Raw genomic sequence first — 144,179 nt, 5'->3', positions numbered from 1 at the left:
GTCCTAGCTCATGTCCAAGGCATCAAAGCCAGCTAAAAAGTCAATAATCGATACCTAAAACTTGAATTGTACTAGTTCTTACTGGCTATTACTTCAAATTAGAAGCTTCATCTGTGTTCTAGTATGGTGATTTTAGTGTCCCCGCATACCGCAGCACGCGACATGGCTTTGCAGACGATAAGTACAACCGTTTCAGAGAGAAGAGCGGCCAATGTGACGATTCGGCTTTAAGTCGATTCGATAACAAATGACCAAAACGGACGGATTTCTCAGGTTTTTACTACATATGAACACTTTTCACATTCTCCTGTGCAACTCGGCTGCTAGTCCTCCTTTCATGCAGAATCTTAAGGTCCTAGCCCATGTCCAAGGCTCCAAAGCCAGCTAAAAAGTCAATAATCAGTAGCTAAAATTTGAATTGTACTACATCTTACTGGCTATTACATCAACTTAGAAGCTTCATCTCTGTTCTACAATGGTGCTTTTAGTTTCTCCGCATACCGCAGCACGCGACATAGCTTTGCAGACGATAAGTACAACCGTTTCAGAGAGAAGAGTGGCCAATGTGACGATCTGGCTTTAAGTCGATTCGATAACAAATGACGTAAACTGACGGATTTCTCAGGTTTTTACTACATATGAACAGTTTTCAAATTCTCCCGTGCAACTCGGATGCTAGTCCTCCTTTCATGCAGAATCTTAAGGTCCTAGCTTATGTCCAAGGCGTCACAGCCAGCTAAAAAGTCAATAATCGATACCTAAAACTTGAATTGTACTACTTCTTAGTGGCTATTACATCAACTTAGAAGCTTCATCTGTTTCTACTATGGTGCTTTTAGTGTCTCCGAATACCGCAGTACGCGACATAGCTTTGCAGACGATAAGTACAACCGTTTCAGAGAGCAGAGCGGCCAATGTGACGATATGGCTTTAAGTCGATTCGATAAAAATGACGAAAACGGACGGATTTCTCAGGTTTTTACTCTATTTGAACACTTTTCACATTCTCCTGGGCAACTCGGCTGCTAGTCCTCCTGCATGTAAATTCTTAAGTTCCTAGCTCATGTCCAAGGCACCAAACAAGGGTAAAAAGTCAATAACCGATTCCTAAAACTTGAATGGTACTATTTCTTACTGGCCATTACATCATCTTAGAAGCTACATCTGTGTTCTACTATGGTGCTTTTAGTGTCTCCGAATACCGCAGTACGCGACATAGCTTTGCAGACGATAAGTACAACCGTTTCAGAGAGCAGAGCGGCCAATGTGACGATATGGCTTTAAGTCGATTCGATAAAAATGACGAAAACGGACGGATTTCTCAGGTTTTTACTCTATTTGAACACTTTTCACATTCTCCTGGGCAACTCGGCTGCTAGTCCTCCTTTCATGCAGAATCTTAAGGTCCTAGCTCATGTCCAAGGCTCCAAGGCCAGCTAAAAAGTCAATAATCAGTAGCTAAAACTTGAATTGTACTACATCTTACTGGCTATTACATCAACTTAGAAGCTCCATCTGTGTTCTACTATGGTGCTTTTAGTGTCTCCGCATACCGCAGCATGCGTCATAGCTTTGCAGACAATAAGTACAACCGTTTCGGAGGGAAGAGCAGCCAATGTGACGATCTGGCTTTAAGTCGATTCGATAACAAATGACGAAAACGGACGGATTTCTCAGGTTTTTACTACATATAAACACTTTTCACATTCTCCCGTGCAACGCGGCAGCTAGTCCTCCTTTCATGCAGAATCTTAAGGTCCTAGCTCATGTCCAAGGCATCAAAGCCAGCTAAAAAGTCAATAATCGATACCTAAAACTTGAATTGTACTAGTTCTTACTGGCTATTACTTCAAATTAGAAGCTTCATCTGTGTTCTAGTATGGTGATTTTAGTGTCCCCGCATACCGCAGCACGCGACATGGCTTTGCAGACGATAAGTACAACCGTTTCAGAGAGAAGAGCGGCCAATGTGACGATTCGGCTTTAAGTCGATTCGATAACAAATGACCAAAACGGACGGATTTCTCAGGTTTTTACTACATATGAACACTTTTCACATTCTCCTGTGCAACTCGGCTGCTAGTCCTCCTTTCATGCAGAATCTTAAGGTCCTAGCCCATGTCCAAGGCTCCAAAGCCAGCTAAAAAGTCAATAATCAGTAGCTAAAATTTGAATTGTACTACATCTTACTGGCTATTACATCAACTTAGAAGCTTCATCTCTGTTCTACAATGGTGCTTTTAGTTTCTCCGCATACCGCAGCACGCGACATAGCTTTGCAGACGATAAGTACAACCGTTTCAGAGAGAAGAGTGGCCAATGTGACGATCTGGCTTTAAGTCGATTCGATAACAAATGACGTAAACTGACGGATTTCTCAGGTTTTTACTACATATGAACACTTTTCAAATTCTCCCGTGCAACTCGGATGCTAGTCCTCCTTTCATGCAGAATCTTAAGGTCCTAGCTTATGTCCAAGGCGTCACAGCCAGCTAAAAAGTCAATAATCGATACCTAAAACTTGAATTGTACTACTTCTTAGTGGCTATTACATCAACTTAGAAGCTTCATCTGTTTCTACTATGGTGCTTTTAGTGTCTCCGAATACCGCAGTACGCGACATAGCTTTGCAGACGATAAGTACAACCGTTTCAGAGAGCAGAGCGGCCAATGTGACGATATGGCTTTAAGTCGATTCGATAAAAATGACGAAAACGGACGGATTTCTCAGGTTTTTACTCTATTTGAACACTTTTCACATTCTCCTGGGCAACTCGGCTGCTAGTCCTCCTGCATGTAAAATCTTAAGTTCCTAGCTCATGTCCAAGGCACCAAACAAGGGTAAAAAGTCAATAACCGATTCCTAAAACTTGAATGGTACTATTTCTTACTGGCTATTACATCATCTTAGAAGCTACATCTGTGTTCTACTATGGTGCTTTTAGTGTCTCCGAATACCGCAGTACGCGACATAGCTTTGCAGACGATAAGTACAACCGTTTCAGAGAGCAGAGCGGCCAATGTGACGATATGGCTTTAAGTCGATTCGATAAAAATGACGAAAACGGACGGATTTCTCAGGTTTTTACTCTATTTGAACACTTTTCACATTCTCCTGGGCAACTCGGCTGCTAGTCCTCCTTTCATGCAGAATCTTAAGGTCCTAGCTCATGTCCAAGGCACCAAAGCCAGCTAAAAAGTCAATAATCGATACCTAAAACTTGAATTGTACTACTTCTTACTGGCTATTCCATCGACTTAGAAGCTTCATCTGTGTTCTACTATGGTGATTTTAGTGTCTCCGCATAGCGCAGCACGCGACATAGCATTGCAGACGATAAGTACAACCGTTTCAGAGAGAAGAGCGGCCAATAAGACAATCTGGCTTTAAGTCGATTCGATAACAAATGACGAAAACGGACGGATTTCTCAGGTTTTTTCTACATATGAATACTTTTCACATTGTCCCGTGCAAATCGGCTGCTAGTCCTCCTTTCATGGAGAATCTTAAGGTTTTAGCTCATGGCCAAGGCACCAAAGCCAGCTAAAAAGTCAATAATCAGTAACTAAAACTTGAATTGTACTACTTCTTACTGGCTATTACATCAACTTGGAAGTGTCATCTGTGTTCTACTATGGTGCTTTTAGTGTCTCTGCATACCGCAGCACACGACATAGCTCTGCAGACGATAAGTACAACCGTTTCAGAGAGAAGAGCGGCCAATGTGACGATCTGGCTTTAAGTCGATTCGATAACAAATGACGAAAACGAACGGATTTCTCAGGTTTTTACTACATATAAACACTTTTCACATTCTCCTGTGTAACTCGGCTGCTAGTCCCCCTTTCATGCAGAATCTTAAGGTCCTAGCTCATGTCCAAGGCTCCAAGGCCAGCTAAAATGTCAATAATCAGTAGCTAAAACTTGAATTGTACTACTTCTTACTGGCTATTACATCAACTTGGAAGTGTCATCTGTGTTCTACCATGGTGCTTTTAGTGTACCTGCATACCGCAGCACGCGACATAGCTCTGCACACGATAAGTACAACCGTTTCAGAGAGAAGAGTGGCCAATGTGACGATTTGGCTTTAAGTCGATTCGATAACAAATGACGAAAACGGACGGATTTCTCAGGTTTTTACTACATAAGAACACTTTTCACAATCTCCCGTGCAACTCGGCTGCTTGTCCTCCTTTCATGCAGAATCTTAAGGTCCTAGCTCATGTCCAAGGCACCAAAGCCAGCTAAAAAGTCAATAATCGATACCTAAAACTTGAATTGTACTACTTCTTACTGGCTATTACATCAACTTAGAAGCTTCATCTGTGTTCTACTATGGTGCTTTTAGTGTCTCCGCATACCGCATCACACGACATAGCTTTGCAGACGATAAGTACAACCGTTTCAGACAGAAGAGCAGCCAATGTGACGATCTGGCTTTAAGTCGATTCGATAACAAATGACGAAAACGGACGGATTTCTCAGGTTTTTACTACATATGAACACTTTTCACATTCTCCCGTGCAACTCGGCTGCTAGTCCTCCTTTCATGCAGAATCTTAAGGTAACAGCTCATGTCCAAGGCACCAAAGCCAGCTAAAAAGTCAATAATCGATACCTAAAACTTGAATTGTACTACTTCTTACTGGCTATTACATCATCATAGAAGCTTCATCTGTGTTCGACTATGGTGCTTTTAGTGTCTCCGCATACCGCAGCACCCGACATAGCTTTGCAGACGATAAGTACAACCGTTTCAGAGAGAAGAGCGGCCAATGTGACGATCTGGTTTTAAGTCGATTCGATAACAAATGACGAAAACGGACGGATTTCTCAGGTTTTTACTACATATGAACACTTTACACATTCTCCTGGGCAACTCGGCTGCTAGTCCTCCTTTCATGCAGAATCTTAAGGTCCTAGCTCATGTCCAAGGCACCAAATCCATCTAAGAAGTCAATAATCGATACCTTAAACTTGAAGTGTACTACTTCTTACTGGCTATTACATCAACTTAGAAGCTTCATCTGTGTTCTACTATGGTGCTTTTAGTGTCTCCGCATACCGGAGCAAGAGACATAGCTTTGCAGACGATAATTAGGACCATTTCAGAGAGAAGAGCGGCCAATGTGATGATCTGGCTTTAAGTCGATTCGATAACAAATGACGAAAACGGACGGATTTCTCAGGCTTTTACTACATATGAACACTTTTCACATTCTCCCGTGCAACTTGGCTGCTAGTCCTCCTTTCATGCAGAATCTTAAGGTCCTAGCTCATGTCCAAGGCATCAAAGCCAGCTAAAAAGTCAATAATCGATACCTAAAACTTGAATTGTACTAGTTCTTACTGGCTATTACATCAACTTAGAAGCTTCATCTGTGTTCCAATATGGTGCTTTTAGTGTCTCCGCATACCGGAGCAAGAGACATAGCTTTGCAGACGATAATTAGGACCATTTCAGAGAGAAGAGCGGCCAATGTGATGATCTGGCTTTAAGTCGATTCGATAACAAATGACGAAAACGGACGGATTTCTCAGGCTTTTACTACATATGAACACTTTTCACATTCTCCCGTGCAACTCGGCTGCTAGTCCTCCTTTCATGCAGAATCTTAAGGTAATAGCTCATGTCCAAGGCACCAAAGCCAGCTAAAAAGTCAATAATCAGATGCTAAAACTTGAATTGTACTACATCTTACTGGCTATTACATCAACTTAGAAGCTTCATCGGTGTTCTACTATGGTGCTTTTAGTGTCTCCGCATACCGCAGCATGCGACATAGCTTTGCAGACGATAAGTACAACCGTTTCAGAGAGAAGAGTGGCCAGTGTGACGATTTGGCTTTAAGTCGATACGATAACAAATGACAAAAACGGACGGATGTCTCACGTTTTTACTACATATGAACACTTTTCAAATTCTCCTGTGCAACTTTTCTGCTAGTCCTCCTTTCATGCAGAATATTAAGGTCCTAACTCATGTCCAAGGCATCAAAGCCAGCTAAAAAGTCAATAATCGATAACTAAAACTTGAATTGTACTACTTCTTACTGGCTATTACATCAACTTAGAAGCTTCATCTGTGTTCCACTATGGTGATTTTAGTGTCCCCGCATGCCGCAGCACGCGACATAGCATTGCAGACGATAAGTACAACCGTTTCAGAGAGAAGAGCGGCCAATGTGTCGATCTGGCTTTAAGTCGATTCGATAACAAATGACGAAAACAAACGGATTTCTCAGGTTTTTACTACATATGAACACTTTACACATTCTCCCGTGCAACTCGTCTGCTAGTCCTCCTGCATGTAAAATCTTAAGTTCCTAGCTCATGTCCAAGGCACCAAACAAGGGTAAAAAGTCAATAACCGATTCCTAAAACTTGAATGGTACTATTTCTTACTGGCTATTACATCATCTTAGAAGCTACATCTGTGTTCTACTATGGTGCTTTTAGTGTCTCCGAATACCGCAGTACGCGACATAGCTTTGCAGACGATAAGTACAACCGTTTCAGAGAGAAGAGCGGCCAATGTGTCGATCTGGCTTTAAGTCGATTCGATAAAAATGACGAAAACGGACGGATTTCTCAGGTTTTTACTCTATTTGAACACTTTTCACATTCTCCCGTGCAACTCGGCTGCTAGTCCTCCTTTCATGCAGAATCTTAAGGTCCTAGCTCATGTCCAAGGCACCAAAGCCAGCTAAAAAGTCAATAATCGATACCTAAAACTTGAATTGTACTACTTCTTACTGGCTATTACATCAACTCAGAAGCTTCATCTGTGTTCTACTATGGTGCTTTTAGTGTCTCCGCATAGCGCAGCACGCGACATAGCATTGCAGACGATAAGTACAGCCGTTTCAGAGAGAAGAGCGGCCAATGTGACAATCTGGCTTTAAGTCGATATCGATAACAAATGACACAACGGACGGATTTCTCAGGTTTTTACTACATATGAAAACTTTTCAAATTCTCCCGTGCCACTCGGCTGCTAGTCCTCCTTTCATGGAGAATCTTAAGGTCCTAGCTCATGTCCAAGGCATCAAAGCCAGCTAAAAAGTCAATAATCGATACCTAAAACTTGAATTATACTACTTCTTACTGGCTATTACATCAACTTAGAAGCTTCATCTGTGTTCCACTATGGTGGTTTTAGTGTCCCCGCATGCCGCAGCACGCGACATAGCTTTGCAGACGATAAGTACAACTGTTTCAGAGAGAAGAGCGGCCAATGTGACGATCTGGCTTTAAGTCGATTCGATAACAAATGACGAAAACGAACGGATTTCTCAGGTTTTTACTACATATGAACACTTTACACATTCTCCCGTGCAACTCGGCTGCTAGTCCTCCTGCATGTAAAATCTTAAGGTCCTAGCTCATGTCCAAGGCATCAAAGCCAGCTAAAAAGTCAATAATCAATACCTAAAACTTGAATTGTACTACTTCTTACTGGCTATTACATCAAATTAGAAGCTTCATCTGTGTTCTACTGTGGTGGTTTTAGTGTCTCCGCCTACCGCAGCATACGACATAGCTTTGCAGACGATAAGTACAACCGTTTCAGAGAGAAGAGCGGCCAATGTGACGATCTGGCTTTAAGTCGATTCGATAACAAATGACGAAAATGGACGGATTTCTCAGGTTTTTACTACATATGAACACTTTTCACATTCTCCCGTGCAACTCGACTGCTAGTCCTCCTTTCATGCAGAATCTTAAGGTCCTAGCTCATGTCCAAGGCACCAAATCCATCTAAGAAGTCAATAATCGATACCTTAAACTTGAAGTGTACTACTTCTTACTGGCTATTACATCAACTTAGAAGCTTCATCTGTGTTCTACTATGGTGCTTTTAGTGTCTCCGCATAGCGGAGCAAGAGACATAGCGTTGCAGACGATAATTAGGACCATTTCAGAGAGAAGAGCGGCCAATGTGATGATCTGGCTTTAAGTCGATTCGATAACAAATGACGCAAACGGACGGATTTCTCAGGTTTTTACTACATATGAACACTTCTCACATTCTCCCGTGCAACTCGGCTGCTAGTCCCCCTTTCATGCAGAATCTTAAGGTCCTAGCTCATGTCCAAGGCATCAAAGCCAGCTAAAAAGTCAATAATCGATACCTAAAACTTGAATTGTACTAGTTCTTACTGGCTATTACATCTACTTAGAAGCTTCATCTGTGTTCCAATATGGTGCTTTTAGTGTCTCCGCATACCGCAGCACGCGACATAGCTTTGCAGACGATAAGTACAACCGTTTCAGAGAGGAGATCGGCCAATGTGACGATCTGGCTTTAAGTCGATTCGATAACGAATGAAGAAAACGGACGGATTTCTCAGGTTTTTACTACATATGAACACTTTTCACATTCTCCCGTGCAACTCGGCTGCTAGTCCACCTTTCATGCAGAATCTTAAGGTAATAGCTCATGTCCAAGGCACCAAAGCCAGCTAAAAATTCAATAATCAGATGCTAAAACTTGAATTGTACTACATCTTACTGGATATTACATCAACTTAGAAGCTTCATCTGTATTCCACTATGGTGATTTTAGTGTCCCCGCATGCCGCAGCACGCGACATAGCATTGCAGACGATAAGTACAACCGTTTCAGAGAGAAGAGCGGCCAATGTGTCGATTTGGCTTTAAGTCGATTCGATAACAAATGACGAATACGAACGGATTTCTCAGGTTTTTACTACATATGAACACTTTACACATTCTCCCGTGCAACTCGTCTGCTAGTCCTCCTGCATGTAAAATCTTAAGTTCCTAGCTCATGTCCAACGCACCAAACAAGGGTAAAAAGTCAATAACCAATTCCTAAAACTTGAATGGTACTATTTCTTACTGGCTATTACATCATCTTAGAAGCTACATCTGTGTTCTACTATGGTGCTTTTAGTGTCTCCGAATAACGCAGTACGCGACATAGCTTTGCAGACGATAAGTACAACCGTTTCAGAGAGAAGAGCGGCCAATGTGTCGATCTGGCTTTAAGTCGATTCGATAAAAATGACGAAAACGGACGGATTTCTCAGGTTTTTACACTATTTGAACACTTTTCACATTCTCCCGTGCAACTCGACTGCTAGTCCTCCTTTCATGCAGAATCTTAAGGTCCTAGCTCATGTCCAAGGCACCAAAGACAGCTAAAAAGTCAATAATCGATACCTAAAACTTGAATTGTACTACTTCTTACTGGCTATTACATCAACTTAGAAGCTTCATCTGTGTTCTACTATGGTGCTTTTAGTGTCTCCGCATAGCGCAGCACGCGACATAGCATTGCAGACGATAAGTACAACCGTTTCAGAGAGAAGAGCGGCCAATGTGACAATCTGGCTTTAAGTCGATATCGATAACAAATGACGAAAACGGACGGATTTCTCAGGTTTTTACTACATATGAAAACTTTTCAAATTCTCCCGTGCCACTCGGCAGCTAGTCCTCCTTTCATGGAGAATCTTAAGGTCCTAGCTCATGTCCAAGGCATTAAAGCCAGCTAAAAAGTCAATAATCGATACCTAAAACTTGAATTATACTACTTCTTACTGGCTATTACATCAACTTAGAAGCTTCATCTGTGTTCCACTATGGTGATTTTAGTGTCCCCGCATGCCGCAGCACGCGACATAGCTTTGCAGACGATAAGTACAACTGTTTCAGAGAGAAGAGCGGCCAATGTGACGATCTGGCTTTAAGTCGATTCGATAACAAATGACGAAAACGGACGGATTTCTCAGGTTTTTACTACATATAAACACTTTCCACATTCTCCTGTGTAACTCGGCTGCTACTCCTCCTTTCATGCAGAATCTTAAGGTCCTAGCTCATGTCCAAGGCTCCAAAGCCAGCTAAAATGCAAATAATCAGTAGCTAAAACTTGAATTGTACTACATCTTACTGGCTATTACATCAACTTAGAAGCTTCATCTGTGTTCTACTATGGTGCTTTTAGTGTCTCCGCATACCGCAGCATGCGACATAGCTTTGCAGACGATAAGTACAACCGTTTCGGAGGGAAGAGCGGCCAATGTGACAATCTGGCTTTGAGTCGATTCGATAACACATGACGATAACGGACGGATTTCTCAGGTTTTTACTACATATGAACACTTTTCACATTCTCCCGTGCAACTCGGCTGCTAGTCCTCCTTTCATGCAGAATCGTAAGGTCCTAGCTCATGTCCAAGGCACCAAAGCCAGCTAAAAATTCAATAATCAATACCTAAAACTTGAATTGTACTACTTCTTACTGGCTATTACGTCAACTTGGAAGCTTCATCTGTGTTCCACTATGGTGATTTTAGTGTCCCCGCATGCCGCAGCACGCGACATAGCTTTGCAGACGATAAGTACAACCGTTTCGGAGAGAAGAGCGGCCAATGTGACGATCTGGCTTTAAGTCCATTCGATAACAAATGACGAAAACGGACGGATTTCTCAGGTTTTTACTACATATGAACACTTTTCACATTCTCCCCTGCAACTCGGCTGCTAGTCCTCCTTTCATGCAGAATCTTAAGGTCCTAGCTCATGTCCAAGGCACCAAAGCCAGCTAAAAAGTCAATAATCGACACCTAAAACTTGAATTGTACTACTTCTTACTGGCTATTACATCAACTTAGAAGCTTCAACTGTGTTCTACTATGGTGCTTTTAGTGTCTCCGCATACCGCAGCACGCGACATAGCTTTGCAGACGATAAGTACAGCCGTTTCAGAGAGAAGAGCGGCCAAGTGACGATCTGGCTTTAAGGTGATTCGATAACAAATGACGAAAACGGACGGATTTCTTAAGTTTTTACTCTATTTGAACACTTTTCACATTCTCCCGTGCAACTCGGCTGCTAGTCCTCCTTTCATGCAGAATCTTAAGGTCCTAGCTCATGTCCAAGGCACCAAAGCCACATAAAAAATCAATAATCGATACCTAAAACTTGAATTGTACTACTTCTTACTGGCTATTACATCAACTTAGAAGCTTCATCTGTGTTCTACTATGGAGATTTTAGTGTCTCCGAATACCGCAGCACGCGACATAGCATTGCAGACGATAAGTACAACCGTTTCAGAGAGAAGAGCGGCCAATGTGACGATCGGGCTTTAAGTCGATTCGATAACAAACCGACGAAAACGGACGGATTTCTCAGGTTTTTACTACATATGAACACTTTTCACATTCTCCCATGCAACTCGGCTGCTAGTCCTCCTCTCATGCAGAATCTTAAGGTCCTAGCTCATGTCCAAGGCACCAAAGCCAACTAAGAAGTCAATAATCGATACCTAAAACTTGAATTGTACTACTTCTTACTGGCTATTACATCAACTTAGAAGCTTCATATGTGTTCTACTATGGTGATTTTAGTGTCCCCGGATACCGCAGCACACGACATAGCTTAACAGACGTTAAGTACATTCGTTTCAGAGAGAAGAGCGGCCAATGTGACGATTTGGCTTTAAGTCGATTCGATAACAAATGACGAAAACGGACGGATTTCTCAGGTTTTTACTACATATGAACACATTTCACATTCTCCTGTGCAACTCGGCTGCTAGTCCTCCTTTCATGCAGAATCTTAAGGTCCTAGCTCATGTCCAAGGCTCCAAAGCCAGCTAAAAAGTCAATAATCAGTAGCTAAAACTTGAATTGTACTACATCTTACTGGCTATTACATCAACTTAGAAGCTTCATCGGTGTTTTACTATGGTGCTTTTAGTTTCTCCGCATACCGCAGCATGCGACATAGCTTTGCAGACGATAAGTACAACCGTTTCAGAGAGAAGAGTTGCCAGTGTGACGATCTGCCTTTGAGTCGATTCGATAACAAATGACAAAAACGGACGGATTTCTCACGTTTTTACTACATATGAACACTTTTCACATTCTCCCGTGCAACTCGGCTGCTAGTCCTCCTTTCATGCAGAATCTTAAGGTCCTAGCTCATGTCCAAGGTACCAAAGCCAACAAAAAAGTCAATAATCGATACCAAAAACTTGAATTCTACTACTTCTTACTGGCTATTACATCAAGTTAGAGGCTTCATCGGTGTTCTACTATGGTGCTTTTAGTGTCTCCGCATACCGCAGCATGCGACATAGCTTTGCAGACGATAAGTACAACCGTTTCGGAGAGAAGAGCGGCCAATGTGACGATCTGGCTTTAAGTAGATTCGATAACAAATGACGAAAACGGACGGATTTCTCAGGTTTTTACTACATATGAACACTTTTCACATTCTCCTGGGCAACTCGGCTGCTAGTCCTCCTTTCATGCAGAATCTTAAGGTCCTAGCTCATGTCCAAGGCACCAAAGCCAGCTAAAAAGTCAATAATCAGTAACTAAAACTTGAATTGTACTACTTCTTACTGGCTATTACATCAACTTGGAAGTGTTATCTGTGTTCTACTATGGTGCTTTTAGTGTCTCTGCATACCGCAGCACGCTACATAGCTCTGCAGACGATAAGTACAACCGTTTCAGGGAGAAGAGCGGCCAATGTGACGATCTGGCTCTAAGTCGATTCGATAACAAATGACGAAAACGAACGGATTTCTCAGGTTTTTACTACATATGAACACTTTACACATTCTCCCGTGCAACTCGGCTGCTAGTCCTCCTGCATGTAAAATCTTAAGTTCCTAGCTCATGTCCAAGGCACCAAACAAGGGTAAAAAGTCAATAACCGGTTCCTAAAACTTGAATTGTACTACTTCTTACTGGCTATTACATCATCTTGGAAGTGTCATCTGCGTTCTACTATGGTGGTTTTAGTGTCTCTGCATACCGCAGCACGCGACGTAGCTCTGCAGATGATAAGTACAACCGTTTCAGAGAGAAGAGCGGCCAATGTGACGATTTGGCTTTAAGTCGATTCGATAAAAATGACGAAAACGGACGGATTTCTCAGGTTTTTACTCTATTTGAACACTTTTCACATTCTCCCGTGCAACTCGGCTGCAAGTCCTCGTTTCATGCAGAATCTTAAGGTCCTATCTCATGTCCAAGGCACCAAAGCCAGCTAAAAATTCAATAATCAATACCTAAAACTTGAATTCTACTACTTCCTACTGGCTATTACATCAAGTTAGAAGCTTCATCGGTGTTCTACTATGGTGCTTTTAGTGTCTCCGCATACCGCAGCACGCGACATAGCATTGCAGACGATAAGTACAACCGTTTCAGAGAGAAGAGCGGCCAATGTGACGATTGGGCTTTAAGTCGATTCGATAACAAATGACGAAAACGGACGGATTTCTTAAGTTTTTACTCTATTTGAACACTTTTCACATTCTCCCGTGCAACTCGGCTGCTAGTCCTCCTTTCATGCAGAATCTTAAGGTCCTAGCTCATGTCCAAGGCACCAAAGCCACATAAAAAATCAATAATCGATACCTAAAACTTGAATTGTACTACTTCTTACTGGCTATTACATCAACTTAGAAGCTTCATCTGTGTTCTACTATGGAGATTTTAGTGTCTCCGCATACCGCAGCACGCGACATAGCATTGCAGACGATAAGTACAACCGTTTCAGAGAGAAGAGCGGCCAATGTGACGATCGGGCTTTAAGTCGATTCGATAACAAATGACGAAAACGGACGGATTTCTCAGGTTTTTACTACATATGAACACTTTTCACATTATCCCGTGCAACTTGGCTGCTAGTCCTCCTTTCATGCAGAATCTTAAGGTAATAGCTCATGTCCAAGGCACCAAAGCCAACTAAGAAGTCAACAACCGATACATAAAACTTGAATTGTACTACTTCTTACTGGCTATTACATCAACTTAGAAGCTTCATCTGTGTTCTACTATGGAGATATTAGTGTCTCCGCATACCGCAGCACGCGACATAGCATTGCAGACGATAAGTACAACTGTTTCAGAGAGAAGAGCGGCCAATGTGACGATTGGGCTTTAAGTCGATTCGATAACAAATGAAAAAAACGGACGGATTTCTCACGTTTTTACTACATATGAACACTTTTCACATTCTCCCGTGCAACTCGGCTGCTAGTCCTCCTTTCATGCAGAATCTTAAGGTCCTAGCTCATGTCCAAGGCACCAAAGCCAGCTAAAAAGTCAATAATCAGTACATAAAAATTGAATTTTACTACTTCTTACTGGCTATTACATCAACTTGGAAGTATCATCTGTGTTCTACAATGGTGATTTTAGTGTCTCTGCATACCGCAGCTCGCGACATAGCTCTGCAGACGGTAAGTACAACCGTTTCAGAGAGAAGAGCGGCCAATGTGACCATCTGGCTTTAAGTCGATTCGATAACAAATGACGAAAACGAACGGATTTCTCAGGTTTTTACTACATATGAACACTTTACACATTCTCCCGTGCAACTCGGCTGCTAGTCCTCCTTTCATGCAGAATCTTAAGGTGCTAGCTCATGTCCAAGTCACCAAACAAGGGTAAAAAGTCAATAACCGATTCCTAAAACTTGAATTGTACTATTTCTTACTGCCTATTACATCATCTTAGAAGCTTCATCTGTGTTCTACTATGGTGCTTTTAGTGTCTCCGAATACCGCAGTACGCGACATAGCTTTGCAGACGATAAGTACAACCGTTTCAGAGAGAAGAGCGGCCAATGTGACGATTTGGCTTTAAGTCGATTCGATAACAAATGACGAAAACGAACGGATTTCTCAAGTTTTTACTCTATATGAACACTTTTCACATTCTCCCGTGCAATTAGGCTGCTAGTCCTCCTTTCATGCAGAATCTTAAGGTCCTAGCTCATGTCCAAGGCACCAAAGCCAGCTGAAAAGTCAATAATCAGTACCTAAAACTTGAATTTTACTACTTCTTACTGGCTATTACACCAACTTGGAAGTATCATCTGTGTTCTACTATGGTGCTTTTAGTGTCTCTGCATACCGCAGCACGCGGCATAGCTCTGCAGACGGTAAGTACAACCGTTTCAGAGAGAAGAGCGGCCAATGTGACTATCTGCCTTTAAGTCGATTCGATAACAAATGACGAAAACGAACGGATTTCTCAGGTTTTTACTACATATGAACACTTTACACATTCTCCCGTGCAACTCGCCTGCTAGTCCTCCTTTCATGCAGAATCTTAAGGTGCTAGCTCATGTCCAAGTCACCAAACAAGGGTAAAAAGACAATAACCGATTCCTAAAACTTGAATTGTACTATTTCTTACTGCCTATTTCATCATCTTAGAAGCTTCATCTGTGTTCTACTATGGTGCTTTTAGTGTCTCCGAATACCGCAGTACGCGACATAGCTTTGCAGACGATAAGTACAACCGTTTCAGAGAGAAGAGCGGCCAATGTGACGATTTGGCTTTAAGTCGATTCGATAACAAATGACGAAAACGAACGGATTTCTCAGGTTTTTACTCTATATGATCACTTTTCACATTCTCCCGTGCAATTAGGCTGCTAGTCGTCCTTTCATGCAGAATCTTAAGGTCCTAGCTCATGTCCAAGCCACCAAAGCCACCTAAAAAGTCAATAATCAGTACCTACAAGTTGAATTTTACTATTTCTTACTGGCTATTACATTAACTTGGAAGTATCATCTGTGTTCTACTATGGTGCTTTTAGTATCTCTGCATACCGCAGCACGCGACATAGCTCTGCAGACGGTAAGTACAACCGTTTCAGAGAGAAGAGCGGCCAATGTGACCATCTGGCTTTAAGTCGATTCGATAACAAATGACGAAAACGAACGGATTTCTCAGGTTTTTACTACATATGAACACTTTTCACATTCTCCCGTGCAACTCGGCTGCTAGTCCTCCTTTCATGTAGAATCTTAAGGTCCTAGCTCATGTCCAAGGCACCAAAGCCAGCTAAAAATTCAATAATCGATACCTAAAACTTGAATTGTACTACTTCTTACTGGCTATTACATCAACTTAGAAGCTTCATCTGTGTTCTACTATGGAGATTATAGTGTCTCCGCATACCGCAGCACGCGACATAGCATTGCAGTCGATAAGTACAACCGTTTCAGAGAGAAGAGCGGCCAATGTGACGATCGGGCTTTAAGTCGATTCGATAACAAATGACGAAAACGGACGGATTTCTCAGGTTTTTACTACATATGAACACTTTTCACATTCTCCCGTGCAACTCAGCTGCTAGTCCTCCTTTCATGCAGAATCTTAAGGTAATAGCTCATGTCCAAGGCTCCAAAGCCAACTAAGAAGTCAATAATCGATACCTAAAACTTGAATTGTACTACTTCTTACTGGCTATTACATCAACTTAGAAGCTTCATCTGTGTTCTAGTATGGTGATTTTAGTGTCCCCGCATACCGCAGCACGCGACATAGCTCTGCAGACGGTAAGTACAACCGTTTCAGAGAGAAGAGCGGCCAATGTGACCATCTGGCTTTAAGTCGATTCGATAACAAATGACGAAAACAAACGGATTTCTCAGGTTTTTACTACATATGAACACTTTTCACATTCTCCCGTGCAATTAGGCAGCTAGTCCTCCTTTCATGCAGAATTTTAAGGTCCTAGCTCATGTCCAAGGCACCAAAGCCAGCTAAAAAGTCAATAATCGATACCTAAAACTTGAATTGTACTAGTTCTTACTTGCTATTACATCAACTTAGAAGCTTCATCTGTGTTCTACTATGATGATTTTCGTGTCTCCGCATACCGCAGCACGCGACATAGTTTTGCAGACGATAAGTACAACCGTTTCAGAGAGAAGAGCGGCCAATGTGACGATCTGGCTTTAAGTCGATTCGATAACAAATGACGAAAACGGACGGATTTCTCAGGTTTTTACTACATATGAACACTTTTCACATTCTCCCGTGCAACTCGGCTGCTAGTCCTCCTTTCATGCAGAATCTTAAGGTCATAGCTCATGTCCAAGGCACCAAAGCCAGCTAAAAAGTCAATAATCGATACCTAAAACTTGAATTGTACTATTTCTTACTGGCTATTACATCAACTTAGAAGCTTCATCTGTGTTCTACTATGGTGCGTTTAGTGTCTCCGAATACAACAGTACGTGACATAGCTTTGCAGACGATAAGTACAACCGTTTCAGAGAGAAGAGCGGCCAATGTGACGATCGGGCTTTAAGTCGATTCGATAACAAATGACGAAAACTGACGGATTTCTCAGGTTTTTACTACATATGAACACTTTTCACATTCTCCCGTGCAACTCGGCTGCTAGTCCTCCTTTCATGCCGAATCTCAAGGTCCTAGCTCACGTCCAAGGCACCAAAGCCAGCTAAAATGTCAATAATCGATACCTAAAACTTGAATTGTACTATTTCTTAGTGGCTATTACATCAACTTAGAAGCTTCATCTGTGTTCTACTATGGTGATTTTAGTGTCTCCACATACCGCAGCACGCGACCTAGCTTTGCAGACGATAAGTACAACCTTTCCAGAGAGAGAAGAGCGGCCAATGTGACGATCTGGCTTTAAGTCGATTCGATAACAAATGACGAAAACGGACGGATTTCTCAGGTTTTTACTACATATGAACACTTTTCACATTCTCCCGTGCAACTCGGCTGCTACTCCTCCTTTCATGATGAATCTTAAGGTCCTAGCTCATGTCCAAAGCACCAAAGCCAGCTAAAAAGTCAATAATCAATACCTAAAACTTGAATTGTACAACTTCTTACTGGCTATTACATCATCTTAGAAGCTTCATATGTGTTCTACTATGGTGCTTTTAGTGCCTCCGCATACCGCAGCACGCGACATAGCTTTGCAGACGATAAGTACAACCGTTTCAGAGAGAAGAGCGGCCAATGTGACGATCTGGCTTTAAGTCGATTCGATAACAAATGACGAAAACGGACGGATTTCTCAGGTTTTTACTACATATGAACACTTTTCACATTCTCCCGTGCAATTAGGCAGCTAGTCCTCCTTTCATGCAGAATTTTAAGGTCCTAGCTCATGTCCAAGGCACCAAAGCCAGCTAAAAAGTCAATAATCGATACCTAAAACTTGAATTGTACTAGTTCTTACTTGCTATTACATCAACTTAGAAGCTTCATCTGTGTTCTACTATGATGATTTTCGTGTCTCCGCATACCGCAGCACGCGACATAGTTTTGCAGACGATAAGTACAACCGTTTCAGAGAGAAGAGCGGCCAATGTGACGATCTGGCTTTAAGTCGATTCGATAACAAATGACGAAAACGGACGGATTTCTCAGGTTTTTACTACATATGAACACTTTTCACATTCTCCCGTGCAACTCGGCTGCTAGTCCTCCTTTCATGCAGAATCTTAAGGTCATAGCTCATGTCCAAGGCACCAAAGCCAGCTAAAAAGTCAATAATCGATACCTAAAACTTGAATTGTACTATTTCTTACTGGCTATTACATCAACTTAGAAGCTTCATCTGTGTTCTACTATGGTGCGTTTAGTGTCTCCGAATACAACAGTACGTGACATAGCTTTGCAGACGATAAGTACAACCGTTTCAGAGAGAAGAGCGGCCAATGTGACGATCGGGCTTTAAGTCGATTCGATAACAAATGACGAAAACTGACGGATTTCTCAGGTTTTTACTACATATGAACACTTTTCACATTCTCCCGTGCAACTCGGCTGCTAGTCCTCCTTTCATGCCGAATCTCAAGGTCCTAGCTCATGTCCAAGGCACCAAAGCCAGCTAAAATGTCAATAATCGATACCTAAAACTTGAATTGTACTATTTCTTAGTGGCTATTACATCAACTTAGAAGCTTCATCTGTGTTCTACTATGGTGATTTTAGTGTCTCCACATACCGCAGCACGCGACCTAGCTTTGCAGACGATAAGTACAACCTTTCCAGAGAGAGAAGAGCGGCCAATGTGACGATCTGGCTTTAAGTCGATTCGATAACAAATGACGAAAACGGACGGATTTCTCAGGTTTTTACTACATATGAACACTTTTCACATTCTCCCGTGCAACTCGGCTGCTACTCCTCCTTTCATGATGAATCTTAAGGTCCTAGCTCATGTCCAAAGCACCAAAGCCAGCTAAAAAGTCAATAATCAATACCTAAAACTTGAATTGTACAACTTCTTACTGGCTATTACATCATCTTAGAAGCTTCATATGTGTTCTACTATGGTGCTTTTAGTGCCTCCGCATACCGCAGCACGCGACATAGCTTTGCAGACGATAAGTACAACCGTTTCAGAGAGAAGAGCGGCCAATGTGACGATCTGGCTTTAAGTCGATTCGATAACAAATGACGAAAACGGACAGATTTCTCAGGTTGGTTTTTACTACATATGAACAGTTTTCTCATTCTCCCGTACAACTGGGCTGCTAGTCCTGCTTTCATACAGAATCTTAAGGTCCTAGCTCATGTTCAAGGCACCAAAGCCAGCTAAAAATTCAATAACAGATACCTAAAACTTGAATTGTACTACTTCTTACTGGCTATTATATCATCTTAGAAGCTTCATCTGTGTTCTACTATGGTGTTTTTAGTGTCTCCGAATACTGCAGTACGCGACATAGCTTTGCAGACGATAAGTACAACCGTTTCAGAGATAAGAGCGGATAATGTGATGATCTGGCTTTAAGTCGATTCGATAACAAATGACGAAAACGGACGGATTTCTCAGGTTTTTACTACATATGAACACTTTTCACATTCTCCCGTGCAACTCGGCTGCTAGTCCTCCTTTCATGCAGAATCTTAAGGTCATAGCTCATGTCCAAGGCACCAAAGCCAGCTAAAAAGTCAATAATCGATACCTAAAACTTGAATTGTACTATTTCTTACTGGCTATTACATCAACTTAGAAGCTTCATCTGTGTTCTACTATGGTGCGTTTAGTGTCTCCGAATACAACAGTACGTGACATAGCTTTGCAGACGATAAGTACAACCGTTTCAGAGAGAAGAGCGGCCAATGTGACGATCGGGCTTTAAGTCGATTCGATAACAAATGACGAAAACTGACGGATTTCTCAGGTTTTTACTACATATGAACACTTTTCACATTCTCCCGTGCAACTCGGCTGCTAGTCCTCCTTTCATGCCGAATCTCAAGGTCCTAGCTCATGTCCAAGGCACCAAAGCCAGCTAAAATGTCAATAATCGATACCTAAAACTTGAATTGTACTATTTCTTAGTGGCTATTACATCAACTTAGAAGCTTCATCTGTGTTCTACTATGGTGATTTTAGTGTCTCCACATACCGCAGCACGCGACCTAGCTTTGCAGACGATAAGTACAACCTTTCCAGAGAGAGAAGAGCGGCCAATGTGACGATCTGGCTTTAAGTCGATTCGATAACAAATGACGAAAACGGACGGATTTCTCAGGTTTTTACTACATATGAACACTTTTCACATTCTCCCGTGCAACTCGGCTGCTACTCCTCCTTTCATGATGAATCTTAAGGTCCTAGCTCATGTCCAAAGCACCAAAGCCAGCTAAAAAGTCAATAATCAATACCTAAAACTTGAATTGTACAACTTCTTACTGGCTATTACATCATCTTAGAAGCTTCATATGTGTTCTACTATGGTGCTTTTAGTGCCTCCGCATACCGCAGCACGCGACATAGCTTTGCAGACGATAAGTACAACCGTTTCAGAGAGAAGAGCGGCCAATGTGACGATCTGGCTTTAAGTCGATTCGATAACAAATGACGAAAACGGACAGATTTCTCAGGTTGGTTTTTACTACATATGAACAGTTTTCTCATTCTCCCGTACAACTGGGCTGCTAGTCCTGCTTTCATACAGAATCTTAAGGTCCTAGCTCATGTTCAAGGCACCAAAGCCAGCTAAAAATTCAATAACAGATACCTAAAACTTGAATTGTACTACTTCTTACTGGCTATTATATCATCTTAGAAGCTTCATCTGTGTTCTACTATGGTGTTTTTAGTGTCTCCGAATACTGCAGTACGCGACATAGCTTTGCAGACGATAAGTACAACCGTTTCAGAGATAAGAGCGGATAATGTGATGATCTGGCTTTAAGTCGATTCGATAACAAATGACGAAAACGGACGGATTTCTCAGGTTTTTACTACATATGAACTCTTTTCACATTGTCCCGTGCAACTCGGCTGCTAGTCCTCCTTTCATGCAGTATCTCAAGGTCCTTGCTCATGTCCAAGGCACCAAAGCCAGCTAAAAAGTCAATAATCGATACCTAGAACTTGAATTGTACTACTTCGTACTGGCTATTACATCAACTTAGAAGCTTCATCTGTGTTCTACTATGGTGATTTTAGTGTCTCCACATACCGCAGCACGCGACATAGCTTTGTAGACGATAAGTACAACCGTTTCAGAGAGAAGAGCGGCCAATGTGACCATCTGGCTTCAAGTCGATTCGATAACAAATGACGAAAACGGACGGATTTTTGAGGTTTTTACTACATATGAACACTTTTCACATTCTCCCGTGCAACTCGAGTGCTAGTCCTCCTTTCATGCAGAATCTTAAGGTAATAGCTCATGTCCAAGGCACCAAAGCCAGCTAAAAAGTCAATAACTATACCTAAAACTTGAATTGTACTATTTCTTACTGGCTATTATATCATCTTAGAAGCTTCATCTGTGTTCTACTATGGTGCGTTTAGTGTCTCCGAATACCGCAGTACGCGACATAGCTTTGCAGACGATAAGTACAAACGTTTCAGAGAGCAGAGCGGCCAATGTGCCGATTTGGCTTTAAGTCGATTCGATAACAAATGACGAAAACGGACGGATTTCTCAGGTTTTTACTACATATGAACACTTTTCACATTCTCCCGTGCAACTCGGCTGCTAGTCCTCCTTTCATGCAGAATCTTAAGGTAATGGCTCATGTCCAAGGCACCAAAGCCAGCTAAAAAGTCAATAACCGATACCTAAAAATTGAATTGTACTACTTCTTACTGGCTATTACATCATCCTAAAAGCTTCATCTGTGTTCTACTATGGTGTTTTTAGTGTCTCCGAATATCGCAGTACGCGTCATAGCTTTGCAGACGATAAGTACAACCGTTTCAGAGAGAAGAGCGGCCAATGTGACGATCTGGCTTTAAGTCGATTCGACAACAAATGACGAAAACGGACGGATTTCTCAGGTTTTTACTACATATGAACACTTTTCACATTCTCCCGTGCAACTCGGCTGCTAGTCCTCCTTTCATGCCGAATCTCAAGGTCCTAGCTCATGTCCAAGGCACCAAAGCCAGCTAAGAAGTCAATAATCGATACCTAAAACTTGAATTGTACTATTTCTTACTGGCTATTACATCAACTTAGAAGCTTCATCTGTGTTCTACTATGGTGATTTTAGTGTCTCCACATACCGCAGCACGCGACATAGCTCTGCAGACGATAAGTACAACCGTTTAAGAGAGAAGAGCGGCTAATGTGTCCATCTGGCTTAAAGTCGATTCGATAACAAATGACGAAAACGGACGGATTTCTCAGGTTTTTACTACATATGAACACTTTTCACATTCTCCCGTGCAACTCGGCTGCTGGTCCTGCTCTCATGCAGAATCTTAAGGTCCTAGCTCATGTCCAAGGCACCGAAGCCAGCTAAAAATCAATAATCGATACCTAAAACTTGAATTCTACTACTTCTTACTGGCTATTACATCAACTTAAAAGCTTCATCTGTGTTCTACTATGGTGATTTTAGTGTCTCCGCATACCGCAGCACGCGACATAGCTTTGCAGACGATAAGTACAACCGTTTTAGAGAGAAGAGCGGCCAATGTTACGATCTGGCTTTAAGTCGATTCGATAACAAATGACGAAAACGGACGGATGTCTCAGGTTTTTACTACATATGAACACTTTTCACATTCTCCCGTGCAACTCGGCAGCTAGTCCTCCTTTTATGCAGAATCTTAAGGTCCTAGCTCATGTCCAAGGCACCAAAGCCAGCTACAAAGTCAATAATGGATTCCTAAAACTTGAATTGGACTACTTCTTACTGGCTATTACATCAACTTAGAACCTTCATCTGTGTTCTACTACGGTGCTTTTAGTTTCTCCGCATACCGCAGCACGCGACATAGTTTTGCAGACGATAAGTACAACCGTTTCAGAGAGAAGAGCGGCCAATGTGACGATCTGGCTTTAAGTCGATTCGATAACAAATGACGAAAACGGACAGATTTCTCAGGTTGGTTTTTACTACATATGAACAGTTTTCTCATTCTCCCGTACAACTGGGCTGCTAGTCCTGCTTTCATACAGAATCTTAAGGTCCTAGCTCATGTTCAAGGCACCAAAGCCAGCTAAAAATTCAATAACAGATACCTAAAACTTGAATTGTACTACTTCTTACTGGCTATTATATCATCTTAGAAGCTTCATCTGTGTTCTACTATGGTGTTTTTAGTGTCGCCGAATACCGCAGTACGCGACATAGCTTTGCAGACGATAAGTACAACCGTTTCAGAGATAAGAGCGGCCAATGTGATGATCTGGCTTTAAGTCGATTCGATAACAAATGACGAAAACGGACGGATTTCTCAGGTTTTTACTACATATGAACTCTTTTCACATTGTCCCGTGCAACTCGGCTGCTAGTCCTCCTTTCATGCAGTATCTCAAGGTCCTTGCTCATGTCCAAGGCACCAAAGCCAGCTAAAAAGTCAATAACTATACCTAAAACTTGAATTGTACTATTTCTTACTGGCTATTATATCATCTTAGAAGCTTCATCTGTGTTCTACTATGGTGCGTTTAGTGTCTCCGAATACCGCAGTACGCGACATAGCTTTGCAGACGATAAGTACAAACGTTTCAGAGAGCAGAGCGGCCAATGTGCCGATTTGGCTTTAAGTCGATTCGATAACAAATGACGAAAACGGACGGATTTCTCAGGTTTTTACTACATATGAACACTTTTCACATTCTCCCGTGCAACTCGGCTCTGCTAGTCCTCCTTTCATGCAGAATCTTAAGGTAATGGCTCATGTCCAAGGCACCAAAGCCAGCTAAAAAGTCAATAACCGATACCTAAAAATTGAATTGTACTACTTCTTACTGGCTATTACATCATCCTAAAAGCTTCATCTGTGTTCTACTATGGTGTTTTTAGTGTCTCCGAATATCGCAGTACGCGTCATAGCTTTGCAGACGATAAGTACAACCGTTTCAGAGAGAAGAGCGGCCAATGTGACGATCTGGCTTTAAGTCGATTCGATAACAAATGACGAAAACGGACGGATTTCTCAGGTTTTTACTACATATGAACACTTTTCACATTCTCCCGTGCAACTCGGCTGCTAGTCCTCCTTTCATGCCGAATCTCAAGGTCCTAGCTCATGTCCAAGGCACCAAAGCCAGCTAAGAAGTCAATAATCGATACCTAAAACTTGAATTGCACTATTTCTTACTGGCTATTACATCAACTTAGAAGCTTCATCTGTGTTCTACTATGGTGATTTTAGTGTCTCCACATACCGCAGCACGCGACATAGCTCTGCAGACGATAAGTACAACCGTTTAAGAGAGAAGAGCGGCTAATGTGTCCATCTGGCTTTAAGTCGATTCGATAACAAATGACGAAAACGGACGGATTTCTCAGGTTTTTACTACATATGAACACTTTTCACATTCTCCCGTGCAACTCGGCTGCTAGTCCTCCTTTCATGCCGAATCTCAAGGTCCTAGCTCATGTCCAAGGCACCAAAGCCAGCTAAGAAGTCAATAATCGATACCTAAAACTTGAATTGTACTATTTCTTACTGGCTATTACATCAACTTAGAAGCTTCATCTGTGTTCTACTATGGTGATTTTAGTGTCTCCACATACCGCAGCACGCGACATAGCTCTGCAGACGATAAGTACAACCGTTTAAGAGAGAAGAGCGGCTAATGTGTCCATCTGGCTTAAAGTCGATTCGATAACAAATGACGAAAACGGACGGATTTCTCAGGTTTTTACTACATATGAACACTTTTCACATTCTCCCGTGCAACTCGGCTGCTGGTCCTGCTCTCATGCAGAATCTTAAGGTCCTAGCTCATGTCCAAGGCACCGAAGCCAGCTAAAAATCAATAATCGATACCTAAAACTTGAATTCTACTACTTCTTACTGGCTATTACATCAACTTAAAAGCTTCATCTGTGTTCTACTATGGTGATTTTAGTGTCTCCGCATACCGCAGCACGCGACATAGCTTTGCAGACGATAAGTACAACCGTTTTAGAGAGAAGAGCGGCCAATGTTACGATCTGGCTTTAAGTCGATTCGATAACAAATGACGAAAACGGACGGATGTCTCAGGTTTTTACTACATATGAACACTTTTCACATTCTCCCGTGCAACTCGGCAGCTAGTCCTCCTTTTATGCAGAATCTTAAGGTCCTAGCTCATGTCCAAGGCACCAAAGCCAGCTACAAAGTCAATAATGGATTCCTAAAACTTGAATTGGACTACTTCTTACTGGCTATTACATCAACTTAGAACCTTCATCTGTGTTCTACTACGGTGCTTTTAGTTTCTCCGCATACCGCAGCACGCGACATAGTTTTGCAGACGATAAGTACAACCGTTTCAGAGAGAAGAGCGGCCAATGTGACGATCTGGCTTTAAGTCGATTCGATAACAAATGACGAAAACGGACAGATTTCTCAGGTTGGTTTTTACTACATATGAACAGTTTTCTCATTCTCCCGTACAACTGGGCTGCTAGTCCTGCTTTCATACAGAATCTTAAGGTCCTAGCTCATGTTCAAGGCACCAAAGCCAGCTAAAAATTCAATAACAGATACCTAAAACTTGAATTGTACTACTTCTTACTGGCTATTATATCATCTTAGAAGCTTCATCTGTGTTCTACTATGGTGTTTTTAGTGTCGCCGAATACCGCAGTACGCGACATAGCTTTGCAGACGATAAGTACAACCGTTTCAGAGATAAGAGCGGCCAATGTGATGATCTGGCTTTAAGTCGATTCGATAACAAATGACGAAAACGGACGGATTTCTCAGGTTTTTACTACATATGAACTCTTTTCACATTGTCCCGTGCAACTCGGCTGCTAGTCCTCCTTTCATGCAGTATCTCAAGGTCCTTGCTCATGTCCAAGGCACCAAAGCCAGCTAAAAAGTCAATAATCGATACCTAGAACTTGAATTGTACTACTTCGTACTGGCTATTACATCAACTTAGAAGCTTCATCTGTGTTCTACTATGGTGATTTTAGTGTCTCCACATACCGCAGCACGCGACATAGCTTTGCAGACGATAAGTACAACCGTTTCAGAGAGAAGAGCGGCCAATGTGACCATCTGGCTTTAAGTCGATTCGATAACAAATGACGAAAACGGACGGATTTCTGAGGTTTTTACTACATATGAACACTTTTCACATTCTCCCGTGCAACTCGAGTGCTAGTCCTCCTTTCATGCAGAATCTTAAGGTCATAGCTCATGTCCAAGGCACCAAAGCCAGCTAAAAAGTCAATAACTATACCTAAAACTTGAATTGTACTATTTCTTACTGGCTATTATATCATCTTAGAAGCTTCATCTGTGTTCTACTATGGTGCGTTTAGTGTCTCCGAATACCGCAGTACGCGACATAGCTTTGCAGACGATAAGTACAAACGTTTCAGAGAGCAGAGCGGCCAATGTGCCGATTTGGCTTTAAGTCGATTCGATAACAAATGACGAAAACGGACGGATTTCTCAGGTTTTTACTACATATGAACACTTTTCACATTCTCCCGTGCAACTCGGCTCTGCTAGTCCTCCTTTCATGCAGAATCTTAAGGTAATGGCTCATGTCCAAGGCACCAAAGCCAGCTAAAAAGTCAATAACCGATACCTAAAAATTGAATTGTACTACTTCTTACTGGCTATTACATCATCCTAAAAGCTTCATCTGTGTTCTACTATGGTGTTTTTAGTGTCTCCGAATATCGCAGTACGCGTCATAGCTTTGCAGACGATAAGTACAACCGTTTCAGAGAGAAGAGCGGCCAATGTGACGATCTGGCTTTAAGTCGATTCGATAACAAATGACGAAAACGGACGGATTTCTCAGGTTTTTACTACATATGAACACTTTTCACATTCTCCCGTGCAACTCGGCTGCTAGTCCTCCTTTCATGCCGAATCTCAAGGTCCTAGCTCATGTCCAAGGCACCAAAGCCAGCTAAGAAGTCAATAATCGATACCTAAAACTTGAATTGCACTATTTCTTACTGGCTATTACATCAACTTAGAAGCTTCATCTGTGTTCTACTATGGTGATTTTAGTGTCTCCACATACCGCAGCACGCGACATAGCTCTGCAGACGATAAGTACAACCGTTTAAGAGAGAAGAGCGGCTAATGTGTCCATCTGGCTTTAAGTCGATTCGATAACAAATGACGAAAACGGACGGATTTCTCAGGTTTTTACTACATATGAACACTTTTCACATTCTCCCGTGCAACTCGGCTGCTGGTCCTGCTCTCATGCAGAATCTTAAGGTCCTAGCTCATGTCCAAGGCACCGAAGCCAGCTAAAAATCAATAATCGATACCTAAAACTTGAATTCTACTACTTCTTACTGGCTATTACATCAACTTAAAAGCTTCATCTGTGTTCTACTATGGTGATTTTAGTGTCTCCGCATACCGCAGCACGCGACATAGCTTTGCAGACGATAAGTACAACCGTTTTAGAGAGAAGAGCGGCCAATGTTACGATCTGGCTTTAAGTCGATTCGATAACAAATGACGAAAACGGACGGATGTCTCAGGTTTTTACTACATATGAACACTTTTCACATTCTCCCGTGCAACTCGGCTGCTAGTCCTTCTTTCATGCAGAATCTTAAGGTCCTAGATCATGTCCAAGGCCCCAAAGCCAGCTAAAGAGTCTATAATCAATATCTAAAACTTGAATTGTACTACTTCTTACTGGCTATTACATCAACTTAGAAGCTTCATCTGTGTTCTACTATGGTGCTTTTAGTGTCTCCGCATATCGCAGCACGCGACATAGCTTTGCAGACGATAAGTACAACGGTTTCAGACAGAAGAGCGGCAAATGTGAAGATCTGGCTTTAAGTCGATTCGATAACATATGACGCAAACGGACGGATTTCTCAGGTTTTTACTAGATATGAACACTTTTCACATTCTCCCGTGCAACTCGGCTGCTAGTCCTCCTTTCATGCATTATCTTAAGGTCATAGCTCATGTCCAAGGCACCAAAGCCAGCTAAAAAGTCAATAATCGATTCCTAAAACTTGAATTGGACTACTTCTTACTGGCTATTACATCAACTTAGAACCTTCATCTGTGTTCTACTACGGTGCTTTTAGTTTCTCCGCATACCGCAGCACGCGACATAGTTTTGCAGACGATAAGTACAACCGTTTCAGAGAGAAGAGCGGCCAATGTGACGATCTGGCTTTAAGTCGATTGGATAACAAATGACGAAAACGGACGGATTTCTGAGGTTTTTACTACATATGAACACTTTTCACATTCTCCCTTGCAACTCGGCTGCTAGTCCTTCTTTCATGCAGAATCTTAAGGTCCTAGATCATGTCCAAGGCCCCAAAGCCAGCTAAAGACTCAATAATCAATATCTAAAACTTGAATTGTACTACTTCTTACTGGCTATTACATCAACTTAGAAGCTTCATCTGTGTTCTACTATGGTGCTTTTAGTGTCTCCGCATATCGCAGCACGCGACATAGCTTTGCAGACGATAAGTACAACGGTTTCAGACAGAAGAGCGGCAAATGTGAAGATCTGGCTTTAAGTCGATTCGATAACAAATGACGCAAACGGACGGATTTCTCAGGTTTTTGCTAGATATGAACACTTTTCACATTCTCCCGTGCAACTCGGCTGCTAGTCCTCCTTTCATGCATAATCTTAAGGTCATAGCTCATGTCCAAGGCACCAAAGCCAGCTAAAAAGTCAATAATGATATCTAAAACTTGAATTGTACTATTTCTTACTGGTTATTACATCATCTTAGAAGCTTCATCTGTGTTCTACTATGGTGCGTTTAGTGTCTCCGAATACCGCAGTACGCGACATAGCTTTGCAGACGATAAGAACAACCGTTTCAGAGAGCAGAGCTGCCAATGTGATGATTTGGCTTTAAGTCGATTCGATAACAAATGACGAAAACGGACGGATTTCTCAGGTTGGTTTTTACTACATATGAACACTTTTCACATTCACCCGTGCAACTCGGCTGCTAGTCCTTCTTTCATGCAGAATCTTAAGGTCCTAGATCATGTCCAAGGCACCAAAGCCAGCTAAAAAGTCAGTAATCAATATCTAAAACTTGAATTGTACTACTTCTTACTGGCTATTACATCAACTTAGAAGTTTCATCTGTGTTCTACTATGGTGCTTTTAGTGTCTCCGCATACCGCAGCACGCGACATAGCTTTGCAGACGATAAGTACAAACGTTTCAGAGAGCAGAGCGGCCAATGTGCCGATTTGGCTTTAAGTCGATTCGATAACAAATGACGAAAACGGACGGATTTCTCAGGTTTTTACTACATTTGAACACTTTTCACATTCTCCCGCGGAACTCGGCTGCTAGTCCTACTTTCATGCTGAATCTTAAGGTCCTAGCTCATGTCCAAGGCACCAAAGCCCGCTAAAAAGTCAATAATCGATACCTAAAACTTGAATTGTACTACTTCTTACTGGCTATTACATCAACTTAGAAGCTTTGTCTGTGTTCTACTCTGATGGTTTTCGTGTCTCCACATACCGCAGCACGCGACATAACTTTGCAGACAATAAGTACAACCGTTTCTAAGAGAAGAGTGGCCAATGTGACGATCTGGCTTTAAGTCGATTGGATAACAAATGACGAAAACGGACGGATTTCTGAGGTTTTTACTACATATGAACACTTTTCACATTCTCCCGTGCAACTCGGCTGCTAGTCGTTCTTTCATGCAGAATCTTAAGGTCCTAGATCATGTCCAAGGCCCCAAAGCCAGCTAAAGAGTCAATAATCAATATCTAAAACTTGAATTGTACTACTTCTTACTGGCTATTACATCAACTTAGAAGCTTCATCTGTGTTCTACTATGGTGCTTTTAGTGTCTCCGCATACCGCAGCACGCGACATAGCTTTGCAGACGATAAGTACAACGGATTCAGAGAGAAGAACGGCAAATGTGACGATCTGGCTTTAAGTCGATTCGATAACAAATGACGAAAACGGACGGATTTCTGAGGTTTTTACTACATATGAACACATTTCACATTCTCCCGTGCAACTCGAGTGCTAGTCCTCCTTTCATGCAGAATCTTAAGGTCATAGCTCATGTCCAAGGCACCAAAGCCAGCTAAAAAGTCAATAACTATACCTAAAACTTGAATTGTACTATTTCTTACTGGCTATTATACCATCTTAGAAGCTTCACCTGTGTTCTACTATGGTGCGTTTAGTGTCTCCGAATACCGCAGTACGCGACATAGCTTTGCAGACGATAAGTACAAACGTTTCAGAGAGCAGAGCGGCCAATGTGCCGATTTGGCTTTAGGTTGATTCGATAACAAATGACGAAAACGGACGGATTTCTCAGGTTTTTACTACATTTGAACACTTTTCACATTCTCCCGTGCAACTCGGCTGCTAGTCCTCCTTTCATGCAGAATCTTAAGGTCCTGGCTCATGTCCAAGTCACCAAAGCCAGCTAAAAAGTCAATAACCGATACCTAAAAATTGAATTGTACTACTTCTTACTGGCTATTACATCATCTTAAAAGCTTCATCTGTGTTCTACTATGGTGTTATTAGTGTCTCCGAATATCGCAGTACGCGTCATAGCTTTGCAGACGATAAGTACAACCGTTTCAGAGAGAAGAGCGGCCAATGTGACGATCTGGCTTTAAGTCGATTCGATAACAAATGACGAAAACGGACGGATTTCTCAGGTTTTTACTACATATGAACATTTTTCACATTCTCCCGTGCAACTCGGCTGCTAGTCCTCCTTTCATGCCGAATCTCAAGGTCCTAGCTCATGTCCAAGGCACCAAAGCCAGCTAAAAAGTCAATAATCGATACCTAAAACTTGAATTGTACTATTTCTTACTGGCTATTACATCAACTTATAAGCTTCATCTGTGTTCTACTATGGTGATTTTAGTGTCTCCACATACCGCAGCACGCGACATAGCTCTGCAGACGATAAGTACAACCGCTTCAGAGAGAAGAGCGGCCAATGTTACGATCTGGCTTTAAGTCGATTCGATAACAAATGACGAAAACGGACGGATGTCTCAGGTTTTTACTACATATGAACACTTTTCACATTCTCCCGTGCAACTCGGCTGCTAGTCCTCCTTTTATGCAGAATCTTAAGGTCCTAGCCCATGTCCAAGGCACCAAAGCCAGCTAAAAAGTCAAAAACGATATCTAAAACTTGAATTGTACTATTTGTTACTGGCTATTACATCATCTTAGAATCTTCATGTGTGTTCTACTATGGTGCGTTTAGTGTCTCCGAATACCGCAGTACGCGACATAGCTTTGCAGACGATAAGTACAACCGTTAAGAGAGAAGAGCGGCCAATGTGACGATCTGGCTTTAAGTCGATTCGATAACAAATGACGAAAACGGACGGATTTCTCAGGTTTTTACTACATATGAACACTTTTCACATTCTCCCGTGCAACTTGGCTGCTAGTCCTCCTTTCATGCAGAATCTTAAGGTCCTAGCTCATGTCCAAGTCACCAAAGCCAGCTAAAAAGTCAATAATCGATACCTAAAACTTGAATTGTACTATTTCTTACTGACTATTACATCAACTTAGATGCTTCATCTGTGTTCTACTATGGTGATTTTAGTGTCTCCGCATACCGCTGCACGCGACATAGCTTTGCAGACGATAAGTACAACCGTTTCAGAGAGAAGAGCGGCCAATGTTACGATCTGGCTTTAAGTCGATTCGATAACAAATGACGAAAACGGACGGATTTCTCAGGTTTTTACTACATATGAACAATTTTCACATTCTCCCGTGCAACTCGGCTGCTAGTCCTTCTTTTATGCAGAATCTTAAGGTCCTAGCTCATGTCCAAGGCACCAAAGCCAGCTAAAAAGTCAATAATCGATACCTAAAACTTGAATTGGACTACTTCTTACTGGCTATTAAATCAACTTAGAACCTTCATCAATGTTCTACTACGGTGCTTTTAGTTTCTCCGCATACCGCAGCACGCGACACAGCTTTGCAGACGATAAGTACAACCGTTTTAGAGAGAAGAGCGGCCAATGTTACGATCTGGCTTTAAGTCGATTCGATAACAAATGACGAAAACGGACGGATGTCTCAGGTTTTTACTACATATGAACACTTTTCACATTCTCCCGTGCAACTCGGCTGCTAGTCCTCCTTTTATGCAGAATCTTAAGGTCCTAGCCCATGTCCAAGGCACCAAAGCCAGCTAAAAAGTCAATAATCGATACCTAAAACTTGAATTGGACTACTTCTTACTGGCTATTACATCAACTTAGAACCTTCATCTATGTTCTACTACGGTGCTTTTAGTTTCTCCGCATACCGCAGCACGCGACATAGTTTTGCAGACGATAAGTACAAACGTTTCAGAGAGAAGAGCGGCCAATGTGACGATCTGGCTTTAAATCGATTGGATAAAAAAATGACGAAAACGGACGGATTTCTAAGGTTTTTACTACATATGAACACTTTTCAAATTCTCCCGGGCAACTCGGCTGCTAGTCCTTCTTTCATGCAGAATCTTAAGGTCCCAGATCATGTCCAAGGCACCAAAGCGAGCTAAAAAGTCAATAATCAATATCTAAAACTTGAATTACACTACTTCTTACTGGCTATTACATCAACTTAGAAGCTTCTTCTGTGTTCTACTATGGTGCGTTTAGTGTCTCCGAATACCGCAGTACGCGACATAGCTTTGCAGACGATAAGTACAACCGTTTCAGAGAGCAGAGCGGCCAATGTGACGATTTGGCTTTAAGTCGATTCGATAACAAATGACGAAAACGGACGGATTTCTCAGGTTTTTACTACATATAAACACTTTTCACATTCTCCCGTGCAACTCGGCTGCTAGTCCTCCTTTCATGCAGAATCGTAAGGTCCTAGCTCTGGTCCAATGCACCAAAGCCAGCTAAAAAGTCAATAATCGATACCTAAAACTTGAATTGTACTAGTTCTTACTGGCTATTACATCAACTTAGAAGCTTTATCTGTGTTCTACTATGGTGTTTTTAGTGTCTCCGAATACCGCAGTACGTGACATAGCTTTGCAGACGATAAGTACAACCGTTTCAGAGAGAAGAGCGGCCAATGTGACCATCTCGCCTTAAGTCGATTCGATAACAAATGACGAAAACGGACAGATTTCTCAGGTTTTTCCTACATATGAACACTTTTCACATTCTCCCATGCAACTCGGCTGCTAGTCCTCCTTTCATGCAGAATCTTAAGGTCCTAGCTCATGTCCAAGTCACCAAAGCCATCTAAAAAGTCAATAATCGATACCTAAAACTTGAATTAGACTACTTCTTACTGGCTATTACATCAACTTAGATGCTTCATCTATGTTCTACTACGGTGCTTTTAGTTTCTCCGCATACCGCAGCACGTGACACAGCTTTGCAGACGATAAGTACAACGGTTTTAGAGAGAAGAGCGGCTAATGTTACGATCTGGCTTTAAGTCGATTCGATAACAAATGACGAAAACGGACGGATGTCTCAGGTTTTTACTACATATGAACACTTTTCACATTCTCCCGTGCAACTCGGCTGCTAGTCCTCCTTTTATGCAGAATCTTAAGGTCCTAGCTCATGTCCAAGGCACCAAAGCCAGCTAAAAAGTCAATAATCGATACCTAAAACTTGAATTGGACTACTTCTTACTGGCTATTACATCAACTTAGAACCTTCATCTATGTTCTACTACGGTGCTTTTAGTTTCTCCGCATACCGCAGCACGCGACATAGTTTTGCAGAAGATAAGTACAACCGTTTCAGAGAGCAGAGTGGCCAATGTGACGATTTGGCTTTAAGTCGATTCGAAAACAAATGACGAAAACAGACGGATTTCTCAGGTTTGTACTACATATGAACACTTTTCACATTCTCCCGTGCAACTCGGCTGCTAGTCCGCCTTTCATGCAGAATCGTAAGGTCATAGCCCATGTCCAAGGCACCAAAGCCAGCTAAAAAGTCAATAATGATATCTAAAACTTGAATTGTACTATATCTTACTGGCTATTACATCATCTTAGAAGCTACATCTGTGTTCTACTATGGTGCGTTTAGTGTCTCCGAATACCGCAGTACGCGACATAGCTTTCCAGACGATACGTACAACCGTTTCAGAGAGCAGAGCGGCCAATGTGACGATTTGGCTTTAAGACGATTCGATAACAAATGACGAAAACGGACGGATTTCTCAGGTTTTTACTACATATGAACACTTTTCACATTCTCCCGTGCAACTCTGCTCCTAGTCCTCCTTTCATGCAGAATCTTAAGGTCCTAGCTCATGTCCAAGGGACCAAAGCGAGCCAAAAAGTCAATAACCGATACCTAAAAATTGAATTGTACAACTTCTTACTGGCTATTACATCATCTTAGAAGCTTCATCTGTGTTCTACTATGGTGTTTTTAGTGTCTCCGAATACCGCAGTACGTGACATAGCTTTGCAGACGATAAGTACAACCGTTTCAGAGAGAAGAGCGGCCAATGTGACCATCTGGCTTTAAGTCGATTCGATAACAAATGACGAAAACGGACGGATTTCTCAGGTTTTTACTACATATGAACACTTTCCACATTCTCCCGTGCAACTCGGCTGCTAGTCCTCCTTTCATGCAGAATCTTAAGGTCCTAGCTCATGTCCAAGGCACCGAAGCCAGCTAAAAAGTCAATAATAGATACATAAAACTTGAATTGTACTACTTCTTGCTGGCTATTGCATCACCTTAGAAGCTTCATCTGTGTTCTACTATGGTGCTTTTAGTGTCTCCGCATACCGCAGCACGCGACATAGCTTTGCAGACGATAAGTACAACGGTTTCAGAGAGAAGAGCGGCCAATGTGACGATCTGGCTTTAAGTCGATTCGATAACAAATGACGAAAACGGACGGATTTCTCAGGTTTTTACTACGTATGAACACTTCTCACATTCACCCGTGCAACTCCTCTGCTAGTCCTCCTTTCATGCAGAATCTTAAGGTCCTAGCTCATGTCCAAGGCATCGAAGCCAGCTAAAAAGTTATTAATCGATAACTAAAACTTGAATTGTACTACTTCTTACTGGCTATTACATCAACTTAGATGCTTCATCTGTGTTCTGCTATGGTGCTTTTAATGTCTCCGCATACCGCAGCACGCGACATAGCTTTGCAGACGATAAGTACAACCGTTTCAGAGAGAAGAGCGGTCAATGTGACGATCTGGCTTTAAGACGATTCGATAACAAATGACAAAACGGACGGATTTCTTGGGTTTTTACTACATATGAACACTTTTCACATTCTCCCGTGCAACTCGGCAGCTAGTCCTCCTTTCATGCAGAATCTTAAGGTCCTAGCTCATGTCCAAGCACCAAAGCCAGCTAAAAAGTCAATAATCGATACCTAAAACTTGAATTGGACTACTTCTTACTGGCTATTACATCAACTTAGAACCTTCATCTATGTTCTACTACGGTGCTTTTAGTTTCTCCGCATACCGCAGCACGCGACATAGTTTTGCAGAAGATAAGTAAAACCGTTTCAGAGAGCAGAGTGGCCAATGTGACGATTTGGCTTTAAGTCGATTCGATAACAAATGACGAAAACGGACGGATTTCTCAGGTTTTTACTACATATAAACAATTTTCACATTCTCCCGTGCAACTCGGCTGCTAGTCCTCCTTTCATGCAGAATCGTAAGGTCCTAGCTCATGTTCAAGGCACCAAAGCCAGCAAAAAGTCAATAATCGATACCTAAAACTTGAATTGTACTAGTTCTTACTGGCTATTACATCAACTTAGAAGCTTTATCTGTGTTCTACTATGATGATTTTCGTGTCTCCGCATACCGCAGCACGCGACATAGCTTTGCAGACAATAAGTACAACCGTTTCAGAGACAAGAGTGACCAATGTGACGATCTGGCTTTAAGTCGATTCGATAACAAATGACGAAAACGGACGGATTTCTCAGGTTTTTACTACGTATGAACACTTCTCACATTCACCCGTGCAACTCCTCTGCTAGTCCTCCTTTCATGCAGAATCTTAAGGTCCTAGCTCATGTCCAAGGCATCGAAGCCAGCTAAAAAGTTATTAATCGATAACTAAAACTTGAATTGTACTACTTCTTACTGGCTATTACATCAACTTAGATGCTTCATCTGTGTTCTACTATGGTGATTTTAGTGTCTCCGCATACCACAGCATGCGACATAGCTTTGCAGACGATAAGTACAACCGTTTCAGAGAGAAGAGCGGCCAATGTGACGATCTGGCTATAAGTCGATTCGATAACAAATGACGAAAACGCACGGATTTCTCAGGTTTTTACTACATGCGAACACTTTTCACATTCTCCCGTGCAACTCGGCTGCTAGTCCTCCTTTCATGCAGAATCTCAAGGTCCTAGCTCTTGTCCAAGGCACCTAGACAGCTAAAAGGTCAATAATCAATACTTAAAACTTGAATTGTACTACTTCTTACTTTCTATTACATCAACTTAGAAGCCTCATCTGTGTTCTACTACGGTGCCTTTAGTGTCTCCGCATACCGCAGCAGGCGACATAGCTTTGCAGACGATAAGTACAACCGTTTCAGAGAGAAGAGCGGTCAATGTGACGATCTGGCTTTAAGACGATTCGATAACAAATGACGAAAACGGACGGATTTCTTGGGTTTTTACTACATATGAACACTTTTCACATTCTACCGTGCAACTCGGTTGCTAGTCCTCCTTTCATATAGAACCTTAAGGTCCTAGCTCATGTCCAAGTCACCAAAGCCAGCTAAAAAGTCAATAATCGATACCTAAAACTTGAATTGGACTACTTCTTACTGGCTATTACATCAACTTACATGCTTCATAGTGTTCTACTATGGTGATTTTAGTGTCTCCGCATACCGCAGCACGCGACATAGCTTTGCAGACGATAAGTACAACCGTTTCAGAGAGAAGAGCGGCCAATGTGACGATCTGGCTATAAGTCGATTCGATAACAAATGACGAAAACGGACGGATTTCTCAGGTTTTTACTACATGCGAACACTTTTCACATTCTCCCGTGCAACTCGGCTGCTAGTCCTCCTTTCATGCAGAATCGCAAGGTCCTAGCTCATGTCCAAGGCACCAAGGCAGCTAAAAGGTCAATAATCAATACTTAAAACTTGAATTGTACTACTTCTTACTGGCTATTACATCAACTTAGAAGCTTCATCTGTGTTCTACTATGGTGCTTTTAATGTCTTCGCATACCGCAGCACGCGACATAGCTTTGCAGACGATAAGTACAACCGTTTCAGAGAGAAGAGCGGTCAATGTGACGATCAGGCTTTAAGACGATTCGATAACAAATGACGAAAACGGACGGATTTCTTGGGTTTTTACTAGATATGAACACTTTTCACATTCTCCCGTGCAACTCGGCAGCTAGTCCTCCTTTCATGCAGAATCTTAGGGTCCTAGCTCATGTCCAAGGCACCAAAGCCAGCTAAAAAGTCAATAATCGATACCTAAAACTTGAATTGGACTACTTCTTACTGGCTATTACATCAACTTAGAACCTTCATCTATGTTCTACTACGGTGCTTTTAGTTTCTCCGCATACCGCAGCACGCGACATAGCTTTGCAGGCGATAAGTACAACCGTTTTAGAGAGAAGAGCGGCTAATGTTACGATCTGGCTTTAAGTCGATTCGATAACAAATGACGAAAACGGACGGATGTCTCAGGTTTTTACTACATATGAACACTTTTCACATTCTCCCGTGCAACTCGGCTGCTAGTCCTCCTTTTATGCAGAATCTTAAGGTCCTAGCTCATGTCCAAGGCACCAAAGCCAGCTAAAAAGTCAATAATCGATACCTAAAACTTGAATTGGACTACTTCTTACTGGCTATTACATCAACTTAGAACCTTCTTCTGTGTTCTACTACGGTGCTTTTAGTTTCTCCGCATACCGCAGCACGCGACATAGTTTTGCAGAAGATAAGTACAACCGTTTCAGAGAGCAGAGTGGAAAATGTGACGATTTGGCTTTAAGTCGATTCGAAAACAAATGACGAAAACAGACGGATTTCTCAGGTTTTTACTAGATATGAACACTTTTCACATTCTCCCGTGCAACTCGGCTGCTAGTCCTCCTTTCATGCAGAATCTTAAGGTCATAGCCCATGTCCAAGGCACCAAAGCCAGCTAAAAAGTCAATAACGATATCTAAAACTTGAATTGTACTATATCTTACTGGCTATTACATCATCTTAGAAGCTTCATCTGTGTTCTACTATGGTGCGTTCAGTGTCTCCGAATACCGCAGTACGCGTCATAGCTTTGCAGACGATAAGTACAACCGTTTCAGAGAGCAGAGCGGCCAATGTGACGATTTGGCTTTAAGTCGATTCGATAACAAATGACGAAAACGGACGGATTTCTCAGGTTTTTACTACATATAAACACTTTTCACATTCTCCCGTGCAACTCGGCTGCTAGTCCTCCTTTCATGCAGAATCGTAAGGTCCTAGCTCATGTCCAAGGGACCAAAGCGAGCCAAAAAGTCAATAACCGATACCTAAAAATTGAATTGTACAACTTCTTACTGGCTATTACATCATCTTAGAAGCTTCATCTGTGTTCTACTATGGTGTTTTTAGTGTCTCCGAATACCGCAGTACGTGACATAGCTTTGCAGACGATAAGTACAACCGTTTCAGAGAGAAGAGCGGCCAATGTGACGATTTGGCTTTAAGTCGATTCGAAAACAAATGACGAAAACGGACGGATTTCTCAGGTTTTTACTAGATATGAACACTTTTCACATTCTCCCGTGCAACTCGGCTGCTAGTCCTCCTTTCATGCAGAATCGTAAGGTCCTAGCTCATGTCCAAGGCACCAAAGCCAGCTAAAAAGTCAATAATCGATACCTAAAACTTGAATTGTACTAGTTCTTACTGGCTATTACATCAACTTAGAAGCTTTATCTGTGTTCTACTATGATGATTTTCGTGTCTCCGCATACCGCAGCACGCGACATAGCTTTGCAGACAATAAGTACAACCGTTTCAGAGACAAGAGTGACCAATGTGACGATCTGGCTTTAAGTCGATTCGATAACAAATGACGAAAACGGACGGATTTCTCAGGTTTTTACTACATATGAACACTTTTCACATTCTCCCGTGCAACTCTGCTCCTAGTCCTCCTTTCATGCAGAATCTTAAGGTCCTAGCTCATGTCCAAGGGACCAAAGCGAGCCAAAAAGTCAATAACCGATACCTAAAAATTGAATTGTACAACTTCTTACTGGCTATTACATCATCTTAGAAGCTTCATCTGTGTTCTACTATGGTGTTTTTAGTGTCTCCGCATACCGCAGCACGCGACATAGCTTTGCAGACGATAAGTACAACGGTTTCAGAGAGAAGAGCGGCCAATGTGACGATCTGGCTTTAAGTCGATTCGATAACAAATGACGAAAACGGACGGATTTCTCAGGTTTTTACTACGTATGAACACTTCTCACATTCACCCGTGCAACTCCTCTGCTAGTCCTCCTTTCATGCAGAATCTTAAGGTCCTAGCTCATGTCCAAGGCATCGAAGCCAGCTAAAAAGTCAATAATCGATAACTAAAACTTGAATTGTACTACTTCTTACTGGCTATTACATCAACTTAGAAGCTTCATCTGTGTTCTGCTATGAAGATTTTCTTGTCTCCGCATACCGCAGCACGCGACATAGCTTTGCAGACGATATGTACAACCGTTCAGAGAGAAGAGCGGCCAATGTGACGATCTGGCTTTAAGTCGATTCGATAACAAATGACGAAAACGGACGGATTTCTCAGGTTTTTACTACATATGAACACTTTTCACATTCTCCCATGCAACTCGGCTGCTAGTCCTCCTTTCATGCAGAATCTTAAGGTCCTAGCTCATGTCCAAGTCACCAAAGCCATCTAAAAAGTCAATAATCGATACCTAAAACTTGAATTGGACTACTTCTTACTGGCTATTACATCAACTTAGATGCTTCATCTATGTTCTACTACGGTGCTTTTAGTTTCTCCGCATACCGCAGCACGCGACACAGCTTTGCAGACGATAAGTACAACCGTTTTAGAGAGAAGACCGGCTAATGTGACGATCTGGCTTTAAGTCGATTCGATAACAAATGACGAAAACGGACGGATGTCTCAGGTTTTTACTACATATGAACACTTTTCACATTCTCCCGTGCAACTCGGCTGCTAGTCCTCCTTTTATGCAGAATCTTAAGGTCCTAGCTCATGTCCAAGGCACCAAAGCCAGCTAAAAAGTCAATATTCGATACCTAAAACTTGAATTGGACTACTTCTTACTGGCTATTACATCAACTTAGAACCTTCTTCTGTGTTCTACTACGGTGCTTTTAGTTTCTCCGCATACCGCAGCACGCGACATAGTTTTGCAGAAGATAAGTATAACCGTTTCAGAGAGCAGAGTGGAAAATGTGACGATTTGGCTTTAAGTCGATTCGAAAACAAATGACGAAAACGGACGGATTTCTCAGGTTTTTACTAGATATGAACACTTTTCACATTCTCCCGTGCAACTCGGCTGCTAGTCCTCCTTTCATGCAGAATCTTAAGGTCATAGCCCATGTCCAAGGCACCAAAGCCAGCTAAAAAGTCAATAACGATATCTAAAACTTGAATTGTACTATATCTTACTGGCTATTACATCATCTTAGAAGCTTCTTCTGTGTTCTACTATGGTGCGTTCAGTGTCTCCGAATACCGCAGTACGCGTCATAGCTTTGCAGACGATAAGTACAACCGTTTCAGAGAGCAGAGCGGCCAATGTGACGATTTGGCTTTAAGTCGATTCGATAACAAATGACGAAAACGGACGGATTTCTCAGGTTTTTACTACATATAAACACTTTTCACATTCTCCCGTGCAACTCGGCTGCTAGTCCTCCTTTCATGCAGAATCGTAAGGTCCTAGCTCATGTCCAAGGGACCAAAGCGAGCCAAAAAGTCAATAACCGATACCTAAAAATTGAATTGTACAACTTCTTACTGGCTATTACATCATCTTAGAAGCTTCATCTGTGTTCTACTATGGTGTTTTTAGTGTCTCCGAATACCGCAGTACGTGACATAGCTTTGCAGACGATAAGTACAACCGTTTCAGAGAGAAGAGCGGCCAATGTGACGATTTGGCTTTAAGTCGATTCGAAAACAAATGACGAAAACGGACGGATTTCTCAGGTTTTTACTAGATATGAACACTTTTCACATTCTCCCGTGCAACTCGGCTGCTAGTCCTCCTTTCATGCAGAATCGTAAGGTCCTAGCTCATGTCCAAGGCACCAAAGCCAGCTAAAAAGTCAATAATCGATACCTAAAACTTGAATTGTACTAGTTCTTACTGGCTATTACATCAACTTAGAAGCTTTATCTGTGTTCTACTATGATGATTTTCGTGTCTCCGCATACCGCAGCACGCGACATAGCTTTGCAGACAATAAGTACAACCGTTTCAGAGACAAGAGTGACCAATGTGACGATCTGGCTTTAAGTCGATTCGATAACAAATGACGAAAACGGACGGATTTCTCAGGTTTTTACTACATATGAACACTTTTCACATTCTCCCGTGCAACTCTGCTCCTAGTCCTCCTTTCATGCAGAATCTTAAGGTCCTAGCTCATGTCCAAGGGACCAAAGCGAGCCAAAAAGTCAATAACCGATACCTAAAAATTGAATTGTACAACTTCTTACTGGCTATTACATCATCTTAGAAGCTTTATCTGTGTTCTACTATGGTGTTTTTAGTGTCTCCGAATACCGCAGTACGTGACATAGCTTTGCAGACCATAAGTACAACCGTTTCAGAGAGAAGACCGGCCAATGTGACCATCTGGCTTTAAGTCGATTCGATAACAAATGACGAAAACGGACGGATTTCTCAGGTTTTTATTACATATGAACACTTTCCACATTCTCCCGTGCAACTCGGCTGCTAGTCCTCCTTTCATGCAGAATCTTAAGGTCCTAGCTCATGTCCAAGGCACCGAAGCCAGCTAAAAAGTCAATAATCGATACATAAAACTTGAATTGTACTACTTCTTGCTGGCTATTGCATCAACTTAGAAGCTTCATCTGTGTTCTACTATGGTGCTTTTAGTGTCTCCGCATACCGCAGCACGCGACATAGCTTTGCAGACGATAAGTACAACGGTTTCAGAGAGAAGAGCGGCCAATGTGACGATCTGGCTTTAAGTCGATTCGATAACAAATGACGAAAACGGACGGATTTCTCAGGTTTTTACTACGTATGAACACTTCTCACATTCACCCGTGCAACTCCTCTGCTAGTCCTCCTTTCATGCAGAATCTTAAGGTCCTAGCTCATGTCCAAGGCATCGAAGCCAGCTAAAAAGTCAATAATCGATAACTAAAACTTGAATTGTACTACTTCTTACTGGCTATTACATCAACTTAGAAGCTTCATCTGTGTTCTGCTATGAAGATTTTCTTGTCTGCGCATACCGCAGCACGCGACATAGCTTTGCAGACGATATGTACAACCGTTCAGAGAGAAGAGCGGCCAATGTGACGATCTGGCTTTAAGTCGATTCGATAACAAATGACGAAAACGGACGGATTTCTCAGGTTTTTACTACATATGAACACTTTTCATATTCTCCCGTGCAACTCGGCTGCTAGTCCTCCTTTCATGCAGAATCTTAAGGTCCTAGCTCATGTCCAAGGCACCAAAGCCAGCTAAAATGTCAATAATAGATACCGAAAACTTCAATTGTACTCCTTCTTACTGGCTATTACATCAACTTAGATGCTTCATCTGTGTTCTACTATGGTGATTTTAGTGTCTCCGCATACCGCAGCACGCGACATAGCTTTGCAGACGATAAGTACAACCGTTTCAGAGAGAAGAGCGGCCAATTTGACGATCTGGCTATAAGTCGATTCGATAACAAATGACGGAAACGCACGGATTTCTCAGGTTTTTACTACATGCGAACACTTTTCACATTCTCCCGTGCAACTCGGCTGCTAGTCCTCCTTTCATGCAGAATCTCAAGGTCCTAGCTCTTGTCCAAGACACCAAGGCAGCTAAAAGGCCAATAATCAATACTTAAAACTTGAATTGTACTACTTCTTACTGGCTATTACATCAACTTAGAAGCTTCATCTGTGTTCTACTATGGTGCCTTTAGTGTCTCCGCATACCGCAGCAGGCGACATAGCTTTGCAGACGATAAGTACAACCGTTTCAGTGAGAAGAGCGGTCAATGTGACGATCTGGCTTTAAGACGATTCGATAACAAATGACGAAAACGGACGGATTTCTTGGGTTTTTACTACATATGAACACTTTTCACATTCTACCGTGCAACTCGGTTGCTAGTCCTCCTTTCATATAGAACCTTAAGGTCCTAGCTCATGTCCAAGTCACCAAAGCCAGCTAAAAAGTCAATAATCGATACCTAAAACTTGAATTGGACTACTTCTTACTGGCTATTACATCAACTTACATGCTTCATCTGTGTTCTACTATGGTGATTTTAGTGTCTCCGCATACCGCAGCACGCGACATAGCTTTGCAGACGATAAGTACAACCGTTTCAGAGAGAAGAGCGGCCAATGTGACGATCTGGCTATAAGTCGATTCGATAACAAATGACGAAAACGGACGGATTTCTCAGGTTTTTACCACATGCGAACACTTTTCACATTCTCCCGTGCAACTCGGCTGCTAGTCCTCCTTTCATGCAGAATCTCAAGGTCCTAGCTCATGTCCAAGGCACCAAGGCAGCTAAAAGGTCAATAATCAATACTTAAAACTTGAATTGTACTACTTCTTACTGGCTATTACATCAACTTAGAAGCTTCATCTGTGTTCTACTATGGTGCTTTTAATGTCTCCGCATACCGCAGCACGCGACATAGCTTTGCAGACGATAAGTACAACCGTTTCAGACAGAAGAGCGCTCAATGTGACGATCTGGCTTTAAGACGATTCGATAACAAATGACGAAAACGGACGGATTTCTTGGGTTTTTACTAGATATGAACACTTTTCACATTCTCCCGTGCAACTCGGCAGCTAGTCCACCTTTCATGCAGAATCTTAAGGTCCTAGCTCATGTCCAAGGCACCAAAGCCAGCTATAAAGTCAATAACCGATACCTAAAACTTGAATTGTACTACTTCTTACTGGCTATTACATCAACTTAGAAGCTTCTTCTGTGTTCTACTATGGTGCTTTTAGTGTCTCCGCATATCGCAGCACGCGACATAGCTTTGTAGACGATAAGTACAACCGTTTCAGAGAGAAGAGCGGCCAATGTGACGATCTGGCTTTAAGTCGATTCGATAACAAATGACGAAAACGGACTTATTTCTCAGGTTTTTATTACATATGAACACTTTTCACATTCTCCCGTGCAACTCGGTTGCTAGTCCTCATTTCATGCAGAATCTTAAGGTCCTAGCTCATGTCCAAGTCACCAAAGCCAGCTAAAAAGTCAATAATCGATACCTAAATTTGAATTGGACTACTTCTTACTGGCTATTACATCAACGTAGATGCTTCATCTGTGTTCTACTATGGTGATTTTAGTGTCTCCGCATACCGCAGCACGCGAAATAGCTTTGCAGACGATAAGTACAACCGTTTCAGAGAAAAGAGCGGCCAATGTGACGATCTGGCTTTAAGTCGATTCGATAACAAATGACGAAAACGGACGGATTTCTCAGGATTTTATTACATATGAACACTTTTCACATTCTCCCGTGCAACTCGGCTGCTAGTCCTCCTTTCATGCAGAATCTTAAGGTCCTAGCTCATGTCCAAGGCACCAAAGCCAGCTAAAAAGTCAATAATCAATACCTAAAACTTGAATTCTACTACTTCTTACTGGCTATTACATCAACTTAGAAGCTTCATCTCTGTTCTACTATGGTGCTTTTAGTGTCTCCACATACCGCAGCACGCGACATAGCTTTGCAGAAGGTAAGTACAACCGTTTCAGAGAGAAGAGCGGCCAATGTGACGATCTGGCTAAAAGTCGATTCGATAACAAATGACGAAAACGGACGGATTTCTCAGGTTTTTACTACATATGAACACTTTTCACATTCTCCCGGGCAACTCGGCTGCTAGTCCTTCTTTCATGCAGAATCTTAAGGTCCTAGCTCATGTCCAAGGGACCAAAGCGAGCCAAAAAGTCAATAACCGATACCTAAAAAATGAATTGTACAACTTCTTACTGGCTATTACATCATCTTAGAAGCTTCATCTGTGTTCTACTATGGTGTTTTTAGTGTCTCCGAATACCGCAGTACGTGACATAGCTTTGCAGACGATAAGTACAACCGTTTCAGAGAGAAGAGCGGCCAAAGTGACCATCTGGCTTTAAGTCGATTCGATAACAAATGACGAAAACGGACGGATTTCTCAGGTTTTTACTACATGCGAACACTTTTCACATTCTCCCGTGCAACTGGGCTGCTAGTCCTCCTCTCATGCAGAATCTCAAGGTCCTAGCTCATGTCCAAGGCACCAAGGCAGCTAAAAGGTCAATAATCAATACTTAAAACTTGAATTGTACTACTTCTTACTGGCTATTACATCAACTTAGATGCTTCATCTATGTTCTACTACGGTGCTTTTAGTTTCTCCGCATACCGCAGCACGCGACACAGCTTTGCAGACGATAAGTACAACCGTTTTAGAGAGAAGAGCGGCTAATGTGACGATCTGGCTTTAAGTCGATTCGATAACAAATGACGAAAACGGACGGATGTCTCAGGTTTTTACTACATATGAACACTTTTCACATTCTCCCGTGCAACTCGGCTGCTAGTCCTCCTTTTATGCAGAATCTTAAGGTCCTAGCTCATGTCCAAGGCACCAAAGCCAGCTAAAAAGTCAATAATCGATACCTAAAACTTGAATTGGACTACTTCTTACTGGCTATTACATCAACTTAGAACCTTCTTCTGTGTTCTACTACGGTGCTTTTAGTTTCTCCGCATACCGCAGCACGCGACATAGTTTTGCAGAAGATAAGTATAACCGTTTCAGAGAGCAGAGTGGAAAATGTGACGATTTGGCTTTAAGTCGATTCGAAAACAAATGACGAAAACGGACGGATTTCTCAGGTTTTTACTAGATATGAACACTTTTCACATTCTCCCGTGCAACTCGGCTGCTAGTCCTCCTTTCATGCAGAATCTTAAGGTCATAGCCCATGTCCAAGGCACCAAAGCCAGCTAAAAAGTCAATAACGATATCTAAAACTTGAATTGTACTATATCTTACTGGCTATTACATCATCTTAGAAGCTTCTTCTGTGTTCTACTATGGTGCGTTCAGTGTCTCCGAATACCGCAGTACGCGTCATAGCTTTGCAGACGATAAGTACAACCGTTTCAGAGAGCAGAGCGGCCAATGTGACGATTTGGCTTTAAGTCGATTCGATAACAAATGACGAAAACGGACGGATGTCTCAGGTTTTTACTACATATAAACACTTTTCACATTCTCCCGTGCAACTCGGCTGCTAGTCCTCCTTTCATGCAGAATCGTAAGGTCCTAGCTCATGTCCAAGGGACCAAAGCGAGCCAAAAAGTCAATAACCGATACCTAAAAATTGAATTGTACAACTTCTTACTGGCTATTACATCATCTTAGAAGCTTCATCTGTGTTCTACTATGGTGTTTTTAGTGTCTCCGAATACCGCAGTACGTGACATAGCTTTGCAGACGATAAGTACAACCGTTTCAGAGAGAAGAGCGGCCAATGTGACGATTTGGCTTTAAGTCGATTCGAAAACAAATGACGAAAACGGACGGATTTCTCAGGTTTTTACTAGATATGAACACTTTTCACATTCTCCCGTGCAACTCGGCTGCTAGTCCTCCTTTCATGCAGAATCGTAAGGTCCTAGCTCATGTCCAAGGCACCAAAGCCAGCTAAAAAGTCAATAATCGATACCTAAAACTTGAATTGTACTAGTTCTTACTGGCTATTACATCAACTTAGAAGCTTTATCTGTGTTCTACTATGATGATTTTCGTGTCTCCGCATACCGCAGCACGCGACATAGCTTTGCAGACAATAAGTACAACCGTTTCAGAGACAAGAGTGACCAATGTGACGATCTGGCTTTAAGTCGATTCGATAACAAATGACGAAAACGGACGGATTTCTCAGGTTTTTACTACATATGAACACTTTTCACATTCTCCCGTGCAACTCTGCTCCTAGTCCTCCTTTCATGCAGAATCTTAAGGTCCTAGCTCATGTCCAAGGGACCAAAGCGAGCCAAAAAGTCAATAACCGATACCTAAAAATTGAATTGTACAACTTCTTACTGGCTATTACATCATCTTAGAAGCTTTATCTGTGTTCTACTATGGTGTTTTTAGTGTCTACGAATACCGCAGTACGTGACATAGCTTTGCAGACCATAAGTACAACCGTTTCAGAGAGAAGACCGGCCAATGTGACCATCTGGCTTTAAGTCGATTCGATAACAAATGACGAAAACGGACGGATTTCTCAGGTTTTTATTACATATGAACACTTTTCACATTCTCCCGTCCAACTCGGCTGCTAGTCCTCCTTTCATGCAGAATCTTAAGGTCCTAGCTCATGTCCAAGGCACCGAAGCCAGCTAAAAAGTCAATAATCGATACATAAAACTTGAATTGTACTACTTCTTGCTGGCTATTGCATCAACTTAGAAGCTTCATCTGTGTTCTACTATGGTGCTTTTAGTGTCTCCGCATACCGCAGCACGCGACATAGCTTTGCAGACGATAAGTACAACGGTTTCAGAGAGAAGAGCGGCCAATGTGACGATCTGGCTTTAAGTCGATTCGATAACAAATGACGAAAACGGACGGATTTCTCAGGTTTTTACTACGTATGAACACTTCTCACATTCACCCGTGCAACTCCTCTGCTAGTCCTCCTTTCATGCAGAATCTTAAGGTCCTAGCTCATGTCCAAGGCATCGAAGCCAGCTAAAAAGTCAATAATCGATAACTAAAACTTGAATTGTACTACTTCTTACTGGCTATTACATCAACTTAGAAGCTTCATCTGTGTTCTGCTATGAAGATTTTCTTGTCTCCGCATACCGCAGCACGCGACATAGCTTTGCAGACGATATGTACAACCGTTCAGAGAGAAGAGCGGCCAATGTGACGATCTGGCTTTAAGTCGATTCGATAACAAATGACGAAAACGGACGGATTTCTCAGGTTTTTACTACATATGAACACTTTTCATATTCTCCCGTGCAACTCGGCTGCTAGTCCTCCTTTCATGCAGAATCTTAAGGTCCTAGCTCATGTCCAAGGCACCAAAGCCAGCTAAAATGTCAATAATAGATACCGAAAACTTCAATTGTACTACTTCTTACTGGCTATTACATCAACTTAGATGCTTCATCTGTGTTCTACTATGGTGATTTTAGTGTCTCCGCATACCGCAGCACGCGACATAGCTTTGCAGACGATAAGTACAACCGTTTCAGAGAGAAGAGCGGCCAATTTGACGATCTGGCTATAAGTCGATTCGATAACAAATGACGGAAACGCACGGATTTCTCAGGTTTTTACTACATGCGAACACTTTTCACATTCTCCCGTGCAACTCGGCTGCTAGTCCTCCTTTCATGCAGAATCTCAAGGTCCTAGCTCTTGTCCAAGACACCAAGGCAGCTAAAAGGCCAATAATCAATACTTAAAACTTGAATTGTACTACTTCTTACTGGCTATTACATCAACTTAGAAGCTTCATCTGTGTTCTACTATGGTGCCTTTAGTGTCTCCGCATACCGCAGCAGGCGACATAGCTTTGCAGACGATAAGTACAACCGTTTCAGAGAGAAGAGCGGTCAATGTGACGATCTGGCTTTAAGACGATTCGATAACAAATGACGAAAACGGACGGATTTCTTGGGTTTTTACTACATATGAACACTTTTCACATTCTACCGTGCAACTCGGTTGCTAGTCCTCCTTTCATATAGAACCTTAAGGTCCTAGCTCATGTCCAAGTCACCAAAGCCAGCTAAAAAGTCAATAATCGATACCTAAAACTTGAATTGGACTACTTCTTACTGGCTATTACATCAACTTACATGCTTCATCTGTGTTCTACTATGGTGATTTTAGTGTCTCCGCATACCGCAGCACGCGACATAGCTTTGCAGACGATAAGTACAACCGTTTCAGAGAGAAGAGCGGCCAATGTGACGATCTGGCTATAAGTCGATTCGATAACAAATGACGAAAACGGACGGATTTCTCAGGTTTTTACCACATGCGAACACTTTTCACATTCTCCCGTGCAACTCGGCTGCTAGTCCTCCTTTCATGCAGAATCTCAAGGTCCTAGCTCATGTCCAAGGCACCAAGGCAGCTAAAAGGTCAATAATCAATACTTAAAACTTGAATTGTACTACTTCTTACTGGCTATTACATCAACTTAGAAGCTTCATCTGTGTTCTACTATGGTGCTTTTAATGTCTCCGCATACCGCAGCACGCGACATAGCTTTGCAGACGATAAGTACAACCGTTTCAGACAGAAGAGCGCTCAATGTGACGATCTGGCTTTAAGACGATTCGATAACAAATGACGAAAACGGACGGATTTCTTGGGTTTTTACTAGATAAGAACACTTTTCACATTCTCCCGTGCAACTCGGCAGCTAGTCCACCTTTCATGCAGAATCTTAAGGTCCTAGCTCATGTCCAAGGCACCAAAGCCAGCTATAAAGTCAATAACCGATACCTAAAACTTGAATTGTACTACTTCTTACTGGCTATTACATCAACTTAGAAGCTTCTTCTGTGTTCTACTATGGTGCTTTTAGTGTCTCCGCATATCGCAGCACGCGACATAGCTTTGTAGACGATAAGTACAACCGTTTCAGAGAGAAGAGCGGCCAATGTGACGATCTGGCTTTAAGTCGATTCGATAACAAATGACGAAAACGGACTTATTTCTCAGGTTTTTATTACATATGAACACTTTTCACATTCTCCCGTGCAACTCGGTTGCTAGTCCTCATTTCATGCAGAATCTTAAGGTCCTAGCTCATGTCCAAGTCACCAAAGCCAGCTAAAAAGTCAATAATCGATACCTAAATTTGAATTGGACTACTTCTTACTGGCTATTACATCAACGTAGATGCTTCATCTGTGTTCTACTATGGTGATTTTAGTGTCTCCGCATACCGCAGCACGCGAAATAGCTTTGCAGACGATAAGTACAACCGTTTCAGAGAAAAGAGCGGCCAATGTGACGATCTGGCTTTAAGTCGATTCGATAACAAATGACGAAAACGGACGGATTTCTCAGGATTTTATTACATATGAACACTTTTCACATTCTCCCGTGCAACTCGGCTGCTAGTCCTCCTTTCATGCAGAATCTTAAGGTCCTAGCTCATGTCCAAGGCACCAAAGCCAGCTAAAAAGTCAATAATCAATACCAAAAACTTGAATTCTACTACTTCTTACTGGCTATTACATCAACTTAGAAGCTTCATCTCTGTTCTACTATGGTGCTTTTAGTGTCTCCACATACCGCAGCACGCGACATAGCTTTGCAGAAGGTAAGTACAACCGTTTCAGAGAGAAGAGCGGCCAATGTGACGATCTGGCTAAAAGTCGATTCGATAACAAATGACGAAAACGGACGGATTTCTCAGGTTTTTACTACATATGAACACTTTTCACATTCTCCCGGGCAACTCGGCTGCTAGTCCTTCTTTCATGCAGAATCTTAAGGTCCTAGCTCATGTCCAAGGGACCAAAGCGAGCCAAAAAGTCAATAACCGATACCTAAAAAATGAATTGTACAACTTCTTACTGGCTATTACATCATCTTAGAAGCTTCATCTGTGTTCTACTATGGTGTTTTTAGTGTCTCCGAATACCGCAGTACGTGACATAGCTTTGCAGACCATAAGTACAACCGTTTCAGAGAGAAGAGCGGCCAATGTGACCATCTGGCTTTAAGTCGATTCGATAACAAATGACGAAAACGGACGGATTTCTCAGGTTTTTACTACATGCGAACACTTTTCACATTCTCCCGTGCAACTGGGCTGCTAGTCCTCCTTTCATGCAGAATCTCAAGGTCCTAGCTCATGTCCAAGGCACCAAGGCAGCTAAAAGGTCAATAATCAATACTTAAAACTTGAATTGTACTACTTCTTACTGGCTATTACATCAACTTAGAAGCTTCATCTGTGTTCTACTATGGTGCTTTTAGTGTCTCCGCATACCGCAGCACGCGACATAGCTTTGTAGACGATAAGTACAACCGTTTCAGAGAGAAGAGCGGCCAATGTGACGATCTGGCTTTAAGTCGATTCGATAACAAATGACAAAAACGGACGGATTTCTTGGGTTTTTACTACATATGAACACTTTTCACATTCTACCGTGCAACTCGGTTGCTAGTCCTCCTTTCATATAGAACCTTAAGGTCCTAGCTCATGTCCAAGTCACCAAAGCCAGCTAAAAAGTCAATAATCGATACCTAAAACTTGAATTGGCCTACTTCTTACTGGCTATTACATCAACTTACATGCTTCATCTGTGTTCTACTATGGTGATTTTAGTGTCTCCGCATACCGCAGCACGCGACATAGCTTTGCAGACGATAAGTACAACCGTTTCAGAGAGAAGAGCGGCCAATTTGACGATCTGGCTATAAGTCGATTCGATAACAAATGACGAAAACGGACGGATTTCTCAGGTTTTTACCACATGCGAACACTTTTCACATTCTCCCGTGCAACTCGGCTGCTAGTCCTCCATTTCATGCAGAATCTCAAGGTCCTAGCTCATGTCCAAGGCACCAAGGCAGCTAAAAGGTCAATAATCAATACTTAAAACTTGAATTGTACTACTTCTTACTGGCTATTACATCAACTTAGAAGCTTCATCTGTGTTCTACTATGGTGCTTTTAATGTCTCCGCATACCGCAGCACGCGACATAGCTTTGCAGACGATAAGTACAACCGTTTCAGAGAGAAGAGCGGTCAATGTGACGATCTGGCTTTAAGACGATTCGATAACAAATGACGAAAACGGACGGATTTCTTGGGTTTTTACTAGATATGAACACTTTTCACATTCTCCCGTGCAACTCGGCAGCTAGTCCACCTTTCATGCAGAATCTTAAGGTCCTAGCTCATGTCCAAGTCACCAAAGCCAGCTAAAAAGTCAATAATCGATACCTAAATTTGAATTGGACTACTTCTTACTGGCTATTACATCAACGTAGATGCTTCATCTGTGTTCTACTATGGTGATTTTAGTGTCTCCGCATACCGCAGCACGCGAAATAGCTTTGCAGACGATAAGTACAACCGTTTCAGAGAAAAGAGCGGCCAATGTGACGATCTGGCTTTAAGTCGATTCGATAACAAATGACGAAAACGGACGGATTTCTCAGGATTTTATTACATATGAACACTTTTCACATTCTCCCGTGCAACTCGGCTGCTAGTCCTCCTTTCATGCAGAATCTTAAGGTCCTAGCTCATGTCCAAGGCACCAAAGCCAGCTAAAAAGTCAATAATCAATACCTAAAACTTGAATTCTACTACTTCTTACTGGCTATTACATCAACTTAGAAGCTTCATCTCTGTTCTACTATGGTGCTTTTAGTGTCTCCACATACCGCAGCACGCGACATAGCTTTGCAGAAGGTAAGTACAACCGTTTCAGAGAGAAGAGCGGCCAATGTGACGATCTGGCTTTAAGTCGATTCGATAACAAATGACGAAAACGGACGGATTTCTCAGGATTTTATTACATATGAACACTTTTCACATTCTCCCGTGCAACTCGGCTGCTAGTCCTCCTTTCATGCAGAATCTTAAGGTCCTAGCTCATGTCCAAGGCACCAAAGCCAGCTAAAAAGTCAATAATCAATACCTAAAACTTGAATTCTACTACTTCTTACTGGCTATTACATCAACTTAGAAGCTTCATCTCTGTTCTACTATGGTGCTTTTAGTGTCTCCACATACCGCAGCACGCGACATAGCTTTGCAGAAGGTAAGTACAACCGTTTCAGAGAGAAGAGCGGCCAATTTGACGATCTGGCTATAAGTCGATTCGATAACAAATGACGAAAACGGACGGATTTCTCAGGTTTTTACTAGATATGAACACTTTTCACATTCTCCCGTGCAACTCGGCTGCTAGTCCTCCTTTCATGCAGAATCTTAAGGTCATAGCCCATGTCCAAGGCACCAAAGCCAGCTAAAAAGTCAATAACGATATCTAAAACTTGAATTGTACTATATCTTACTGGCTATTACATCATCTTAGAAGCTTCTTCTGTGTTCTACTATGGTGCGTTCAGTGTCTCCGAATACCGCAGTACGCGTCATAGCTTTGCAGACGATAAGTACAACCGTTTCAGAGAGCAGAGCGGCCAATGTGACGATTTGGCTTTAAGTCGATTCGATAACAAATGACGAAAACGGACGGATGTCTCAGGTTTTTACTACATATAAACACTTTTCACATTCTCCCGTGCAACTCGGCTGCTAGTCCTCCTTTCATGCAGAATCGTAAGGTCCTAGCTCATGTCCAAGGGACCAAAGCGAGCCAAAAAGTCAATAACCGATACCTAAAAATTGAATTGTACAACTTCTTACTGGCTATTACATCATCTTAGAAGCTTCATCTGTGTTCTACTATGGTGTTTTTAGTGTCTCCGAATACCGCAGTACGTGACATAGCTTTGCAGACGATAAGTACAACCGTTTCAGAGAGAAGAGCGGCCAATGTGACGATTTGGCTTTAAGTCGATTCGAAAACAAATGACGAAAACGGACGGATTTCTCAGGTTTTTACTAGATATGAACACTTTTCACATTCTCCCGTGCAACTCGGCTGCTAGTCCTCCTTTCATGCAGAATCGTAAGGTCCTAGCTCATGTCCAAGGCACCAAAGCCAGCTAAAAAGTCAATAATCGATACCTAAAACTTGAATTGTACTAGTTCTTACTGGCTATTACATCAACTTAGAAGCTTTATCTGTGTTCTACTATGATGATTTTCGTGTCTCCGCATACCGCAGCACGCGACATAGCTTTGCAGACAATAAGTACAACCGTTTCAGAGACAAGAGTGACCAATGTGACGATCTGGCTTTAAGTCGATTCGATAACAAATGACGAAAACGGACGGATTTCTCAGGTTTTTACTACATATGAACACTTTTCACATTCTCCCGTGCAACTCTGCTCCTAGTCCTCCTTTCATGCAGAATCTTAAGGTCCTAGCTCATGTCCAAGGGACCAAAGCGAGCCAAAAAGTCAATAACCGATACCTAAAAATTGAATTGTACAACTTCTTACTGGCTATTACATCATCTTAGAAGCTTTATCTGTGTTCTACTATGGTGTTTTTAGTGTCTACGAATACCGCAGTACGTGACATAGCTTTGCAGACCATAAGTACAACCGTTTCAGAGAGAAGACCGGCCAATGTGACCATCTGGCTTTAAGTCGATTCGATAACAAATGACGAAAACGGACGGATTTCTCAGGTTTTTATTACATATGAACACTTTTCACATTCTCCCGTCCAACTCGGCTGCTAGTCCTCCTTTCATGCAGAATCTTAAGGTCCTAGCTCATGTCCAAGGCACCGAAGCCAGCTAAAAAGTCAATAATCGATACATAAAACTTGAATTGTACTACTTCTTGCTGGCTATTGCATCAACTTAGAAGCTTCATCTGTGTTCTACTATGGTGCTTTTAGTGTCTCCGCATACCGCAGCACGCGACATAGCTTTGCAGACGATAAGTACAACGGTTTCAGAGAGAAGAGCGGCCAATGTGACGATCTGGCTTTAAGTCGATTCGATAACAAATGACGAAAACGGACGGATTTCTCAGGTTTTTACTACGTATGAACACTTCTCACATTCACCCGTGCAACTCCTCTGCTAGTCCTCCTTTCATGCAGAATCTTAAGGTCCTAGCTCATGTCCAAGGCATCGAAGCCAGCTAAAAAGTCAATAATCGATAACTAAAACTTGAATTGTACTACTTCTTACTGGCTATTACATCAACTTAGAAGCTTCATCTGTGTTCTGCTATGAAGATTTTCTTGTCTCCGCATACCGCAGCACGCGACATAGCTTTGCAGACGATATGTACAACCGTTCAGAGAGAAGAGCGGCCAATGTGACGATCTGGCTTTAAGTCGATTCGATAACAAATGACGAAAACGGACGGATTTCTCAGGTTTTTACTACATATGAACACTTTTCATATTCTCCCGTGCAACTCGGCTGCTAGTCCTCCTTTCATGCAGAATCTTAAGGTCCTAGCTCATGTCCAAGGCACCAAAGCCAGCTAAAATGTCAATAATAGATACCGAAAACTTCAATTGTACTACTTCTTACTGGCTATTACATCAACTTAGATGCTTCATCTGTGTTCTACTATGGTGATTTTAGTGTCTCCGCATACCGCAGCACGCGACATAGCTTTGCAGACGATAAGTACAACCGTTTCAGAGAGAAGAGCGGCCAATTTGACGATCTGGCTATAAGTCGATTCGATAACAAATGACGGAAACGCACGGATTTCTCAGGTTTTTACTACATGCGAACACTTTTCACATTCTCCCGTGCAACTCGGCTGCTAGTCCTCCTTTCATGCAGAATCTCAAGGTCCTAGCTCTTGTCCAAGACACCAAGGCAGCTAAAAGGCCAATAATCAATACTTAAAACTTGAATTGTACTACTTCTTACTGGCTATTACATCAACTTAGAAGCTTCATCTGTGTTCTACTATGGTGCCTTTAGTGTCTCCGCATACCGCAGCAGGCGACATAGCTTTGCAGACGATAAGTACAACCGTTTCAGAGAGAAGAGCGGTCAATGTGACGATCTGGCTTTAAGACGATTCGATAACAAATGACGAAAACGGACGGATTTCTTGGGTTTTTACTACATATGAACACTTTTCACATTCTACCGTGCAACTCGGTTGCTAGTCCTCCTTTCATATAGAACCTTAAGGTCCTAGCTCATGTCCAAGTCACCAAAGCCAGCTAAAAAGTCAATAATCGATACCTAAAACTTGAATTGGACTACTTCTTACTGGCTATTACATCAACTTACATGCTTCATCTGTGTTCTACTATGGTGATTTTAGTGTCTCCGCATACCGCAGCACGCGACATAGCTTTGCAGACGATAAGTACAACCGTTTCAGAGAGAAGAGCGGCCAATGTGACGATCTGGCTATAAGTCGATTCGATAACAAATGACGAAAACGGACGGATTTCTCAGGTTTTTACCACATGCGAACACTTTTCACATTCTCCCGTGCAACTCGGCTGCTAGTCCTCCTTTCATGCAGAATCTCAAGGTCCTAGCTCATGTCCAAGGCACCAAGGCAGCTAAAAGGTCAATAATCAATACTTAAAACTTGAATTGTACTACTTCTTACTGGCTATTACATCAACTTAGAAGCTTCATCTGTGTTCTACTATGGTGCTTTTAATGTCTCCGCATACCGCAGCACGCGACATAGCTTTGCAGACGATAAGTACAACCGTTTCAGACAGAAGAGCGCTCAATGTGACGATCTGGCTTTAAGACGATTCGATAACAAATGACGAAAACGGACGGATTTCTTGGGTTTTTACTAGATATGAACACTTTTCACATTCTCCCGTGCAACTCGGCAGCTAGTCCACCTTTCATGCAGAATCTTAAGGTCCTAGCTCATGTCCAAGGCACCAAAGCCAGCTATAAAGTCAATAACCGATACCTAAAACTTGAATTGTACTACTTCTTACTGGCTATTACATCAACTTAGAAGCTTCTTCTGTGTTCTACTATGGTGCTTTTAGTGTCTCCGCATATCGCAGCACGCGACATAGCTTTGTAGACGATAAGTACAACCGTTTCAGAGAGAAGAGCGGCCAATGTGACGATCTGGCTTTAAGTCGATTCGATAACAAATGACGAAAACGGACTTATTTCTCAGGTTTTTATTACATATGAACACTTTTCACATTCTCCCGTGCAACTCGGTTGCTAGTCCTAATTTCATGCAGAATCTTAAGGTCCTAGCTCATGTCCAAGTCACCAAAGCCAGCTAAAAAGTCAATAATCGATACCTAAATTTGAATTGGACTACTTCTTACTGGCTATTACATCAACGTAGATGCTTCATCTGTGTTCTACTATGGTGATTTTAGTGTCTCCGCATACCGCAGCACGCGAAATAGCTTTGCAGACGATAAGTACAACCGTTTCAGAGAAAAGAGCGGCCAATGTGACGATCTGGCTTTAAGTCGATTCGATAACAAATGACGAAAACGGACGGATTTCTCAGGATTTTATTACATATGAACACTTTTCACATTCTCCCGTGCAACTCGGCTGCTAGTCCTCCTTTCATGCAGAATCTTAAGGTCCTAGCTCATGTCCAAGGCACCAAAGCCAGCTAAAAAGTCAATAATCAATACCAAAAACTTGAATTCTACTACTTCTTACTGGCTATTACATCAACTTAGAAGCTTCATCTCTGTTCTACTATGGTGCTTTTAGTGTCTCCACATACCGCAGCACGCGACATAGCTTTGCAGAAGGTAAGTACAACCGTTTCAGAGAGAAGAGCGGCCAATGTGACGATCTGGCTAAAAGTCGATTCGATAACAAATGACGAAAACGGACGGATTTCTCAGGTTTTTACTACATATGAACACTTTTCACATTCTCCCGGGCAACTCGGCTGCTAGTCCTTCTTTCATGCAGAATCTTAAGGTCCTAGCTCATGTCCAAGGGACCAAAGCGAGCCAAAAAGTCAATAACCGATACCTAAAAAATGAATTGTACAACTTCTTACTGGCTATTACATCATCTTAGAAGCTTCATCTGTGTTCTACTATGGTGTTTTTAGTGTCCCCGAATACCGCAGTACGTGACATAGCTTTGCAGACCATAAGTACAACCGTTTCAGAGAGAAGAGCGGCCAATGTGACCATCTGGCTTTAAGTCGATTCGATAACAAATGACGAAAACGGACGGATTTCTCAGGTTTTTACTACATGCGAACACTTTTCACATTCTCCCGTGCAACTGGGCTGCTAGTCCTCCTTTCATGCAGAATCTCAAGGTCCTAGCTCATGTCCAAGGCACCAAGGCAGCTAAAAGGTCAATAATCAATACTTAAAACTTGAATTGTACTACTTCTTACTGGCTATTACATCAACTTAGAAGCTTCATCTGTGTTCTACTATGGTGCTTTTAGTGTCTCCGCATACCGCAGCACGCGACATAGCTTTGTAGACGATAAGTACAACCGTTTCAGAGAGAAGAGCGGCCAATGTGACGATCTGGCTTTAAGTCGATTCGATAACAAATGACAAAAACGGACGGATTTCTTGGGTTTTTACTACATATGAACACTTTTCACATTCTACCGTGCAACTCGGTTGCTAGTCCTCCTTTCATATAGAACCTTAAGGTCCTAGCTCATGTCCAAGTCACCAAAGCCAGCTAAAAAGTCAATAATCGATACCTAAAACTTGAATTGGCCTACTTCTTACTGGCTATTACATCAACTTACATGCTTCATCTGTGTTCTACTATGGTGATTTTAGTGTCTCCGCATACCGCAGCACGCGACATAGCTTTGCAGACGATAAGTACAACCGTTTCAGAGAGAAGAGCGGCCAATTTGACGATCTGGCTATAAGTCGATTCGATAACAAATGACGAAAACGGACGGATTTCTCAGGTTTTTACCACATGCGAACACTTTTCACATTCTCCCGTGCAACTCGGCTGCTAGTCCTCCATTTCATGCAGAATCTCAAGGTCCTAGCTCATGTCCAAGGCACCAAGGCAGCTAAAAGGTCAATAATCAATACTTAAAACTTGAATTGTACTACTTCTTACTGGCTATTACATCAACTTAGAAGCTTCATCTGTGTTCTACTATGGTGCTTTTAATGTCTCCGCATACCGCAGCACGCGACATAGCTTTGCAGACGATAAGTACAACCGTTTCAGAGAGAAGAGCGGTCAATGTGACGATCTGGCTTTAAGACGATTCGATAACAAATGACGAAAACGGACGGATTTCTTGGGTTTTTACTAGATATGAACACTTTTCACATTCTCCCGTGCAACTCGGCAGCTAGTCCACCTTTCATGCAGAATCTTAAGGTCCTAGCTCATGTCCAAGTCACCAAAGCCAGCTAAAAAGTCAATAATCGATACCTAAATTTGAATTGGACTACTTCTTACTGGCTATTACATCAACGTAGATGCTTCATCTGTGTTCTACTATGGTGATTTTAGTGTCTCCGCATACCGCAGCACGCGAAATAGCTTTGCAGACGATAAGTACAACCGTTTCAGAGAAAAGAGCGGCCAATGTGACGATCTGGCTTTAAGTCGATTCGATAACAAATGACGAAAACGGACGGATTTCTCAGGATTTTATTACATATGAACACTTTTCACATTCTCCCGTGCAACTCGGCTGCTAGTCCTCCTTTCATGCAGAATCTTAAGGTCCTAGCTCATGTCCAAGGCACCAAAGCCAGCTAAAAAGTCAATAATCAATACCTAAAACTTGAATTCTACTACTTCTTACTGGCTATTACATCAACTTAGAAGCTTCATCTCTGTTCTACTATGGTGCTTTTAGTGTCTCCACATACCGCAGCACGCGACATAGCTTTGCAGAAGGTAAGTACAACCGTTTCAGAGAGAAGAGCGGCCAATGTGACGATCTGGCTTTAAGTCGATTCGATAACAAATGACGAAAACGGACGGATTTCTCAGGATTTTATTACATATGAACACTTTTCACATTCTCCCGTGCAACTCGGCTGCTAGTCCTCCTTTCATGCAGAATCTTAAGGTCCTAGCTCATGTCCAAGGCACCAAAGCCAGCTAAAAAGTCAATAATCAATACCTAAAACTTGAATTCTACTACTTCTTACTGGCTATTACATCAACTTAGAAGCTTCATCTCTGTTCTACTATGGTGCTTTTAGTGTCTCCACATACCGCAGCACGCGACATAGCTTTGCAGAAGGTAAGTACAACCGTTTCAGAGAGAAGAGCGGCCAATTTGACGATCTGGCTATAAGTCGATTCGATAACAAATGACGAAAACGGACGGATTTCTCAGGTTTTTACCACATGCGAACACTTTTCACATTCTCCCGTGCAACTCGGCTGCTAGTCCTCCATTTCATGCAGAATCTCAAGGTCCTAGCTCATGTCCAAGGCACCAAGGCAGCTAAAAGGTCAATAATCAATACTTAAAACTTGAATTGTACTACTTCTTACTGGCTATTACATCAACTTAGAAGCTTCATCTGTGTTCTACTATGGTGCTTTTAATGTCTCCGCATACCGCAGCACGCGACATAGCTTTGCAGACGATAAGTACAACCGTTTCAGAGAGAAGAGCGGTCAATGTGACGATCTGGCTTTAAGACGATTCGATAACAAATGACGAAAACGGACGGATTTCTTGGGTTTTTACTAGATATGAACACTTTTCACATTCTCCCGTGCAACTCGGCAGCTAGTCCACCTTTCATGCAGAATCTTAAGGTCCTAGCTCATGTCCAAGGCACCAAAGCCAGCTAAAAAGTCAATAACCGATACCTAAAACTTGAATTGTACTACTTCTTACTGGCTATTACATCAACTTAGAAGCTTCTTCTGTGTTCTACTATGGTGCTTTTAGTGTCTCCGCATATCGCAGCACGCGACATAGCTTTGTAGACGATAAGTACAACCGTTTCAGAGAGAAGAGCGGCCAATGTGACGATCTGGCTTTAAGTCGATTCGATAACAAATGACGAAAACGGACTTATTTCTCAGGTTTTTATTACATATGAACACTTTTCACATTCTCCCGTGCAACTCGGTTGCTAGTCCTCATTTCATGCAGAATCTTAAGGTCCTAGCTCATGTCCAAGTCACCAAAGCCAGCTAAAAAGTCAATAATCGATACCTAAATTTGAATTGGACTACTTCTTACTGGCTATTACATCAACGTAGATGCTTCATCTGTGTTCTACTATGGTGATTTTAGTGTCTCCACATACCGCAGCACGCGAAATAGCTTTGCAGACGATAAGTACAACCGTTTCAGAGAAAAGAGCGGCCAATGTGACGATCTGGCTTTAAGTCGATTCGATAACAAATGACGAAAACGGACGGATTTCTCAGGATTTTATTACATATGAACACTTTTCACATTCTCCCGTGCAACTCGGCTGCTAGTCCTCCTTTCATGCAGAATCTTAAGGTCCTAGCTCATGTCCAAGGCACCAAAGCCAGCTAAAAAGTCAATAATCAATACCTAAATCTTGAATTCTACTACTTCTTACTGGCTATTACATCAACTTAGAAGCTTCATCTCTGTTCTACTATGGTGCTTTTAGTGTCTCCACATACCGCAGCACGCGACATAGCTTTGCAGAAGGTAAGTACAACCGTTTCAGAGAGAAAAGCGGCCAATGTGACGATCTGGCTAAAAGTCGATTCGATAACAAATGACGAAAACGGACGGATTTCTCAGGTTTTTACTACATATGAACACTTTTCACATTCTCCCGGGCAACTCGGCTGCTAGTCCTTCTTTCATGCAGAATCTTAAGGTCCTAGCTCATGTCCAAGGGACCAAAGCGAGCCAAAAAGTCAATAACCGATACCTAAAAATTGAATTGTACAACTTCTTACTGGCTATTACATCATCTTAGAAGCTTCATCTGTGTTCTACTATGGTGTTTTTAGTGTCTCCGAATACCGCAGTACGTGACATAGCTTTGCAGACGATAAGTACAACCGTTTCAGAGAGAAGAGCGGCCAATGTGACCATCTGGCTTTAAGTCGATTCGATAACAAATGACGAAAACGGACGGATTTCTCAGGTTTTTACTACATGCGAACATTTTTCACATTCTCCCGTGCAACTGGGCTGCTAGTCCTCCTTTCATGCAGAATCTCAAGGTCCTAGCTCATGTCCAAGGCACCAAGGCAGCTAAAAGGTCAATAATCAATACTTAAAACTTGAATTGTACTACTTCTTACTGGCTATTACATCAACTTAGAAGCTTCATCTGTGTTCTACTATGGTGCCTTTAGTGTATCCGCATACCGCAGCAGGCGACATAGCTTTGCAGACGATAAGTACAACCGTTTCAGAGAGAAGAGCGATCAATGTGACGATCTGGCTTTAAGACGATTCGATAACAAATGACGAAAACTGACGGATTTCTTGGGTTTTTACTACATATGAACACTTTTCACATTCTACCGTGCAACTCGGTTGCTAGTCCTCCTTTCATATAGAACCTTAAGGTCCTAGCTCATGTCCAAGTCACCAAAGCCAGCTAAAAAGTCAATAATCGATACCTAAAACTTGAATTGGACTACTTCTTACTGGCTATTACATCAACTTACATGCTTCATCTGTGTTCTACTATGGTGATTTTAGTGTCTCCGCATACCGCAGCACGCGACATAGCTTTGCAGAAGGTAAGTACAACCGTTTCAGAGAGAAGAGCGGCCAATTTGACGATCTGGCTATAAGTCGATTCGATAACAAATGACGAAAACGGACGGATTTCTCAGGTTTTTACCACATGCGAACACTTTTCACATTCTCCCGTGCAACTCGGCTGCTAGTCCTCCATTTCATGCAGAATCTCAAGGTCCTAGCTCATGTCCAAGGCACCAAGGCAGCTAAAAGGTCAATAATCAATACTTAAAACTTGAATTGTACTACTTCTTACTGGCTATTACATCAACTTAGAAGCTTCATCTGTGTTCTACTATGGTGCTTTTAATGTCTCCGCATACCGCAGCACGCGACATAGCTTTGCAGACGATAAGTACAACCGTTTCAGAGAGAAGAGCGGTCAATGTGACGATCTGGCTTTAAGACGATTCGATAACAAATGACGAAAACGGACGGATTTCTTGGGTTTTTACTAGATATGAACACTTTTCACATTCTCCCGTGCAACTCGGCAGCTAGTCCACCTTTCATGCAGAATCTTAAGGTCCTAGCTCATGTCCAAGGCACCAAAGCCAGCTAAAAAGTCAATAACCGATACCTAAAACTTGAATTGTACTACTTCTTACTGGCTATTACATCAACTTAGAAGCTTCTTCTGTGTTCTACTATGGTGCTTTTAGTGTCTCCGCATATCGCAGCACGCGACATAGCTTTGTAGACGATAAGTACAACCGTTTCAGAGAGAAGAGCGGCCAATGTGACGATCTGGCTTTAAGTCGATTCGATAACAAATGACGAAAACGGACTTATTTCTCAGGTTTTTATTACATATGAACACTTTTCACATTCTCCCGTGCAACTCGGTTGCTAGTCCTCATTTCATGCAGAATCTTAAGGTCCTAGCTCATGTCCAAGTCACCAAAGCCAGCTAAAAAGTCAATAATCGATACCTAAATTTGAATTGGACTACTTCTTACTGGCTATTACATCAACGTAGATGCTTCATCTGTGTTCTACTATGGTGATTTTAGTGTCTCCACATACCGCAGCACGCGAAATAGCTTTGCAGACGATAAGTACAACCGTTTCAGAGAAAAGAGCGGCCAATGTGACGATCTGGCTTTAAGTCGATTCGATAACAAATGACGAAAACGGACGGATTTCTCAGGATTTTATTACATATGAACACTTTTCACATTCTCCCGTGCAACTCGGCTGCTAGTCCTCCTTTCATGCAGAATCTTAAGGTCCTAGCTCATGTCCAAGGCACCAAAGCCAGCTAAAAAGTCAATAATCAATACCTAAATCTTGAATTCTACTACTTCTTACTGGCTATTACATCAACTTAGAAGCTTCATCTCTGTTCTACTATGGTGCTTTTAGTGTCTGAACATACCGCAGCACGCGACATAGCTTTGCAGAAGGTAAGTACAACCGTTTCAGAGAGAAGAGCGGCCAATGTGACGATCTGGCTAAAAGTCGATTCGATAACAATTGACGAAAACGGACGGATTTCTCAGGTTTTTACTACATATGAACACTTTTCACATTCTCCCGGGCAACTCGGCTGCTAGTCCTTCTTTCATGCAGAATCTTAAGGTCCTAGCTCATGTCCAAGGGACCAAAGCGAGCCAAAAAGTCAATAACCGATACCTAAAAATTGAATTGTACAACTTCTTACTGGCTATTACATCATCTTAGAAGCTTCATCTGTGTTCTACTATGGTGTTTTTAGTGTCTCCGAATACCGCAGTACGTGACATAGCTTTGCAGACGATAAGTACAACCGTTTCAGAGAGAAGAGCGGCCAATGTGACCATCTGGCTTTAAGTCGATTCGATAACAAATGACGAAAACGGACGGATTTCTCAGGTTTTTACTACATGCGAACATTTTTCACATTCTCCCGTGCAACTGGGCTGCTAGTCCTCCTTTCATGCAGAATCTCAAGGTCCTAGCTCATGTCCAAGGCACCAAGGCAGCTAAAAGGTCAATAATCAATACTTAAAACTTGAATTGTACTACTTCTTACTGGCTATTACATCAACTTAGAAGCTTCATCTGTGTTCTACTATGGTGCCTTTAGTGTCTCCGCATACCGCAGCAGGCGACATAGCTTTGCAGACGATAAGTACAACCGTTTCAGAGAGAAGAGCGATCAATGTGACGATCTGGCTTTAAGACGATTCGATAACAAATGACGAAAACTGACGGATTTCTTGGGTTTTTACTACATATGAACACTTTTCACATTCTACCGTGCAACTCGGTTGCTAGTCCTCCTTTCATATAGAACCTTAAGGTCCTAGCTCATGTCCAAGTCACCAAAGCCAGCTAAAAAGTCAATAATCGATACCTAAAACTTGAATTGGACTACTTCTTACTGGCTATTACATCAACTTACATGCTTCATCTGTGTTCTACTATGGTGATTTTAGTGTCTCCGCATACCGCAGCACGCGACATAGCTTTGCAGACGATAAGTACAACCGTTTCAGGGAGAAGAGCGGCCAATGTGACGAACTGGCTATAAGTCGATTCGATAACAAATGACGAAAACGGACGGATTTCTCAGGTTTTTACTACATGCGAACACTTTTCACATTCTCCCGTGCAACTCGGCTGCTAGTCCTCCTTTCATGCAGAATCCCAAGGTCCTAGCTCATGTCCAAGGCACCAAGGCAGCTAAAAGGTCAATAATCAATACTTAAAACTTGAATTGTACTACTTCTTACTGGCTATTACATCAACTTAGAAGCTTCATCTGTGTTCTACTATGGTGCTTTTAATGTCTCCGCATACCGCAGCACGCGACATAGCTTTGTAGACGATAAGTACAACCGTTTCAGAGAGAAGAGCGGCCAATGTGACGATCTGGCTTTAAGTCGATTCGATAACAAATGACAAAAACGGACTTATTTCTCAGGTTTTTATTACATATGAACACTTTTCACATTCTCCCGTGCAACTCGGTTGCTAGTCCTCCTTTCATGCAGAATCTTAAGGTCCTAGCTCATGTCCAAGTCACCAAAGCCAGCTAAAAAGTCAATAATCGATACCTAAATTTGAATTGGACTACTTCTTACTGGCTATTACATCAACTTAGATGCTTCATCTGTGTTCTACTATGGTGATTTTAGTGTCTCCGCATACCGCAGCACGCGACATAGCTTTGCAGACGATAAGTACAACCGTTTCAGAAAGAAGAGCGGCCAATGTGACGATCTGGCTTTAAGTCGATTCGATAACAAATGACGAAAACGGACGGAATTCTCAGGATTTTATTACATATGAACGCTTTTCACATTCTCCCGTGCAACTCGGCAGCTAGTCCTCCTTTCATGCAGAATCTTAAGGTCCTAGCTCATGTCCAAGGCACCAAAGCCAGCAAAAAAGTCAATAATCAATATCTAAAACTTGAATTGTACTACTTCTTACTGGCTATTACATTAACTTAGAACCTTGATCTGTGTTCTACTATGGTGCTTTTAGTGTCTCCGCATATCTCATCACGCGACATAGCTTTGCAGACGATAAGTACAACGGTTTCAGAGAGAAGAGCGGCAAATGTGACGATCTGGCTTTAAGTCGATTCGATAACAAATGACGCAAACGGACGGATTTCTCAGGTTTTTACTACATATGAACACTTGTCACATTCTCCCGTGCAACTCGGCTGCTAGTCCTCCTTTCATGCAGAATCTTAAGGTCATAGCCCATGTCCAAGGCACCAAAGCCAACTAAAAATTCAATAACGATATCTAAAACTTGAATTGTACTATTTCTTACTGGCTATTACATCATCTTAGAAGCTTCATCTGTGTTCTACTATGGTGCTTTTAGTGTCTCCGCATAACGCAGCACGCGACATAGCTTTGCAGACGATAAGTACAACCGTTTCAGAGAGAAGAGCGGTCAATGTGACGATCTGGCTTTAAGACGATTCGATAACAAATGACGAAAACGGACGGATTTCTTGGGTTTTTACTACATATGAACTCTTTTCACATTCTCCCGTGCAACTCGGCAGCTAGTCCTCCTTTCATGTAGAATCTTAGGGTCCTAGCTCATGTCCAAGGCACCAAAGCTAGCTAAAAAGTCAATAACCGATACCTAAAACTAGAATTGTACTACTTCTTACTGGCTATTACATCAACTTAGAAGCTTGATCTGTGTTGTACTATGGTGCTTTTAGTGTCTCAGCATACCGCAGCAGGCGACATAGCTTTGCAGACGATAAGTACAACCGTTTCAGAGAGAAGAGCGGTCAATGTGACGATCTGGCTTTAAGACGATTCGCTAACAAATGACGAAAACGGACGGATTTCTTGGGTTTTTACTACATATGAACACTTTTCACATTCTCCCGTGCAACTCGGCAGCTAGTCCTACTTTCATGCAGAATCTTAAGGTCCTAGCTCATGTCCAAGTCACAAAGCCAGCTAAAAAGTCAATAATCGATACCTAAATTTGAATTGGACTACTTCTTACTGGCTATTAAATCAACGTAGATGCTTCATCTGTGTTCTACTATGGTGATTTTAGTGTCTCCGCATACCGCAGCACGCGAAATAGTTTTGCAGACGATAAGTACAACCGTTTCAGAGAGAAGAGCGGCCAATGTGACGATCTGGCTTTAAGTCGATTCGATAACAAATGACGAAAACGGACGGATTTCTCAGGATTTTATTACATATGAACACTTTTCACATTCTCCCGTGCAACTCGGCTGCTAGTCCTCCTTTCATGCAGAATTTTAAGGTCCTAGATCATGTCCAAGGCACCAAAGCCAGCTAAAAAGTCAATAATCAATACCTAAAACTTGAATTGTACTACTTCTTACTGGCTATTACATTAACTTAGAAGCTTCATCTGTGTTCTACTATGGTGCTTTTAGTGTCTCCGCATAACGCAGCACGCGACATAGCTCTGCAGACGATAAGTACAACCGTTTCAGAGAGAAGAGCGGTCAATGTGACGATCTGGCTTTAAGACGATTCGATAACAAATGACGAAAACGAACGGATTTCTTGGGTTTTTACTACATATGAACACTGTTCACATTCTCCCGTGCAACTCGGCAGCTAGTCCTCCTTTCATGTAGAATCTTAATGTCCTAGCTCATGTCCAAGGCACCAAAGCCAGCTAAAAAGTCAATAACCGATACCTAAAAATAGAATTGTACTACTTCTTACTGGCTATTACATCAACTTAGAAGCTTGATCTGTGTTGTACTATGGTGCTTTTAGTGTCTCAGCATACCGCAGCACGCGACATAGCTTTGCAGACGATAAGTACAACCGTTTCAGAGAGAAGAGCAGCCAATGTGACGATCTGGCTTTAAGTCGATTCGATAACAAATGACGAAAACGGACGGATTTCTCAGGTTGGTTTTTACTACATATGAACAGTTTTCACATTCTCCCGTGCAACTGGGCTGGTAGTCCTCCTTTCATACAGAATCTTAAGGTCCTAGCTCATGTCCAAGGCACCAAAGCCAGCAAAAAAGTCAATAATCAATACCTACAACTTGAATTCTACTACTTCTTACTGGCTATTACATCAACTTAGAAGCTTCATCTCTGTTCTACTATGGTGCTTTTAGTGTCTCCACATACCGCAACACGCGACATAGTTTTGCAGAAGATAAGTACAACCGTTTCAGAGAGAAGAGCGGCCAATGTGACGATCTGGCTAAAAGTCGATTCGATAACAAATGACGAAAACGGACGGATTTCTCAGGTTTTTACTACATATGAACACTTTTCATATTCTCCCGTGCAACTCGGCTGCTAGTCATCCTTTCATGCAGAATCTTAAGGTCCTAGCTCATGTCCAAGTCACCAAAGCCAGCTAAAATGTCAATAATCGATACCAAAAACTTCAATTGGACTACTTCTTACTGGCTATTACATCAACTTAGAAGCTTCATCTGTGTTCTACTATGAAGATTTTCTTGTCTCCGCATACCGCAGCCCGCGACATAGCTTTGCAGACGATATGTACAACCGTTCAGAGAGAAGAGCGGCCAATGTGACGATCAGGCTTTGAGTCTATTCGATAACAAATGACGAAAACGGACGGATTTCTCAGGTTTTTACTACATGCGAACACTTTTCACATTCTCCCGTGCAACTCGGCTGCTAGTCCTCCTTTCATGCAGAATCTCAAGGTCCTAGCTCATGTCCAAGGCACCAAGGCAGCTAAAAGGTCAATAATCAATACTTAAAACTTGAATTGTACTACTTCTTACTGGCTATTACATCAACTTAGAAGCTTCATCTGTGTTCCACTATGGTGCCGTTAGTGTCTCCGCATACCGCAGCACGCGACATAGCTTTGCAGACGATAAGTACAACCGTTTCAGAGAGAAGAGCGGTCAATGTGACGATCTGGCTTTAAGACGATTCGATAACAAATGACGAAAACGGACGGATTTCTTGGGTTTTTACTACATATGAACACTTTTCACATTCTACCGTGCAACTCGGTTGCTAGTCCTACTTTCATATAGAACCTTAAGGTCCTAGCTCATGTCCAAGTCACCAAAGCCAGCTAAAAAGTCAATAATCGATACCTAAAACTTGAATTGGACTCTTTCTTACTGGCTATTACATCAACTTACATGCTTCATCTGTGTTCTACTATGGTGATTTTAGTGTCTCCGCATACCGCAGCACGCGACATAGCTTTGCAGACGATAAGTACAACCGTTTCAGGGAGAAGAGCGGCCAATGTGACGAACTTGCTATAAGTCGATTCGATAACAAATGACGAAAACGGACGGATTTCTCAGGTTTTTACTACATGCGAACACTTTTCACATTCTCCCGTGCAACTCGGCTGCTAGTCCTCCTTTCATGCAGAATCTCAAGGTCCTAGCTCATGTCCAAGGCACCGAGGCAGCTAAAAGGTCAATAATCAATACTTAAAACTTGAATTGTACTACTTCTTACTGGCTATTACATCAACTTAGAAGCTTCATCTCTGTTCTACTATGGTGCTTTTAATGTCTCCGCATACCGCAGCAGGCGACATAGCTTTGCAGACGATAAGTACAACCGTTTCAGAGAGAAGAGCGGTCAATGTGACGATCTGGCTTTAAGACGATTCGATAACAAATGACGAAAACGGACGGATTTCTTGGGTTTTTACTACATATGAACACTTTTCACATTCTCCCGTGCAACTCGGCAGCTAGTCCTCCTTTCATGCAGAATCTTAAGGTCCTAGCTCATGTCCAAGGCACCAAAGCCAGCTAAAAAGTCAATAACCGATATCTAAAACATGAATTGTACTACTTCTTACTGGCTATTACATCAACTTAGATGCTTCATCTGTGTTCTACTATGGTGATTTTAGTGTCTCCGCATACCGCAGCACGCGACATAGCTTTGCAGACGATAAGTACAACCGTTTCAGAAAGAAGAGCGGCCAATGTGACGATCTGGCTTTAAGTCGATTCGATAACAAATGACGAAAACGGACGGATTTCTCAGGATTTTATTACATATGAACACTTTTCACATTCTCCCGTGCAACTCGGCAGCTAGTCCTCCTTTCATGCAGAATCTTAAGGTCCTAGCTCATGTCCAAGGCACCAAAGCCAGCTAAAAAGTCAATAATCAATACCTAAAACTTGAATTCTACTACTTCTTACTCGCTATTACATCAACTTAGAAGCTTCATCTCTGTTCTACTATGGTGCTTTTAGTGTCTCCACATACCGCAGCACGCGACATAGCTTTGCAGACGATAAGTACAACGGTTTCAGAGAGAAGAGCGGCAAATGTGACGATCTGGCTTTAAGTCGATTCGATAACAAATGACGCAAACGGACGGATTTCTCAGGTTTTTACTACATATGAACACTTGTCACATTCTCCCGTGCAACTCGGCTGCTAGTCCTCCTTTCATGCAGAATCTTAAGGTCATAGCCCATGTCCAAGGCACCAAAGCCAACTAAAAAGTCAATAACGATATCTAAAACTTGAATTGTACTATTTCTTACTGGCTATTACATCATCTTAGAAGCTTCATCTGTGTTCTACTATGGTGCTTTTAGTGTCTCCGCATAACGCATCACGCGACATAGCTTTGCAGACGATAAGTACAACCGTTTCAGAGAGAAGAGCGGTCAATGTGACGATCTGGCTTTAAGACGATTCGATAACAAATGACGAAAACGGACGGATTTCTTGGGTTTTTACTACATATGAACACTTTTCACATTCTCCCGTGCAACTCGGCAGCTAGTCCTCCTTTCATGTAGAATCTTAAGGTCCTAGCTCATGTCCAAGGCACCAAAGCTAGCTAAAAAGTCAATCACCGATACCTAAAACTAGAATTGTACTACTTCTTACTGGCTATTACATCAACTTAGAAGCTTGATCTGTGTTGTACTATGGTGCTTTTAGTGTCTCATCATACCGCAGCAGGCGACATAGCTTTGCAGACGATAAGTACAACCGTTTCAGAGAGAAGAGCGGTCAATGTGACGATCTGGCTTTAAGACGATTCGCTAACAAATGACGAAAACGGACGGATTTCTTGGGTTTTTACTACATATGAACACTTTTCACATTCTCCCGTGCAACTCGGCAGCTAGTCCTCCTTTCATGCAGAATCTTAAGGTCCTAGCTCATGTCCAAGTCACCAAAGCCAGCTAAAAAGTCAATAATCGATACCTAAATTTGAATTGGACTACTTCTTACTGGCTATTACATCAACGTAGATGCTTCATCTGTGTTCTACTATGGTGATTTTAGTGTCTCCGCATACCGCAGCACGCGAAATAGTTTTGCAGACGATAAGTACAACCGTTTCAGAGAGAAGAGCGGCCAATGTGACGATCTGGCTTTAAGTCGATTCGATAACAAATGACGAAAACGGACGGATTTCTCAGGATTTTATTACATATGAACACTTTTCACATTCTCCCGTGCAACTCGGCTGCTAGTCCTCCTTTCATGCAGAATTTTAAGGTCCTAGATCATGTCCAAGGCACCAAAGCCAGCTAAAAAGTCAATAATCAATACCTAAAACTTGAATTGTACTACTTCTTACTGGCTATTACATTAACTTAGAAGCTTCATCTGTGTTCTACTATGGTGCTTTTAGTGTCTCCGCATAACGCAGCACGCGACATAGCTTTGCAGACGATAAGTACAACCGTTTCAGAGAGAAGAGCGGTCAATGTGACGATCTGGCTTTAAGACGATTCGATAACAAATGACGAAAACGAACGGATTTCTTGGGTTTTTACTACATATGAACACTGTTCACATTCTCCCGTGCAACTCGGCAGCTAGTCCTCCTTTCATGTAGAATCTTAATGTCCTAGCTCATGTCCAAGGCACCAAAGCCAGCTAAAAAGTCAATAACCGATACCTAAAAATAGAATTGTACTACCTCTTACTAGCTATTACATCAACTTAGAAGCTTGATCTGTGTTGTACTATGGTGCTTTTAGTGTCTCAGCATACCGCAGCACGCGACATAGCTTTGCAGACGATAAGTACAACCGTTTCAGAGAGAAGAGCGGCCAATGTGACGATCTGGCTTTAAGTCGATTCGATAACAAATGACGAAAACAGACGGATTTCTCAGGTTGGTTTTTACTACATATGAACAGTTTTCACATTCTCCCGTGCAACTGGGCTGCTAGTCCTCCTTTCATACAGAATCTTAAGGTCCTAGCTCATGTTCAAGGCACCAAAGCCTGGTAAAAATTCAATAACCGATACCTAAAACTTGAATTGTACTACTTCTTACTGGCTATTACATCAACTTAGAAGCTTCATCTGTGTTCTACTATGGTGATTTTAGTGTCTCCACATACCGCAGCACGCGACATAGCTTTGCATACGATAAGTACAACCGTTTCAGAGAGAAGAACGGCCAATTTGACCATCTGGCTTTAAGTCGATTCGATAACAAATGACGAAAACGGACGGATATCTCAGGTTTGTACTACATATGAACACTTTTCACATTCTCCCGTGCAACTCGGCTGCTAGGCCTCCTTTCATGCAGAATCTTAAGGTCCTAGCTCATGTCCAAGGCTCCAAAGCCACCTAAAAAGTCAATAATCGATACCTAAAACTTGAATTCTACTACTTCTTACTGGCTATTACATAAACTTAGAAGCTTCATCTGTGTTCTACTATGTTGCTTTTAGTGTCTCCGAATACCGCAGTACGCGACATAGCTTTGCAGACGATAAGTACAACCGATTCAGAGAGCAGAGCTGCCAATGTGATGATTTGGCTTTAAGTCGGTTCGTTAACAAATGACGAAAACGGACGGATTTCTCAGGTTGGTTTTTACTACATATGAACACTTTTCACATTCTCCCGTGCAACTCGGCTGTTAGTCCTTCTTTCATGCAGAATCTTAAGGTCCTAGATCATGTCCAAGGCACCAAAGCCAGCTAAAAAGTCAATAATCAATATCTAAAACTTGAATTGTACTACTTCTTACTGGCTATTACATCAACTTAGAAGTTTCATCTGTGTTCTACTATGGTGCTTTTAGTGTCTCCGCATACCGCAGCACGCGACATAGCTTTGCAGACGATAAGTACAACGGATTCAGAGAGATGAACGGCAAATGTGACGATCTGGCTTTAAGTCGATTCGATAACAAATGACGAAAACGGACGGATATCTCAGGTTTTTACTACATATGAACAGTTTTCACATTCTCCCGTGCAACTCGGCTGCTAGTCCTCCTTTCATGCAGAATCTTAAGGTCCTAGCTCATGTCCAAGGCTCCAAAGCCACCTAAAAAGTCAATAATCGATACCTAAAACTTGAATTCTACTACTTCTTACTGGCTATTACATCAACTTAGAAGCTTCATCTGTGTTCTACTATGGTGCTTTTAGTGTCCCCGAATACCGCAGTACGCGACATAGCTTTGCAGACGATAAGTACAACCGTTTCAGAGAGCAGAGCTGCCAATGTGATGATTTGGCTTTAAGTCGGTTCGATAACAAATGACGAAAACGGACGGATTTCTCAGGTTGGGTTTTACTACATATGAACACTTTTCACATTCTCCCGTGCAACTCGGCTGCTAGTCCTTCTTTCATGCAGAATCTTAAGGTCCTAGATCATGTCCAAGGCACCAAAGCCAGCTAAAAAGTCAATAATCAATATCTAAAACTTGAATTGTACTACTTCTTACTGGCTATTACATCAACTTAGAAGCTTTGTCTGTGTTTTACTATGATGATTTTCGTGTCTCCGCATACCGCAGCACGCGACATAACTTTGCAGACAAAAAGTACAACCGTTTCAGAGAGAAGAGTGGCCAATGTGACGATCTGGCTTTAAGTCGATTCGATAACAAATGACGAAAACGGACGGATTTCTCAGGATTTTATTACATATGAACACTTTTCACATTCTCCCGTGCAACTCGGCAGCTAGTCCTCCTTTCATGCAGAATCTTAAGGTAATAGCTCATGTACAAGGCAAAAAAGCCAGCAAAAAAGTCAATAATCAATACCTAAAACTTGAATTCTACTACTTCTTACTGGCTATTACATCAACTTAGAAGCTTCATCTCTGTTCTACTATGGTGCTTTTAGTGTCTCCACATACCGCAGCACGCGACATAGTTTTGCAGAAGATAAGTACAACCGTTTCAGAGAGAAGAGCGGCCAATGTGACGATCTGGCTAAAAGTCGATTCGATAACAAATGACGAAAACGGACGGATTTCTCAGGTTTTTACTACATATGAACACTTTTCACATTCTCCCGGGCAACTCGGCTGCTAGTCCTTCTTTCATGCAGAATCTTAAGGTCCTAGATCATGTCCAAGACACCAAAGCCAGCTAAAAAGTCAATAATCAATATCTAAAACTTGAATTGTACTACTTCTTACTGGCTATTACATTAACTTAGAAGCTTCATCTGTGTTCTACTATGGTGCTTTTAGTGTCTCCGCATAACGCAGCACGCGACATAGCTTTGCAGACGATAAGTACAACCGTTTCAGAGAGAAGAGCGGTCAATGTCACGATCTGGCTTTAAGACGATTCGATAACAAATGACGAAAACGAACGGATTTCTTGGGTTTTTACTACATATGAACACTGTTCACATTCTCCCGTGCAACTCGGCAGCTAGTCCTCCTTTCATGTAGAATCTTAATGTCCTAGCTCATGTCCAAGGCACCAAAGCCAGCTAAAAAGTCAATAACCGATACCTAAAAATAGAATTGTACTACTTCTTACTGGCTATTACATCAACTTAGAAGCTTGATCTGTGTTGTACTATGGTGCTTTTAGTGTCTCAGCATACCGCAGCACGCGACATAGCTTTGCAGACGATAAGTACAACCGTTTCAGAGAGAAGAGCAGCCAATGTGACGATCTGGCTTTAAGTCGATTCGATAACAAATGACGAAAACGGACGGATTTCTCAGGTTGGTTTTTACTACATATGAACACTTTTCACATTCTCCCGTGCAACTGGGCTGCTAGTCCTCCTTTCATACAGAATCTTAAGGTCCTAGCTCATGTCCAAGGCACCAAAGCCAGCAAAAAAGTCAATAATCAATACCTACAACTTGAATTCTACTACTTCTTACTGGCTATTACATCAACTTAGAAGCTTCATCTCTGTTCTACTATGGTGCTTTTAGTGTCTCCACATACCGCAGCACGCGACATAGTTTTGCAGAAGATAAGTACAACCGTATCAGAGAGAAGAGCGGCCAATGTGACGATCTGGCTAAAAGTCGATTCGATAACAAATGACGAAAACGGACGGATTTCTCAGGTTTTTACTACATATGAACACTTTTCATATTCTCCCGTGCAACTCGGCTGCTAGTCATCCTTTCATGCAGAATCTTAAGGTCCTAGCTCATGTCCAAGTCACCAAAGCCAGCTAAAATGTCAATAATCGATACCAAAAACTTCAATTGGACTACTTCTTACTGGCTATTACATCAACTTAGAAGCTTCATCTGTGTTCTACTATGAAGATTTTCTTGTCTCCGCATACTGCAGCACGCGACATAGCTTTGCAGACGATATGTACAACCGTTCAGAGAGAAGAGCGGCCAATGTGACGATCTGGCTTTGAGTCTATTCGATAACAAATGACGAAAACGGACGGATTTCTCAGGTTTTTACTACATGCGAACACTTTTCACATTCTCCTGTGCAACTCGGCTGCTAGTCCTCCTTTCATGCAGAATCTCAAGGTCCTAGCTCATGTCCAAGGCACCAAGGCAGCTAAAAGGTCAATAATCAATACTTAAAACTTGAATTGTACTACTTCTTACTGGCTATTACATCAACTTAGAAGCTTCATCTGTGTTCTACTATGGTGCCTTTAGTGTCTCCGCATACCGCAGCACGCGACATAGCTTTGCAGACGATAAGTACAACCGTTTCAGAGAGAAGAGCGGTCAATGTGACGATCTGGCTTTAAGACGATTCGATAACAAATGACGAAAACGGACGGATTTCTTGGGTTTTTACTACATATGAACACTTTTCACATTCTACCGTGCAACTCGGTTGCTAGTCCTACTTTCATATAGAACCTTAAGGTCCTAGCTCATGTCCAAGGCACCAAAGCCAGCTAAAAAGTCAATAATCGATACCTAAAACTTGAATTGGACTACTTCTTACTGGCTATTACATCAACGTAGATGCTTCATCTGTGTTCTACTATGGTGATTTTAGTGTCTCCGCATACCGCAGCACGCGACATAGCTTTGCAGACGATAAGTACAACCGTTTCAGGGAGAAGAGCGGCCAATGTGACGAACTTGCTATAAGTCGATTCGATAACAAATGACGAAAACGGACGGATTTCTCAGGTTTTTACTACATGCGAACACTTTTCACATTCTCCCGTGCAACTCGGCTGCTAGTCCTCCTTTCATGCAGAATCTCAAGGTCCTAGCTCATGTCCAAGGCACCAAGGCAGCTAAAAGGTCAATAATCAATACTTAAAACTTGAATTGTACTACTTCTTACTGGCTAGTACATCAACTTAGAAGCTTCATCTGTGTTCTACTATGGTGCTTTTAATGTCTCCGCATACCGCAGCAGGCGACATAGCTTTGCAGACGATAAGTACAACCGTTTCAGAGAGAAGAGCGGTCAATGTGACGATCTGGCTTTAAGACGATTCGATAACAAATGACGAAAACGGACGGATTTCTTGGGTTTTTACTACATATGAACACTTTTCACATTCTCCCGTGCAACTCGGCAGCTAGTCCTCCTTTCATGCAGAATCTTAAGGTCCTAGCTCATGTCCAAGGCACCAAAGCCAGCTAAAAAGTCAATAACCGATATCTAAAACATGAATTGTACTACTTCTTACTGGCTATTACATCAACTTAGAAGCTTGATCTGTGTTCTACTATGGAGCTTTTAGTGTCTCCGCATACCGCAGCACGCGACATAGCTTTGCAGACGATAAGTACAACCGTTTCAGAAAGAAGAGCGGCCAATGTGACGATGTGGCTAAAAGTCGATTCGATAACAAATGACGAAAACGGACGGATTACTCAGGTTTTTACTACATATGAACACTTTTCACATTCTCCCGGGCAACTCGGCTGCTAGTCCTTCTTTCATGCAGAATCTTAAGGTCCTAGATCATGTCCAAGGCACCAAAGCCAGCTAAAAAGTCAATAATCAATATCTAAAACTTGAATTGTACTACTTCTTACTGGCTATTACATTAACTTAGAACCTTCATCTGTGTTCTACTATGGTGCTTTTAGTGTCTCCGCATATCTCATCACGCGACATAGCTTTGCAGACGATAAGTACAACGGTTTCAGAGAGAAGAGCGGCAAATGTGACGATCTGGCTTTAAGACGATTCGCTAACAAATGACGAAAACGGACGGATTTCTTGGGTTTTTACTACATATGAACACTTTTCACATTCTCCCGTGCAACTCGGCAGCTAGTCCTCCTTTCATGCAGAATCTTAAGGTCCTAGCTCATGTCCAAGTCACCAAAGCCAGCTAAAAAGTCAATAATCGATACCTAAATTTGAATTGGACTACTTCTTACTGGCTATTACATCAACGTAGATGCTTCATCTGTGTTCTACTATGGTGATTTTAGTGTCTCCGCATACCGCAGCACGCGAAATAGTTTTGCAGACGATAAGTACAACCGTTTCAGAGAGAAGAGCGGCCAATGTGACGATCTGGCTTTAAGTCGATTCGATAACAAATGACGAAAACGGACGGATTTCTCAGGATTTTATTACATATGAACACTTTTCACATTCTCCCGTGCAACTCGGCTGCTAGTCCTCCTTTCATGCAGAATTTTAAGGTCCTAGATCATGTCCAAGGCACCAAAGCCAGCTAAAAAGTCAATAATCAATACCTAAAACTTGAATTGTACTACTTCTTACTGGCTATTACATTAACTTAGAAGCTTCATCTGTGTTCTACTATGGTGCTTTTAGTGTCTCCGCATAACGCAGCACGCGACATAGCTTTGCAGACGATAAGTACAACCGTTTCAGAGAGAAGAGCGGTCAATGTGACGATCTGGCTTTAAGACGATTCGATAACAAATGACGAAAACGAACGGATTTCTTGGGTTTTTACTACATATGAACACTGTTCACATTCTCCCGTGCAACTCGGCAGCTAGTCCTCCTTTCATGTAGAATCTTAATGTCCTAGCTCATGTCCAAGGCACCAAAGCCAGCTAAAAAGTCAATAACCGATACCTAAAAATAGAATTGTACTACTTCTTACTAGCTATTACATCAACTTAGAAGCTTGATCTGTGTTGTACTATGGTGCTTTTAGTGTCTCAGCATACCGCAGCACGCGACATAGCTTTGCAGACGATAAGTACAACCGTTTCAGAGAGAAGAGCGGCCAATGTGACGATCTGGCTTTAAGTCGATTCGATAACAAATGACAAAAACGGACGGATTTCTCAGGTTGGTTTTTACTACATATGAACAGTTTTCACATTCTCCCGTGCAACTGGGCTGCTAGTCCTCCTTTCATACAGAATCTTAAGGTCCTAGCTCATGTTCAAGGCACCAAAGCCAGGTAAAAATTCAATAACCGATACCTAAAACTTGAATTGTACTACTTCTTACTGGCTATTACATCAACTTAGAAGCTTCATCTGTGTTCTACTATGGTGATTTTAGTGTCTCCACATACCGCAGCACGCGACATAGCTTTGCATACGATAAGTACAACCGTTTCAGAGAGAAGAACGGCCAATTTGACCATCTGGCTTTAAGTCGATTCGATAACAAATGACGAAAACGGACGGATATCTCAGGTTTGTACTACATATGAACACTTTTCACATTCTCCCGTGCAACTCGGCTGCTAGGCCTCCTTTCATGCAGAATCTTAAGGTCCTAGCTCATGTCCAAGGCTCCAAAGCCACCTAAAAAGTCAATAATCGATACCTAAAACTTGAATTCTACTACTTCTTACTGGCTATTACATAAACTTAGAAGCTTCATCTGTGTTCTACTATGGTGCTTTTAGTGTCTCCGAATACCGCAGTACGCGACATAACTTTGCAGACGATAAGTACAACCGTTTCAGAGAGCAGAGCTGCCAATGTGATGATTTGGCTTTAAGTCGGTTCGTTAACAAATGACGAAAACGGACGGATTTCTCAGGTTGGTTTTTACTACATATGAACACTTTTCACATTCTCCCGTGCAACTCGGCTGTTAGTCCTTCTTTCATGCAGAATCTTAAGGTCCTAGATCATGTCCAAGGCACCAAAGCCAGCTAAAAAGTCAATAATCAATATCTAAAACTTGAATTGTACTACTTCTTACTGGCTATTACATCAACTTAGAAGTTTCATCTGTGTTCTACTATGGTGCTTTTAGTGTCTCCGCATACCGCAGCACGCGTCATAGCTTTGCAGACGATAAGTACAACGGATTCAGAGAGATGAACGGCAAATGTGACGATCTGGCTTTAAGTCGATTCGATAACAAATGACGAAAACGGACGGATATCTCAGGTTTTTACTACATATGAACAGTTTTCACATTCTCCCGTGCAACTCGGCTGCTAGTCCTCCTTTCATGCAGAATCGTAAGGTCCTAGCTCATGTCCAAGGCTCCAAAGCCACCTAAAAAGTCAATAATCGATACCTAAAACTTGAATTCTACTACTTCTTACTGGCTATTACATCAACTTAGAAGCTTCATCTGTGTTCTACTATGGTGCTTTTAGTGTCTCCGAATACCGCAGTACGCGACATAGCTTTGCAGACGATAAGTACAACCGTTTCAGAGAGCAGAGCTGCCAATGTGATGATTTGGCTTTAAGTCGGTTCGATAACAAATGACGAAAACGGACGGATTTCTCAGGTTTTTACTACATATGAACACTTTTCACATTCTCCCGTACAACTCGGCTGCTAGTCCTCCTTTCATGCAGAATCTTAAGGTCCTGGCTCATGTCCAAGGCACCAAAGCCAGCTAAAAAGTCAATAACCGATACCTAAAAATTGAATTGTACAACTTCTTACTGGCTATTACATCATCTTAAAAGCTTCATCTGTGTTCTACTATGGTGTTTTTAGTGTCTCCGAATATCGCAGTACGCGTCATAGCTTTGCAGACGATAAGTACAACCGTTTTAGAGAGAAGAGCGGCCAATGTGACGATCTGGCTTTAAGTCGATTCGATAACAAATGACGAAAACGGACGGATTTCTCAGGTTTTTACTACATATGAACACTTTTCACATTCTCCCGTGCAACTCGGCTCCTAGTCCTCCTCTCATGCAGAATCTTAAGGTCCTAGCTCATGTCCAGTGCACCGAAGCCAGCTAAAAAGTCAATAATCGATACCTAAAACATGAATTGTACTACTTCTTACTGGCTATTACATCAACTTAGAAGCTTCATCTGTGTTCTACTATGGTGCTTTTAGTGTCTCCGCATATCGCAGCACGCGACATAACTTTGCAGACGATAAGTACAACGGTTTCAGAGAGAAGAGCGGCCAATGTGACGATCTGGCTTTAAGTCGATTCGATAACAAATGACGCAAACGGACGGATTTCTCAGTTTTTTACTAGATATGAACACTTTTCACATTCTCCCGTGCAACTCGGCTGCTAGTCCTCCTTTCATGCATAATCTTAAGGTCCTAGCTCATGTCCAAGGCACCAAAGCCAGCTAAAAAGTCAATAATCGATACCTAAAACTTGAATTGTACTACTTCTTACTGGCTATTACATCAACTTAGATGCTTCATCTGTGTTCTACTATGGTGATTTTAGTGTCTCCGCATACCGCAGCACGCGACATAGCTTTGCAGACGATAAGTACAACCGTTTTAGAGAGAAGAGCGGCCAATGTTACGATCTGGCTATAAGTCGATTCGATAACAAATGACGAAAACGGACGGATTTCTCAGGTTTTTACTACATATGAACACTTTTCACATTCTCCCGTGCAACTCGGCTGCTAGTCCTCCTTTTATGCAGAATCTTAAGGTCCTAGCTCATGTCCAAGGCACCAAAGCCAGCTAAAAAGTCAATAATCGATACCTAAAACTTGAATTGGACTACTTCTTACTGGCTATTACATCAACTTAGAACCTTCATCAATGTTCTACTACGGTGCTTTTAGTTTCTCCGCATACCGCAGGACGCGACACAGCTTTGCACACGATAAGTACAACCGTTTTAGAGAGAAGAGCGGCCAATGTGACGATCTGGCTTTAAGTCGATTCGATAACAAATGACGAAAACGGACGGATGTCTCAGGTTTTTACTACATATGAACACTTTTCACATTCTCCCGTGCAACTCGGCTGCTAGTCCTCCTTTTATGCAGAATCTTAAGGTCCTAGCTCATTTCCAAGGCACCAAAGCCAGTTAAAAAGTCAATAATCGATACCTAAAACTTGAATTGGACTACTTCTTACTGGCTATTACATCAACTTAGAACCTTCATCTATGTTCTACTACGGTGCTTTTAGATTCTCCGCATACCGCAGCACGCGACATAGTTTTGCAGACGATAAGTACAACCGTTTCAGAGAGAAGAGCGGCCAATGTGACGATCTGGCTTTAAGTCGATTGGATAAATAAATGACGAAAATGGACGGATTTCTAAGGGTTTTACTACATATGAACTCTTTTCACATTCTCCCGGGCAACTCGGCTGCTAGTACTCCTTTCATGCGGAATCGTAAGGTCCTAGCCCTTGTCCAAGGCACCAAAGCCAGCTAAAAAGTCAATAATCGATACCTAAAACTTGAATTGTACTAGTTCTTACTGGCTATTACATCAACTTAGAAGCTTTATCTGTGTTCTACTATGGTGTTTTTAGTGTCTCCGAATACCGCAGTACGTGACATAGCTTTGCAGACGATAAGTACAACCGTTTAAGAGAGAAGAGCGGCCAATGTGACCATCTGGCTTTAAGTCGATTCGATAACAAATGACGAAAACGGACAGATGTCTCAGGTTTTTACTACATATGAACACTTTTCACATTCTCCCGTGCAACTCGGCTGCTAGTCCTCCTTTTATGCAGAATCTTAAGGTCCTAGCTCATGTCCAAGGCACCAAAGCCAGCTAAAAAGTCAATAATCGATACCTAAAACTTGAATTGGACTACTTCTTACTGGCTATTACATCAACTTAGAACCTTCATCTATGTTCTACTACGGTGCTTTTAGTTTCTCCGCATACCGCTGCATGCGACATAGTTTTGCAGACGATAAGTACAACCGTTTCAGAGAGAAGAGCGGCCAATGTGACGATCTGGCTTGAACTCGATTGGATAAAAAAATGACGAAAACGGACGGATTTCTCAGGTTTTTACTACATATGAACACTTTTCACATTCTCCCGGGCAACTCGGCTGCTAGTCCTCCTTTCATGCAGAATCGTAAGGTCCTAGCTCATGTCCAACGCACCAAAGCCAGCTAAAAAGTCAATAATCGATACCTAAAACTTGAATTGTACTAGTTCTTACTGGCTATTACATCAACTTAGAAGCTTTATCTGTGTTCTACTATGACGATTTTCGTGTCTCCGCATACCGCAGCACGCGACATAGCTTTGCAGACAATAAGTACAAACGTTTCAGAGAGAAGAGTGACCAATGTGACGATCTGTCTTTAAGTCGATTCGATAACAAATGACGAAAACGGACGGCTTTCTCAGGTTTTTACTACATATGAACACTTTTCACATTCTCCCGTGCAACTCTGCTCCTAGTCCTCCTTTCATGCAGAATCTTAAGGTCCTAGCTCATGTCCAAGGGACCAAAGCGAGCCAAAAAGTCAATAACCGATACCTAAAAATTGAATTGTACAACTTCTTACTGGCTATTACATCATCTTAGAAGCTTCATCTGTGTTCTACTATGGTGTTTTTAGTGTCTCCGAATACCGCAGTACGTGACATAGCTTTGCAGACGATAAGTACAACCGTTTCAGAGAGAAGAGCGGCCAATGTGACCATCTGGCTTTAAGTCGATTCGATAACAAATGACGAAAACGGACGGATTTCTCAGGTTTTTACTACGTATGAACACTTCTCACATTCACCCATGCAACTCCTCTGCTAGTCCTCCTTTCATGCAGAATCTTAAGGTCCTAGCTCATGTCCAAGGCATCAAAGCCAGCTAAAAAGTCAATAATCGATAACTAAAACTTGAATTGTACTACTTCTTACTGGCTATTACATCAACTTAGAAGCTTCATCTGTGTTCTACTATGAAGATTTTCTTGTCTCCGCATACCGCAGCACGCGACATAGCTTTGCAGACGATATGTACAACCGTTCAGAGAGAAGAGCGGCCAATGTGACGATCTGGCTATAAGTCGATTCGATAACAAATGACGAAAACGGACGGATTTCTCAGGTTTTTACTACATATGAACACTTTTCACATTCTCCCGTGCAACTCGGCTGCTAGTCCTCCTTTCATGCAGAATCTTAAGGTCCTAGCTCATGTCCAAGTCACCAAAGCCAGCTAAAATGTCAATAATCGATACCAAAAAGTTCAATTGGACTACATCTTACTGGCTATTACATCAACTTAGATGTTTCATCTGTGTTCTACTATGGTGATTTTAGTGTCTCCGCATACCGCAGCACGCGACATAGCTTTGCAGACGATAAGTACAACCGTATCAGAGAGAAGAGCGGCCAATGTGACGATCTGGCTATAAGTCGATTCGATAACAAATGACGAAAACGGACGCATTTCTCAGGTTTTTACTACATGCGAACAGTTTTCACATTCTCCCGTGCAACTCGGCTGCTAGTCCTCCTTTCATGCAGAATCTCAAGGTCCTAGCTCATGTCCAAGGCACCAAGGCAGCTAAAAGGTCAATAATCAATACTTAAAACTTGAATTGTACTACTTCTTACTGGCTATTACATCAACTTAGAAGCTTCATCTGTGTTCTACTATGGTGCTTTTAGTGTCTCCGCATACCGCAGCACGCGACATAGCTTTGTAGACGATAAGTACAACCGTTTCAGAGAGAAGAGCGGCCAATGTGACGATCTGGCTATAAGTCGATTCGATAACAAATGACGAAAACGGACGGATTTCTCGGGTTTTTACTACATGCGAACACTTTTCACATTCTCCCGTGCAACTCGGTTGCTAGTCCTCCTTTCATGCAGAATCCTAAGGTCCTAGCTCATGTCCAAGTCACCAAAGCCAGCTAAAAAGTCAATAATCGATACCTAAATTTGAATTGGACTACTTCTTACTGGCTATTACATCAACTTAGATGCTTCATCTGTGTTCTACTATGGTGATTTTAGTGTCTCCGCATACCGCAGCACGCGAAATAGCTTTGCAGACGATAAGTACAACCGTTTCAGAGAGAGGAGCGGCCAATGTGACGAACTGGCTTTAAGTCGATTCGATAACAAATGACGAAAACGGACGGATTTCTCAGGATTTTATTACATATGAACACTTTTCACATTCTCCCGTGCAACTCGGCTGCTAGTCCTCCTTTCATGCAGAATCTTAAGGTCATAGCCCATATCCAAGGCACCAAAGCCAGCTAAAAAGTCAATAACGATATCCAAAACTTGAATTGTACTATTTCTTACTGGCTATTACATCATCTTAGACGCTTCATCTGTGTTCTACTATGGTGCTTTTAGTGTCTCCGCATACCGCAGCACGCGACATAGCTTTGCAGACGATAAGTACAACCGTTTCAGAGAGAAGAGCGGTCAATGTGACGATCTGGCTTTAAGACGATTCGATAACAAATGAAGAAAACGGACGGATTTCTTGGGTTTTTACTACATATGAACACTTTTCACATTCTCCCGTGCAACTCGGCAGCTAGTCCACCTTTCATGTAGAATCTTAAGGTCCTAGCTCATGTCCAAGGCACCAAAGCCAGCTAAAAAGTCAATAACCGATACCTAAAACTAGAATTGTACTACTTCTTACTGGCTATTACATCAACTTAGAAGCTTGATCTGTGTTGTACTATGGTGCTTTTAGTGTCTCAGCATACCGCAGCACGCGACATAGCTTTGCAGACGATAAGTACAACCGTTCAGAGAGAAGAGCGTCCAATGTGACGATCTGGCTTTAAGTCGATTCGATAACAAAAGACAAAAACGGACGGATTTCTCAGGTTATTACTACATATGAACAATTTTCACATTCTCCCGTGCAACTCGGCTGCTAGCCCTCTTTTCATGCAGAATCTTAAGGTCCTAGCTCATGTCCAAGGCACCTAAGCCAGCTAAAAAGTCAATAATCGATACCTAAAACTTCAATTGTACTATTCTTACTGGCTATTGCATCAACTTAGAAGCTTCATCTCTGTTCTACTATGGTGATTTTAGTGTCTCCACATACCGCAGCACGCGACATAGCTTTGCAGACGATAAGTACATCCGTTTCAGAGAGAAGAGCGGCCAATGTTACGATCTGGCTTTAAGTCGATTCGATAACATATGACGAAAACGGACGGATTTCTCAGGTTTTTACTACATATGAAACAGTTTTCACATTCTCCCGTGCAACTCGGCTGCTAGTCCTCCTTTCATGCTGAATCTTAAGGTCCTAGCTCATGTCCAATGCATCAAAGCCAGCTACAAAGTCAGTAATCGATAACTAAAACTTCAATTGTACTACTTCTTACTGGCTATTACATCAACTTAGAAGCTTCATCTGTGTTCTACTATGGTGTTTTTAGTGTCTCCGCATACTCCAGCACGCGACATAGATTTGCAGACGATAAGTACAACCGTTTCAGAGAGAAGAGCGGTCAATGTGACGATCTGGCTTTAAGACGATTCGATAACAAATGACGAAAACGGACGGATTTCTTGGGTTTTTACTACATATGAACACTTCTCACATTCTCCCGTGCAAGTCGGCAGCTAGTCCTCCTTTCATGCAGAATCTTAAGGTCCTAGCTCATGTCCAAGGCACCAAAGCCAGCTAAAAAGTCATTAACCGATACCTAAAACTTGAATTGTACTACTTCTTACTGGCTATTACATCAACTTAGAAGCTTCATCTGTGTTCTACTATGGTGCTTTTAGTGTCTCCGCATACCGCAGCACGCGACATAGCTTTGTAGACGATAAGTACAACCGTTTCAGAGAGAAGAGCGGCCAATGTGATGATCTGGCTTTAAGTCGATTCGATAACAAATGACGAAAACGGACGGATTTCTCAGGTTTTTATTACATATGAACACTTTTCACATTCTCCCGTGCAACTCGGCTGCTAGTCCTCCTTTCATGCAGAATCTTAAGGTCCTAGCTAATGTCCAAGGCACCAAAGCCAGCTAAAAAGTCAATAATCAATACCTAAAACTTGAATTCTACTACTTCTTACTGGCTACTACATCAACTTAGAAGCTTCATCTCTGTTCTACTATGGTGCTTTTAGTGTCTCCACATAACGCAGCACGCAACATAGCTTTGCAGAAGATAAGTACAACCGTTTCAGAGAGAAGTGTGGCCAATGTGACGGTCTGGCTTTAAGTCGATTCGATAACAAATGACGAAAACGGACGGATGTCTCAGGTTTTTACTACATGTGAACACTTTTCACATTCTCCCGTGCAACTGGGCTGCTAGTCCTCCTTTTATGCAGAATCTTAAGGTCCTAGCTCATGTCCAAGGCACCAAAGCCAGCTAAAAAGTCAATAATATATACCTAAAACTTGAATTGGACTACTTCTTACTGGCTATTACATCAACTTAGAAGCTTCATCTGTGTTCTACTACGGTGCTTTTAGTTTCTCCGCATACCGCAGCACGTGATATAGTTTTGCAGACGATAAGCACAACCGTTTCAGAGAGAAGAGCGGCCAATGTGACGATCTGGCTAAAAGTCGATTCGATAACAAATGACGAAAACGGACGGATTTCTCAGGTTTTTACTACATATGAACACTTTTCACACTCTCCCGTGCAACTCGGCTGCTAGTCCTCCTTTCATGCAGAATCTTAAGGTCCTAGCTCATGTCCAAGGCACCAAAGCCAGCTAAAAGGTCAATATTCAATACCTAAAACTTGAATTGTACTACTTCTTACTGGCTATTACATCAACTTAGAAGCTTGATCTGTGTTGTACTATGGTGCTTTTAGTGTCTCAGCATACCGCAGCACGCGACATAGCTTTGCAGACGATAAGTACAACCGTTTCAGAGAGAAGAGCGGCCAATGTGACGATCTGGTTTTAAGTCGATTCGATAACAAATGACGAAAACGGACGGCTTTCTCAGGTTTTTACTACATATGAACACTTTTCACATTCTCCCGTGCAACTCTGCTCCTAGTCCTCCTTTCATGCAGAATCTTAAGGTCCTAGCTCATGTCCAAGGGACCAAAGCGAGCCAAAAAGTCAATAACCGATACCTAAAAATTGAATTGTACAACTTCTTACTGGCTATTACATCATCTTAGAAGCTTCATCTGTGTTCTACTATGGTGTTTTTAGTGTCTCCGAATACCGCAGTACGGGACATAGCTTTGCAGACGATAAGTACAACCGTTTCAGAGAGAAGAGCGGCCAATGTGACCATCTGGCTTTAAGTCGATTCGATAACAAATGACGAAAACGGACGAATTTCTCAGGTTTTTACTACATATGAACACTTTCCACATTCTCCCGTGCAACTCGGCTGCTAGTCCTCCTTTTATGCAGAATCTTCAGGTCCTAGCTCATGTCCAAGGCACCGAAGCCAGCTAAAAAGTCGATAATCGATACATAAAACTTGAATTGTACTACTTCTTACTGGCTACTGCATCAACTTAGAAGCTTCATCTGTGTTCTACTATGGTGCTTTTAGTGTCTCCGCATACCGCAGCACGCGACATAGCTTTGCAGACGATAAGTACAACGGTTTCAGAGAGAAGAGCGGCCAATGTGACGATCTGGCTTTAAGTCGATTCGATAACAAATGACGAAAACGGACGGATTTCTCAGGTTTTTACTACGTATGAACACTTCTCACATTCACCCATGCAACTCGGCTGCTAGTCCTCCTTTCATGCAGAATCTCAAGGTCCTAGCTCATGTCCAAGGCACCAAGGCAGCTAAAAGGTCAATAATCAATACTTAAAACTTGAATTGTACTACTTCTTACTGGCTATTACATCAACTTAGAAGCTTCATCTGTGTTCTACTATGGTGCTTTTAGTGTCTCCGCATACCGCAGCACGCGACATAGCTTTGTAGACGATAAGTACAACCGTTTCAGAGAGAAGAGCGGCCAATGTGACGATCTGGCTATAAGTCGATTCGATAACAAATCACGAAAACGGACGGATTTCTCGGGTTTTTACTACATGCGAACACTTTTCACATTCTCCCGTGCAACTCGGTTGCTAGTCCTCCTTTCATGCAGAATCCTAAGGTCCTAGCTCATGTCCAAGTCACCAAAGCCAGCTAAAAAGTCAATAATCGATACCTAAATTTGAATTGGACTACTTCTTACTGGCTATTACATCAACTTAGATGCTTCATCTGTGTTCTACTATGGTGATTTTAGTGTCTCCGCATACCGCAGCACGCGAAATAGCTTTGCAGACGATAAGTACAACCGTTTCAGAGAGAGGAGCGGCCAATGTGACGAACTGGCTTTAAGTCGATTCGATAACAAATGACGAAAACGGACGGATTTCTCAGGATTTTATTACATATGAACACTTTTCACATTCTCCCGTGCAACTCGGCTGCTAGTCCTCCTTTCATGCAGAATCTTAAGGTCATAGCCCATATCCAAGGCACCAAAGCCAGCTAAAAAGTCAATAACGATATCCAAAACTTGAATTGTACTATTTCTTACTGGCTATTACATCATCTTAGACGCTTCATCTGTGTTCTACTATGGTGCTTTTAGTGTCTCCGCATACCGCAGCACGCGACATAGCTTTGCAGACGATAAGTACAACCGTTTCAGAGAGAAGAGCGGTCAATGTGACGATCTGGCTTTAAGACGATTCGATAACAAATGAAGAAAACGGACGGATTTCTTGGGTTTTTACTACATATGAACACTTTTCACATTCTCCCGTGCAACTCGGCAGCTAGTCCACCTTTCATGTAGAATCTTAAGGTCCTAGCTCATGTCCAAGGCACCAAAGCCAGCTAAAAAGTCAATAACCGATACCTAAAACTAGAATTGTACTACTTCTTACTGGCTATTACATCAACTTAGAAGCTTGATCTGTGTTGTACTATGGTGCTTTTAGTGTCTCAGCATACCGCAGCACGCGACATAGCTTTGCAGACGATAAGTACAAACGTTCAGAGAGAAGAGCGGCCAATGTGACGATCTGGCTTTAAGTCGATTCGATAACAAAAGACAAAAACGGACGGATTTCTCAGGTTATTACTACATATGAACAATTTTCACATTCTCCCGTGCAACTCGGCTGCTAGCCCTCTTTTCATGCAGAATCTTAAGGTCCTAGCTCATGTCCAAGGCACCTAAGTCAGCTAAAAAGTCAATAATCGATACCTAAAACTTCAATTGTACTATTCTTACTGGCTATTGCATCAACTTAGAAGCTTCATCTCTGTTCTACTATGGTGATTTTAGTGTCTCCACATACCGCAGCACGCGACATAGCTTTGCAGACGATAAGTACATCCGTTTCAGAGAGAAGAGCGGCCAATGTTACGATCTGGCTTTAAGTCGATTCGATAACAAATGACGAAAACGGACGGATTTCTCAGGTTTTTACTACATATGAACAGTTTTCACATTCTCCCGTGCAACTCGGCTGCTAGTCCTCCTTTCATGCTGAATCTTAAGGTCCTAGCTCATGTCCAATGCATCAAAGCCAGCTACAAAGTCAGTAATCGATAACTAAAACTACAATTGTACTACTTCTTACTGGCTATTACATCAACTTAGAAGCTTCATCTGTGTTCTACTATGGTGTTTTTAGTGTCTCCGCATACTCCAGCACGCGACATAGATTTGCAGACGATAAGTACAACCGTTTCAGAGAGAAGAGCGGTCAATGTGACGATCTGGCTTTAAGACGATTCGATAACAAATGACGAAAACGGACGGATTTCTTGGGTTTTTACTACATATGAACACTTCTCACATTCTCCCGTGCAACTCGGCAGCTAGTCCTCCTTTCATGCAGAATCTTAAGGTCCTAGCTCATGTCCAAGGCACCAAAGCCAGCTAAAAGTTCAATAACCGATACCTAAAACTTGAATTGTACTACTTCTTACTGGCTATTACATCAACTTAGAAGCTTCATCTGTGTTCTACTATGGTGCTTTTAGTGTCTCCGCATACCGCAGCACGCGACATAGCTTTGTAGACGATAAGTACAACCGTTTCAGAGAGAAGAGCGGCCAATGTGACGATCTGGCTTTAAGTCGATTCGATAACAAATGACGAAAACGGACGGATTTCTCAGGTTTTTATTACATATGAACACTTTTCACATTCTCCCGTGCAACTCGGCTGCTAGTCCTCCTTTCATGCAGAATCTTAAGGTCCTAGCTCATGTCCAAGGCACCAAAGCCAGCTAAAAAGTCAATAATATATACCTAAAACTTGAATTGGACTACTTCTTACTGGCTATTACATCAACTAAAAAGCTTCATCTGTGTTCTACTACGGTGCTTTTAGTTTCTCCGCATACCGCAGCACGTGATATAGTTTTGCAGACGATAAGCACAACCGTTTCAGAGAGAAGAGCGGCCAATGTGACGATCTGGCTAAAAGTCGATTCGATAACAAATGACGAAAACGGACGGATTTCTCAGGTTTTTACTACATATGAACACTTTTCACACTCTCCCGTGCAACTCGGCTGCTAGTCCTCCTTTCATGCAGAATCTTAAGGTCCTAGCTCATGTCCAAGGCACCAAAGCCAGCTAAAAGGTCAATATTCAATACCTAAAACTTGAATTGTACTACTTCTTACTGGCTATTACATCAACTTAGAAGCTTGATCTGTGTTGTACTATGGTGTTTTTAGTGTCTCAGCATACCGCAGCACGCGACATAGCTTTGCAGACGATAAGTACAACCGTTTCAGAGAGAAGAGCGGCCAATGTGACGATCTGGCTTTAAGTCGATTCGATAACAAATGACGAAAACGGACGGATTTCTCAGGTTTTTACTACATGCGAACACTTTTCACATTCTCCCGTGCAACTCTGCTGCTAGTCCTCCATTCACGCAGAATCTCAAGGTCGTAGCTCATGTCAAAGGCACCAAAGCCAGCTAAAAAGTCAATAATCGATACCTAAAACTTGAATTGTACTACTTCTTACTGGCTATTACATCAACTTAGAAGCTTCATCTGTGTTCTACTATGGTGCTTTTAGTGTCTCCGCATACCGCAGCACGCGACATAGCTTTGCAGACGATAAGTAGAACCGTTTCAGAGAGAAGAGCGGCCAATGTGACGATCTGGCTTTAAGTCGATTCGATAACAAATGACGAAAACGGACGGATTTCTCAGGTTTTTATTACATATGAACACTTTTCACATTCTCCAGTGCAACTCGGTTTCTGGTCCTCCTTTCATGCAGAATCTTAAGGTCCTAGCTCATGTCCAAGTCACCATAGCCGTCTAAAAAGTCAATAATCGATACCTAAAACTTGAACTGTACTACTTCTTACTGGCTATTACACCAACTTAGAAGCTTCATCTGTGTTCTACTATGATGATTTTCGTGTCTCTTCATACCGCAGCACGCGACATAGCTTTGTAGACGATAAGTACAACCGTTTCACGGAGAAGAGTGGCCAATGTGACGATCTAGCTATAAGTCGATTCGATAACAAATGACGAAAACGGACGGATTTACAAGGATTTTACTACATATGAACACTTTTCACATTCTCCCATGCAACTCGGCTGCTAGTCCTCCTTTCATGCAGAACGTTAAGGTCCTAGCTCATGTCCAATGCACCAAAGCCAGCTAAAAAGTCAATAATCGATACCTAAAACTTGAACTGTACTACTTGTTACTGGCTATTACATCAACTTGGAAGCTTCATATGTGTTCTACTATGGTGCTTTTAGTGTCTCCGCATACCGCAGCACGCGACATAGCTTTGCAGACGATAAGTACAACCGTTTCAGAGAGAAGAGCGGCCAATGTGACGATCTGGCTTTAAGTCGATTCGATAACAAATGACGAAAACGGACGGATTTCTCAGGTTTTTATTACATATGAACACATTTCACATTCTCCCGTGCAACTCGGTTGCTAGTCCTCCTTTCATGAAGAATCTTAAGGTCCTAGCTCATATCCAAGTCACCAAACCAGCTAAAAAGTCAATAATCGATACCTAAAACTTGAATTGGACTACTTCTTACTGGCTATTACATCAACTTAGATGCTTCATCTGTGTTCTACTATGGTGCTTTTAGTGTCTCAGCATACAGCAGCACGAGACATAGCTGTGCAGACGATAAGTACAACCGTTTCAGAGAGAAGAGCGGCCAATGTGACGATCTGGCTTTAAGTCGATTCGATAACAAATGACGAAAACGGACGGATTTCTCAGGTTTTTACTACATATGAACACTTTTCACATTCTCCCGTGCAACTCGGCAGCTAGTCCTCCTTTCATGTAGAGTCTTAAGGTCCTAGCTCATGTCCAAGGCGCCAAAGCCAGCTAAAAAGTCAATAACCGATACCTAAAACTAGAATTGTACTACTTCTTACTGGCTATTACATCAACTTAGAAGCTTCATATCTGTTCTACTATGGTGATTTTAGTGTATCCGCATACCGCAGCACGCGACATAGCTTTGCAGACGATAAGTACAACCGTTCAGAGAGAAGAGCGGCCAATGTGACGATCTGGCTTTTAGTCGATTCGCTAACAAATGACGAAAACGGACGGATTTCTCAGGTTATTACTACATATGAACAATTTTCACATTCTCCCGTGCAACTCGGCTGCTAGCCCTCTTTTCATGCAGAATCTTAAGGTCCTAGCTCATGTCCAAGGCACCTAAGCCAGCTAAAAAGTCAATAATCGATAACTAAAACTTGAATTGTACTACTTCTTACTGGCTATTGCATCAACTTAGAAGCTTCATATCTGTTCTACTATGGTGATTTTAGTGTATCCGCATACCGCAGCACGCGACATAGCTTTGCAGACGATAAGTACATCCGTTTCAGAGAGAAGAGCGGCCAATGTTACGATCTGGCTTTAAGTCGATTCGATAACAAATGACGAAAACGGACGGATTTCTCAGGTTTTTACTACAGATGAACAGTTTTCACATTCTCCCGTGCAACTCGGCTGCTAGTCCTCCTTTCATGCAGAATCTTAAGGTCCTAGCTCATGTCAAATGCATCAAAGCCAGCTACAAAGTCAGTAATCGATAACTAAAACTTCAATTGTACTACTTCTTACTGGCTATTACATCAACTTAGAAGCTTCATCTGTGTTCTACTATGGTGCTTTTAGTGTCTCCGCATACCGCAGCACGCGCCATAGCTTTGTAGACGATAAGTACAACCGTTTCAGAGAGAAGAGCGGCCAATGTGACGATCTGGCTTCAAGTCGATTCGATAACAAATGACGAAAACGGACGGATTTCTCAGGTTTTAATTACATATGAACACTTTTCACATTCTCCCGTGCAACTCGGCTGCTAGTCCTCCTTTCATGCAGAATCTTAAGGTCCTAGCTCATGTCCAAGGCACCAAGGCAGCTAAAAGGTCAATAATCAATACTTGAAACTTGAATTGTACTACTTCTTACTGGCTATTACATCAACTTAGAAGCTTCATCTGTGTTCTACTATGGTGCTTTTAATGTCTCCGCATACCGCAGCACGCGACATAGCTTTGCAGACGATAAGTACAACCGTTTCAGAGAGAAGTGCGGCCAATGTGACGATCTGGCTTTAAGTCGATTCGATAACAAATGACGAAAACGGACGGATGTCTCAGGTTTTTACTACATGTGAACACTTTTCACATTCTCCCGTGCAACTGGGCTGCTAGTCCTCCTTTTATGCAGAATCTTAAGGTCCTAGCTCATGTCCAAGGCACCAAAGCCAGCTAAAAAGTCAATAATCTATACCTAAAACTTGAATTGGACTACTTCTTACTGGCTATTACACCAACTTAGAAGCTTCATCTGTGTTCTACTATGATGATTTTCGTGTCTCCTCATACCGCAGCACGCGACATAGCTTTGCAGACGATAAGTACAACCGTTTCACGGAGAAGAGTGGCCAATGTGACGATCTGGCTATAAGTCGATTCGATAATAAATGACGAAAACGGACGGATTTACAAGGATTTTACTACATATGAACACTTTTCACATTCTCCCATGCAACTCGGCTGCTAGTCCTCCTTTCATGCTGAACGTTAAGGTCCGTAGCTCATGTCCAATGCACCAAAGCCAGCTAAAAAGTCAATAATCGATACCTAAAACTTGAACTGTACTACTTGTTACTGGCTATTACATCAACTTTGAAGCTTCATATGTGTTCTACTATGGTGCTTTTACTGTCTCCGCATACCGCAGCACGCGACATAGCTTTGCAGACGATAAGTACAACCGTTCCAGAGAGAAGAGCGGCCAATGTGACGATCTGGCTTTAAGTCGATTCGATAACAAATGAAGAAAACGGACGGATTTCTCAGGTTTTTACTACATGCGAACACTTTTCACATTCTCCCGTGCAACTCTGCTGCTAGTCCTCCATTCACGCAGAATCTCAAGGTCGTAGCTCATGTCCAAGGCACCAAAGCCAGCTAAGAAGTCAATAATCGATACCTAAAACTTGAATTGTACTACTTCTTACTGGCTATTACATCAACTTAGAAGCTTCATCTGTGTTCTACTATGGTGCTTTTTGTGTCTCCGCATACCGCAGCACGCGACATAGCTTTGTAGACGATAAGTACAACCGTTTCAGAGAGAAGAGCGGCCAATGTGACGATCTGGCTTTAAGTCGATTCGATAACAAATGACGAAAACGGACGGATTTCTCAGGTTTTTATTACATATGAACACTTTTCACATTCTCCCGTGCAACTCGGTTTCTAGTCCTCCTTTCATGCAGAATCATAAGGTCCTAGCTCATGTCCAAGTCACCAAAGCCAGCTAAAAAGTCAATAATCGATACCTAAAACTTGAACTGTACTACTTCTTACTGGCTATTACATCAACTTAGAAGCTTCATCTGTGTTCTACTACGGTGCTTTTAGTTTCTCCGCATACCGCAGCACGCGACATAGTTTTGCAGACGATAAGCACAACCGTTTCAGAGAGAAGAGCGGCCAATGTGACGATCTGGCTTTAAGTCGATTCGATAACAAATGACGAAAACGGACGGATTTCTCAGGTTTTTACTACATGCGAACACTTTTCACATTCTCCCGTGCAACTCGGCTGCTAGTCCTCCTTTCACGCAGAATCTCAAGGTCCTAGCTCATGTCCAAAGCACCAAAGCCAGCTAAAAAGTCAATAATCGATACCTAATACTTGAATTGTACTACTTCTTACTGGCTATTACACCAACTTAGAAGCTTCATCTGTGTTCTACTATGATGATTTTCGTGTCTCCTCATACCGCAGCACGCGACATAGCTTTGCAGACGATAAGTACAACCGTTTCACGGAGAAGAGTGGCCAATGTGACGATCTGGCTATAAGTCGATTCGATAATAAATGACGAAAACGGACGGATTTACAAGGATTTTACTACATATGAACACTTTTCACATTCTCCCATGCAACTCGGCTGCTAGTCCTCCTTTCATGCTGAACGTTAAGGTCCGTAGCTCATGTCCAATGCACCAAAGCCAGCTAAAAAGTCAATAATCGATACCTAAAACTTGAACTGTACTACTTGTTACTGGCTATTACATCAACTTTGAAGCTTCATATGTGTTCTACTATGGTGCTTTTACTGTCTCCGCATACCGCAGCACGCGACATAGCTTTGCAGACGATAAGTACAACCGTTCCAGAGAGAAGAGCGGCCAATGTGACGATCTGGCTTTAAGTCGATTCGATAACAAATGAAGAAAACGGACGGATTTCTCAGGTTTTTACTACATGCGAACACTTTTCACATTCTCCCGTGCAACTCTGCTGCTAGTCCTCCATTCACGCAGAATCTCAAGGTCGTAGCTCATGTCCAAGGCACCAAAGCCAGCTAAGAAGTCAATAATCGATACCTAAAACTTGAATTGTACTACTTCTTACTGGCTATTACATCAACTTAGAAGCTTCATCTGTGTTCTACTATGGTGCTTTTTGTGTCTCCGCATACCGCAGCACGCGACATAGCTTTGTAGACGATAAGTACAACCGTTTCAGAGAGAAGAGCGGCCAATGTGACGATCTGGCTTTAAGTCGATTCGATAACAAATGACGAAAACGGACGGATTTCTCAGGTTTTTATTACATATGAACACTTTTCACATTCTCCCGTGCAACTCGGTTTCTAGTCCTCCTTTCATGCAGAATCATAAGGTCCTAGCTCATGTCCAAGTCACCAAAGCCAGCTAAAAAGTCAATAATCGATACCTAAAACTTGAACTGTACTACTTCTTACTGGCTATTACATCAACTTAGAAGCTTCATCTGTGTTCTACTACGGTGCTTTTAGTTTCTCCGCATACCGCAGCACGCGACATAGTTTTGCAGACGATAAGCACAACCGTTTCAGAGAGAAGAGCGGCCAATGTGACGATCTGGCTTTAAGTCGATTCGATAACAAATGACGAAAACGGACGGATTTCTCAGGTTTTTACTACATGCGAACACTTTTCACATTCTCCCGTGCAACTCGGCTGCTAGTCCTCCTTTCACGCAGAATCTCAAGGTCCTAGCTCATGTCCAAAGCACCAAAGCCAGCTAAAAAGTCAATAATCGATACCTAATACTTGAATTGTACTACTTCTTACTGGCTATTACACCAACTTAGAAGCTTCATCTGTGTTCTACTATGATGATTTTCGTGTCTCCTCATACCGCAGCACGCGACATAGCTTTGCAGACGATAAGTACAACCGTTTCACGGAGAAGAGTGGCCAATGTGACGATCTGGCTATAAGTCGATTCGATAATAAATGACGAAAACGGACGGATTTACAAGGATTTTACTACATATGAACACTTTTCACATTCTCCCATGCAACTCGGCTGCTAGTCCTCCTTTCATGCTGAACGTTAAGGTCCGTAGCTCATGTCCAATGCACCAAAGCCAGCTAAAAAGTCAATAATCGATACCTAAAACTTGAACTGTACTACTTGTTACTGGCTATTACATCAACTTTGAAGCTTCATATGTGTTCTACTATGGTGCTTTTACTGTCTCCGCATACCGCAGCACGCGACATAGCTTTGCAGACGATAAGTACAACCGTTTCAGAGAGAAGAGCGGCCAATGTGACGATCTGGCTTTAAGTCGATTCGATAAGAAATGACGAAAACGAACGGATTTCTCAGGTTTTTACTACATATGAGCACTTTTCACATTCTCCCGTGCAACTCGGCTGCTAGTCCTACTTTCATGCAGAATCTTAAGGTCCTAGCTCATGTCCAAGGCACCAAAGCCAGCTAAGAGGTCAATAATCGATACCTAAAACTTGAATTGTACTACTTCTTACTGGCTATTACATCAACTTAGAATCTTCATCTGTGTTCTACTATGGTGCTTTTAGTGTCTCCGCATACCGCAGCACGCGACATAGCTTTGTAGACGATAAGTACAACCGTTTCAGAGAGAAGAGCGGCCAAAGTGACGATCTGGCTTTAAGTCGATTCGATAACAAATGACGAAAACGGACGGATTTCTCAGGTTTTTATTACATATGAACACTTTTCACATTCTCCCGTGCAACTCGGTTGCTAGTCCTCCTTTCACGCAGAATCTTAAGGTCCTAGCTCATGTCCAAGTCACCAAAGCCAGCTAAAAAGTCAATAATCGATACCTAAAACTTGAATTGGACTACTTCTTACTGGCTATTACATCTACTTAGATGCTTCATCTGTGTTCTACTATGGTGCTTTTAGTGTCTTAGCATACAGCAGCACGCGACATAGCTGTGCAGACGATAAGTACAACCGTTTCAGAGAGAAGAGCGGCCAATGTGACGATCTGGCTTTAAGTCGATTCGATAACAAATGACGAAAACGGACGGATTTCTCAGGTTTTTACTACATATGAACACTTTCCACATTCTCCCGTGCAACTCAGCTGCTAGTCCTCCTTTCATGCAGAATCTTAAAATCCTTGCTCATGTCCAAGGCACCAAAGCCAGCTAAAAAGTCAATAATCGATACCTAAAACTTGAATTCTACTTCTTCTTACTGGCTATTACATCAACTTAGAACTTTAATCTCTGTTCTACTATGGTGCTATTAGTGTGTCCACATACCGCAGCACGCGACATAGCTTTGCAGAAGATAAGTACAACCGTTTCAGAGAGAAGAGCGGCCAATGTGACGATCTGGCTTTAATTCGATTCGATAACAAATGACGAAAATGGACGGATTTCTCAGGTTTTTACTACATATGAACACTTTTCACAGTCTCCCGTGCAACTCGGCTGCTAGTCCTACTTTCATGCAGAATCTTAAGGTAATAGCTCATGTCCAAGGCACCAAAGCCAGCTAAGAAGTCAATAATCGATACCTAAAACTTGAATTGTACTACTTCTTACTGGCTATTACATCAACTTAGAAGCTTCATCTGTGTTCTACTATGGTGCTTTTAGTGCCTCCGATTAGCGCAGCTTGCGACATAGCTTTGCAGACGATAAGTACAACCGTTTCAGAGAGAAGAGCGGCCAATGTGACGATCTGGCATTAACTCGATTCGATAACAAATGACGAAAAAGGACGTATTTCTCAGGTTTTTACTACATATGAACACTTTTCACATTCTCCCGTGCAAGTCGGCTGCTAGTCCTCCTTTCATGCAGAATCTTAAGGTCCTAGCTCATGTCCAAGGCACCAAAGCCAGCTAAGAAGTCAATAACCGATACCTACAACTTGAATTGTACTACTTCTTACTGGCTATTACATCATCTTAGGAGCTTCATCTGTGGTCTACTATGGTGCTTTTAATGTCTCCGCATACCGCAGCACGCGACATAGCTTTGCAGACGATAAATACATCCGTTACAGAGAGAAGAGCGGCCAATGTGACGATCTGGCTTTAAGTCGATTCGATAACAAATGACGAAAACGGACGGATTTCTCAGGTTTTTACTACATATGAAAACTTTTCACATTCTCTCGTGCAACTCGGCTGCTAGTCCTCCTTTCATGCAGAATCTTAAGGTCCTAGCTCATGTCCAAGGCACCAAAGCCAGCTAAAAGGTCAATATTCATTACCTAAAACTTGAATTGTACTACTTCTTACTGGCTATTATATCATCTTAGAAGCTTCATCTGTGTTCTACTATGGTGCTTTTAGTGTCTCCGAATACCGCAGTACGCGACATAGCTTTGCAGACGATACGTACAACCGTTGCAGAGAGAAGAGCGGCCAATGTGACGATCTGGCTTTAAGTCGATTCGATAGCAAATGACGAGAACGGACGGATTTCTCAGGTTTTTACTACATATGAACACTTTTCACAATCTCTCGTGCAACTCGTCTGCTAGTCCTCCTTTCATGCAGAATGTTAAGGTCCTAGCTCATGTCCAAGGCACCAAAGCCAGCTAAAAAGCCAATAATCGATACCTAACTTCTTACTGGCTATTACATCAACTTAGAAGCTTCATCTGTGTTCTACTACGGAGCTTTTAGTTTCTTCGCATACCGCAGCACGCGACACAGCTTTGCAGACGATAAGTACAACCGTTTCAGAGAGAAGAGCGGCCAATGTGACTATCTGGCTTTAAGTCGATTCGATAACAAATGACGAAAACGGACGGATTTCTCAGGTTTTTACTACATATGAACACTTTTCAAATTCTCCCGGGCAACTCGGCTGCTAGTCCTACTTTCATGCAGAATCTTAAGGTAATAGCTCATGTCCAAGGCACCAAAGCCAGCTAAGCAGTCAATAATCGATACCTAAAACTTGAATTGTACTACTTCTTACTGGCAATTACATCAACTTAGAAGCTTCATCTGTGTTCTACTATGGTGCTTTTAGTGCCTCCGCGTAGCGCAGCACGCGACATAGCTTTGCAGACGATAAGTACAACCGTTTCAGAGAGAAGAGCAGCCAATGTGACGATCTGGCTTTAAGTCGATTCGATAACAAATGACGAAAACGGACGGATTTCTAAGGTTTTTACTACATTTGAACATTTTTCACATTCTACCGTGCAAGTCGGCTGCTAGTCCTCCTTTCCTGCAGAATCTTAAGGTCCTAGCTCATGTCCAAGGCACCAAAGCCAGCTAAAAAGTCAATAACCGATACCTACAACTTGAATTGTACTACTTCTTACTGGCTATTACATCATCTTAGGAGCTTCATCTGTGTTCTACTATGCTGCTTTTAGTGTCTCCGCATACCGCAGCACGCGACATAGCTTTGCAGACGATAAGTACAACCGTTTCAGAGAGAAGAGCGGCCAATGTGACGATCTGGCTTTAAGTCGATTCCATAACAAATGACGAAACCGGACGGATTTCTCAGGTTTTTACTACATATGAACACTTTTCACATTCTCCCGAGCAACGCGGCTGCTAGTCCTCCTTTTATGCAGAATGTTAAGGTTCTAGCTCATGTCCAAGGCACCAAAGCCAGCTAAAAAGTCAATAATCGATACCTAACTTCTTACTGGCTATTACATCAACTTAGAAGCTTCATCTGTGTTCTACTACGGTGCTTTTAGTTTCTCCGCATACCGCAGCACGCGACATAGCTTTGCAGACGATAAGTACAACCGTTTCAGAGAGAAGAGCGGCCAATGTGACGATCTGGCTTTAAGTCGATTCGATAAGAAATGACGAAAACGGACGGATTTCTCAGGTTTTTACTACATATGAGCACTTTTCACATTCTCCCGTGCAACTCGGCTGCTAGTCCTACTTTCATGCAGAATCTTAAGGTAATAGCTCATGTCCAAGGAACCAAAGCCAGCTAAGAAGTCAATAATCGATACCTAAAACTTGAATTGTACTACTTCTTACTGGCTATTACATCAACTTAGAATCTTCATCTGTGTTCTACTATGGTGCTTTTAGTGTCTCCGCATACCGCAGCACGCGACATAGCTTTGTAGACGATAAGTACAACCGTTTCAGAGAGAAGAGCGGCCAAAGTGACGATCTGGCTTTAAGTCGATTCGATAACAAATGACGAAAACGGACGGATTTCTCAAGATTTTATTACATATGAACACTTTTCACATTCTCCCGTGCAACTCGGTTGCTAGTCCTCCTTTCACGCAGAATCTTAAGGTCCTAGCTCATGTCCAAGTCACCAAAGCCAGCTAAAAAGTCAATAATCGATACCTAAAACTTGAATTGGACTACTTCTTACTGGCTATTACATCTACTTAGATGCTTCATCTGTGTTCTACTATGGTGCTTTTAGTGTCTCAGCATACCGCAGCACGCGACATAGCTGTGCAGACGATAAGTACAACCGTTTCAGAGAGAAGAGCGGCCAATGTGACGATCTGGCTTTAAGTCGATTCGATAACAAATGACGAAAACGGACGGATTTCTCAGGTTTTTACTACATATGAACACTTTTCACATTCTCCCGTGCAACTCAGCTGCTAGTCCTCCTTTCATGCAGAATCTTAAAATCCTTGCTCATGTCCAAGGCACTAAAGCCAGCTAAAAAGTCAATAATCGATACCTAAAACTTGAATTCTACTTCTTCTTACTGGCTATTACATTAACTTAGAAGCTTAATCTCTGTTCTACTATGGTGCTATTAGTGTGTCCACATACCGCAGCACGCGACATAGCTTTGCAGAAGATAAGTACAACCGTTTCAGAGAGAAGAGCGGCCAATGTGACGATCTGGCTTTAAGTCGATTCGATAACAAATGACGAAAATGGACGGATTTCTCAGGTTTTTACTACATATGAACACTTTTCACAGTCTCCCGTGCAACTCGGCTGCTAGTCCTACTTTCATGCAGAATCTTAAGGTAATAGCTCATGTCCAAGGCACCAAAGCCAGCTAAGAAGTCAATAATCGATACCTAAAACTTGAATTGTACTACTTCTTACTGGCTATTACATCAACTTAGAAGCTTCATCTGTGTTCTACTATGGTGCTTTTAGTGCCTCCGATTAGCGCAGCTTGCGACATAGCTTTGCAGACGATAAGTACAACCGTTTCAGAGAGAAGAGCGGCCAATGTGACGATCTGGCTTTAACTCGATTCGATAACAAATGACGAAAAAGGACGTATTTCTCAGGTTTTTACTACATATGAACACTTTTCACATTCTCCCGTGCAAGTCGGCTGCTAGTCCTCCTTTCATGCAGAATCTTAAGGTCCTAGCTCATGTCCAAGGCACCAAGGCCAGCTAAAAAGTCAATAACCGATACCTACAACTTGAATTGTACTACTTCTTACTGGCTATTAAATCATCTTAGGAGCTTCATCTGTGGTCTACTATGGTGCTTTTAGTGTCTCCGCATACCGCAGCACGCGACATAGCTTTGCAGACGATAAATACATCCGTTTCAGAGAGAAGAGCGGCCAATGTGACGATCTGGCTTTAAGTCGATTCGATAACAAATGACGAAAACGGACGGATTTCTCAGGTTTTTACTACATATGAACACTTTTCACATTCTCTCGTGCAACTCGGCTGCTAGTCCTCCTTTCATGCAGAATCTTAAGGTCCTAGCTCATGTCCAAGGCACCAAAGCCAGCTAAAAGGTCAATATTCATTACCTAAAACTTGAATTGTACTACTTCTTACTGGCTATTACATCATCTTAGAAGCTTCATCTGTGTTCTACTATGGTGCTTTTAGTGTCTCCGAATACCGCAGTACGCGACATAGCTTTGCAGACGATACGTACAACCGTTGCAGAGAGAAGAGCGGCCAATGTGACGATCTGGCTTTAAGTCGATTCGATAGCAAATGACGAGAACGGACGGATTTCTCAGGTTTTTACTACATATGAACACTTTTCACAATCTCTCGTGCAACTCGGCTGCTAGTCCTCCTTTCATGCAGAATGTTAAGGTCCTAGCTCATGTCCAAGGCACCAAAGCCAGCTAAAAAGCCAATAATCGATACCTAACTTCTTACTGGCTATTACATCAACTTAGAAGCTTCATCTGTGTTCTACTACGGAGCTTTTAGTTTCTCCGCATACCGCAGCACGCGACACAGCTTTGCAGACGATAAGTACAACCGTTTCAGAGAGAAGAGCGGCCAATGTGACTATCTGGCTTTAAGTCGATTCGATAACAAATGACGAAAACGGACGGATTTCTCAGGTTTTTACTACATATGAACACTTTTCAAATTCTCCCGTGCAACTCGGCTGCTAGTCCTACTTTCATGCAGAATCTTAAGGTAATAGTTCATGTCCAAGGCACCAAAGCCAGCTAAGCAGTCAATAATCGATACCTAAAACTTGAATTGTACTACTTCTTACTGGCAATTACATCAACTTAGAAGCTTCATCTGTGTTCTACTATGGTGCTTTTAGTGCCTCCGCGTAGCGCAGCACGCGACATAGCTTTGCAGACGATAAGTACAACCGTTTCAGAGAGAAGAGCAGCCAATGTGACGATCTGGCTTTAAGTCGATTCGATAACAAATGACGAAAACGGACGGATTTCTAAGGTTTTTACTACATTTGAACACTTTTCACATTCTCCCGTGCAAGTCCGCTGCTAGTCCTCCTTTCCTGCAGAATCTTAAGGTCCTAGCTCATGTCCAAGGCACCAAAGCCAGCTAAAAAGTCAATAACCGATACCTACAACTTGAATTGTACTACTTCTTACTGGCTATTACATCATCTTAGGAGCTTCATCTGTGTTCTACTATGCTGCTTTTAGTGTCTCCGCATACCGCAGCACGCGACATAGCTTTGCAGACGATAAATGTAACCGTTTCAGAGTTAAGAGCCCCCAATGTGACGATCTGGCTTTAAGTCGATTCGATAACAAATGACGAAAAGGGACGGATTTCTCAGGTTTTTACTACATATGAACACTTCTCACATTCTCCCGAGCAACGCGGCTGCTAGTCCTCCTTTTATGCAGAATGTTAAGGTTCTAGCTCATGTCCAAGGCACCAAAGCCAGCTAAAAAGTCAATAATCGATACCTAACTTCTTACTGGCTATTACATCAACTTAGAAGCTTCATCTGTGTTCTACTACGGTGCTTTTAGTTTCTCCGCATACCGCAGCACGCGACACAGCTTTGCAGACGATAAGTACAACCGTTTCAGAGAGAAGAGCGGCCAATGTGACGATCTGGCTTTAAGTCGATTCAATAACAAAAGACGAAAACGGACGGATTTCTCAGGTTTTTACTACATATGAACACTTTTCAAATTCTCCCGTGCAACTCGGCTGCTAGTCCTACTTTCATGCAGAATCTTAAAGTAATAGCTCATGTCCAAGGCACCAAAGCCAGCTAAGAAGTCAATAATCGATACCTAAAACTTGAATTGTACTACTTCTTACTGGCTATTACATCAACTTAGAATCTTCATCTGTGTTCTACTATGGTGCTTTTAGTGTCTCCGCATACCGCAGCACGCGACATAGCTTTGTAGACGATAAGTACAACCGTTTCAGAGAGAAGAGCGGCCAATGTGACGATCTGGCTTTAAGTCGATTCGATAACAAATGACGAAAACGGACGGATTTCTCAGGTTTTTACTACATATGAATACTTTTCACATTCTCCCGTGCAACTCGACTGCTAGTCCTCCTTTAATGCAGAATCTTAAGGTCCTAGCTCATGGCCAAGGCACCAAAGCCAGCTAAAAGGTCAATATTCATTACCTAAAACTTGAATTGTACTACTTCTTACTGGCTATTACATCATCTTAGAAGCTTCATCTGTGTTCTACTATGGTGCTTTTAGTGTCTCCGAATACCGCAGTACGCGACATAGCTTTGCAGACGATAAGTACAACCGTTGCAGAGAGAAGAGCGGCCAATGTGACGATCTGGCTTTAAGTCGATTCGATAGCAAATGACGAGAACGGACGGATTTCTCAGGTTTTTACTACATATGAACACTTTTCACAATCTCTCGTGCAACTCGGCAGCTAGTCCTCCTTTCATGCAGAATGTTAAGGTCCTAGCTCATGTCCAAGGCACCAAAGCCAGCTAAGAAGCCAATAATCGATACCTAACTTGTTACTGGCTATTACATCAACTTAGAAGCTTCATCTGTGTTCTACTACGGAGCTTTTAGTTTCTCCGCATACCGCAGCACGCGACACAGCTTTGCAGACGAAAAGTACAACCGTTTCAGAGAGAAGAGCGGCCAATGTGACTATCTGGCTTTAAGTCGATTCGATAACAAATGACGAAAACGGACGGATTTCTCAGGTTTTTACTACATATGAACACTTTTCAAATTCTCCCGTGCAACTCGGCTGCTAGTCCTACTTTCATGCAGAATCTTAAGGTAATAGTTCATGTCCAAGGCACCAAAGCCAGCTAAGCAGTCAATAATCGATACCTAAAACTTGAATTGTACTACTTCTTACTGGCAATTACATCAACTTAGAAGCTTCATCTGTGTTCTACTATGGTGCTTTTAGTGCCTCCGCGTAGCGCAGCACGCGACATAGCTTTGCAGACGATAAGTACAACCGTTTCAGAGAGAAGAGCAGCCAATGTGACGATCTGGCTTTAAGTCGATTCGATAACAAATGACGAAAACGGACGGATTTCTAAGGTTTTTACTACATTTGAACACTTTTCACATTCTCCCGTGCAAGTCCGCTGCTAGTCCTCCTTTCCTGCAGAATCTTAAGGTCCTAGCTCATGTCCAAGGCACCAAAGCCAGCTAAAAAGTCAATAACCGATACCTACAACTTGAATTGTACTACTTCTTACTGGCTATTACATCATCTTAGGAGCTTCATCTGTGTTCTACTATGCTGCTTTTAGTGTCTCCGCATACCGCAGCACGCGACATAGCTTTGCAGACGATAAGTACAACCGTTTCAGAGAGAAGAGCGGCCAATGTGACGATCTGGCTTTAAGTCGATTCGATAACAAATGACGAAACCGGACGGATTTCTCAGGTTTTTACTACATATGAACACTTTTCACATTCTCCCGAGCAACGCGGCTGCTAGTCCTCCTTTTATGCAGAATGTTAAGGTTCTAGCTCATGTCCAAGGCACCAAAGCCAGCTAAAAAGTCAATAATCGATACCTAACTTCTTACTGGCTATTACATCAACTTAGAAGCTTCATCTGTGTTCTACTACGGTGCTTTTAGTTTCTCGGCATACCGCAGCACGCGACACAGCTTTGCAGACGATAAGTACAACCGTTTCAGAGAGAAGAGCGGCCAATGTGGCGATCTGGCTTTAAGTCGATTCAATAACAAATGACGAAAACGGACGGATTTCTCAGGTTTTTACTACATATGAACACTTTTCAAATTCTCCCGTGCAACTCGGCTGCTAGTCCTACTTTCATGCAGAATCTTAAGGTAATAGCTCATGTCCAAGGCACCAAAGCCAGCTAAGAAGTCAATAATCGATACCTAAAACTTGAATTGTACTACTTCTTACTGGCTATTACATCAACTTAGAAGCTTCATCTGTGTTTTACTATGGTGCTTTTAGTGCCTCCGATTAGCGCAGCTTGCGACATAGCTTTGCAGACGATAAGTACAACCGTTTCAGAGAGAAGAGCGGCCAATGTGACGATCTGGCTTTAACTCGATTCGATAACAAATGACGAAAAAGGACGTATTTCTCAGGTTTTTACTACATATGAATACTTTTCACCTTCTCCCGTGCAAGTCGGCTGCTAGTCCTCCTTTCATGCAGAATCTTAAGGTCCTAGCTCATGTCCAAGGCACCAAAGCCAGCTAAAAAGTCAATAACCGATACCTACAACTTGAATTGTACTACTTCTTACTGGCTATTACATCATCTTAGGAGCTTCATCTGTGGTCTACTAAGGTGCTTTTAGTGTCTCCGCATACCGCAGCACGCGACATAGCTTTGCAGACGATAAATACATCCGTTTCAGAGAGAAGAGCGGCCAATGTGGCGATCTGGCTTTAAGTGGATTCGATAACAAATGACGAAAACGGACGGATTTCTCAGGTTTTTACTACATATGAAAACTTTTCACATTGTCTCGTGCAACTCGGCTGCTAGTCCTCCTTTCATGCAGAATCTTGAGGTCCTAGCTCATGTCCAAGGCACCAAAGCCAGCTAAAAGGTCAATATTCATTACCTAAAACTTGAATTGTACTACTTCTTACTGGCTATTACATCATCTTAGAAGCTTCATCTGTGTTCTACTATGGTGCTTTTAGTGTCTCCGAATACCGCAGTACGCGACATAGCTTTGCAGACGATACGTACAACCGTTGCAGAGAGAAGAGCGGCCAATGTGACGATCTGGCTTTAAGTCGATTCGATAGCAAATGACGAGAACGGACGGATTTCTCAGGTTTTTACTACATATGAACACTCTTCACAATCTCTCGTGCAACTCGGCTGCTAGTCCTCCTTTCATGCAGAATGTTAAGGTCCTAGCTCATGTCCAAGGCACCAAAGCCAGCTAAAAAGCCAATAATCGATACCTAACTTCTTACTGGCTATTACATCAACTTAGAAGCTTCATCTGTGTTCTACTACGGAGCTTTTAGTTTCTCCGCATACCGCAGCACGCGACACAGCTTTGCAGACGATAAGTACAACCGTTTCAGAGAGAAGAGCGGCCAATGTGACTATCTGGCTTTAAGTCGATTCGATAACAAATGACGAAAACGGACGGATTTCTCAAGTTTTTACTACATATGAACACTTTTCAAATTCTCCCGTGCAACTCGGCTGCTAGTCCTACTTTCATGCAGAATCTTAAGGTAATAGCTCATGTCCAAGGCACCAAAGCCAGCTAAGCAGTCAATAATCGATACCTAAAACTTGAATTGTACTACTTCTTACTGGCAATTACATCAACTTAGAAGCTTCATCTGTGTTCTACTATGGTGCTTTTAGTGCCTCCGCGTAGCGCAGCACGCGACATAGCTTTGCAGACGATAAGTACAACCGTTTCAGAGAGAAGAGCAGCCAATGTGACGATCTGGCTTTAAGTCGATTCGATAACAAATGACGAAAACGGACGGATTTCTAAGGTTTTTACTACATTTGAACACTTTTCACATTCTCCCGTGCAAGTCGGCTGCTAGTCCTCCTTTCCTGCAGAATCTTAAGGTCCTAGCTCATGTCCAAGGCACCAAAGCCAGCTAAAAAGTCAATAACCGATACCTACAACTTGAATTGTACTACTTCTTACTGGCTATTACATCATCTTAGGAGCTTCATCTGTGTTCTACTATGCTGCTTTTAGTGTCTCCGCATACCGCAGCACGCGACATAGCTTTGCAGACGATAAGTACAACCGTTTCAGAGAGAAGAGCGGCCAATGTGACGATCTGGCTTTAAGTCGATTCCATAACAAATGACGAAACCGGACGGATTTCTCAGGTTTTTACTACATATGAACACTTTTCACATGCTCCCGAGCAACGCGGCTGCTAGTCCTCCTTTTATGCAGAATGTTAAGGTTCTAGCTCATGTCCAAGGCACCAAAGCCAGCTAAAAAGTCAATAATCGATACCTAACTTCTTACTGGCTATTACATCAACTTAGAAGCTTCATCTGTGTTCTACTACGGTGCTTTTAGTTTCTCCGCATACCGCAGCACGCGACACAGCTTTGCAGACGATAAGTACAACCGTTTCAGAGAGAAAAGCGGCCAATGTGACGATCTGGCTTGAAGTCGATTCAATAACAAATGACGAAAACGGACGGATTTCTCAGGTTTTTACTACATATGAACACTTTTCAAATTCTCCCGTGCAACTCGGCTGCTAGTCCTACTTTCATGCAGAATCTTAAGGTAATAGCTCATGTCCAAGGCACCAAAGCCAGCTAAGAAATCAATAATCGATACCTAAAACTTGAATTGTACTACTTCTTACTGGCTATTACATCAACTTAGAATCTTCATCTGTGTTCTACTATGGTGCTTTTAGTGTCTCCGCATACCGCAGCACGCGACATAGCTTTGTAGACGATAAGTACAACCGTTTCAGAGAGAAGAGCGGCCAAAGTGACGATCTGGCTTTAAGTCGATTCGATAACAAATGACGAAAACGGACGGATTTCTCAGGTTTTTATTACATATGAACACTTTTCACATTCTCCCGTGCAACTCGGTTGCTAGTCCTCCTTTCATGCAGAATCTTAAGGTCCTAGCTCATGTCCAAGTCACCAAAGCCAGCTAAAAAGTCAATAATCGATACCTAAAACTTGAATTGTACTACTTCTTACTGGCTATTACATCAACTTAGATGCTTCATCTGTGTTCTACTATGGTGCTTTTAGTGTCTCAGCATACAGCAGCACGCGACATAGCTTTGCAGACGATAAATACAACCGTTTCAGAGAGAAGAGCGGTCAATGTGACGATCTGGCTTTAAGTCGATTCGATAACAAATGACGAAAACGGACGGATTTCTCAGGTTTTTACTACATATGAACACTTTTCACATTCTCCCGTGCAACTCGGCTGCTAGTCCTCCTTTCACGCAGAATCTTAAGGTCCTTGCTCATGTCCAAGGCACCAAAGCCAGCTAAAAAGTCAATAATCGATACCTAAAACTTGAATTCTACTTCTTCTTACTGGCTATTACATCAACTTAGAAGCTTCATCTCTGTTCTACTATGGTGCTATTAGTGTGTCCACATACCGCAGCACGCGACAAAGCTTTGCAGAAGATAAGTACAACCGTTTCAGAGAGAAGAGCGGCCAATGTGACGATCTGGCTTTAAGTCGATTCGATAACAAATGACGAAAACGGACGGATTTCTCAGGTTTTTACTACATATGAACACTTTTCAAATTCTCCCGTGCAACTCGGCTGCTAGTCCTCCTTTCATGCAGAATCTTAAAGTCCTAGCTCATGTCCAAGGCACCAAAGCCAGCTAAAAGGTCAATATTCAATACCTAAAACTTGAACTGTACTACTTCTTACTGGCTATTACATCAACTTAGAAGCTTGATCTGTGTTCTACTATGGTGCTTTTAGTGCCTCCGCATACCACAGCACGCGACATAGCTTTGCAGACGATAAATACAACCGTTTCAGAGAGAAGAGTGGCCAATGTGACGATCTGGCTTTAAGTCGATTCGATAACAAATGACGAAAACAGACGGATTTCTCAGGTTTTTACTACATATGAAAACTTTTCACATTCTCTCGTGCACCTCGGCTGCTAGTCCTCCTTTCATGCAGAATCTTAAGGTCCTAGCTCATGTCCAAGGCACAAAAGCCAGCTAAAAGGTCAATATTCATTACCTAAAACTTGAATTGTACTACTTCTTACTGGCTATTACATCATCTTAGGAGCTTCATCTGTGTTCTACTATGGTACTTTTAGTGTCTCCGAATACCGCAGTACGCGACATAGCTTTGCAGACGATAAGTACAACCGTTTCAGAGAGAAGAGCAGCCAATGTGACGATCTGGCTTTAACTCGATTCGATAACAAATGACGAAAACGGACGGATTTCTCAGGTTTTTACTACATATGAACACTTTTCACACTCTCCCGTGCAAGTCGGCTGCTAGTCCTCCTTTCATGCAGAATCTTAAGGTCCTAGCTCATGTCCAAGGCACCAAAGCCAGCTAAAAAGTCAATAACCGATACCTACAACTTGAATTGTACTACTTCTTACTGGCTATTACATCATCTTAGGAGCTTCATCTGTGTTCTACTATGGTGCTTTTAGTGTCTCCGAATACCGCAGTACGCGACATAGCTTTGCAGACGATACGTACAACCGTTTCAGAGAGAAGAGCGGCCAATGTGACGATCTGGCTTTAAGTCGATTCGATAGCAAATGACGATAACGGACGGATTTCTCAGGTTTTTACTACATATGAACACTTTTCACATTCTCTCGTGCAACTCTGGCTGCTAGTCCTCCTTTCATGCAGAATCTTAAGGTCCTAGCTCATGTCCAAGGCACCAAAGCCAGCTAAAAGGTCAATATTCATTACCTAAAACTTGAATTGTACTACTTCTTACTGGCTATTACATCATCTTAGGAGCTTCATCTGTGTTCTACTATGGTGCTCTTAGTGTCTCCGAATACAGCAGTACGCGACATATCTTTGCAGACGATACGTACAACCGTTTCAGAGAGAAGAGCGGCCAATGTGACGATCTGGCTTTAAGTCAATTCGATAGCAAATGACGAAAACGGACGGATTTCTCAGGTTTTTACTACATGAGAACACTTTTCAAATTCTCCCGTGCAACTCGGCTGCTAAGCCTACTTTCATGCAGAATCTTAATCTAATAGCTCATGTCCAAGGCACCATGCCAGCTAAGAAGTCAATAATCGATACCTAAAACTTGAATTGTACTACTTCATACTGGCTATTACATCAACGTAGAAGCTTCATCTGTGTTCTACTATGGTGCTTTTAGTGCCTCAGCGTAGCGCAGCACGCGACATAGCTTTGCAGACGATAAGTACAACCGTTTCAGAGAGAAGAGCAGCCAATGTGACGATCTGGCTTTAACTCGATTCGATAACAAATGACGAAAACGGACGGATTTCTCAGGTTTTTACTACATATGAACACTTTTCACACTCTCCCGTGCAAGTCGGCTGCTAGTCCTCCTTTCATGCAGAATCTTAAGGTCCTAGCTCATGTCCAAGGCACCAAAGCCAGCTAAAAGGTCAATATTCAATACCTAAAACTTGATCTGTACTACTTCTTACTGGCTATTACATCAACTTAGAAGCTTGATCTGTGTTCTACTATGGTGCTTTTAGTGTCTCCGCATACCACAGCACGCGACATAGCTTTGCAGACGATACGTACAACCGTTTCAGACAGAAGAGCGGCCAATGTGACGATCTGGCTTTAAGTCGATTCGATAGCAAATGACGAAAACGGACGGATTTCTCAGGTTTTTACCACATATGAACACTTTTCACATTCTCTCGTGCAACTCGGCTGCTAGTCCTCCTTTCATGAAGAATGTTAAGGTCCTAGCTCATGTCCAAGGCACCAAAGCCAGCTAAAAAGTCAATAATCGATACCTAACTTCTTACTGGCTATTACATACACTTAGAAGCTTCACCTGTGTTCTACTACGGTGCTTTTAGTTTCTCCGCATACCGCAGCACGCGACACAGCTTTGCAGACGATAAGTACAACCGTTTCAGACAGAAGAGCGGCCAATGTGACGATCTGGCTTTAACTCGATTCGATAACAAATGACGAAAACGGACGGATTTCTCAGGTTTTTACTACATATGAACACTTTTCACACTCTCCCGTGCAAGTCGGCTGCTAGTCCTCCTTTCATGCAGAATCTTAAGGTCCTAGCTCATGTCCAAGGCACCAAAGCCAGCTAAAAGGTCAATATTCAATACCTAAAACTTGATCTGTACTACTTCTTACTGGCTATTACATCAACTTAGAAGCTTGATCTGTGTTCTACTATGGTGCTTTTAGTGTCTCCGCATACCACAGCACGCGACATAGCTTTGCAGACGATACGTACAACCGTTTCAGACAGAAGAGCGGCCAATGTGACGATCTGGCTTTAAGTCGATTCGATAGCAAATGACGAAAACGGACGGATTTCTCAGGTTTTTACCACATATGAACACTTTTCACATTCTCTCGTGCAACTCGGCTGCTAGTCCTCCTTTCATGAAGAATGTTAAGGTCCTAGCTCATGTCCAAGGCACCAAAGCCAGCTAAAAAGTCAATAATCGATACCTAACTTCTTACTGGCTATTACATACACTTAGAAGCTTCACCTGTGTTCTACTACGGTGCTTTTAGTTTCTCCGCATACCGCAGCACGCGACACAGCTTTGCAGACGATAAGTACAACCGTTTCAGAGAGAAGAGCGGCCAATGTGACGATCTGGCTTTAAGTCGATTCGATAGCAAATGACGAAAACGGACGGATTTCTCAGGTTTTTACTACATATGAACACTTTTCACATTCTCCCGTGCAACTCGGCTGTTAGTCCTACTTTCATGCAGAATCTTAAGGTCCTAGCTCATGTCCAAGGCACCAAAGCCAGCTAAAAAGTCAATAACCGATACCTACAACTTGAATTGTACTACTTCTTACTGGCTATTACATCATCTTAGGAGCTTCATCTGTGTTCTACTATGGTGCTTTTAGTGTCTCCGAATACCGCAGTACGCGACATAGCTTTGCAGACGATACGTACAACCGTTTCAGAGAGAAGAGCGGCCAATGTGACGATCTGGCTTTAAGTCGATTCGATAGCAAATGACGAAAACGGACGGATTTCTCAGGTTTTTACTACATATGAACACTTTTCACATACTCTCGTGAAACTCGGCTGCTTGTCCTCCTTTCATGCAGAATCTTAAGGTCCTAGCTCATGTCCAAGGCACCAAAGCCAGCTCAAAGGTCAATATTCATTACCTAAAACTTGAATTGTACTACTTCTTACTGGCTATTACATCATCTTAGGAGCTTCATCTGTGTTCTACTATGGTGCTTTTAGTGTCTCCGAATACCGCAGTACGCGACATAGCTTTGCAGACGATACGTACAACCGTTTCAGAGAGAAGAGCGGCCAATGTGACGATCTGGCTTTAAGTCGATTCGATAGCAAATGACGAAAACGGACGGATTTCTCAGTTTTTTACTACATATGAACACTTTTCACATTCTCTCGTGCAACTCTGGCTGCTAGTCCTCCTTTCATGCAGAATCTTAAGGTCCTAGCTCATGTCCAAGGCACCAAAGCCAGCTAAAAGGTCAATATTCATTACCTAAAACTTGAATTGTACTACTTCTTACTGGCTATTACATCATCTTAGGAGCTTCATCTGTGTTCTACTATGGTGCTTTTAGTGTCTCCGAATACAGCAGTACGCGACATATCTTTGCAGACGATACGTACAACCGTTTCAGAGAGAAGAGCGGCCAATGTGACGATCTGGCTTTAAGTCGATTCGATAGCAAATGACGAAAACGGACGGATTTCTCAGGTTTTTACTACATATGAACACTTTTCACATTCTCTCGTGCAACTCGGCTGCTAGTCCTCCTTTCATGCAGAATGTTAAGGTCCTAGCTCATGTCCAATGCACCAAAGCCAGCTAAAAAGTCAATAATCGATACCTAACTTCTTACTGGCTATTAAATTAACTTAGAAGCTTCATCTGTGTTCTACTACGGTGCTTTTAGTTTCTCCGCATACCGCAGCACGCGACACAGCTTTGCAGACGATAAGTACAACCGTTTCAGAGAGAAGAGCGGCCAATGTGACGATCTGGCTTTAAGTCGATTCGATAACAAATGACGAAAACGGACGGATTTCTCAGGTTTTTACTACATAAGAACACTTTTCAAATTCTCCCGTGCAACTCGGCTGCTAGTCCTACTTTCATGCAGAATCTTAATCTAATAGCTCATGTCCAAGGCACCATGCCAGCTAAGAAGTCAATAATCGATACCTAAAACTTGAATTGTACTACTTCATACTGGCTATTACATCAACTTAGAAGCTTCATCTGTGTTCTACTATGGTGCTTTTAGTGCCTCCGCGTAGCGCAGCACGCGACATAGCTTTGCAGACGATAAGTACAACCGTTTCAGAGAGAAGAGCAGCCAATGTGACGATCTGGCTTTAACTCGATTCGATAACAAATGACGAAAACGGACGGATTTCTCAGGTTTTTACTACATATGAACACTTTTCACACTCTCCCGTGCAAGTCGGCTGCTAGTCCTCCTTTCATGCAGAATCTTAAGGTCCTAGCTCATGTCCAAGGCACCAAAGCCAGCTAAAAAGTCAATAGCCGATACCTACAACTTGAATTGTACTACTTCTTACTGGCTATTAAATCATCTTAGGAGCTTCATCTGTGTTCTACTATGGTGCTTTTAGTGTCTCCGAATACCGCAGTACGCGATATAGCTTTGCAGACGATACGTACAACCGTTTCAGAGAGAAGAGCGGCCAATGTGACGATCTGGCTTTAAGTCGATTCGATAGCAAATGACGAAAACGGACGGATTTCACAGGTTTTTACTACATATGAACACTTTTCACATTCTCTCGTGCAACTCTGGCTGCTAGTCCTCCTTTCATGCAGAATCTTAAGGTCCTAGCTCATGTCCAAGGCACCAAAGCCAGCTAAAAGGTCAATATTCATTACCTAAAACTTGAATTGTACTACTTCTTACTGGCTATTACATCATCTTTGGAGCTTCATCTGTGTTCTACTATGGTGCTTTTACTGTCTCCGAATACCGCAGTACGCGACATAGCTTTGCAGACGATACGTACAACCGTTTCAGAGAGAAGAGCGGCCAATGTGACGATCTGGCTTTAAGTCGATTCGATAGCAAATGACGAAAACGGACGGATTTCTCAGGTTTTTACTACATATGAACACTTTTCACATTCTCCCGTGCAACTCGGCTGCTAGTCCTCCTTTCATGCACAATGTTAAGGTCCTAGCTCATGTCCAAGGCACCAAAGCCAGCTAAAAAGTCAATAATCGATACCTAAAACTTGAATTGTACTATTTCTTACTGGCTATTACATCATCTTAGAAGCTTCATCTGTGATCTACTATGGTGCTTTTAGTTTCTCCGCATACCGCAGCACGCGACATAGTTTTGCAGACGATAAGCACAACCGTTTCAGAGAGAAGAGCGGCCAAAGTGACGATCTGGCTTTAAGTCGATTCGATAACAAATGACGAAAACGGACGGATTTCTCAGGTTTTTATTACATATGAACACTTTTCACTTTCTCCCGTGCAACTCGGTTGCTAGTCCTCCTTTCATGCAGAATCTTAAGGTCCTAGCTCATGTCCAAGTCACCAAAGCCAGCTAAAAAGTCAATAATCGATACCTAAAACTTGAATTGGACTACTTCTTACTGGCTATTACATCAACTTAGATGCTTCATCTGTGTTCTACTATGGTGCTTTTAGTGTCTCAGCATACAGCAGCACGCGACATAGCTTTGTAGACGATATGTACAACCGTTTCAGAGAGAAGAGCGGCCAATGTGACGATCTGGCTTTAAGTCGATTCGATAACAAATGACGAAAACGGACGGATTTCTCAGGTTTTTACTACATATGAACACTTTTCAAATTCTCCCGTGCAACTCGGCTGCTAGTCCTACTTTCATGCAGAATCTTAAGGTAATAGCTCATGTCCAAGGCACGAAAGCCAGCTAAGAAGTCAATAATCGATACCTAAAACTTGAATTGTACTTCTTCTTACTGGCTATTACATCAACTTAGAAGCTTCATCTGTGTTCTACTATGGTGCTGTTAGTGTCTCAGCATACAGCAGCACGCGACATAGGTTTGCAGACGATAAGCACAACCGTTTCAGAGAGAAGAGCGGCCAAAGTGACGATCTGGCTTTAAGTCGATTCGATAACAAATGACGAAAACGGACGGATTTCTATGGTTTTTACTACATATGAACACTTTTCACATTCTCCCGTGCAAGTCGGCTGCTAGTCCTCCTTTCATGCAGAATCTTAAGGTCCTAGCTCATGTCCAAGGCACCAAAGCCAGCTAAAAAGTCAATAACCGATACCTACAACTTGATTTGTACTACTTCTTACTGGCTATTACATCATCTTAGGAGCTTCATCTGTGTTCTACTATGGTGCTTTTAGTGTCTCCGAATACCGCAGTACGCGACATAGCTTTGCAGACGATACGTACAACCGTTTCAGAGAGAAGAGCGGCCAATGTGACGATCTGGCTTTAAGTCGATTCGATAGCAAATGACGAAAACGGACGGAATTCTCAGGTTTTTACTACATATGAACACTTTTCACATTCTCTCGTGCAACTCGGCTGCTAGTCCTACTTTCATGCAGAATCTTAAGGTCCTAGCTCATGTCCAAGTCACCAAAGCCAGCTAAAAGGTCAATATTCATTACCTAAAACTTGAATTGTACTACTTCTTACTGGCTATTACATCATCTTAGGAGCTTCATCTGTGTTCTACTATGGTGCTTTTAGTGTCTCCGAATACCGCAGCGCGCGACATAGCTTTGCAGACGATAAGTACAACTGTTTCAGAGAGAAGAGCGGCCAATGTGACGATCTGGCTTTAAGTCGATTCGATAACAAATGACGAAACCGGACGGATTTCTCAGGTTTTTACTACATATGAACACTTTTCACATTCTCCCGAGCAACGCGGCTGCTAGTCCTCCTTTCATGCAGAATGTTAAGGTCCTAGCTCATGTCCAAGGCACCAAAGCCAGCTAAAAAGTAAATAATCGATACCTAACTTCTTACTGGCTATTACATCAACATAGAAGCTTCATCTGTGTTCTACTACGGTGCTTTTAGTTTCTCCGCATACCGCAGCACGCGACACACCTTTGCAGACGATAAGTACAACCGTTTCAGAGAGAAGAGCGGCCAATGTGACGATCTGGCTTTAAGTCGATTCAATAACAAATGACGAAAACGGACGGATTTCTCAGGTTTTTACTACATATGCACACTTCTCAAATTCTCCCGTGCAACTCGGCTGCTGGTCCTACTTTCATGCAGAATCTTAAGGTAATAGCTCATGTCCAAGGCACCAAAGCCAGCTAAGAAGTCAATAATCGATACCTAAAACTTGAATTGTACTACTTCTTACTGGCTATTACATCAACTTAGAATCTTCATCTGTGTTCTACTATGGTGCTTTTAGTGTCTCCGCATACCGCAGCACGCGACATAGCTTTGTAGACGATAAGTACAACCGTTTCAGAGAGAATAGCGGCCAAAGTGACGATCTGGCTTTAAGTCGATTCGATAACAAATGACGAAAACGGACGGATTTCTCAGGTTTTTATTACATATGAACACTTTTCACTTTCTCCCGTGCAACTCGGTTGCTAGTCCTCCTTTCATGCAGAATCTTAAGGTCCTAGCTCATGTCCAAGTCACCAAAGCCAGCTAAAAAGTCAATAATCGATACCTAAAACTTGAATTGGACTACTTCTTACTGGCTATTACATCAACTTAGATGCTTCATCTGTGTTCTACTATGGTGCTTTTAGTGTCTCCGCATACCACAGCACGCGACATAGCTTTGCAGACGATAAATACAACCGTTTCAGAGAGAAGAGCGGCCAATGTGACGATCTGGCTTTAAGTAGATTCGATAACAAATGACGAAAACGGACGGATTTCTCAGGTTTTTACTACATATGAAAACTTTTTACATTCTCTCGTGCAACTCGGCTGCTAGTCCTCCTTTCATGCAGAATCTTAAGGTCCTAGCTAATGTTCACGGCACCAAAGCCAGCTAAAAGGTCAATATTCATTACCTAAAACTTGAATTGTACCACTTGTTACTGGCTATTACATCACCTTAGGACCTTCATCTGTGTTCTACTATGGTGCTTTTAGTGTCTCCGAATACCGCAGTACGCGACATAGCTTTGCAGACGATACGTACAACCGTTTCAGAGAGAAGAGCGGCCAATGTGACGATCTGGCTTTAAGTCGATTCGATAGCAAATGACGAAAACGGACGGATTTCTCAGGTTTTTACTACATATGAACACTTTTCACATTCTCCCGTGCAACTCGGCTGTTAGTCCTACTTTCATGCAGAATCTTAAGGTCCTAGCTCATGTCCAAGGCACCAAAGCCAGCTAAAAAGTCAATAACCGATACCTACAACTTGAATTGTACTACTTCTTACTGGCTATTACATCATCTTAGGAGCTTCATCTGTGTTCTACTATGGTGCTTTTAGTGTCTCCGAATACCGCAGTACGCGACATAGCTTTGCAGACGATACGTACAACCGTTTCAGAGAGAAGAGCGGCCAATGTGACGATCTGGCTTTAAGTCGATTCGATAGCAAATGACGAAAACGGACGGATTTCTCAGGTTTTTACTACATATGAACACTTTTCACATACTCTCGTGCAACTCGGCTGCTTGTCCTCCTTTCATGCAGAATCTTAAGGTCCTAGCTCATGTCCAAGGCACCAAAGCCAGCTCAAAGGTCAATATTCATTACCTAAAACTTGAATTGTACTACTTCTTACTGGCTATTACATCATCTTAGGAGCTTCATCTGTGTTCTACTATGGTGCTTTTAGTGTCTCCGAATACCGCAGTACGCGACATAGCTTTGCAGACGATAAATACAACCGTTTCAGAGAGAAGAGCGGCCAATGTGACGATCTGCCTTTAAGTCGATTCGATAGCAAATGACGAAAACGGACGGATTTCTCAGGTTTTTACTACATATGAACACTTTTCACATTCTCCCGTGCAACTCGGCTGCTAGTCCTCCTTTCATGCACAATGTTAAGGTCCTAGCTCATGTCCAAGGCACCAAAGCCAGCTAAAAAGTCAATAATCGATACCTAAAACTTGAATTGTACTATTTCTTACTGGCTATTACATCATCTTAGAAGCTTCATCTGTGATCTACTATGGTGCTTTTAGTTTCTCCGCATACCGCAGCACGCGACATAGTTTTGCAGACGATAAGCACAACCGTTTCAGAGAGAAGAGCGGCCAATGTGACGATCTGGCTTTAAGTCGATTCGATAACAAATGACGAAAACGGACGTATTTCTCAGGTTTTTACTGCATATGAACACTTTTCACATTCTCGCGTGCAACTCGGCTGCTAGTCCTCCTTTCATGCAGCATCTTAAGGTCCTAGCTCATGTCCAAGGCACCAAAGCCAGCTCAAAGGTCAATATTCATTACCTAAAACTTGAATTGTACTACTTCTTACTGGCTATTACATCATCTTAGGAGCTTCATCTGTGTTCTACTATGGAGCTTTTAGTGTCTCCGAATACCGCAGTACGCGACATAGCTTTGCACACGATAAATACAACCGTTTCAGAGAGAAGAGCGGCCAATGTGACGATCTGCCTTTAAGTCGATTCGATAGCAAATGACGAAAACGGACGGATTTCTCAGGTTTTTACTACATATGAACACTTTTCACATTCTCCCGTGCAACTCGGCTGCTAGTCCACCTTTCATGCTGAATCTTAATGTCCTTGCTCATGTCCAAGGCACCAAAGCCAGCTAAATATTCAATATTCAGTTCCTAAAACTTGAATTGTACTACTTCTTACTGGCTATTACATCAACTTACAAGCTTCATCTCTGTTCTACTATGGTGCTTTTAGTGTCTCCGAATACCGCAGTACGCGACATAGCTTTGCAGACGATACGTACAACCGTTTCAGAGAGAAGAGCGGCCAATGTGACGATCTGGCTTTAAGTCGATTCGATAGCAAATGACGAAAACGGACGGATTTCTCAGGTTTTTACTACATATGAAAACTTTTCACATTCTCCCGTGCAACTCGGGTGCTAGTCCTACTTTCATGCAGAATCTTAAGGTCCTAGCTCATGTCCAAGGCACCAAATCCAGCTAAAAAGTCAATAACCGATACCTACAACTTGAATTGTACTACTTCTTGCTGGCTATTACATCATCTTAGGAGCTTCATCTGTGTTCTACTATGGTGCGTTTAGTGTCTCCGAATACCGCAGTACGCGACATAGCTTTGCAGACGATACGTACAACCGTTTCAGAGAGAAGAGCGGCCAATGTGACGATCTGGCTTTAAGTCGATTCGATAGCAAATGACGGAAACGGACGGATTTCTCAGGTTTTTACTACATATGAACACTTTTCACATTCTCTCGTGCAACTCGGCTGCTTGTCCTCCTTTCATGCAGAATCTTAAGGTCCTAGCTCATGTCCAAGGCACCAAAGCCAGCTCAAAGGTCAATATTCATTACCTAAAACTTAAATTTTACTACTTCTTACTGGCTATTACATCATCTTAGGAGCTTCATCTGTGTTCTACTATGGTGCTTTTAGTGTCTCCGAATACCGCAGTACGCGACATAGCTTTGCAGACGATAAATACAACCGTTTCAGAGAGAAGAGCGGCCAATGTGACGATCTGCCTTTAAGTCGATTCGATAGCAAATGACGAAAACGGACGGATTTCTCAGGTTTTTACTACATATGAACACTTTTCACATTCTCCCGTGCAACTCGGCTGCTAGTCCTCCTTTCATGCACAATGTTAAGGTCCTAGCTCATGTCCAAGGCACCAAAGCCAGCTAAAAGTCAATAATCGATAGCTAAAACTTGAATTGTACTATTTCTTACTGGCTATTACATCATCTTAGAAGCTTCATCTGTGATCTACTATGGTGCTTTTAGTTTCTCCGCATACCGCAGCACGCGACATAGTTTTGCAGACGATAAGCACAACTGTTTCAGAGAGAAGAGCGGCCAATGTGACGATCTGGCTTTAAGTCGATTCGATAACAAATGACGAAAACGGACGTATTTCTCAGGTTTTTACTGCATATGAACACTTTTCACATTCTCGCGTGCAACTCGGCTGCTAGTCCTCCTTTCATGCAGAATCTTAAGGTCCTAGCACATGTCCAAGGCACCAAAGCCAGCTCAAAGGTCAATATTCATTACCTAAAACTTGAATTGTACTACTTCTTACTGGCTATTACATCATCTTAGGAGCTTCATCTGTGTTCTACTATGGTGCTTTTAGTGTCTCCGAATACCGCAGTACGCGACATAGCTTTGCAGACGATAAATACAACCGTTTCAGAGAGAAGAGCGGCCAATGTGACGATCTGCCTTTAAGTCGATTCGATAGCAAATGACGAAAACGGACGGATTTCTCAGGTTTTTACTACATATGAACACTTTTCACATTCTCCCGTGCAACTCGGCTGCTAGTCCACCTTTCATGCAGAATCTTAATGTCCTTGCTCATGTCCAAGGCACCAAAGCCAGCTAAATATTCAATATTCAGTTCCTAAAACTTGAATTGTACTACTTCTTACTGGCTATTACATCAACTTACAAGCTTCATCTCTGTTCTACTATGGTGCTTTTAGTGTCTCCACATACCGCAGCACGCGACATAGCTTTGCAGAAGATAAGTACAACCGTTTCAGAGAGAAGAGCGGCCAATGTGACGATCTGGCTTTAAGTCGATTCGATAACAAATGAAGAAAACGGACGGATTTCTCAGGTTTTTACTACATGCGAACACTTTTCACATTCTCCCGTGCAACTCTGCTGCTAGTCCTCCATTCACGCAGAATCTCAAGGTCGTAGCTCATGTCCAAGGCACCAAAGCCAGCTAAAAAGTCAATAATCGATACCTAAAACTTGAATTGTACTACTTCTTACTGGCTATTACATCATCTTAGGAGCTTCATCTGTGTTCTACTATGGTGCTTTTAGTGTCTCCGAATACCGCAGTACGCGACATAGCTTTGCAGACAATAAGTACAACCGTTTCAGTGAGCAGAGCGGCCAATGTGACGATCTGGCTTTACGTCGATTCGATAACAAATGACGAAAATGGACGGATTTCTCAGGTATTTAATACATATGAACACTTTTCACAGTCTCCCGTGCAACTCGGCTGCTAGTCCTCCTTTCATGTAGAATCTTAAGGTCCTTGCTCATGTCCAAGGCACCAAAGCCAGCTAAAAGGTCAATATTCAATACCTAAAACTTGAACTGTACTACTTCTTACTGGCTATTACATCAACTTAGAAACTTGATCTGTGTTCTACTATGGTGCTTTTAGTGTCTCCGCATACCACAGCACGCGACATAGCTTTGCAGACGATAAATAGAACCGTTTCAGAGAGAAGAGCGGCCAATGTGACGATCTGGCTTTAAGTCGATTCGATAACAAATGACGAAAACGGACGGATTTCTCAGGTTTTTACTACATATGAAAACTTTTCACATTCTCTCGTGCAACTCGGCTGCTAGTCCTCCTTTCATGCAGAATCTTAAGGTCCTAGCTCATGTCCAAGGCACCAAAGCCAGCTAAAAGGTCAATATTCATTACGTAAAACTTGAATTGTACTACTTCTTACTGGCTATTACATCATCTTAGGAGCTTCATCTGTGTTCTACTATGGTGCTTTTAGTATCTCCGAATACCGCAGTACGCGACATAGCTTTGCAGACGATAAGTACAACTTTTTCAGAGAGAAGAGCGGCCAATGTGATGATCTGGCTTTAAGTCGATTCGATAGCAAATGACGAAAACGGACGGATTTCTCAGGTTTTTACTACATGTGAACACTTTTCACATTCTCTCGTGCAACTCGGCTGCTAGTCCTCCTTTCATGCAGAATGTTAAGGTCCTAGCTCATGTCCAAGGCACCAAAGCCAGCTAAGAAGTCAATAATCGATACCTAAAACTTGAATTGTACTACTTCTTACTGGCTATTACATCAACTTAGAATCTTCATCTGTGTTCTACTATGGTGCTTTTAGTTTCTCCGCATACCGCAGCACGCGACATAGTTTTGCAGACGATAAGCACAACCGTTTCAGAGAGAAGAGCGGCCAATGTGACGATCTGGCTTTAAGTCGATTCGATAACAAATGACGAAAACGGACGTATTTCTCAGGTTGTTACTGCATATGAACACTTTTCACATTCTCGCGTGCAACTCGGCTGCTAGTCCTCCTTTCATGCAGAATCTTAAGGTCCTAGCTCATGTCCAAGGCACCAAAGCCAGCTCAAAGGTCAATATTCATTACCTAAAACTTGAATTGTACTACTTCTTACTGGCTATTACATCATCTTAGGAGCTTCATCTGTGTTCTACTATGGTGCTTTTAGTGTCTCCGAATACCGCAGTACGCGACATAGCTTTGCAGACGATAAATACAACCGTTTCAGAGAGAAGAGCGGCCAATGTGACGATCTGCCTTTAAGTCGATTCGATAGCAAATGACGAAAACGGACGGATTTCTCAGGTTTTTACTACATATGAACACTTTTCACATTCTCTCGTGCAACTCGGCTGCTAGTCCTCCTTTCATGCAGAATGTTAAGGTCCTAGCTCATGTCCAAGGCACCAAAGCCAGCTAAGAAGTCAATAATCGATACCTAAAACTTGAATTGTACTACTTCTTACTGGCTATTACATCATCTTAGGAGCTTCATCTGTGTTCTACTATGGTGCTTTTAGTGTCTCCGAATACCGCAGTACGCGACATAGCTTTGCAGACGATACGTACAACCGTTTCAGAGAGAAGAGCGGCCAATGTGACGATCTGGCTTTAAGTCGATTCGATAGCAAATGACGAAAACGGACGGATTTCTCAGGTTTTTACTACATCTGAACACTTTTCACATTCTCTCGTGCAACTCGGCTGCTTGTCCTCCTTTCATGCAGAATCTTAAGGTCCTAGCTCATGTCCAAGGCACCAAAGCCAGCTCAAAGGTCAATATTCATTACCTACAACTTGAATTGTACTACTTCTTACTGGCTATTACATCATCTTAGGAGCTTCATCTGTGTTCTACTATGGTGCTTTTAGTGTCTCCGAATACCGCAGTACGCGACATAGCTTTGCAGACGATAAATACAACCGTTTCAGAGAGAAGAGCGGCCAATGTGACGATCTGGCTTTAAGTCGATTCGATAGCAAATGACGAAAACGGACGTATTTCTCAGGTTTTTACTACATATGAACACTTTTCACATTCTCCCGTGCAACTCGGCTGCTAGTCCTCCTTTCATGCACAATGTTAAGGTCCTAGCTCATGTCCAAGGCACCAAAGCCAGCTAAAAAGTCAATAATCGATACCTAAAACTTGAATTGTACTATTTCTTACTGGCTATTACATCATCTTAGAAGCTTCATCTGTGATCTACTATGGTGCTTTTAGTTTCTCCGCATACCGCAGCACGCGACATAGTTTTGCAGACGATAAGCACAACCGTTTCAGAGAGAAGAGCGGCCAATGTGACGATCTGGCTTTAAGTCGATTCGATAACAAATGACGAAAACGGACGTATTTCTCAGGTTTTTACTGCATATGAACACTTTTCACATTCTCGCGTGCAACTCGGCTGCTAGTCCTCCTTTCATGCAGAATCTTAAGGTCCTAGCTCATGTCCAAGGCACCAAAGCCAGCTCAAAGGTCAATATTCATTACCTAAAACTTGAATTGTACTACTTCTTACTGGCTATTACATCATCTTAGGAGCTTCATCTGTGTTCTACTATGGTGCTTTTAGTGTCTCCGAATACCGCAGTACGCGACATAGCTTTGCAGACGATAATTACAACCGTTTCAGAGAGAAGAGCGGCCAATGTGACGATCTGCCTTTAAGTCGATTCGATAGCAAATGACGAAAACGGACGGATTTCTCAGGTTTTTACTACATATGAACACTTTTCACATTCTCCCGTGCAACTCGGCTGCTAGTCCACCTTTCATGCAGAATCTTAATGTCCTTGCTCATGTCCAAGCCACCAAAGCCAGCTAAATATTCAATATTCAGTTCCTAAAACTTGAATTGTACTACTTCTTACTGGCTATTACATCAACTTACAAGCTTCATCTCTGTTCTACTATGGTGCTTTTAGTGTCTCCACATACCGCAGCACGCGACATAGCTTTGCAGAAGATAAGTACAACCGTTTCAGAGAGAAGAGCGGCCAATGTGACGATCTGGCTTTAAGTCGATTCGATAACAAATGACGAAAACGGACGGATTTCTCAGGTTTTTACTACATGCGAACACTTTTCACATTTTCCCGTGCAACTCTGCTGCTAGTCCTCCATTCACGCAGAATCTCAAGGTCGTAGCTCATGTCCAAGGCACCAAAGCCAGCTAAAAAGTCAATAATCGATACCTAAAACTTGAATTGTACTACTTCTTACTGGCTATTACATCATCTTAGGAGCTTCATCTGTGTTCTACTATGGTGCTTTTAGTGTCTCCGAATACCGCAGTACGCGACATAGCTTTGCAGACAATAAGTACAACCGTTTCAGTGAGCAGAGCGGCCAATATGACGATCTGGCTTTACGTCGATTCGATAACAAATGACGAAAATGGACGGATTTCTCAGGTTTTTAATACATATGAACACTTTTCACAGTCTCCCGTGCAACTCGGCTGCTAGTCCTCCTTTCATGTAGAATCTTAAGGTCCTTGCTCATGTCCAAGGCACCAAAGCCAGCTAAAAGGTCAATATTCAATACCTAAAACTTGAACTGTACTACTTCTTACTGGCTATTACATCAACTTAGAAGCTTGATCTGTGTTCTACTATGGTGCTTTTAGTGTCTCCGCATACCACAGCACGCGACATAGCTTTGCAGACGATAAATACAACCGTTTCAGAGAGAAGAGCGGCCAATGTGACGATCTGGCTTTAAGTCGATTCGATAACAAATGACGAAAACGGACGGATTTCTCAGGTTTTTACTACATATGAAAACTTTTCACATTCTCTCGTGCAACTCGGCTGCTAGTCCTCGTTTCATGCAGAATCTTAAGGTCCTAGCTCATGTCCAAGGCACCAAAGCCAGCTAAAAGGTCAATATTCATTACGTAAAACTTGAATTGTACTACTTCTTACTGGCTATTACATCATCTTAGGAGCTTCATCTGTGTTCTACTATGGTGCTTTTAGTATCTCCGAATACCGCAGTACGCGACATAGCTTTGCAGACGATAAGTACAACTTTTTCTGAGAGAAGAGCGGCCAATGTGATGATCTGGCTTTAAGTCGATTCGATAGCAAATGACGAAAACGGACGGATTTCTCAGGTTTTTACTACATATGAACACTTTTCACATTCTCTCGTGCAACTCGGCTGCTAGTCCTCCTTTCATGCAGAATGTTAAGGTCCTAGCTCATGTCCAAGGCACCAAAGCCAGCTAAAAAGTCAATAATCGATACCTAACTTCTTACTGGCTATTACATCAACTTAGAAGCTTCATCTGTGTTCTACTACGGTGCTTTTAGTTTCTCCGCATACCGCAGCACGCGACACAGCTTTGCAGACGATAAGTACAACCGTTTCAGAGAGAAGAGCGGCCAATGTGACGATCTGGATTTAAGTCGATTCGATAACAAATGACGAAAACGGACGGATTTCTCAGGTTTTTACTACATATGAACACTTTTCAAATTCTCCCGTGCAACTCGGCTGCTAGTCCTACTTTCATGCAGAATCTTAGGGTAATAGCTCATGTCCAAGGCACCAAAGCCAGCTAAGAAGTCAATAATCGATACCTAAAACTTGAATTGTACTACTTCTTACTGGCTATTACATCATCTTAGGAGCTTCATCTGTGTTCTACTATGGTGCTTTTAGTGTCTCCGCGTAGCGCAGCACGCGACATAGGTTTGCAGACGATAAGTACAACCGTTTCAGAGAGAAGAGCAGCCAATGTGACGATCTGGCTGTAACTCGATTCGATAACAAATGACGAAAACGGACGGATTTCTCAGGTTTTTACTACATATGAACACTTTTCACATTCTCCCGTGCAAGTCGGCTGCTAGTCCTCCTTTCATGCAGAATCTTAAGGTCCTAGCTCATGTCCAAGGCACCAAAGCCAGCTAAAAAGTCACTAACCGATACCTACAACTTGAATTGTACTACTTCTTACTGGCTATTACATCATCTTAGGAGCTTCATCTGTGTTCTACTATGGTGCTTTTAGTGTCTCCGAATACCGCAGTACGCGACATAGCTTTGCAGACGATACGTACAACCGTTTCAGAGAGAAGAGCGGCCAATGTGACGATCTGGCTTTAAGTCGATTCGATAGCAAATGACGAAAACGGACGGATTTCTCAGGTTTTTACTACATCTGAACACTTTTCACATTCTCTCGTGCAACTCGGCTGCTAGTCCTCCTTTCATGCAGAATCTTAAGGTCCTAGCTCATGTCCAAGGCACCAAAGCCAGCTAAAAGGTCAATATTCATTACCTAAAACATGAATTGTACTACTTCTTACTGGCTATTACATCATCTTAGGAGCTTCATCTGTGTTCTACTATGGTGCTTTTAGTGTCTCCGAATACCGCAGTACACGACATAGCTTTGCAGACGATACGTACAACCGTTTCAGAGAGAAGAGCGGCCAATGTGACGATCTGGCTTTAAGTCGATTCGATAGCAAATGACGAAAACGGACGGATTTCTCAGGTTTTTACTACATATGAACACTTTTCACATTCTCCCGTGCAAGTCGGCTGCTAGTCCTCCTTTCATGCAGAATATTAAGGTCCTAGCTCATGTCCAAGGCACCAAAGCCAGCTAAATATTCAATATTCAGTTCCTAAAACTTGAATTGTACTACTTTTTACTGGCTATTACATCAACTTACAAGCTTCATCTCTGTTCTACTATGGTGCTTTTAGTGTCTCCACATACCGCAGCACGCGACATAGCTTTGCAGAAGATAAGTACAACCGTTTCAGAGAGAAGAGCGGCCAATGTGACTATCTGGCTTTAAGTCGATTCGATAACAAATGAAGAAAACGGACGGATTTCTCAGGTTTTTACTACATATGAACACTTTTCACATTCTCCCGTGCAAGTCGGCTGCTAGTCCTCCTTTCATGCAGAATCTTAAGGTCCTAGCTCATGTCCAAGGCACCAAAGCCAGCTAAAAAGTCACTAACCGATACCTACAACTTGAATTGTACTACTTCTTACTGGCTATTACATCATCTTAGGAGCTTCATCTGTGTTCTACTATGGTGCTTTTAGTGTCTCCGAATACCGCAGTACGCGACATAGCTTTGCAGACGATACGTACAACCGTTTCAGAGAGAAGAGCGGCCAATGTGACGATCTGGCTTTAAGTCGATTCGATAGCAAATGACGAAAACGGACGAATTTCTCAGGTTTTTACTACATCTGAACACTTTTCACATTCTCTCGTGCAACTCGGCTGCTAGTCCTCCTTTCATGCAGAATGTTAAGGTCCTAGCTCATGTCCAAGGCACCAAAGCTAGCTAAAAAGTCAATAATCGATACCTAAAACTTGAATTGTACTACTTCTTACTGGCTAATACATCATCTTAGAAGCTTCATCTGTGATCTACTATGGTGCTTTTAGTTTCTCCGCATACCGCAGCACGCTACATAGTTTTGCAGACGATAAGCACAACCGTTTCAGAGAGAAGAGCGGCCAATGTGACGATCTGGCTTTAAGTCGATTCGATAACAAATGACGAAAACGGACGGATTTCTCAGGTTTTTACTGCATATGAACACTTTTCACATTCTCCCGTGCAACTGGGCTGCTAGTCCTCCTTTTATGCAGAATCTTAAGGTCCTAGCTCATGTCCAAGGTACCGAAGCCAGCTAAAAAGTCAATAATCGATACCTAAATCTTGAATTGGACTACTTCTTACTGGCTATTACATCAACTTAGAAGTTTCATCTGTGTTCTACTATGGTGCTCTTAGTGTCTCCGCATAGCGCAGCACGCGACATAGCTTTGCAGACGATAAGTACAACCGTTTCAGAGAGCAGAGCGGCCAATGTGATGATCTGGCTTTAAGTTGATTCGATAACAAATGACGAAAACGGACGGATTTCTCAGGTTTTTACTACATATGAACACTTTTCACATTCTCCCGTGCAACTCGGCTGCTAGTCCTCCTTTCATGCACAATCTTAAAGTCCTAGCTCATGTCCAAGGCACCAAAGCCAGCTAAAAAGTGAATAATCGATACCTAAAACTTTAATTGTACTACTTCTTACTGGCTATTACATCAACTTAGAAGCTTCATCTGTGTTCTACTATGGTGCTTTTAGTGTCTCCACATACCGCAGCACGCGACATAGCTTTGCAGAAGATAAGTACAACCGTTTCAGAGAGAAGAGCGGCCAATGTGACGATCTGGCTTTAAGTCGATTCGATAACAAATGACGAAAACGGACGGATTTCTCAGGTTTTTACTACATATGAACACTTTTCACATTCTCCCGGGCAACTCGGATGCTAGTCCTCCTTTCATGCAGAATATTAAGGTCCTAGCTCATGTCCAAGGCACCAAAGCCAGCTAAATATTCAATATTCAGTTCCTAAAACTTGAATTGTACTACTTCTTACTGGCTATTACATCAACTTACAAGCTTCATCTCTGTTCTACTATGGTGCTTTTAGTGTCTCCACATACCGCAGCACGCGACATAGCTTTGTAGACGATAAGTACAACCGTTTCCGAGAGAAGAGCGGCCAATGTGTCGATCTGGCTTTAAGTCGATTCGATAACAAATGAAGAAAACGGACGGATTTCTCAGGTTTTTACTACATGCGAACACTTTTCACATTCTCCCGTGCAACTCTGCTGCTTGTCCTCCATTCACGCAGAATCTCAAGGTCGTAGCTCATGTCCAAGGCACCAAAGCCAGCTAAAAAGTCAATAATCGATACCTAAAACTTGAATTGTACTACTCCTTACTGGCTATTACATCATCTTAGAAGCTTCATCTGTGATCTACTATGGTGCTTTTAGTTTCTCCGCATACCGCAGCACGCAACATAGTTTTGCAGACGATAAGCACATCCGTTTCAGAGAGAAGAGCGGCCAATGTGACGATCTGGCTTTAAGTCGATTCGATAACAAATGACGAAAACGGACGTATTTCTCAGGTTTTTACTGCATATGAACACTTTTCACATTCTCCCGTGCAACTCGGCTGCTAGTCCTCCTTTCATGCAGAATGTTAAGGTCCTAGCTCGTGTCCAAGGCACCAAAGCCAGCTAAAAAGTCAATAATCGATACCTAAAACTTGAATTGTACTACTTCTTACTGGCTAATACATCATCTTAGAAGCTTCATCTGTGATCTACTTTGGTGCTTTTAGTTTCTCCGCATACCGCAGCACGCAACATAGTTTTGCAGACGATAAGCACAACCGTTTCAGAGAGAAGAGCGGCCAATGTGACGATCTGGCTTTAAGTCGATTCGATAACAAATGACGAAAACGGACGGATTTCTCAGGTTTTTACTGCATAAGAACACTTTTCACATTCTCCCGTGCAACTGGGCTGCTAGTCCTCCTTTTATGCAGAATCTTAAGGTCCTAGCTCATGTCCAAGGTACCGAAGCCAGCTAAAAAGTCAATAATCGATACCTAAATCTTGAATTGGACTACTTCTTACTGGCTATTGCATCAACTTAGTAGCTTCATCTGTGTTCTACTATGGTGATTTTAGTGTCTCCGCATACCGCAGCACGCGACATAGCTTTGTAGACGATAAGTACAACCGTTTCAGAGAGACGAGCGGCCAATGTGACGATCTGGCTTTAAGTCGATTCGATAACAAATGACGAAAATAGACGGATTTCTCAGGTTTTTATTACATATGAACACTTTTCACATTCTCCCGTGCAACTCAGCTGCTAGTCCTCCTTTCATGCAGAATATTAAGGTCCTAGCTCATGTCCAAGGCACCAAACCCAGCTAAATATTCAATATTCAGTTCCTAAAACTTGAATTGTACTACTTTTTACTGGCTATTACATCAACTTACAAGCTTCATTTCTGTTCTACTATGGTGCTTTTAGTGTCTCCACATACCGCAGCACGCGACATAGCTTTGCAGAAGATAAGTACAACCGTTTCAGAGAGAAGAGCGGCCAATGTGACGATCTGGCTTTAAGTCGATTCGATAACAAATGAAGAAAACGGACGGATTTCTCAGGTTTTTACTACATGCGAACACTTTTCACATTCTCCCGTGCAACTCTGCTGCTAGTCCTCCATTCACGCAGAATCTCAAGGTCGTAGCTCATGTCCAAGGCACCAAAGCCAGCTAAAAAGTCAATAATCGATACCTAAAACTTGAATTGTACTACTTCTTACTGGCTATTACATCAACTTAGAAGTTTCATCTGTGTTCTACTATGATGATTTTCGTGTCTCCGCATACCGCAGCACGTGACATAGCATTGCAGACGATAAGTACAACCGTTTCACGGAGAAGAGTGGCCAATGTGACGATCTGGCTTTAAGTTGATTCGATAACAAATGACGAAAACAGACGGATTTCTCAGGTTTTTACTACATATGAACACTTTTCACATTCTCCCGTGCAACTCGGCTGCTAATCCTCCTTTCATGCAGAATGTCAAGGTCCTAGCTCATGTCCAAGGCACCAAAGCTAGCTAAAAAGTCAATAATCGATACCTAAAACTTGAATTGTACTACTTCTTACTGGCTAATACATCATCTTAGAAGCTTCATCTGTGATCTACTATGGTGCTTTTAGTTTCTCCGCATACCGCAGCACGCAACATAGTTTTGCAGACGATAAGCACAACCGTTTCAGAGAGAAGAGCGGCCAATGTGACGATCTGGCTTTAAGTCGATTCGATAACAAATGACGAAAACGGACGGATTTCTCAGGTTTTTACTGCATATGAACACTTTTCACATTCTCCCGTGCAACTGGGCTGCTAGTCCTCCTTTTATGCAGAATCTTAAGGTCCTAGCTCATGTCCAAGGTACCGAAGCCAGCTAAAAAGTCAATAATCGATACCTAAATCTTGAATTGGACTACTTCTTACTGGCTATTGCATCAACTTAGTAGCTTCACCTGTGTTCTACTATGGTGATTTTAGTGTCTCCGCATACCGCAGCACGTGACATAGCTTTGCAGACGATAAGTACAAGCGTTTCAGAGAGAAGAGCGGCCAATGTGACTATCTGGCTTTCAGTCGATTCGATAACAAATGACGAAAACGGACGATTTTCTCCGGTTTTTACTACATATAAACACTTTTCACATTCTCCTGTGCAACTCGGCTGATACTCCTCCTTTCATGCAGAATCTTAAGGTCCTAGCTCATATCCAAGGCACCAAAGCCGGCTAAGAAGTCAATAATCGATACCTAAAACTTGAATTGTACTACTTCTTACTGGCTATTACATCAACTTAGAAGTTTCATCTGTGTTCTACTATGGTGCTCTTAGTGTCTCCGCATAGCGCAGCACGCGACATAGCTTTGCAGACGATAAGTACAACCGTTTCAGAGAGCAGAGCGGCCAATGTGATGATCTGGCTTTAAGTTGATTCGATAACAAATGACGAAAACGGACGGATTTCTCAGGTTTTTACTACATATGAACACTTTTCACATTCTCCCGTGCAACTCGGCTGCTAGTCCTCCTTTCATGCACAATCTTAAAGTCCTAGCTCATGTCCAAGGCACCAAAGCCAGCTAAAAAGTGAATAATCGATACCTAAAACTTTAATTGTACTACTTCTTACTGGCTATTACATCAACTTAGAAGCTTCATCTGTGTTCTACTATGGTGCTTTTAGTGTCTCCACATACCGCAGCACGCGACATAGCTTTGCAGAAGATAAGTACAACCGTTTCAGAGAGAAGAGCGGCCAATGTGACGATCTGGCTTTAAGTCGATTCGATAACAAATGACGAAAACGGACGGATTTCTCAGGTTTTTACTACATATGAACACTTTTCACATTCTCCCGGGCAACTCGGATGCTAGTCCTCCTTTCATGCAGAATATTAAGGTCCTAGCTCATGTCCAAGGCACCAAAGCCAGCTAAATATTCAATATTCAGTTCCTAAAACTTGAATTGTACTACTTCTTACTGGCTATTACATCAACTTACAAGCTTCATCTCTGTTCTACTATGGTGCTTTTAGTGTCTCCACATACCGCAGCACGCGACATAGCTTTGTAGACGATAAGTACAACCGTTTCCGAGAGAAGAGCGGCCAATGTGTCGATCTGGCTTTAAGTCGATTCGATAACAAATGAAGAAAACGGACGGATTTCTCAGGTTTTTACTACATGCGAACACTTTTCACATTCTCCCGTGCAACTCTGCTGCTTGTCCTCCATTCACGCAGAATCTCAAGGTCGTAGCTCATGTCCAAGGCACCAAAGCCAGCTAAAAAGTCAATAATCGATACCTAAAACTTGAATTGTACTACTCCTTACTGGCTATTACATCATCTTAGAAGCTTCATCTGTGATCTACTATGGTGCTTTTAGTTTCTCCGCATACCGCAGCACGCAACATAGTTTTGCAGACGATAAGCACATCCGTTTCAGAGAGAAGAGCGGCCAATGTGACGATCTGGCTTTAAGTCGATTCGATAACAAATGACGAAAACGGACGTATTTCTCAGGTTTTTACTGCATATGAACACTTTTCACATTCTCCCGTGCAACTCGGCTGCTAGTCCTCCTTTCATGCAGAATGTTAAGGTCCTAGCTCGTGTCCAAGGCACCAAAGCCAGCTAAAAAGTCAATAATCGATACCTAAAACTTGAATTGTACTACTTCTTACTGGCTAATACATCATCTTAGAAGCTTCATCTGTGATCTACTTTGGTGCTTTTAGTTTCTCCGCATACCGCAGCACGCAACATAGTTTTGCAGACGATAAGCACAACCGTTTCAGAGAGAAGAGCGGCCAATGTGACGATCTGGCTTTAAGTCGATTCGATAACAAATGACGAAAACGGACGGATTTCTCAGGTTTTTACTGCATAAGAACACTTTTCACATTCTCCCGTGCAACTGGGCTGCTAGTCCTCCTTTTATGCAGAATCTTAAGGTCCTAGCTCATGTCCAAGGTACCGAAGCCAGCTAAAAAGTCAATAATCGATACCTAAATCTTGAATTGGACTACTTCTTACTGGCTATTGCATCAACTTAGTAGCTTCACCTGTGTTCTACTATGGTGATTTTAGTGTCTCCGCATACCGCAGCACGTGACATAGCTTTGCAGACGATAAGTACAAGCGTTTCAGAGAGAAGAGCGGCCAATGTGACTATCTGGCTTTCAGTCGATTCGATAACAAATGACGAAAACGGACGAATTTCTCCGGTTTTTACTACATATAAACACTTTTCACATTCTCCCGTGCAACTCGGCTGATACTCCTCCTTTCATGCAGAATCTTAAGGTCCTAGCTCATGTCCAAGGCACCAAAGCCGGCTAAGAAGTCAATAATCGATACCTAAAACTTGAATTGTACTACTTCTTACTGGCTATTACATCAACTTAGAAGTTTCATCTGTGTTCTACTATGGTGCTTTTAGTGTCTCCGCATAGCGCAGCACGCGACATAGCTTTGCAGACGATAAATACAAGCGTTTCAGAGAGAAGAGCGGCCAATGTGACTATCTGGCTTTCAGTCGATTCGATAACAAATGACGAAAACGGACGGATTTCTCAGGTTTTTACTACATATGAACACTTTTCACATTCTCCCGTGCAACTCGGCTGCTAGTCCTCCTTTCATGCAGAATCTTAAGGTCCTAGCTCATGTCCAAGGCACCAAAGCCAGCTAAAAGGTCAATATTCATTACCTAAAACTTGAATTGTACTAATTCTTACTGGCTATTACATCATCTTAGGAGCTTCATCTGTGTTCTACTATGGTGCTTTTAGTGTCTCCGAATACCGCAGTACGCGACATAGTTTTGCAAACGATAAGTACAACCGTTTCAGAGAGCAGAGCGGCCAATGTGATGATCTGGCTTTAAGTCGATTCGATAACAAATGACGAAAACGGACGGATTTCTCAGGTTTTTACTACATATGAACACTTTTCACATTCTCCCGTGCAACTCGGCTGCTAGTCCACCTTTCATGCAGAATCTTAAGGTCCTTGCTCATGTCCAAGGCACCAAAGCCAGTTAAAAGGTCAATATTCAATACCTAAATCTTGAATTGGACTACTTCTTACTGGCTATTGCATCAACTTAGTAGCTTCATCTGTGTTCTACTATGGTGATTTTAGTGTCTCCGCATACCGCAGCACGCGACATAGCTTTGTAGACGATAAGTACAACCGTTTCAGAGAGACGAGCGGCCAATGTGACGATCTGGCTTTAAGTCGATTCGATAACAAATGACGAAAACGGACGGATTTCTCAGGTTTTTATTACATATGAACACTTTTCACATTCTCCCGTGCAACTCAGCTGCTAGTCCTCCTTTCATGCAGAATATTAAGGTCCTAGCTCATGTCCAAGGCACCAAACCCAGCTAAATATTCAATATTCAGTTCCTAAAACTTGAATTGTACTACTTTTTACTGGCTATTACATCAACTTACAAGCTTCATTTCTGTTCTACTATGGTGCTTTTAGTGTCTCCACATACCGCAGCACGCGACATAGCTTTGCAGAAGATAAGTACAACCGTTTCAGAGAGAAGAGCGGCCAATGTGACGATCTGGCTTTAAGTCGATTCGATAACAAATGAAGAAAACGGACGGATTTCTCAGGTTTTTACTACATGCGAACACTTTTCACATTCTCCCGTGCAACTCTGCTGCTAGTCCTCCATTCACGCAGAATCTCAAGGTCGTAGCTCATGTCCAAGGCACCAAAGCCAGCTAAAAAGTCAATAATCGATACCTAAAACTTGAATTGTACTACTTCTTACTGGCTATTACATCAACTTAGAAGTTTCATCTGTGTTCTACTATGATGATTTTCGTGTCTCCGCATACCGCAGCACGTGACATAGCATTGCAGACGATAAGTACAACCGTTTCACGGAGAAGAGTGGCCAATGTGACGATCTGGCTTTAAGTTGATTCGATAACAAATGACGAAAACAGACGGATTTCTCAGGTTTTTACTACATATGAACACTTTTCACATTCTCCCGTGCAACTCGGCAGCTAATCCTCCTTTCATGCAGAATGTCAAGGTCCTAGCTCATGTCCAAGGCACCAAAGCTAGCTAAAAAGTCAATAATCGATACCTAAAACTTGAATTGTACTACTTCTTACTGGCTAATACATCATCTTAGAAGCTTCATCTGTGATCTACTATGGTGCTTTTAGTTTCTCCGCATACCGCAGCACGCAACATAGTTTTGCAGACGATAAGCACAACCGTTTCAGAGAGAAGAGCGGCCAATGTGACGATCTGGCTTTAAGTCGATTCGATAACAAATGACGAAAACGGACGGATTTCTCAGGTTTTTACTGCATATGAACACTTTTCACATTCTCCCGTGCAACTGGGCTGCTAGTCCTCCTTTTATGCAGAATCTTAAGGTCCTAGCTCATGTCCAAGGTACCGAAGCCAGCTAACAAGTCAATAATCGATACCTAAATCTTGAATTGGACTACTTCTTACTGGCTATTGCATCAACTTAGTAGCTTCACCTGTGTTCTACTATGGTGATTTTAGTGTCTCCGCATACCGCAGCACGTGACATAGCTTTGCAGACGATAAGTACAAGCGTTTCAGAGAGAAGAGCGGCCAATGTGACTATCTGGCTTTCAGTCGATTCGATAACAAATGACGAAAACGGACGATTTTCTCCGGTTTTTACTACATATAAACACTTTTCACATTCTCCTGTGCAACTCGGCTGATACTCCTCCTTTCATGCAGAATCTTAAGGTCCTAGCTCATATCCAAGGAACCAAAGCCGGCTAAGAAGTCAATAATCGATACCTAAAACTTGAATTGTACTACTTCTTACTGGCTATTACATCAACTTAGAAGTTTCATCTGTGTTCTACTATGGTGCTCTTAGTGTCTCCGCATAGCGCAGCACGCGACATAGCTTTGCAGACGGTAAATACAACCGTTTCAGAGAGAAGAGCGGCCAATGTGGCGATCTGGCTTTAAGTCGATTCGATAACAAATGACGAAAACGGACGGATTTCTCAGGTTTTTACTACATGCGAACACTTTTCACATTCTCCCGAGCAACTCGGCTGCTACTCCTCCTTTCATGCAGAATCTTAAGGTCCTAGCTCATCTCCAAGGCACCAAAGCCAGCTAATAGGTCAATATTCATTACGTAAAACTTGAATTGTACTACTTCTTACTGGCTATTACATCATCTTAGGAGCTTCATCTGTGTTCTACTATGGTGCTTTTAGTGTCTCCGAATACCGCAGTACGCGACATAGCTTTGCAGACGATAAGTACAACCGTTTCAGAGAGAACAGCGGCCAATGTGACGATCGGGCTTTAAGTCTATTCGATGATAAATGACGAAGACGGACGGATTTCTCAGGTTTTTACTACATATGAACACTTTTCACATTCTCCCGTGCAACTCGGCTGCTAGTCCACCTTTCATGCAGAATCTTAAGGTCCTTGCTCATGTCCAAGGCACCAAAGCCATCCAAAAGGTCAATATTCAATACCTAAATCTTGAATTGGACTACTTCTTACTGGCTATTGCATCAACTTAGTAGCTTCATCTGTGTTCTACTATGGTGATTTTAGTGTCTCCGCATACCGCAGCACGTGACATAGCATTGCAGACGATAAGTACAACCGTTTCACGGAGAAGAGTGGCCAATGTGACGATCTGGCTTTAAGTTGATTCGATAACAAATGACGAAAACAGACGGATTTCTCAGGTTTTTACTACATATGAACACTTTTCACATTCTCCCGTGCAACTCGGCTGCTAGTCCTCCTCTCATGCAGAATCTTAAGGTCCTAGCTCATGTCCAAGGCACCAAAGCCAGCTAAAAAGTCAGTAACCGATACCTAAAACTTGAATTGTACTACTTCTTACTGGCTATTACATCAACTTAGAAGCTTCATCTGTGTTCTACTATGGTGCTTTTAGTGTCTCCGCATACCGCAGCACGCGACATAGCTTTGTAGACGATAAGTACAACCGTTTCAGAGAGAAGAGCGGCCAATGTGACGATCTGGCTTTAAGTGGATTCGATAACAAATGACGAAAACGGACGGATTTCTCAGGTTTTTACTACATATGAACACTTCTCACTTTCTCCCGTGCAACGCGGTTGCTAGTCCTCCTTTCATGCAGAATCTTAAGGTCCTTGCTCATGTCCAAGGCACCAAAGCCAGCTAAAAAGTCAATAATCGATACCTAAAACTTGAATTCTACTTCTTCTTACTGGCTATTACATCAACTTAGAAGCTTCATCTCTGTTCTACTATGGTGCTTTTAGTGTCTCCACATACCGCAGCACGCGACATAGCTTTGCAGAAGGTAAGTACAACCGTTTCAGAGAGAAGAGCGGCCAATGTGAAGATCTGGCTTTAAGTCGATTCGATAACAAATGAGGAAAACGGACGGATTTCTAAGGTTTTTACTACATATGAACACTTTTCACATTCTCCCGTGCAAGTCGGCTGCTAGTCCTCCTTTCATGCAGACTCTTAAGGTCCTAGCTCATGTCCAAGGCACCAAAGACAGCTAAAAAGTCAATAATTGATACCTAACACTTGAACTGTACTACTTCTTACTGACTATTGCATCAACTTAGAAGCTTCATCTGTGTTCTACTACGGTGCTTTTAGTTTCTCCGCATACCGCAGCACGCGACATAGTTTTGCAGACGATAAGCACAACCGTTTCAGAGAGAAGAGCGGCCAATGTGACGATCTAGCTTTAAGTCGATTCGATAACAAATGACGAAAACGGACGGATTTCTCAGGTTTTTACTACATGCGAACACTTTTCACATTCTCCCGTGCAACTCTGCTGCTAGTCCTCCTTTCACGCAGAATCTCAAGGTCCTAGCTCATGTCCAAATCACCAAAGCCAGCTAAAAAGTCAATAATCGATACCTAAAACTTGAATTGTACTACTTCTTACTGGCTATTACATCAACTTAGAAGCTTCATCTGTGTTCTACTGTGATGATTTTCGTGTCTCCGCATACCGCAGCACGCGACATAGCTTTGTAGACGATAAGTACAACCGTTTCAGAGAGACGAGCGGCCAATGTGACGATCTGGCTTTAAGTCGATTCGATAACAAATGACGAAAACGGACGGATTTCTCAGGTTTTTATTACATATGAACACTTTTCACATTCTCCCGTGCAACTCGGCTGCTAGTCCTCCTTTCATGCAGAATATTAAGGTCCTAGCTCATGTCCAAGGCACCAAACCCAGCTAAATATTCAATATTCAGTTCCTAAAACTTGAATTGTACTACTTTTTACTGGCTATTACATCAACTTACAAGCTTCATTTCTGTTCTACTATGGTGCTTTTAGTGTCTCCACATACCGCAGCACGCGACATAGCTTTGCAGAAGATAAGTACAACCGTTTCAGCGAGAAGAGCGGCCAATGTGACGATCTGGCTTTAAGTCGATTCGATAACAAATGAAGAAAACGGACGGATTTCTCAGGTTTTTACTACATGCGAACACTTTTCACATTCTCCCGTGCAACTCTGCTGCTAGTCCTCCATTCACGCAGAATCTCAAGGTCGTAGCTCATGTCCAAGGCACCAAAGCCAGCTAAAAAGTCAATAATCGATACCTAAAACTTGAATTGTACTACTTCTTACTGGCTATTACATCAACTTAGAAGTTTCATCTGTGTTCTACTATGATGATTTTCGTGTCTCCGCATACCGCAGCACGTGACATAGCATTGCAGACGATAAGTACAACCGTTTCACGGAGAAGAGTGGCCACTGTGACGATCTGGCTTTAAGTTGATTCGATAACAAATGACGAAAACAGACGGATTTCTCAGGTTTTTACTACATATGAACACTTTTCACATTCTCCCGTGCAACTCGGCTGCTAATCCTCCTTTCATGCAGAATGTCAAGGTCCTAGCTCATGTCCAAGGCACCAAAGCTAGCTAAAAAGTCAATAATCGATACCTAAAACTTGAATTGTACTACTTCTTACTGGCTAATACATCATCTTAGAAGCTTCATCTGTGATCTACTATGGTGCTTTTAGTTTCTCCGCATACCGCAGCACGCAACATAGTTTTGCAGACGATAAGCACAACCGTTTCAGAGAGAAGAGCGGCCAATGTGACGATCTGGCTTTAAGTCGATTCGATAACAAATGACGAAAACGGACGGATTTCTCAGGTTTTTACTGCATATGAACACTTTTCACATTCTCCCGTGCAACTGGGCTGCTAGTCCTCCTTTTATGCAGAATCTTAAGGTCCTAGCTCATGTCCAAGGCACCAAAGCCAGCTAAAAAGTCAATAATCGATACCTAAAACTTGAATTGTACTACTTATTACTGGCTATTGCATCAACTTAGTAGCTTCACCTGTGTTCTACTATGGTGATTTTAGTGTCTCCGCATACCGCAGCACGTGACATAGCTTTGCAGACGATAAGTACACGCGTTTCAGAGAGAAGAGCGGCCAATGTGACAATCTGGCTTTCAGTCGATTCGATAACAAATGACGAAAACGGACGATTTTCTCCGGTTTTTACTACATATAAACACTTTTCACATTCTCCCGTGCAACTCGGCTGATACTCCTCCTTTCATGCAGAATCTTAAGGTCCTAGCTCATGTCCAAGGCACCAAAGCCGGCTAAGAAGTTAATAATCGATACCTAAAACTTGAATTGTACTACTTCTTACTGGCTATTACATCAACTTAGAAGTTTCATCTGTGTTCTACTATGGTGCTCTTAGTGTCTCCGCATAGCGCAGCACGCGACATAGCTTTGCAGACGATAAATACAACCGTTTCAGAGAGAAGAGCGGCCAATGTGGCGATCTGGCTTTAAGTCGATTCGATAACAAATGACGAAAACGGACGGATTTCTCAGGTTTTTACTACATATGAACACTTTTCACATTCTCCCGAGCAACTCGGCTGCTACTCCTCCTTTCATGCAGAATCTTAAGGTCCTAGCTCATCTCCAAGGCACCAAAGCCAGCTAATAGGTCAATATTCATTACGTAAAACTTGAATTGTACTACTTCTTACTGGCTATTACATCATCTTAGGAGCTTCATCTGTGTCCTACTATGGTGCTTTTAGTGTCTCCGAATACCGCAGTACGCGACATAGCTTTGCAGACGATAAGTACAACCGTTTCAGAGAGCAGAGCGGCCAATGTGATGATCTGGCTTTAAGTTGATTCGATAACAAATGACGAAAACGGACGGATTTCTCAGGTTTTTACTACATATGAACACTTTTCACATTCTCCCGTGCAACTCGGCTGCTAGTCCACCTTTCATGCAGAATCTTAAGGTCCTTGCTCATGTCCAAGGCACCAAAGCCATCCAAAAGGTCAATATTCAATACCTAAATCTTGAATTGGACTACTTCTTACTGGCTATTGCATCAACTTAGTAGCTTCATCTGTGTTCTACTATGGTGATTTTAGTGTCTCCGCATACCGCAGCACGTGACATAGCATTGCAGACGATAAGTACAACCGTTTCACGGAGAAGAGTGGCCAATGTGACGATCTGGCTTTAAGTTGATTCGATAACAAATGACGAAAACAGACGGATTTCTCAGGTTTTTACTACATATGAACACTTTTCACATTCTCCCGTGCAACTCGGCTGCTAGTCCTCCTCTCATGCAGAATCTTAAGGTCCTAGCTCATGTCCAAGGCACCAAAGCCAGCTACAAAGTCAGTAACCGATACCTAAAACTTGAATTGTACTACTTCTTACTGGCTATTACATCAACTTAGAAGCTTCATCTGTGTTCTACTATGGTGCTTTTAGTGTCTCCGCATACCGCAGCACGCGACATAGCTTTGTAGACGATAAGTACAACCGTTTCAGAGAGAAGAGCGGCCAATGTGACGATCTGGCTTTAAGTGGATTCGATAACAAATGACGAAAACGGACGGATTTCTCAGGTTTTTACTACATATGAACACTTCTCACTTTCTCCCGTGCAACGCGGCTGCTAGTCCTCCTTTCATGCAGAATCTTAAGGTCCTTGCTCATGTCCAAGGCACCAAAGCCAGCTAAAAAGTCAATAATAGATACCTAAAACTTGAATTCTACTTCTTCTTACTGGCTATTACATCAACTTAGAAGCTTCATCTCTGTTCTACTATGGTGCTTTTAGTGTCTCCACATACCGCAGCACGCGACATAGCTTTGCAGAAGGTAAGTACAACCGTTTCAGAGAGAAGAGCGGCCAATGTGAAGATCTGGCTTTAAGTCGATTCGATAACAAATGACGAAAACGGACGGATTTCTAAGGTTTTTACTACATATGAACACTTTTCACATTCTCCCGTGCAACTCGGCTGATAGTCCTCCTTTCATGCAGACTCTTAAGGTCCTAGCTCATGTCCAAGGCACCAAAGACAGCTAAAAAGTCAATAATTGATACCTAACACTTGAACTGTACTACTTCTTACTGACTATTGCATCAACTTAGAAGCTTCATCTGTGTTCTACTACGGTGCTTTTAGTTTCTCCGCATACCGCAGCACGCGACATAGTTTTGCAGACGATAAGCACAACCGTTTCAGAGAGAAGAGCGGCCAATGTGACGATCTAGCTTTAAGTCGATTCGATAACAAATGACGAAAACGGACGGATTTCTCAGGTTTTTACTACATGCGAACACTTTTCACATTCTCCCGTGCAACTCTGCTGCTAGTCCTCCTTTCACGCAGAATCTCAAGGTCCTAGCTCATGTCCAAATCACCAAAGCCAGCTAAAAAGTCAATAATCGATACCTAAAACTTGAATTGTACTACTTCTTACTGGCTATTACATCAACTTAGAAGCTTCATCTGTGTTCTACTGTGATGATTTTCGTGTCTCCGCATACCGCAGCACGCGACATAGCTTTGCAGACGATAAGTACAACAGTTTCACGGAGAAGAGTGGCCAATGTGACGATCTGGCTTTAAGTCGATTCGATAACAAATGACGAAAACGGACGGATTTCTAAGGTTTTTACTACATATGAACACTTTTCACATTCTCCCATGCAACTCGGCTGCTAGTCCTCCTTTCATGCAGAACGTTAAGGTCCTAGCTCATGTCCAATGCACCAAAGCCAGCTAAAAAGTCAATAATCGATACCTAAAACTTGAACTGTACTACTTGTTACTGGCT

The sequence above is a fragment of the Schistocerca gregaria genome, unplaced genomic scaffold (assembly GCF_023897955.1).
Source record: "Schistocerca gregaria isolate iqSchGreg1 unplaced genomic scaffold, iqSchGreg1.2 ptg000244l, whole genome shotgun sequence".
Classification (NCBI taxonomy): Eukaryota; Metazoa; Arthropoda; class Insecta; order Orthoptera; family Acrididae; genus Schistocerca; species Schistocerca gregaria.
The sequence above is the reverse complement of the archived record's forward strand: the minus strand, read 5'-3'. Positions refer to the sequence as shown.